The 132,980-nt window shown below is 62.4% G+C and overlaps 3 protein-coding genes across 4 annotated transcripts; 2 read left to right on the plus strand and 1 right to left on the minus strand.

Moving 5' to 3' along the window:
• Window positions 1–49,871: 49,871 nt before the first annotated feature.
• Window positions 49,872–73,187, plus strand: TMC3 (transmembrane channel like 3). Its single transcript, XM_036013556.1, has 22 exons — window positions 49,872–50,204; window positions 51,336–51,467; window positions 55,173–55,248; window positions 57,093–57,174; window positions 58,648–58,754; window positions 59,570–59,668; window positions 59,752–59,894; window positions 60,489–60,636; window positions 61,285–61,328; window positions 61,934–62,081; window positions 63,160–63,269; window positions 63,665–63,743; window positions 64,643–64,882; window positions 65,500–65,628; window positions 65,780–65,847; window positions 66,487–66,615; window positions 68,132–68,242; window positions 68,896–69,021; window positions 69,598–69,676; window positions 70,818–70,860; window positions 71,409–71,667; window positions 72,314–73,187. Exons 1-22 carry the CDS (start codon window positions 50,122–50,124, stop codon window positions 73,173–73,175), a joined length of 3,297 nt encoding a protein of 1,098 aa, XP_035869449.1. The 5' UTR covers window positions 49,872–50,121; the 3' UTR covers window positions 73,176–73,187.
• Window positions 73,188–77,571: 4,384 nt separating this feature from the next.
• STARD5 (StAR related lipid transfer domain containing 5) lies at window positions 77,572–86,909 on the plus strand. The gene is made up of 7 exons (XM_028502451.2): window positions 77,572–77,754; window positions 78,355–78,404; window positions 78,777–78,909; window positions 82,621–82,738; window positions 83,330–83,423; window positions 86,319–86,450; window positions 86,544–86,909. Exons 1-7 carry the CDS (start codon window positions 77,656–77,658, stop codon window positions 86,593–86,595), a joined length of 678 nt encoding a protein of 225 aa, XP_028358252.1. The 5' UTR covers window positions 77,572–77,655; the 3' UTR covers window positions 86,596–86,909.
• On the minus strand, window positions 86,885–118,360 carry IL16 (interleukin 16). 2 transcript variants are annotated; one of them, XM_028502199.2, is made up of 18 exons: window positions 117,968–118,360; window positions 111,233–111,341; window positions 107,761–107,903; window positions 106,018–106,128; window positions 105,025–105,139; window positions 102,305–102,378; window positions 101,593–101,809; window positions 101,007–101,124; window positions 98,224–98,356; window positions 94,533–94,620; window positions 93,719–94,123; window positions 91,984–92,163; window positions 90,369–91,449; window positions 89,776–89,914; window positions 88,481–88,582; window positions 87,621–87,879; window positions 87,400–87,522; window positions 86,885–87,292 (listed from the first exon to the last, which is right to left on the minus strand). In XM_028502199.2, exons 1-18 carry the CDS (start codon window positions 118,277–118,279, stop codon window positions 87,099–87,101), a joined length of 3,903 nt encoding a protein of 1,300 aa, XP_028358000.1. In that variant the 5' UTR covers window positions 118,280–118,360; the 3' UTR covers window positions 86,885–87,098. The 2 variants fall into 2 exon arrangements, with proteins under 2 accessions (XP_028358000.1, XP_035869071.1); XM_036013178.1 differs by having other exon boundaries at window positions 91,984–92,134; window positions 93,717–94,123; window positions 117,968–118,359.
• Between the last annotated feature and the right edge of the window lie 14,620 nt (window positions 118,361–132,980).

Consider the following 132,980-nt stretch of genomic DNA (forward strand, 5'->3'; position numbering starts at 1 on the left):
GCGTCACAGCACAGTGGGCGGGGCATTTGGCCGGGAGACGCAGCTGGCTGTCGGAGGCCACCGCGGAGTGGTGCCCGTCCAAACGGCATGCTGCAGACGGGGAGCCCAGGGGTGGACCCACAGAACTCCAGTCCCCTGACCTCGGACGAGGGGGCGCAGGCAGGGCTGTGGGGAAAAGGTCGTCGTTGAAACCAGCGGTACTGGGCCAGCTGCACATGCGTGCGCAAAACAATGAATCCAGACGCATACTATAGACATTTTATAAAAAAAAAAACACAAAAACTCGAAATGGATCACAGGCCAACACGGAAAATGCAGAACTAGAGAACCCCTAGAAATAACGTGGGAGGAAGTCTGGAAGACCTCGGGGAACAGCTGTGGTATTCTAGGTGCGACACCAAAGGCACAGTCCTGAAGGGAAGATTGACACACTGACCTTCGTTAGAAATAAACCCCTCTGCTTGGCCAAAGCGGTGTCGGGGGGTGGGCAGGCCTGCCGCAGCCCGGGGGAGAGTGTTGGCAGGAGACAGAGCCGCACCCTGGCTGGGGCTCGGGGGGGCAGCGTGGTCCCCCACACGGAAAGGCTGTGGGTTCAATCCCCAGCTGGGGTGCTTAGAGGAAGCAATCGGTGGACATTTCCCTGTCCCTCCCTCTCCCTCCCTCTCTCCCTGAAATTAATGATAAATGTCCTCAGGCGAGGATTTAAAAAACTAAACAACAAAGACATACCCACTATAAATGCATTAATAAGTTACATGCAAAAGAATTGATCTTAAAACAGAGTACCCTGAAAACTGCACAGACTTATCTGCGTCCTCCCCAACACCCCTCACGAGGTAGCATCCGACCGGGGAGACACAGCAGCGCCCCTCCCACCCATCAGGGGGCGCCCTCCCTCCCCAGAGGACCTGCCCTCATAGCGTCCTCAGTGCACATGCGCTCCACCGGGGCAGTGACTCAGACTCAGAGGCCACAGGAGACTCCGTGTCAGGACTCGGGCCTCTCGCGGCCCGTTGGCCTGAAGGTCGAAGGCAGGGCAGGGAGCCAGGGGCCACCGGAGATGTGGCAGGGGCAGGCTGGCCGGATGGGCTGGAGAGCAGGGACCTGAGGCCTGTTTCGGGTGGCATCGCCGCAGGGACAGCAGGGCCACACGCCTGGGCCACAGTCTTCCCGCCTCTCGGCCTGTGCTTGTCCCAAAGGTTCCAAAAAGACAGCTTCAGGATTCCAGGCAGGGGCCCGGACTAGAGCGCACTTTGGAGAGAACCATGGGAAGTCTGTTACTTCCTAGCAGAAGTCGAGGGCAGCCTCCGGGGAACCTGCTCCCTCTCCCGTGCGTCAGCAGAGGGCGCTGCACAGCTGGTCTCCTGGGCCCCGCTCCCCCCGGGGCTGCACTCGGTGCCTCCAGGCGGAACCGAAGGGGCTGCACCATCCAGGTCCCTTGTCTGCCAGCCTCTGGAGGGGGGGGGGGGCACCGGTGGGACTGGGCTAACCGGGTCCATCTCCCTGCGTGCGCCAGAGTACGAAGAGGACCAACAGGGCTTTGCAGCAAAGAGAGGTGAGGGCTTGTTCTTAGGAAGTGCCCACACCCAGAGTCACAGTGCTCCAAGGCCGGGCTCCCCACCGGCTCTCACGGGGAGGGTCCTATAAGAGAAACACCCTGCATCCTGGGGACAAGGGAGCTAGGCCGGTGGTCCCGGTCATGGCGCCTGCTGCTGGGTGGCTGCTGGGGCAGGTGGTGGTTGGCCAGTGTATTTATTACCTGGTCCCGGTGCCAGCCCCGGCGTTGCTCCACCTGCTTCCACGGCTCTCCTGGGCCCGGAGCTGAGGCCTAGACGTCATCTGCGGTTTGACTGAAACTCCGTCTCTGGGGCCAGCAGACCCGACCCGCCGCTTTGTTCCTGGGATTATTGGATTTGGGTCCGAACCTCATTGTCCCGAGGGCTTAACAGTTAGTGTGGGGACGTGCACGGGAGGAGGGGGCAGGTGCGCCAGGGCGCCGGAGGGGGCAGCCCGAGCCAGACGGAGAGAAAGGAGGAAGGGCCGCGTGAGAGACGAGAAGCTTCTGCACGGTGGGCGGGGCGTACAGTGGGCTCAGCCAGTGGGGGGCGCACCGCGACCCCGGAGAGAGGGGGCGGGGCGTTTCTGGTCTGCCGACTCCTTGCTGAGGCGCGGAGGCCCGAGACGTGGTGTGTCCCTCGGTGAGCCCCGCTCCTCCGCTCCTGCTCCCGGTGGGCTTGGACGGCATCCCCCAACTCCTCACCTGTGCCCCGTGGACCTGGGGGGCTGCCGGCTCCCCGCTGCGGTCCGCTGCAGGCGCCCCAGGGTTCCCTCCTTGCTCTTTCTGGCAGACCAGCGTGTGCGGAGCCTGGGTCACTCCTTCTCTGCCGTGCGCGCTCTGCCGCGCGCGCTCTGCCGCCTCCTGTGACTAGAAGGGCTCACGGAAGGGCGGGGAGACGGGGAGAGGGGAGATTTGGGAGGTTGCTATGTGGTCACCAGGCTTGGAATTTCTCCAGGGCAGGGCGCCGGCTCTCCTGGTGTTCCCACCTCTGCTCTCTTCCCTCCCGGGGTCCCTGAGACCCTTTAAAAACATCCAAATGACTGTGTTCTATTCGGTTTGACACTTGTTTTTTTAAAGATTTTATTTATTTATTTTTAGAGAGGGAAGGGAGGGAGAAAGAGGGAGAGAGAGAGAAACATCAATGTGCGGCTGCTGGGGGCCATGGCCTGCAACCCAGGCCTGTACCCTGACTGGGAATCGAACCTGCAATGCTTTGGTTCGCAGCCCATGCTCAATCCACTGAGCTACGCCAGCCAGGGCTGACACTTATTTTTAAGAGGAATGAGAAAGCTTGAAGGAAAGAAGCATCCCCCACTAATCCGGGTAAGGGAATCCATTCCAGTGACTTCAACCCGGATCTCACAGTAAAAGCTTTTACATGTGTTTCTTTGAGGGCCCGGTTAACGATGATTTCACAGGGTGTGACAGAAATGGTGAACGTGTGGGTGAAATAGCAATGTGGACGCCTCATACTTTCGGAAACATTATCTTACCATGCACTGTAGAAGCTCCATACCCCCATTCCCGCCACCTTCAATTACTTTTTAAGATTTTCTCCTCATCACTGCTGGTTTCCATGTTTATTTTCGGCAGGACATGCACGTTTACGGGTATATGAAGTCTTGTTGCATCCACAGTCTTTGGCCTGACTGGCTTGTGACCTTTAGTGGACTCATTGTATCCTACCAGGTATTGTTATTTGCTCGAGTGACACCCGTGCGTGGGTATTGAAGTTGTTGGCAGTAAGCAGGCTGCGATGGTGATTTTCATGTGTTCACGGGGCTGGGCCACACAGGATGCCCAGATGCCGGACCAGCCGTCACCCTGGGCATCTCTGTGAGGGTCTCCTGGGTGGGGTTGACATTTCCAACCATGGCTTCCAGGGAAGTAGATTGCCCTCCCTCGTGTGGGTGGGCGCCCCTCCGTTGAAGACGTGAGTAAAACAAAAGGCCGACCCCCCCACCCTGAGAGAGAGGTGCTCCTCCAGGAAAGCCTGCAGACTCGAAGGAGAGTGTCGGCCTTTCCTGCCTTTGGCCTCGGACAGAAACTCCCGCCCCGCTGGGCCCTCAGCCTGCTCGCCGGCATCCTGGGCCTCCCGCTCAGCAGCCCACCCGGCAGAGCCCGGGGCTCGCCAGCCTCCAGGTCCCACGAGCCAGTTTCCTAAAACAGATCTCTTCCTGCGTATCCACGCCCTCTCAGTCCCCTGTCCCTGGAAAGCCCTCGAGAACGCACAGGCAGCCCCCGGAGGAGGCAGCCCCTCAAGGAGGCCGGCAGGACTACACGTGCTGTCCTGGAGCGTTTGAAAACCGCGTTTCCCTTTCTCGGTTAGAAACATCATGGGACGACACTTAAGGGGATGCTATCCTCTTGCATGTAGAGAAGGGATTTTTTTTTGTGGTTTCCAGAATCCATCAGAGTTGAATTCAGGAGTTTCCTATAACAATATTAATACCATAACCCAGTATTTTGTTTCTTTTGGTATTCTTTTTCAACTTGGCTTCTTGTAATAAATTATTAAGTTGTAATCGCTGTCTACACACCCCGATGGGTGTAGATCAGTGGGTTGAGTATCATCCTGCAAACCTAAAGGTCGCCAGTTCGATTCCCAGTCACAGCTCGTGCCCGGATTGCAGCTGGGTCCCTCGTTGGAGGCGTACGAGAGGCGGCTGGTGTATATTTCTCTCACACACGGATGTTTCTCTCCCTCTCACTCTCCCTCTCATCTCTCTAAAAATAAATAAATAAAATCTTTTCTTAAAAGTGCATTTGCAATGTTAAGGAGAGAAGAAATGAGGAATGATGTATTCTGAGGTGAAGCATGATGAAGTTGGAGGAAGTTGCTTTTTCTTTGGGGACTTTTAGTTGCCTAAGGGTGAGGGTGGGGGTGGGGCTATGGCGGGAGGAGGGGCAGGCAGTGCAGGTCAACGCTTTGAAGAAACAGGGAACTTAGAGGAGAGATTAAACTGGGTGTCAAGGGAACAGCAGGCCAGGAGCCGATGCCTGGCAGCTCAGCCCGGAACTCGGAACTCGGAACTCGACAAAGGGACTGCCTTTCAGTCTGACAGGGAGGACGGGGGAGGCTGACACCAGGCTGGGGCAGGGAGCGGGCTGGGCAGGACTGGACACCGCTCCCTCCGGCGCATTTGGAGGTGAGGTGACCGCCAGTGGAAGGCAGGTCGGCCCGCGGCTTGGAGAAGTGGCCACCTTAGACGTGGCGTTTTCCTCTCTAGCACAGCAGGGGTGGCTCCGGCCATGCCGCCGTCCCAGTCTGCTGTGTGGTTCTGCACATCGGAAGCCGGCGAGCTGGACATTGTCCACGCCAGGGACGGCTGAAGACGCTACGGAGTCTTAACCGGGAAGAGCTCAGGCCGACAGCAGCTGTCTTCACACGCCCTTGGGTTTGTCGTACGGAAGAGAAGAAGTACCTCTCACTGGCGGATGAGAGTGACAGAGACAGCTCTTGGCTCATGGAAGAGACACTGTCCAGTAATTACCACTGTCACACCATGGAATTAATCGGGGGATGTGGGGACCCCTGCATGCTGGAAGGGTTCAGACTGGCACGCCACCGGTCCGAGATGCCAGCAGACCAGACGACTCACTCTTAAACATAACACTTTGTAATAATGATTCGAGTAAAAGACATCCACCAGAGACTGAAAAGGAAAGGATTAAGGAGATGCGAAATGGGGTGGGTTCCACGCACCTCCTCCCAGGAGTAGGCTGGAATTATAACAAAATTAAAAAGCAGTCAGCCTGGATCCGCAGTTGTCGGCAGGTGGAGCAGAAGTCTGGTAACCAAGGATTCACAGAAGAAGCGACACAGAGACTGGGTGGAAGGACCGAGACGTGAAAAGGGCTGGCCCCACACCCAGGTGCGGCGGCTGAGAATCAGGAGAAACCTCAGCTTCGGAGCTTTCCCTGAGGAGCCCGGGGTCTAACCCCACTCGAGGCCCTGCAGCCGGGAGCCCCAGAGCCCCAGGAGGAGCCCGCGGAACCTCTGGCTGTGAAATCGGTGGGGATTTTGTCTCCCAGCGAGAGACGGGAGTCTGCTAGCAACACAGGCATCTCCAGGCTCCAGGGCCCGCACACCAAGTCGGGTTTGCAGCCCCTCACCCTGGGCTCTGGCAGAGAGAGGGAGGCTCAGAACAGACCCGAGTTGTGCGAGGAGAGGCTGAGGTTTGTAGCTCTGGGGACACACACGGCTGAAGGAACAGGCCCCGCGCTGCAGACTCCGTCCGTCTCGTGCGGAGCGCCCCCTCCTGACGGCGCCAGCCGGGGAGGTGCAGCGGCCCCGCCCTCCCTCCGATCAGGGGCGAGACGGGAATCACCACTCCCCCCACTCCCATTTAACACAGTGCCAGGCGCCGCAATCAGACAAGGAAAAAGAAATACAGGGCATTTGAACTGGGAAGGAAGACATAAAACTGTCATTATTTGTATATAGAGAACTCTAAAGATTCCACCCCCCCAAAAAAAAACTAGAACTGATAAGTAGATTCAGTAAAGGAGCAGGACACAAAATATATATTTAGAAATCAGTTGTATTTTTATACACCGATAATGAACTATCAGAAAGGGAAACTCAAACAGTCCCGTTTACAACTGTATCAGAAATATAAAACACCTAGAAATAAATCTAACCGGGGAGCTAAAAGACCAACTCTCAGAAGACTGGAGAAGACACAAATAAACGGAAGCACATGCCAGGCTGATGGGAGGGAAGAATTAACGTTGTCGAAATGTCCACACTGCCCACGGCCATCCACAGAGTCCGTGCAGTCCCCGTCAGGAGGACACCTGTGGTGTAGCTCACAGAACCAGAAAAAGTGTTTCAAAAATTCATAGGGAGGCACAGAGGACCCCAAATAGCCACGACAGTATTGAGAGAGAAAAACAGAGACGGAGGCATCGCTGCTACCTGGTATCAAACTACACGGGAAGGCCGTAGTAACCCAAACAGCACGGCGCGGTCACGAAGAGAGGCACGCAGACCGCTGAGACAGGCCGGAGCACCGGAACTAAACACGCCTTCATGGTCAGTTGCTGTTGGGCCAAGGAGGCGAGGATACACAATTGAGTAAGGTGGTTTATTCAAGAAACGGTTTCGGGAAAACTAGATACATATGTGCAAAATGATGAATTAGGTCACCTTCTTACACCGCACACAAGAGTAATTGAAAATAGATGAATGACTTCAATGTAAGACCCGAAACCATAAAACTCCCAGAAGCAAAACATAGGCAGTAAAATCTCTGACATTTTTCTTAGTGCCTATATATATATATATATATATATATATATATCTCCTTGGGCAAGGGAAACAAAAGAAAAAATAAACAAATGGGATTATCTCAAACAGAAAAAGTCTTTGCACAGTATCAGAAACCATTCATAAAACAACAAACAGCCTATTGAATGGAGGAAGACATTTGCCAGTGATACTAATCTAATCAGGGATTACGATCCAATGTTTATAAAGAACTCATACAACTCAACACCAGAACCAAACAAATCCAATTTCAAAAACTGGCAGAGGACCCAAGTGGACACTGCTCCAAAGAGGACACACAGACGGCCAACAGACGTATGAAAAGATGCTCAGTATAACTAGTCATCAGAGAAAGGCAAGTTAAACCCACAGTAAGATATCGCTTTACATCTTTCAGAACGTCTGTCATGGGTAAATCTGCAAACGGCAAGTGCTGATGAGGCTGTGGGAAAGTGGGGACCCTTGTGCACTGTTGGTGGGATTGTAAATTGGTACAGACACTGTGGAAATCAGTGCGAGGTTCCTCAAAAAATTAACAACAGAGCTACCCTCTGACCCAGCTATTCCACTTGTGGGCATTTATCTGGGGAAACCGAAAACACGAATTCAAAAAGATGTATGCACCCCCGTGTGGACTGAAGCATTATTTACAGTAACCAAGATCTGGAAACAACCCGAGTGTCCCTGGAGAGACACAGCTTCTGTTATGGAATAATGACTGACCTCTGGCTTTTAACCACTGAGAAATCATAGACAACGTCTTCACCGTTAAAAAACAAGGTATCATGCCCTGGCTGGCATAGCTCAGTGGATTGAGCGCGGGCTGCGAACCAAAGTGTCGCAGGTTCGATTCCCAGTCAGGGCACATGCCTGGGTTGCAGGCCATGACCCCCAGCAACCGCACATTGATGTTTCTCTGTCTCTCTCTCTTTCTCCCTCCCTTCCCTCTCTAAAAATAAATAAAATCTTAAAAAAAAACACAACAAGGTATTGCGTGTTGAACGTGGACACAGGTAGTCGGAATGACTCCCTGCGGCAGGCTATGCTGGGCCCGCTGTAAACCCCAGGGAGACACCAGGGGTGGGAAGTGAATCAAGTCCAGCCTGGTTCCCAGGGCCAGGTTCGCCGACAGTCCTCATTCTTGCCGCTCTGATCATTTCAGTCCAATTGCCGCAATTCAGCCTTGATATTTGCAGAAGCTTTCTTATTCCAAGGACGGCCTCACGCCGTGCTAGTTGGGATAGGGACAAATATTTGCAAGGCCCCTGTCTGTGTCTGTTTATTTCTTGCACACGAAATGAGTTGGAGCTTGTGAGGTTTGGAAATGTCAATGGGTAGAATTGTCTGATCCCCCAAACAATGGGCTTTGTGGTTGTGTTTGGAAGTGGAGAGGTACAGTGTGGCTTCTTTGCGAAGGGAGTGTCCATGGCAACCAGCCCTGTTTCCTTGGAGACACTGCGCTTTGGCGGGAAGCCAGTGTGAGACGTGCGTTGGAATGGAGTCCAGGAAGAGCCACGACACCACCTTTGCGCGGGGACGGATTGCCGCAGACATCGCGCTGTGTAAATGGACGTGGGTTTCCGCCTGGAGCGCGCAGCAGGCACCTCGACGCGGAGGGCTCTCCAGCCGCAGTCTGCAAACCAGGCCTGTTCTGGCCCTCATCTCAGCTGAGCAAAGGCAGCTACGCGGCTCCACCTTTTCAGCAGAGCCTCTGAAGACTACCACGTACCAATTAAATGTGTTTCCAAAACATAAAGATGTGAGCTGTGAACACAAAATTAGCCAAAGAGAAAGGAACAGCATCATCTTGATATGGAAGCTTCTAGACTCAATGAGGTCTCCTTCTTATCTAAGGAAGGCAGCCGTTTATATTCCCATGTCTCTTTTATTTTTCTTATTTTTTTTCTCTAAGTAGCTTCTTTATTTGGAGAGAAAAGAGGAGAGGGGGCCACGGCCAGGGTTTGAGATGGCGGCAGCGTTGAGAGGCTCTCTGGAATTTGCAGTGACGTCCCGGGTGGGGACTGAAGGTGCTGTGGACGGAAGCGTGACCGACAGCCCGGGCACACGGTGCGCCCACCCACTCTCACGGCCGACATGGGCGCCCGTGGGAACCGGTTACTCTGGGCAAACGTTCCCGGAGACCTGCGGCGTGTGTCCTCTTCAGAGACCTGCAGCCCCGTGGGCGCCCACTGTCCATTCTGTGAGTGTGAGTGTGAGTGTGCTTCCCCTCGGGGAAGAGAGGAGAGCGCACACTGCGAGTGTTACACTCTCGTTCTCACCCTGAGGTGATCGTGTGCACTGTCCCCAGAGAGATCGGTTTCCTGCTTCCGCAACAAGTGGGCAGGAAACTGTTCCAAGTACAGACAGCTTGCCCTTGGCTACAGCTACTGGCGAAGAGAAAAGGATCCGCCCATCAACCTCACTTCAACTGAGGGAATGATGTTCTGATTGAATGATGTGACTGCCAGTCATCGGTGACAGTGTTCTAATTGGATGGCATCGCTATCATTTGTGTCTTCAGAGGGGTATTAGAAGGAAAAGAACCTCTCCCCTAGTTGACTTAACATGACCGAAGCCCTTGGTACCTGTCCCACACACGAAGAGGAGGTTTTCACTCTGTTCAGATATAGGAGATAAGAATTAATCTCAAAAGCAGAGGGCTGGATATTCTGGCCCTCTTGAATATAAACGCTTGAATATAAAGTGCTTCACAGTCCTTACACTGTAAGGGGGGTGTGTGAGTGGAAAAAGCAGTGAGCAGTTGCCTAACCATCTGATTGGTCTCTAAGCTTCTTGGCATCTTGGCATTTTGCCTTCTTGCTCGATAAACTACTGAGAAATGCCTGGTCCACAGAAGGAAGTCCCCGGTGATGTCACCAAGCACCTAATACAATAATAAAACACTCGCACTGGAGGGCAGCCTTTTAAATTCTGACCTGGTCAGCGGCACGTGCGAAGGATGAGACGACTCAGAGCTCAAGGCTGTGCCTTCGCGCTGCCCCCAGGGGTGCTCCCAACCCGAGCCCCCCTCCGAAGCAGGCTGGGAGACTGTTGACAGTGCTCCTCCCTGCGGGCAGCCGCCACAGTCCACCGCCTCCACGGGTTTCTATAGCTCAAGCCTTCTGCCGCGGCTGAGTTCAGGCTACTGGGGGTTTAACAAAGGGCCTGCAGAATTCCTAAAACTCTGACACTCCCCTCTTGCAGACTGGCATGAGGCAGCTCCCTTATACCGTGTCAGGTGGGTTTCCAAGTGAGTCCCAAAGCAAGGCCAGTGTTTTCTAATGCCAGGTAATTCCCTGAGCAGATGCTGGAAGAAATAAACGCCCTGTCAGAGCTGGAGATTTTCTTTTTAAGATTTTATTTTTTATTTATTTTTAGAGAGGGAAGGGAGGGAGAAAGAGAGAGAGAGAAACATTGATGTGTGGTTGCTAGGGGCCTTGGCCTGCAACCCAGGCATGTGCCCTGACTGGGAATTGAACCTGCGACACTTTGGTTCTCAGCCCGCACTCAATCCACTGAGCTACGCCAGCCAGGGCTTAGAGCTGGAGTTTCAAGTCCAAAGCTTAAATAACCTATCCCAAGACAGAATTCCACAAACGTCCCAGTTTGGGAAAAGCCATTCTGTTTTAGCTAACCTTTCATTGTTCATCGTGAGAGTGAGAGCGTGCTCATCATACAGCAGCAAGGACATGCAGGAAATCACCGTCCGTGGCAGCCCGCGGTGGTGTCCCTCAGGAGGTCATCCGAAGTCACCAGAAAGCCTGACCCGCGTTCTCCAACGAGCTCCTTCTCTGTGACCTGGTCTCGCCGACCCTCCTCATCTCAGAGCACTGCTCGGCCTCTCATGCCGGGACCGAAACCTCTGTGCCCCCCAGGACGGATCTGAATCCCCAGGAAGGGGCTCCGCGTCCTCTGACGGGGTGGGACCCCCTCCTGGCCCCATCGCTCGCTCAGTCCCCTCCAGCTGGTGAGCGGGGACGTGGGCGACCTGCAGCTCCAGGCTCAAACCGCTGCCAGTGCGCTGACGCCAGGCGTTTAGACACGCGTCATTCAACTAGTACATTCCCTGAAGTGTGACCTGCTCTCCAAACGGGTCCTCCAGGCACAGTGCGTGCCCCCCTGGAATTTACGGGCTGGTGGGGAAAAGGGACAGGGAAGGGTTGAACCCCCAATCCTAGTAAGTGCCGCACATGGAAAAGGGCAGTATTTTCAGAGTTTGCAGGCACGATGCTTGATTTGAGGCACGAAGGACCAAGGACGAGTGGAAATTAATCAGGAGAACGGGGTGGCAGGGGAGGGAGCGTGCGTGCTGCAGGGACCAGGTGGGGGAGCCCCCCGGGGGTGACGGGAGGGCGGCCAGGGGGGCGGGGGAGATGCTGGGAGTGCAGCTGCGCCTGCGGGGGCTGTGGGCCCAGGGCCCGTGAGAAGGCGGAGACAGCTAGCCTCTCTCCGGGAACGCTGGCTTAGGGTTGGTCCCCTGAGGAGCCTGGAACTGTGGGGCGGAAACCTGCGCTTTCCCTGCTCTCCGTGCTTGTCTGTCCCTGGATCCCGCCATCTCACTCCCTAAGGGTGAGATCACCCCGAGCAGACTGCACAACTTCCTAGTCCTCTCTGCTGTAAGCACGCACCTCGGGTCTCTGGAAAACACCAGCGTCGCCGCTGAACCGGCGGGCGGGACCCCGTCTGTGAGCCGGCTTCCCCTGGCCCCTGTGTCAGTGCCCTTCCCGGGAGCCCTGTGGTGGGTGGAGCCTGTGTCTCCTGGAGACGCGGCTGGCTTGGCCTGTGTTCCGAGGAGGGCGCCTCTGACAGCGCAGCGCGAGCCCGACCCAGGGCCGTGGCAACTCGGGTGCGGGCGTACCTGAGCTGGGGGGCAGACCCTGCTGGGGGCGCCCCGACTGCCTGCTCCCCATGAGCGTGTGCCCGGCGGCAGCGAAGTGTCTCAAGGTTGTTTTTAAGGTCAAGTTCACTAAACGGAATCACATCTGAGAGCAAAAATGACCTAATACGCTCAGCACTCCCTTATCTATTCCCAGGTAACCCAACCCTCTGTTCTGTGGAGTGCGTTTCCACTGTTGGCAGGAGATGCTTCGTGAGAAGATGTTTGGCACTGAGTGGGGTTCCGGTTAGCTCGGTGGAGAAGGTGCGGGAGCGGCCAGTGCCCCTCCCCCCGGGATCCCTCCCCCCCACTGGGGGTCACCAAGCCACCGACATTTGGGGGTGGGGCTTATTTTCTGTTCATTGTTTTCAACTGCAGTTTTACTGAGGAGTAAGCGGCATCACACACACGTTCAGTGGGGCCTGACAGACACGCACACCCGTGGAACAGCCACGGCCGGAAACTGTGAATGTGTTCATCGCCCAAGGCCGGGGGGGCGGGGCGGGGGCTGCTGCCCGAGGCCAGGGCTGGACGCAAAGACCCCTACACTGTCGCTTGGCAGACGATACAGAAAACAGAGACCCGATGTCCAGTGAGGCTGCGTGCCTCCACGGACGGTGCTTCATCCTGGCGGCGTGTGTGGACAGGAACTGGCCTCTTAAGAAGGTCACCACGATCTTTTAAAATATTAACTGGTGGGTAGAAGCCCATATAGGAGATATTTTTGTAGAGGAATGAATTTTCCAGCCACAGACACACACAGAAGGCTTGAAATATAATATTAAGTGAAAGACAAAATAAAGCCTGCTGGAACTGTTGGTGTGACTATGTAAGAGCTTTGTGTCCCCGTGTGGACGTGCGGAGAAGACATTTCCAGACGCGAGGACAGGGCGATGGAGAACGGCCGTGGGGGTGTGTGGGGGGGGCGGGGATTCTCTCCGTGTTTTTCTCTCCTCTGCTGCAGGAAAGCGGTGTCTGAGCAGGGTGTCAGGTTGTAAAAAGGAGAAGCCAGAGACTGAGCGAGAAGGAGCAGCGGAGGTGTTGCAGGTCAGGCAGTTCTTCTGGACTTGTTGAACGGGGGCAGCTGGGGGTGACGGGGCCACGGGTGTGCCAGAGAGAGAAGGAGCCGTGGGGATCCGGGAAGAGCGAAGAGTCTCGGAGGTCACGGGGGGTGACCTGTACTCGGGACTGGAGTGCAGCCATTGTACCTGAATGAATTCGGGGGGTGGACAGTGTTCACAGTGACACATACTCACGTGGCTCTCTGTCTAGAGAAGTGCACCTCGGCCAGGGATGCGTCCTTGCGTTGATAATGCACCTTGCAGGGACATGTGTGACACATCACACTCATCTCATGACCGTGTCGTGTGCATACTCTCCCCACATCCTCACCGTTCTCACCAACGTGCCGCTGCGTGTGCCTCGGCGGGTGAAGGGCACTCGGACCGAGCAGTGCTCTCCCTCCGTGTACTCTGCCTGACCCCTCGGGGCTGGGAAAGGGGCAGTGTCCCCGAGCCTCTGTGTCCCCGCGTCTCTGTGTCCCCGCGCTGGCCTTTATTAGTTCCATTCTGTGAACTCGGGCACGGGGCATTGTTTTTTATCATCGTCACCATCGAAATAATTTCCCGTTGCTGTGGTTCATGAGAGTTAGACAACAACCCCCCCTCCCCTCTGTCTGCAGTTACGTTTCATGAAAAGGGGGGAAGCTAGGAAAGAAGGTAGATGCATGAGGAACACCGTTTTCACTCGGAGCAGCAGCGACGACTTTGTGCAGGGTGAAAGGGAGTGGGCAGTCCCTCATAGAGACGCGGTGGGCATCCCGGCGAGAACGCTCGGGGTCGTTTTGGAAAGGGTGGTTAAAATCGGATTCCTGCTCTCTGTGCCAGTGGGCGCTGAGGGAGGAGGGGCCGGGGCGCGCGGCGGCCGGCCAGGCCCTGCAATGGGCCTTAAGCGCTTTTCCATGCGGAGGAAGCGAGCCCCTGCCAAGAGCCGGGAGCCGGGAGATCAGTTTCCACGCAGACGCCGCGGGGAGAGAGCCGGCTGAACTCGGAGAGATTAGGGGGTCGCCGGGGTGAGAGCCCCAGACCGGGGCGCGTCTGGCTCCACTTCCTCGCAGACTCGGGGAGCCTGGCGCGAGCCGCCGCGCGAGGGGCCTGTGTAAACACACCGGCCCCCTGACGACGTTTTTCCATCGGACTCACCCGACCAGAAACACATGACAAAAATAGAATAAAGCTGGCTCCCATCCGTCCTCGCCGCGCTCCAGCCCGTAAAGGGCTTCTTGTACCGCGTCCAGAGCGGAGCGGGGGGCTCACAGCCCCGGGCCCAGACTGCTCAGCGGTGGTTTCCTCCGCTGACCACCGCCTGACCCCCTTCCCCAGCCGGGCCGGAACAAAGGCCCCATTGAGGGACGCGCGGCCGTGTGGAGCGGCGGGAGGTCTCCCAGACTGACTTCCTGCACCAGCGCTCTCAGAGCGGCCTGTCTGCAAAGTCTTTTTAATAAACTCCACGCGGATTCCTGGGCACCCCTGGGATCCCGATGAGCGTTTTCCCGGGGCGCTCAGGCCCCGACCGGTCCTCGCCGACCCCGGCCGCGCAACGGCGGCGTCGGCGGTGCAGAGCAGCCTCGGGCTGTCTGAAATAGAGAGTGTCACACACATCTGGAAGCCTTGTAAGGATCGCTCCCCAGCCCCTCCCCCCACACCCGGAGTTCTGGTAAATGCATTATGTTCCGTGTGAAAAAAGTACCGGCTTTCGAGCCGGACAGACTCGGCCAATCCGCCAACCGCCGGGTGGCGGCCTCCGCAGCTAGGCAAACTGCTCCGGTCTCAGTGTCTTTGTTTGAAAAACGGGAGTCATTCCTGCTTCGTGGGCTTGTTAAGAGGAATAGGGGAAGTCAGCCCGGCCTCTGACACATGGGAATCCAGGAACCGGGCTCTCTCCCCTTCTCCCACGCGGAGGCTGGCCGGGGCCGCCCTGAGCGCGCAGCGAGTCCGCCAGGGTCAGTGAGCGCTGCAGGCATCGTCTTGGGAACGTAAATAACAGTCCGAAACCACGGCCCCAGGTTCCTTGCAGAGCAGCATTGTAAAACGTCTTGGGTTCGAGGTTCCGCGACCCTCCCAGACTTGTCTACATAGGCCCTCTAAACATTTAGGAAGGGGTTGGGAGTGCGTATTGGGAAGTTCACGCACAAAAAGTGGCTTCAGTGACACCGCCACGTGCTAGGAACCAGAGCCGAGCTCGGGAGAGACCCCGGGGGATGTCACAAACTTGGCGGCTTCCAACAGGGCACGCCTGTGCAAGTCGGACTGCATCCACAATCTGTGGTCTCCGCACGGAACACTGAATGCCTTGAGGCCACATAAAATCCCACCCACCACCGGGAAGACGCCGGGTGAACTGGAGAACTTCAGGACCCGCGCAGAGGCATGGCCTGGGCGGGAGGGCACACCTGTGTTAGCCAGGACCTGGCACCTGTTCTGAAGTGTGCCTCTGGCGTGCCCTCGGGTTCGCAGGGATGCGTCCGGTGCCTGGCTCACACCTGGGCCGCCTGAGCACAAAGAGGAGTTTCAGACTCTGGCCTTGTCCAGGGTGAGTCTCGGGCTACTCACAGCAGAGAAACGGGGGTGTTCGTTGGTTTGTTTCCAACACCAGGCAGGGGCCGTAGCCAGGCGAGCTGCGGGGACACGAAGGGCATCCCGTGGGTGGTGCAGAACCAGAAGCACTAGAGAGGGACACGGCTGGGGCTGGGCCAGGGCAGAGCCGCTTCTCTCGGCCACCTCAGGGCCACAGGTGCGCCCACCCCCGGGGCAGGACGGGCTGGGGGCTGCTGCTGGGTTTCCGTCACCATGGGTTGTAAGTGTGCACTGTCGCCTGGTTTCTCAATGACCTGCATGTCTGGTCCGGTGTGTAACGAGGCCGCCGACATTCTCGCCGGAGCCTCCCGGTGGTCCCTCCAGAGCCGTGGGAGGTCTCCGTCTGCAGTCAGCCAGCGTAAGAGGCTGTTCAGGTCGGATGCTCCTGCCGGGGCTCAGCCACCCCCAGCTCGCACCGCGGGGCGGGGGGGGAGCCACACTGCCCACCGAGCCTCAGCCTGTCCCCAGGACACAGGGCCCTCCTGAGTGAACTGCTCTGGGGAGAAACGGCTGGTTTTTCCTTCAGCATCTTTCCAGACGTCTTCCCACACACACATGTAGGTGGGCGAGATGGGCAGCGAGCAGCACCGAGCGGTGGGTTGGTGGGCCGGCGAGGGCGCTGCTGACTGAGAGGGCAGGGGGCTCCCGGCGTCTAGGAGTGAGCCTGTGACTGCGGACAGCGACCGCGGCCCTCGTCCCGAGGGGGAGGGTGGGCTCGGAGACCTTGCACCGCCAACAGGGGTCTTCTGTTTCTTCATCTGGCCGCCCTCCGGGGAGTTCTCAGCTTTAGATGAGTCACCCGCCTTCCTTAGACGGTCGCCATTGGTGCATTTCTCTGTGGTTTCAACTGATGGACATCCATTCCGTCATGTGTCACGAGGGGGGTTGTTTCCTGCCTCAGGTTGACCCCAGCCTCTTCCGCTGGAACCACCAGGTCTCTGTTCACCGGTGTCCAACGTGCTTGTGTGTTCGAGGCCTGTCACACGTGTGGAGCCGTGTGTATGTGGTCCGGCTCGGCCGCCCCGGCCTCAGCGAGTCTCTGCTCCTCTGTGCGTGAGGCAGTCAGAGGCCGTGGGCTGTGTCCTCGGCGTCCTGGTGTCCCGGGAGAGGCGCCCTGCTGTGGCGGGAGCCCGGCGAGCCCAGGCGCACAGGAGGAGACAGCTGGCCCGGGCCCGGGCTGCGGCCCCCAGGTCCGAGTTGCTCGTCTGCAGGGGCCTGCGCTCCACGCTGGACACGTGTCTTGGGAGGTCACTTCGAGAACCATTTCTGGAGCTTGTGGTAGATGCTGTTGAGGGCTGACATTGAGGGCTGGCATTAGAGCCTGCTGCACTTCGTCTGGTTTTCTTAGGAATTTCTCGGTCTCGGGCGGTGCTGGCAGGGCCACCAGTCACGATACCACACTCCAGTGCTGGACACAGGAATGTGCCTTTGACATCATGGGTATGTGACCTCACCCAGGCCGGACTTTCCCCTGGGATCTTTGGAGGAATTTGAGGGTCCCCCCCACCCCATTACCGTTATGAGCTGAAAGTATATGGGCCTAGAGCTTTTGATGAATATCTTGCCAGGCACTTTAAAAGTATGACTAGCGTAAGGAAAAGTAGGGCCAGCCCTGGCTGGTGTGGCTCAGTGGATTCAGTGCTGGTCTGAGAACCAAAGGGTCGCCGGTTCGATTCCCAGTCAGGGCACATTCCTGGCTTGCAGGCCAAGTCAGGTCCCCGGTGGGGGGCACACCAGAGGCAACCACACGTTGACGTTTCTCTCCCTTTCCTCTTTCTTCCTCCCTTCCCCCTGTATAAATTAAAAGAAAAATTGGGGCCAAAGGAAACTGCAAAATAGATAAAGTCGATGGTGTCATTGGAGCTTCAGAACCAATCTGTACCCGAAGCTCAATTTATTCCCAGGAATATGCAGTTACGTGAGCCAAAATGTTCTTCGGATCAATCTGCCCTATTCCACGAAACCAGGAACACCGGTGGTCGCGTCGAATCTGCCAGCGCTGCCTGTCGCAGTCGTCAGCTCAGGGGTGCACCTTCCTCTCTGCGTGAGCCCCGCGCCCGCCCGACCCCCTTCCTTCTCCGCGACTCTGGCTGTGGCTGCCTGAGGGTGACGAGAGGCTCCCAAGCATCTCCCTTCGGGCTCCAGTCTTTCAAAACCAGAGACTATGTCCCTGAGATCTCGGATGGCTCTGTTCTCGGTTGCTGAATCTGTGGTTCAACTGTCTGTTCACAAATACGTTTTGCTGCTCATTTGAAAGTGTGAGTGTTGTGCATCGGGTTAATCCTGGCTTTTTTCTCAGAGGTCGCGCACGTCCCTCCTCTTTTGTTCCGGAGGCAGAGAGGGGAGGCGGGACGGACGCGGTTCCACCCGGCGGGACTTGTGGTGCGTAGCAGCAGAGACCCAGTCACCGACGGAACGAACGGAGGAGAGGCGTTCCCAAAGGAGCCACGGAGGCGGATTCGGGTCCTCTCTCATTGTTACTTTCCTGTGCTCGTCATGGCAGCCCAGGGCCATCGGGGTCACTACTTCTCCCTGAGCCGACTTCTCGGGCCACTGAGGTCCCGGCCTCGGAGCTGGCTGTGCTCCAGCTCCCCTGAGCACGTTGTCTGCACGGAGCATCAGCTCACGTCGAGTGTTTCCAGGGCGTCCCGACGGCCGTGGGGTTCAGTGCGGGGGTCCGACCTGCACTCCCCGTCTGCGTGTTTGGGGGCGGTCCTGCCTGTCGGCCCTGCTGCCCTGGGTGGGTTACGGAGGCTGACGATCACTCGAGGCTCGCCCTGCGCAACGGCAGCCGTGACTGGTTGGTCCTGCTTCGAGTCCATTCTCGATAGCGCTGTATTGTGATGACATTTTTAGAATTCCTGATTAGGGCATTGTATGTTTTCCTAGAATTGTGTATTATTATAGATGGTTTTCTATTTGACAACAGTAATGTTGTGTTTCCATTTAAATGCTGGGAAACAACAGGGAGTAAATGTATTTGCGTAGATTGCTGTCTGAAACCCGAGGCGGCGTGATACGATTTCTCATGAGTAGAAATTACAAAATTATAAAATATAAAAACACAACTTACTTCCTAGATCATTGTGCATTACCTCCCCTTCCCATAATCTAAGGCTTACATCAAAAAAAAAAAAAAAACAACTAAGTGTTCTAGCAGTTCAGATAAAATTACTTTTCTCTTTGGTGACCCTTGTGGGGGCGAGCATTTACACACTGCTGACAAGAGCTGCCTCACAGAACTCGGCGTGATCGGAGACTCCTTGAAGACCCGGGACTTTCTCTTGTCTGCAGAGTAATAGTTTCTGGTAATAAGAACCATATGTGAGGGGTTTTTTTTTAAACTTATGTCTAGACTAGGGACTCTCCCAGGGGAGGGTCCAGGTGTTTGTCTAAGCACGCCGGGCCCCCGCACCACGGTGCAGGGCCTGGGAAACAGGGACGGCGTGACAGAGGCATGGACGTGACCGACAGCCTCGTAATTCTGAGACGAATTTGGAAACTGGAGACCCTTGAGTGAAATTAGGAGGCTGGAACTCTGGGGCTCGGTTTAACGTGCCTCTCTGTCGGCTAATCCCCAGGGGTTGCTGCTGCTCAGCTCCTCTTCCACATGGGCCTCCTCTCTGTCACTCGGAAAAGGGGGATTTCCTGGTCTGACTTGGTGCAGCTGTTCACGGCAGACCTCTGCTCTCACACCTCACGTTGCTCGGTGCCGCACGGTTGCACGAACCCCACGTCAAACACAGATTCACCACGCTCCCTGAGATCCCAGTTCAGGAACGCCCGAACAGCACCCATGCAGACTCGAGATAGAAGGTGTATCCCTAAACCTCCCTGACCCCCCCCCCCGACTTGATGCTCGACCCCCTGGAAGAGTTTTGCAGGCGGATCTGCGTGGCAGTCTCGGCCTGAGGCCTTGTGTGCAGAGCCGCTGCTCTGGGCCGTGTGCTGTGCCCTGGGGCCGGGAGTGTGAGTGTGCAGATGACTTCACATTCGCTTCTCCCAGTGTGGGGGACGGGGGTTCTTGGGGGGCAAGGGAGAGGGGTGAGCCGCTGCTTTCTTGCCCACGTGCTGCTCTTGCGTGTCGCCTAAGGGTGGCGTTTCTCTCCAGCAGCAGAAACTCGTCTGCATCCCCACTGCTCTCGGCGCTCCCAGAGCCGTGGCCATCACGGGCCTCCCCTGGCCCCTCCGTCCGCGGCAGCCAGGCCCGCCCCCGCCCACCCAGGCCTGGGCGCCAGCTCTCCAGGCCCCGCCTCCAGAGGTCTGTCTGTCTGTGCTCTGATCACCCGAGGGCTCCCTGCCTGTCCCCCTCCAGTCCTGTGGGTAGGAGCTGCTTCTCGTAGTTTTGTTTTTATTTCTTCTGGGCTTCCTCAGTGTTTCCTTGTGTGTGTGTGTGTGTGTGTGTGTGTGTCCCTACACCAACTGTTGTGTAACAGGTTCCCTGTGTTCAGGCCCCTCAGCTGACACACCTATTCTGGGTTTCCTGTGGTGGCTGCTGGTCCTAGGAAGCAGGCCCTCCGGGCTGGGGTGCTGGCGTGCCGCTGTGGTTCTGTGAAGCGCTTCGCCTCCAGCATCCATGTGCGAGGGCCACCGGAAGTCTGCCCTTGCTCGGGGTAGGGGGCGCAGTGGGCAGTCACAGCCTAGCCTCAGGGTGACCTGTTTGTTGGTCTCGGTTCTCCCGACCTTCGCCACAACACGGCCCTCAGACATCTGGTCACGGCAACATGCCACAGACACCCCTCTGGCCCGCTGCTGTGGTGACGGCACACGGACTGCACCTAACGAACCAGGGTGAACAGTCCTCCAGGTGAGCTCATGTGCTGCGTGCCGGCCAGGAGGCGGGAGATAAAACCGTGACAGTTCAGGTACCTGCCACCTCGGCGGAGTGATCCAAAGACCCCGAGCAAAAACGTGTCCCTTGGGGCCCCCAGTGTGCCGCCCTGGGAGAACCACAGTGCGGGTTGTCACTCGGGAGCTGGAGCTCCGTGTCCCCTCTGTGCCCAGGCAGCCTTGAACTTACGGGGCTGCCTCTCCCTCTTCTTTCCCCCAAGGAGGGGCGTCTCGCCTGGTGCCCGTGCTCTGCCACAGCTCAGACGAGTGCGTCCCTCCTTTCTATGTGCACAGGTGTGAAAGTACCTGTCACAGCCGAGAGCCGGTGATCGGCCACGCCTCAGCAGCTCCACAAGCTCACCTTCCAGGACCCGGGTTTCTCACCCCGCCCTCTCCTGGTACTTCTATGGGGCTTTCCCTGTGTCACAATTTTTATGGATCATTTCATGGAGACTCTCGATGAAATTCGAACTGTTTTGAGTCAAACTGCCATCTTCTCCAAACTTCTATGGGTCATTTTTTTTTAATGAAAGGAAAGACCTATTTTAAAACTGTGATCCATCAGGTCTGCCAAGGATAACATGATTAGATTGTGTAAAACCACAAGCAATAAGTATAATAGAGACAAATCAGAGAGAGAGTATCTCTTACTGTACATACTATAAGTATGTGCATGGAATCATATGTGTAATATACACGTAGTAGTATACATATAGGGTCACTAGACACTGAGACTCACTAGTAAGGGGTGATGCATAAATTAAGGTGACTTCATGATAAGTTAATGTATGCACAGTGATTGAGGCTAGATATGCTCTTTCAGCAGGGCGTATAGCAGGGTGCATGGACTCAAAAAAATGTGGATTCAGGACACATGGGCTCACGGGGACATCGACAGGGGATACTCCCATGTGTCGTGCTACAAGGCTACTTTGAGTCTGAAGATATTTCAAAGTTTGACTGTCTATGCTGCATTTTTAATTTGCAGGTCAAAATGACTATACATGACCATTTTTTAGAAGACATTTAAAATGCTCTGCCAGAAGATTCGCATTTGTTAAAAGCGACAGGGCGATCCGCCGTCTCCCTTGTGAGACAGGCGTGCTCCAGGCCGGGAATCAGACTCAACAACGTGTTCAGTCCACGGGGCTCTCGCGGCTGCTCGGTCCGCGGTGTCTAGCGCGCAGTGAGTGCCTTTCCCAGGCGAGATCCGTGCGCCGTGAGCTCTGCAACAGAAACGTGGGCTGCCGTAGCTGCACACCGCGGTGCAGAACCGCGTCCCGGGTGCAGACCCTGCGGTCACCCTCGGCGGGGCGCTGGTGAGTGTGTGCTCATCAGCTCCCCAGAGAGAAAGTCCGGACCTGCAGCGTTGGCCGATGTCCCTGGTGTCAGTTCTCTGTGGATGGTTGAGTTCAGGCTACCAATGAACGTGAGTCCCCGGGAAGAGACGCGCGCAGCCAGCTGTCCCAGCCGGGGTGGGTCAGCGCCAGCACAACGCCGATCCCGGGTCGGTTCCCACAGTCTTTGAAACCGGAACCTGCGGTGTTGCAGACAGAATACAGGCCTGTCATGAAATAGGTCCTTGCTCCGTCAGGCCAACGTATTTTCAGTTCGGATGGGGTGACGTTGCGTGTTTCACAAGGACGAAGCATCTCTGCAGCCACAGAAGTCAGCGCGCAGGTCACAGGGCGAAGGTGGAGGACCTCACGCACTGGGTGGCGGCCTGTGTCAGCACCCGGCTCTCTCTCGCCCCCTAGAGGAGCCTCCCAGCAGGTGCAAGGCTTTGCTGCTCGAGCTCAGAAAAAAACAGACAGGCAGAGCCTTAGGATTCCATCGGGTCCTGGGCATCGATTCAGTCGTTAGAATGCCTGTGCTTATCATATAAGATCCAGAACTGCACACTGGAACCAGGACCAGACCTTCTTGGGCCCCCCTCAGCTGCAGCTGCCTCGGGGCAGGCCAGCTCAGTGGGGGATGGGAGGGAGGCATCCTCTCCACCCTAACTTCAACTTCCAGCCCAGGGCTGGCAAGAGTGCTGACCGCACCGTGCATCCTGGGCCTGGCGGGCGCAGGGTTGCAGCTCTGGGCGCGTCTGTAGGTTGATCTGGGATTCCCTGCCGGGGCCCCCAGTTACAGCTCCTGAGCCCTGAGCCCCCTCAGGGAGCTGCTCCTCCCTGGCAGGACTTCAGCCGGCCGCTGGCTCCTGCCGCATCTGCACCCGCCTCTTCCCAGCCAAGACTCGGGCGTCATTCGTTCAGAGAAACCCCGGGGCGCAGTGTGACCCAGAGCGGACCGCGGTACCTGCAGCCTTGGGCCACCTGGGGCGTTTCAGGTATTTACTGGCCGTGCACCATCCCCACACCCCCCGAGGCTGCAGGAGCTCACGGTTCCTCTGTGTGTCTGTCACTGGGGCCTGAGACCGGGAGGGAAGGGGGCTCCGCAGCAAGGCACACGTCGTCCGCACAGGAGGGAAAGGTCCCCCAACCCTTGGTGACGCCGCCGTGTGTTCTCAATGCAGCTGAGTCCAGGGCGGTTTTTCCTGCGTGCTCCTTGCGGACTCTGCGTGCGGCGTGGGGAGGTGGGACGCGTCTCAGGTTCCCGGGGGGAGACAGGACGTTACCGGCACACGGCTGCCGTGCCTGTGTCCAGGGCCTTCTGAACTAACTTTTTAAATGGCTGCGTTGCCCCGCGCACTGGGTGTGTGTGATGTGGGTGCTGGGCTAGAGAGCCCCTGCGCTCACTTTGGGTGAAACAGCTGAGCGGAACCAGCTCCAGGTACTTCCAGGGCTGAGGGGGCAGGGGGGGCAGTGAGGGTGGGGGGAGAAACGGGGGTGGTGGACACTGTTTTATGCCATGTGGCGGTCTCTCTGACCAGGCAGGGATTTGGTAGACTCTGACGGAAGTGAGGAGACGAGCTCTGTGGATTGCCCAGGAAGAACATTCTAGACCAAGGGAACCGTTAAGGGCAGAGGCCCGGAGTCGGGCGAGTCAGGAGGTCAGGCGGCTGGAGCCCAGGGAGGAGGGAGTGGGGCGGGAGGCAGGTCATGGGCACAGCAGGGACCCGGCTCGTTGGGGGCCCAGTGTCGCGTTGACATTCTTAGTTTCATTTCGGGGACGGGCGAGTCCCCTGCCCCCGCGGCGGAGCAGGAAACAGGGAAATGCAATATCGCTCGGGCGCCGCCGGCTTAGCGGATCAGGCCCGTGTGTCTGTCCGCCGTCTCACCAGCTCACAGAAGAGGCTCGGCACGCCGTGGGTCCCAGGGATTTGCTCCGCGGATTTGCTTTTATTAAAAGAGGATCTTGCGGGAGACTCGTAATCCCGATTTTATGTGCTCTCCTCTTAAACTCGGGCTCGTGCTGCTCTACGCCTGCGCCCTCTCGCGTCCCAGAATTCTGAGGCTCGGCGGGATGGGGGGAGGGGCCGCAAGGCAATTCCGGGGTGAAAAGGAGAGTGTCGGGGGAATCCACAGCGAGGGGCCACCTCGGTGTTGGGCGTGGCGGTGGCGTGGAGGAGGCCCCGCCTGGCACGCGGGGGGTGGGGGGGGCGCAGGCCACGTGCTACCTGGAGCCGCCGCGGGGCGGTCAGTCCCCGTGCCAGCTGGCCCTCCGGCCCGGCTCTGACACAGGCGGGCGGCACACGGTCCGAGAGATCCATCCGCTGGGGCAGCCGGAAGGCCTGCAGCCCCGCAGGGCCGGGTGCCAGTCCACGTGGGAAGGGAAGTGGATCCCAGCTGGGACAGCACTCCCTGGGCAGGGAGGAGCCCCGATTCTGCAGATGGGGGGAGGCCAGGAAGGGAGGGAGATGCTGGGCAGGGTGACCGAGCAGGTCCTAGAGGTCCCTGCGTTGCCATGAACACACACCCGCCCCTTGGTCACGTGAGATGTCAGCCGCTAGACGAGTACGGGTCTCTTCTGTGCGTCCTCAGGGGCCGGCATGGGGGGCAGGAGTGACCCGGACTTTGCCGTGGGGTCTCAGTCCGTCACACACAGATGTCCTGGGAGCTCCGCCCGCTGGTGCGTGCGCCGTCTCGGGGACCAGGGTTCCCGACCCCCTCGGTCTGACGCTGGGGGTTCGAAGGCCCTCTGGCCTGTCCTAAGGTGCAGTCCAGGTGGAGAGGCGTGGCTCTGATCCGACAGCAGATCGGGAAGTTGCTTGCCTACTGTGTGCTGGAGGACAAGTCACTGAACTCTCAGGGCCGACTCCTCCCTTAGGCACAGCGTGCTTGGCACGTACGGCCCACAACGCTTTTAGGAGCCCACAGAAATGGTAAATATTTTCTTAAATCAGAAGAGGGAAAAGAATATAACTGGGATATAGGCATCTTTATACCCGCATTGTTGTAAAGTGTAATTTTAAATATTTTCTGTATGGAGCCATGGAAAGCTAGGGCAGCCCCCATAAACAGTTAATAGGGAGCCACCTCCCACCCCTCCACCCGCACCCCCTCCAGCCGGTGGCTTGATGACACAGAGGAGGACTTCCTGTCCCCTTCCTTCTCTGCAGGGGAGTTTCTCCAAAACGGACTGCACGTAGCAGCTGCCCTCTTACATTGTCTTCCCCAGTGTCACCTTGAAGCCTTATGAGCATCTTTTCTATTTAAAGATTTTATTTATTTATTTTTAGAGAGGGAAGGGAGGGAGAAAGAGAGAGAAACTTCAATGTGCGGTTGCTGGGGTCCATGGCCTGTAACCCAGGCATGTACCCTGACTGGGAATCGAACCTGCAATGCTTTGGTTCGCAGCCCGCGCTTAATCCACTGAGCTACACCAGCCAGGGCCTATTTGCAGAGTCTTTTACACGTATTTGTGGGAGACGCAAAGCAAATTCCACCCGGAAAAGGAGTCCTCAGAGCTCCCACAGTACGGCCGTTCACCCGTGGGGGGCTTTGAACGGGGCAGCGCAGCCGGAGCATCCCGAACTCAGGTCCTCGCCACAAAGATGCGTGTTGTTGCGGATCTGTCACGTGCTGGGAGGGGAAGGCGTGTGAAAGTGCATCTCTCTGTGGTTCCCAAACCTGGGTGACCGCGGAGATCACCACGGAACCCCCTCTGTCCTCCAGGTCTCCGAAATGAGCGCTTTTAAAGGCGAGGCGAGGGTGTGCGCCTGCGCGCACTAATCCGCAGAAGAGTGGGAGAATCGGCCGGACTGGGGACTCGCTGCTCTCCCACGTCTGTGCTAGGAAGTAGAAAGCCTCTGTCTGCACCTTTGGGTTCATGCCTGTCCGTCTCCATGGTGCTTTGCACCCACAGGCGCAGGATGAGCAGCGGCACCAGTGGGCATTACAGCGTCCAGTGCCCTCTGGGTGCCGGTTGGGTGTGACCCGTGCAGGTCCCGGCACTGACAGGCCCCGAGGGGGCAGAGAGGGGTCCCGCCTGCCACCCCACGATGCACGGCGGCTGTGCTCCTCTGCCGTGGGTCCTCGTCTTCCTCTGTGACCAGAAGACTCGTTCCTTGCCCCCCGAGGCAGCTGAAGAAGCCCCGAGACGCTTCACCATCCAGCCGCTGGTCTCCGTGATATCCTGGCACCTTGAAAATAGTCCCTTCATTAAATTCAGGGCGGCGGCCTCTCCGGCCCGTGCCCGCTCTCTGCCCCGGGACCCTGAGCACTTTCCTCTCACAGGGGCCCCCCTAGTCCTGACGTGGTCGCCTCCGGGGGCTGTGACCTCAAATGCACCCCCAACACGTAGGTTATTTCAGTGTGCTCGCTGCGGGCTTAGAAAACAACAAAAGCTTTTCTTCCACATATCGCTGTTGTCTGCTCTGTCCCCGCAGCAGCCGTGGGGGTGCGGTTATCAGCCGGGTATGGAGGGAAGGCAGCCTGCTGTGGGGGTGCGGGGGCGGGCAAGGCCTCAGGGACCTGGGGTCCAGCCTCGCTCTGCTGCTCCCAGGGCCCAGCCTCCCCGTCTTGGAGGAATTCCTCACCACCCCCGCCCCCCCACCCGGGGAGCAGGCGGCTCTCCTTTGGCGCTAGAGGGTGCTGCCCACCCGTGGCTTACCGCGGCTTCCGGACCGTGACCTTGTCGAGGGCACGTGAGCCCCTTCCCACACTGGAAGGTCTCCATGAACATCGTTGTCACCCTGTGATTGAAGGGCCGGTCACTCTGGGGGCCGTCAGCTTCCTTCTTGCTGTGAAAAGGTCGGTGCGACCACGTCAGATAGGGTCTTTTCCAGGAAAAACGCCTGCTTCCACTTGCGTGTTAGGGGGTCTTCACCAGCACCGCCCTCGGGGGGTGCACACAGCTGTTCCGGGTGAGTCTGTCCCAGAGAAACCCCATGGACCAAAAGCCAGAGTGGACTCCCCCCCCCACCCCCGCTGGGGGCCAGGGGAGGGGGGGAGGGGCTGTGTTTTACAGGCCGTGGCACACTTTGTACCGAGTGTGGGCAAGGCCGTCGTAGGGGGAGCGTGCATCCTGGGGATAGTTACGTGGATTACTCGTGAATTTGGATGTTGAGATGAGACCTGGAAAGGGGGGGTCTGTCTTATTTTGAGAGAGAAAAACCGGGTATACGTCCCACCTGGCTGTCTCCCTCTTGCCGTTGCTTTCCTCCGGGCCTCAGTCTCCTTGTGTGGAACCAGAGGTAATGACGCCCACCTAAGGGGGTGTCAGAAACATTGTGTCGGAGTGGAACAAGGCACATCACCACACAGATGCAGACTCTGTGCATCCGTGAGCCTCGGGACCACGGGATTCAAAAATGGTTTGTGTTGCATTTCGCATCTTTTGTTCGGGTCACTTGTCCACATTTGTGTTTTCCCCCGTGCACTTGTCATCCCGGGGACGCTGGGCCTGAGGAGGAGGTCGGGCCGCTGCTCAGTCCCGCCACTAGGGGGCAGAGCTGCAGATTGGCGAGGAGGCCGCTGCAGTCAGACAGAGTTGGGTTTGAGCCCCAGTTCTGTGACAGGGTGACCCCGACCTAGCTCTCTGTTCAACACTCGTGAAGATTTCTCAGATGATGACAGCAGAGCACGAAACCAAGCGAAGCAGGACCCCCTTGCCTGTCGTCCTGTCAGGAGCTCCCCAAAGTGCCCGGGCCTGCTCTCTCCCTTCAGAGGGGAGCAGGGCGGCTGTCTGGCACAGCGGGCGGCACCAAGGGGCTCAACACACAGAGGACCGAGCTGTCACGCAGCCCCTAACGTCACCGGCCTCGACGGTGTGAGCGGCTCCGACCTGCCCCGCAGTGGCTCGTTTCTCCCGGGAACTGCTTCTGCCAGCGGCGAGGCCCGAGGCGTCAGCGGGTGCCTGGAGCACTGGGTCTGGGTGGAGTGTGGGTGGGGCTGTCGTCACCTAGCCTTGATTATCAGGAGCTGTTACAGTGAGTCCAACATCAGGAGCAAAAAAACATCTTGTTAAAGAAGAGTTGGGAGGTAGTAGACGGCACCCACAGAGAAAGGAGATGTAACTTCTGTAGGCATTCCCGGTGGCAGGCGTTGCCGGGTCACCGGCATTCAGGGATCAGCAGACCACGGCCTGCAGGTGACATGTGGCCCGCCTGTCGTCTGTGTGAATAAAGTTTTATTAGAACGCAGCTGCCTCCATTCACGGACACAGTGACCACGGCTGCCCTCACCCTGCAGTGGTGGAGTGGAGTAGTTGGACAAACACCCTCTGACCCACAGACACTGAGCCACTCGGGACCTCCACAGAAGTGTGCCGACCCCCATCAGGAGTGGCTGCGGAGCTGGGGTGTGTGCGGAGCGGGGGGCGGACGAGAGTGGGTGTGCCTGGCTGCAGGACCGGCCCGGCCCGAGCACGGCTGTCGGTCAGTCCGCGGAGCTGACCCTCTGTGCCGCCGGGTCACCTGCCAGGCGGCGTCAGACGTGAAAAGAGGGAAGTGTTGCACAGGACGTAACCGACCCACCAGGGAACGCTTTCTTGGGTGGTGGTTTGTGTGCAAAGCACCCTGGTGACCGTCACCCCAAGGCTGTGGCTGGGCTTTGCCCGCACGGCTGGGGGTGAAACCGGAAACAGAAAGTGAAGGAAAACGTGTGCTTTCCTGTGGGGGAGAAAACGCCAGCCCTGCTCAGCTTCTTCTCGGAGGCCTCCAGCTGCTCCACAGTTGAAGGTCTCAGCTGTGCTGTCTTCGGGGGAGACCGTGGTGCTCTGGGAAAGCTGCCAACCCCCGACGCCGAGCCCCAGGGCAGGGGCCGGGGGTGGCAGGAAACAGACCCACGTTCCCCTCCGCCATGCAGGGCGCAGTCTCCAAGCAGAACTGGCAGGAGTGCACGGTCAGGGTTGCCCCTCGGCTGCCGAGGCCCTGGAGCCCTAATAAAGGTGTTTGAGGGGGGCGTCGTCACCCCCCACGCGCTGCCCGCTGAGATGGGGTGAATGCCCCTCGGTGTGCACACAAAAGCCAACTGTGCAGCAGCCGGGCTGCGCCGGCTGCGCCTGGCCGGCGTCCAGCCCGTGAGAGTGGGAGGGAGGGCGGCCTGCCCGGGGCAGCCGACTGGCTCACTGCAGGGAGCTGCAGCCCGCGCGGCCCCGCACGGCCCACTCTGCCACCCCCACTCGCTCCCCCACCGCCCCGCCGTCTAGAAAGTGCCCCCCGCCCGCCCCCCGCCACCCTGCCGCAGGCGAGTGGCAGGCTGAGGGCGGCACCCCTTCCTCTGAGCGGGGATTGGAGTTTCCGCTCCGGGCACGGAGCCAGGAGCTGAAGCCTCCTTTTACCCCGAGCGGGAGCCGCGCCGGTGGGTGCTCCGTGCTCTCCTGTGTCGACACAGGCAAAGGGACGGTTACGTTCAGTGAGAGCCCCCCGCACAAGCGCACGTGTGAAGTATCTGGCGTCCTCGTCTCCAGGATGACGGTCTGTTTCATTTAAAACCACTGACCCCTCCGAGTCAGACTGGAGGACGCAGAGGCTGCTCACCTCCTGGTTCCATTCCTGATTATCCTACTTCTCCACCTCCTAGGGGAGCGGTCCTGACCTCCGTGGACCACCCCCCGCCCCGGGCCTCCTCTCTCTGATAATCTCACAAGGCCGTGTCTCTGAACGCAGCCCCAGCCCACGTGTTCCCCACTCTCTCCGGGCCGCTCTTTCTCCCCTTTCGCTCGTAGACTCCCACCCCTGGTGAGAAGAAACCCCACCCCTTCTGTGGCGATCATGGAAGGCTCGCCCCAGCTTAGCTTCTGTCCCACCTCCTTCCTCTCGGCTTGCTCACGGCACGCCGCAGATGTGCAGCAAACAGGGTGCAGGAGCCAGCCCTCACGTGCTGACGTTGGCAACGAGGAGTCTTGTCGCTGGAGTGCAGCAGGCCCGTGCATTATTGAAACATTATATAAACATAAGACCGAGGCCAGCGCCCCCGCCTGTTTCCCTGCAAACTGCCCCCCTTGTGACACCACTTCCTCTCACAGTCTCTCCGGCACAGCCGGCTGCGTGTGCTTTCTGTTGAGCCCTGACTCCCTCCTGTGGCCGCCGTGCCTCCGTTTCCCTCCTTCCCCACCGCCTCTCCTGACATCAAAGCCGCCTCTCGCCTGTTCTCCCCAAGGTTCGCCCATCTGACACGCCCTCGGTTCCGACTGGGCCGTCACCACGTAAATCCTGCCCATGTTCCTGCCGTCCTAACCTGCGTCCCCCACCGAGTCAGCCACGGAGCTCACAAACACGCACGTGTGTGGACACCCACCCCTGTAGCCACATGCACACCTGTATCGAGGTTTTCCGGAGGTTCACAAAGTTGACTTAGGAAACTAGGGTGAAGATGTACTTAAAAATTGAAAAGGAACCCTGGCTGGTGTAGCTCAATGGATTGAATGCAGACTGCGAACCAACGGGTTGCAGGTTCAATTCCCAGTCAGGGCACATGCCTGGGGTGCAGGCCAGATCCCCAGTGGGGGCCATGTGAGAGGCAACTGCACACAGATGTTTCTCTCCCTCTCTTTCCCCCTCCCTTCCCCTCTCTAAAAATAAACAAAATCTTTAAAAAAAATTGAAAAGGTGGTACAGCAGAGGCTGATAATGCTACTAAATATAAAAACATGTTCTAAAGCAGTGGTGACTTAAATCATCGTACTAACAAGCAACCCCTTAGTCCTCCAAAACTGTCAATGAATTGTGTCCAGTGTAGAAAGCATAGAAAAAAGTTAGAACAATCACAAACATCCAGTGCATGATCTCAGCGCTGCTGAGGCATAACCTTGGGTAAAACCAGCCCCACGCTTCATAGTGTACATACTGGCTTGCACATGAAAGAGTTCAATTATAATAATGAAATAGGAAGAGTAGGAAACAAAATACTTCCAAAATTTAAGTCAAGTTGATCATCATGTTTCTGGAAATGACAGAAAAGTCACAGTTAAAGCTCCACGAATTTCATTTCTGTAAACTAAAACATTTCATGTAAGAAACAATGAAAACTAAAAGAAAATTAAAGTAACCGAATGGAACGGAAAACATCCATAACAAATATAACAGAGAGAATGTACTTATTTTAAAAACTTCTTTTTGTTATTTATCGTTTGCAAACTGAATATTTGTCAGTTTTTTCTTATTAATAAGCAGGAGCTTTTAAGGTTATGTGTATTGAATCATTGTCATATATTTTACAATTTTTTTCTTTTTCAGTTTTAAAAGTTACATGTTTTTAAATGTTCATGAAATACACATGTGCCCATCATTTTGTTTATAATTTCTGGCTTTAGACCCATGCTTTGAAAGGCCTTCTCTAAAGCAGTTCACCCGTATTTTATGCTTCCGTCTGTATTTTCTGAAATTAAATGTACTGGGGTGGCCTCGATTAATAACACTAAGTAAGCCTCAGGCACACGGTTCTCCAACACGCCGTGTGTGTGTGTGTGTGTGTGTGTGTGTGTGTGTGTGTGGTGTGTGCTCACCGCCCCAAGTCTGGTCTCCTCCTGCCGCGGCCTGTGGGACCCCTTACCCGTCCCGCCCTCCCCCCTCCGCTCCCTCCCCCTCCAGCCGCGGCCGTTCTGTTGTCTTGTCTGTCGGTCTGTTCGTTGCTTTTTCATTTCCATGCCCTGTGTAAGTGGAGGTCCGTCCTTTTGTTTTTTTCTTTTTCTTTTTTTTTTTGGCTGCCTTACGTCCCTCAGCACGATACCACCGGGGTCCGTCCACGCTGTTGTAAACGCAAGGCTCCGTCTGTCTCACGGCCGAGGAGTGTCCCGTGGCAGGAACGCGCCCCATCGTCTCCGTCGCGCCGTCCACCAGAGGGCGCTGAGGTCGTCTTCGTGGCTTGGGACCAGGCTTTTCCAGGGAGTTTTTCCCGTTTCGGGCTGATACCCAGCGGAGGGACTGCTGTGTCGTCCCGTAGCTCTAGTCTTAGCTTTCGGAGGAGCCTCCGTGCTGTTCTCCATGACGGCTGCCCCGGCGGACATTCCCACCAGCAGGGTGCACAGGGCCCCTGTTCTCTGCGTCCTCCCCGACACTCGTTGCTTCCTGTCTCCCCGGTGACGGCCGTCCTGACGGTCACCACGCGGCAGCCTCTCGTCATGGTCCTGGGTTGTGTCCCTTTGTAGCTGCTGAGGTTGCGCCTCTTTTTCTGTGTGTCTGTTGGCCGCCTCTGGGTCTTCCTGGGAACCGTGTTCAGGTCCTCTGTCCAGTTCCACTGGATCGTTGGAGGTATTTTTTGGTTGCTGCTGAGTTGTTTGAATTCTTTGTATGTTTTGGCGATTAGCCCCTTACCAGAGGTGTTATTTGCAAACATCTCCTCTCACGGGGTTGGTTGCCTTGCTGTTTTGTTGTCAGTTCTTTCTGCTCTGCGGAAGTTTTTTGGTTTGGTATGTAGCTCCATTCATTTGCTTTGGCTTTTACTCCCCTGGCCTTCGAGGCCAAGTTCACAAAACCCTCTCTGAGACCCAGGTCCATATGTTCAGTGCTTCTGTGTTCTTCTATCTGCTTTATTGCTTCAGGTCTGACAGTCCAGTCTTCAATCCACTTCGAATGAGTTTCTGTGCGTGGGGTCGGAGGGCAGTCCAGGTTCCTGCTTTTGCATGTGGCGTTCCGGTTTCCTGACTCCATTTGTTGTGGAGGCTTCCCTTCTCCACTGTATGTTTTTGGCTCCTTCATCAAAAGTCAGTTGTGCATGTATGTATGTGAGTTTATTTCTAGGCCCTCAATTCTGTGTACACTCATTGGCCTGTGTGTCTATTTTTCTGTGAATACCATACTGTTTTAACGACTGTGGCTTTGTAGTATAATTTGAAGTCAGGGAGTGTGATGCCTCCAGCTTTCTTTCTTTTCCTCATGATTTTTTTTGGATGTTCAGGGGAAAGGCTTGTCTTTTGTGGAGCCACACAAGTGATTTTTGCTTTCCATTTCATTGAAAAGTGCCATTGGGATTTTGATGAGGATTGTATTCAATCCATATATTGCTTTAGGTACTATGGCCATTTTAACTACGTTGCTTCTTCCAATCCATGAAAATCCGAATTTTACTTTTAATTATTTAATACGTTATTTCTGGTTTGCTTTAAGATTGGACTGAGATCTTGCCTAGTTCTTCCTGTAACATCATTGTCCTGATGTTAGTTGTTAACGAACCCATCTTTGCCTGGCTGGTAAGAAGTCTCATCTGTGACCTTAGCCGACACGTGCGCTCAAACACACATACATGCACCGGCCTGATTTTTGTCTGACCCACCGGCTCTGGTGCTGGGCCCGTTGTTCATGCTGTGTCAAGCTAGGTAGTACATTTTAACGTCCCACAAAGTCAGTCCCGTGTTATCCTGGAACATTCCTGCACACTTACTCGCAAACTTTATGCTTCTTCTGCAAAATTCCTCCAAATGTTCCTTGAGGACTTCGGGTGGGATCATGCTAAACCCAGAGATTAAATGAAGGCAGAATTAAAGGGACTGGGTGTGTCTGTGTGCCATCTGGGATACAGAACTGGCTCCGGCGTTTTGGAGTGGACCTCCAGGTCCTTGACGGTCAGGCAGGGGCAGGCAGTGGTTAGGAGTGGACTCTCCAGCCAGACTTCCAGGCTGATGGCCTCCGCCTCCCACAAGGCGTGTGCTCCCCCACCCCGCTCTGAGCCTCGCTCCCTCCTCCGCACGGCGGGCTGGCAGCGGTGCCCACCTCCAAGGGCTACACGGAGGACCAGACAGCTAGTGTTTGTAAAGCCCTTAGGATAATGCCCCAAAACAGACCTTCTGCGTTATTAGGGTTTGTTAAATGAATGTTCCGTTCTTAAGGCCAATCTAGCTTCTCCTCGGAGGATGGAAGTTTGTTTGCTAATACCTCGTCAATAACAAAGCGCTAGAGAATTATTTCCCATGCGACAGGATTAAATTAAACTTATTGTGCAAAGTACGGAGGACAGACCTGGGGCCGAGGGATCGGAATGTGTTCGTCCATTTATTACGAAGCAGGTGCGTAGTGCACGCACTGTGCCCGCCTCTTGGGCTGTGACAGTGACGAAACACAGTGCCCCCCCCACCCCGTGGGGTCAGAGGGAGACGTTGGGCAGGTGAGTAGGACACTCTCTCTTACTGTGTCGGATGGAGGTCCTGCCGGTAAGGAAAGCAAGTTGGGGGCGGGGGCGGGGGGGGGGGGGGAGAAGGGGGCGGCAGATTCGGGTCAGAGGGGCCGGCAGGCAGAGGCCGGCTCCGGGAGGCGGGTCTCTGAGCTCAGGTGGCCCTCACCGGCCGCCTGCACCACGCGGACGGTCCAGGCTCCTGCAGTCAAGTCTGCCTCCTCCCTCCGCCCCTGCGCTCCGGGGGTGCAGAGCAGATGGGCCTCTCGACTTTCTGCGTGTCCCCAGGCTACACATTTAACTTGGAAATTCTTCCGAGCGTGTGGCCGCCGGGCCAGGAAACGCAAAGCCGGCGGACCTCATCTACATTTGCTGAGTTCCGCTTGGAAGAGAGACTGATTTAGAAGTGTGAGGGCTGGGCGCTCCCCGCCCGGAGGACAGTGGACTGAACAGCTCACAGGGACGCAGAAAGAGAGCCTGAGGGGGTCGCCGAGTCCCTCTCCCTTCTGTCTCTCCAGGTGGGCACCACAGGGTGCCCCGGAAGAGGCGGATGCCACCAGACGCGTCCTGCCAGCGGGAACACAGCCCCCATTGTGTGCCTGCTTCCAACACCCACAGCAGTCAGCCCTGCTGCGAGGGTTCGATAGTCTGGGTTGGTGTGTCATTCCTTCTACAAATAACCTCCGTCATTTGTCCCTGAGACTGATGGCCTGTGGGACAGGAGCCTGGCCTCCGACGGAGGGAGGGGAGTGAAGGGCTGGCAGAGGCTGAGCCAGGGCCCCAGCTGCCTTTCCAGCTCTCGCCTGGGTCAGCAGCCCTGGCGCCGGGGTGTGGGGAGGAGGGCAGGGCTCCCTCTGGTGGTGTGTCGGGACAGCTGGACGGTGGTTCTGCCGGTGAGACCGTGGAGAGACCCACGTGGAGTTCCTTCCACTTGGGCCCGTAATCATGCCCTAATATTCGTGCATCGAGGCCCACGAAGGGAAAAGAAAACATGGACACAGCACTGAATTGTGTTTTTAATTTGATCAGAGGTTGCATTTTTGCAGGGCGTACGTTTAAACCAATAACTAGCCATTGCGTCCGGCAAGGTGCATCGGCCTCAGGAGAGGACAGGTGCGTGAGCCTGCAGGAGTGTGGATAGAGACGCCGTGTTGGGAGCACTGCCATTGCACACAGACGCTCACGATTTGTTTGCTGTAGGAAAACTCGTGTTTCTAATTTCTCATTATAGATGCTCCTTCAAACCTGTGACTCCGTGTGGGAGTCCAGCTCTCTCTAGTGGGTCCAGGAAGACAAACCCAGTAGCAGCTCCTCAGAGCAGTGACCCTGCATGTCCCCTGCACCCCGTCTCTGGCGAAGCTGCTGGAAGGACTCACTCTGAAACTCCCAGGGAGCCCATGCCCAGCCCCCAAATCAGCTGGGCGCTGCCCGCGGTGGTTGCCTCCAGGGGTCAGCTCCGCTGAGTCACAGTGCCCAGGTATTTGGCCAGGCACCATTCTGCACGTGAAGGTGTGCTTCGGGTGAGATCAGCATTTAAATCCGTGGACTTTGAGTAGAGCAGACTGCCCTCCCTCGTGTGGGTGGGCCTTGTCCGATCAGTTGAAGGCCTGAACAGAACAAAGGCTGGCCTTTCCCAAGAAAGAAGGAATTCTGCCGACAGACAGGCAGCCGCTGAGTTTGAGCTGCAGCCCTTCCCTGGGTCTCCATCCTGGAGAGTTTCTGTAGAAATGACGTGTGCATCTGTTGTGAAGGATGAACACAATGCACAAGATAGAAAGAAAGGCCTGTGCACGCCTGTTGCTGGCGCACACCCTCTCAGACACCCCACGAGAGCAGTGCTTTCACCCACGTGTGCGCAGCCCCTGGTGAAGGGCACCCCTGGGTGTTGCCGTGCTGAGCTGAGTCTGCTGCATCGAACAGTGAGCCCTGAGCAGTGAGGTGGGGGCCCTGGCAATCCCCTGTCCACAGATCAGGGACCAAGGAGGCCAGCTCACGGCTCCGCAGGCCCCGCCCCGGCTGCAGCCCCGGGGGGCGGTTTGCCAGTGAGCCCCCGGCTTCCCCTGGCTGGACCCGCGCACATGCTCAGCTTCCTCTTACCTCGTTTCGGTCTCTCACGCTTTCAGGGTTTCATAATTCTTCCTGCCTCACGATCATTTAACGTTTGTGTCTATTCGTCCCTTAAATATTTTATACTTTTCAGTATTTACCCGTGAGCAACTTAGCACTGACATAATTTTTGTGTCTTTTAGTGTCTGGGCTTTCATTTCTGTGGTGAACACTTTTTCTGGCACCTAGAAAGATCCAAGTTAAAATTTGTCAATTTGTGAGTGAACATCTAGCTTTTATATTTTCCTGACTATGATTTATGTCTTATTAATTATCTTTTAATTTTTATTGTTTGTGCCTTTGTAGTTTGACTTGGACGTGACCAGATCCGTACAAGGTCTGAGCAAGTGGTTTTATCTGTTACGATCATCTTAGTTTTTCTGCTGGTTGCTGACGGGTTGTCCACTTTCAATACGACCTTTCCAAGCCCTGAGTTGTGTCTTTTTCGCTCTCTGATCTCCCTGTGTTCAACTTCTAGATTCTCAAGTTTCTGACTGTCGTAAGCTTTTGGGGTTTTTCCCATGTTACAGGACTGTCTCGGCTTCTTATCTTACTCATTCTTTACCAGTCATTTATTTTACTCCGATGATGGCCTGGAAGGTTATGGCCTAGGAAAGGATGAAATATCAGAAATAAGCTGTCTGTCTTCACGTTCTTCTCCACGGAGTCGTCCGTTCCGAGGAATTCTGTTGGTACAAATAGTCCAAAAAATGTAAAAGGACGCTAACTACACAGCTGACGTCCATGCACCAGGATGAATATTAAGCCCGGTGAACCATAAGAATACGCTCAGACACAGGCACCAACCCCTCCCAGCCGATGCTGGCTGCCCCAGCCCCGCCCACAGCCTGCTCCTGCCCCGCCCACAGCCTGCCCAGGCCCCGCCCACAGCCAGCCGGTGTAAGGAAGGGGGCCGTCTCCTCCTCCTGGGCCTCCAGGGGTCAGCTCTCCCTCACTCCTGCTTCATCACTCCCCTGTGCACCTGCCCCCTCCACAACACGACGTGGGGCCCTCGCACGCCGAAAACAACTCCCCCTAGAACGGATGCACGCCCTCCCGCGCCTCACGTTCTGACTTCTCTCCTGGAACAAGACTGCGGAGCAGGCCGGCTGCCGTCCGCAGCTGCGGTTTCTGTGCTTTATCGCTGTTTGGTAGTCATCGTGCAAATGCACTACAATGTACTATCTATCCAGCCTATTCCTAATGGGTATGTGGATCTTCCTTGAGGTTTTTTCTTTTTTTTTTTTTTAACTAAGATATGAACAGTTGATCCTCGCCTCCTGTTGCCCATTTCCAAAGGCTTCTTTCTAGAAGTCTCGTCTCCAGGGGTGCGCACCCCGCACTGTCCTGGAGAGCGGCACACCGCCCCCTGGTGGCCCACCAGCTCCCCGGCCCACGCGGATGGAAGGGGGGGATCCCCTTTCTCCAGGGCTTGGTCAGCATTTGATTTTCCACATGTCCGTGTGTTTGCCAACGTGCTGTGTGTGAAGTGAGATATTGCCATTTCGCTTGGCCTTTTCTGGGTGATGAATAACTGAGCACGTTTTCATCAGACTTGCTGCTCGCTCACTTCATCTGCACGATGCGTGATCGAGCCTTTCGCCTGTTTTCCTACGGAGGCCTTTTCTTTTTCTAATTAATTAATAATGGGCTAAAATTATGTGTTTTGAGCTTTACACATTGTCATTTCCCTTTATTTATACATCTTTTGTTAAACATAAACTCGTAATGCCATGTACTGAGATTTCTATCTATTTGCCTTATTCTCCAGAGTGTGCTTTCTGTGTCTTGTTCAAGCATTCCCTCGATACACGAAAGTCAAAAGCATATTCTCCTACTTTTTCCCTCTAACAGCCTAGTAGATTTGTCTTATGCGTTGAAGATCTCGTCTGCCGTAGAACTAGCTTTTGGCCTTCATTCTCGAGTTTACATGCTTCATTTCTATTCCGTTAATCTCCCTTTTATTTGGCATAAACATTGATGACACTGAAAACATTTAGGTGAAAGTTAGAATTTACACGAGTAGGAAAAGGCCGAGTTACACAGCAGTCATTGCTTAGGGGATGTCAGAGGGCGTGCCCCCCGGGACGTGTGTTGGTGGGTGGTACAACCTCCTCTCCTCACGCTCCAGTCTTCGGAGAACCGTCCAGACCTCCGAAAGCTTCCTGCAGTCAGACCCGCAGTTTTAAAAATGTGACCCCGGTTGAGCCTGGTGCGACCGCGGGGTTCTTGAACTCTCACTGGCAGCCGCCATTCGGGAAGAGAGGTCGGCCAGGTCTCGCTGGGTGTGCGGCATGCCAGAGACCGGGCCCAGGGCCAGAGGTCAGTTGCAAACCCAGTGTCGTAGGTGGCTGGGGACTCTGTTCACAAAGACAGGGATATTCGCCCTGGCTGGCGTAACTCAGTGGAGTGAACACAGGCTGCGAACCAAAGTGTCGCAGGTTCGATTCCCAGTCAGGGCACATGCCTGGGTTGCAGGCCACGGACCCCAGCAACCGCACATTGATGTTTCTCTCTCTCTCTTTCTCCCTCCCTTCCCATCTCTAAAAATAAAATAATAAAAATAAAATATATATAAAAAAAGACAGGGATGTTCGCATCCTCCCAGAGTCCGTGTTCCAGCTGGCTCGCCCCGTGGTTCCCTGGCTGCGCACAGAGCATCTGGTGCCGGGCGAACTGAGGTTGGAGTTACTGTCGCTCGGTCACCGTTGGCCGGTTACTCCGTTGTGTGGAGACTTCTCGCTCCCGCACCCGCACCCGCACCCGCACCGAGAGCGGACGGCGCGTTGTGAGACCCCATGTTCTTTCAGGGAGCAGAGCCTGGCCGAGGGGGTCCCAGTCCTCCTTCCACCGCTCACCTCGCCTTTCTGCTGGCTGCACGGTGTCGTCCCTGGTGACGGAGCACGGGAGGCCTCAGCTGTCTGGTGCGAGGCGGCGGTCTCAGAGGAAGGGACGCAGCATCGGTCCGTGATCCTGGGAACCTCACTCCCGTTGTCCAGGAACGGGTGTGGCGGTGGTCTCCAGTGCCAGCGTGTCCAGTGAGACAGAAGCTGGCGTTCACGGGAGTGGGCCCGTCTGTGCAGGACTCGCTGCCTCCAGAATCCCTGGGGGGCGGGGACAGAGCAGAGGGGAGCCGGGCCAGCTGGGGGCTGGGGCTCTGGGTCCGAGGGGGAATCCCCCCAACACCTCCGTCACACTCACTGCACACCGTGCCCCAGGTGTCAGTGAGTTCTTATTTTCTTTGTATCTTTGGTCATGCAAAAAATTAACTAGTTTATTTTTTAGTATGGCTGTATTTTCCTTTAAAGATGTTGAATTCCCTGTGTTCGTTAAATGGTTTCTCTAATCCCTAGGTCAGAGAACGGTGCCGTGAACGCCGTGTCACGGGCACACTCTGTCCTGGGCCTCCGTCACCCGTGTGTCCTGGACCGCCTTCTAAGAGCAGAAACCGGGGCCAGGTCCAGCGGCGTTTCCCCAAAGCAGGTTTCCCATCCCAGGCGGTGGGCCCGGCACCCTGAAATCTTCCCTGTTTCCTGGGACCAGCCAAGCCTTCCCCGCCCCCACCCCCATTCATCTGCACTTTCGACCTTGCTGACTCCCTCTAACGTGGGAGACTTCGGAGAGAGAGAGGGACTTGCACGTGGGTGTGGGGACACACGTCGTGTTCATGCATGAGGAGGAGAGCGAGCCCCTTGAGCCGGTCCCTGGTTTTCCTTTAAAACGATCTGTCGGCTGAGCGACCCTCCGGTCTCCGTCCCAGGTGCCGCTGTGAACGCAGGTGGGAATGCAGGAGAGGCTGTCGGGAGGTTGACACACGAGTTTTCTTTTCCTTAAACAAAAGAATTATAGTGTGCTAACGAGGCAGCTAAAAGAGTTTAGACATTGACATCGAAAGGCCTCGAGAAAGCTACTCCAAGGTGTCTTCCGTGGCAGGGCCGGCGTCCCCTCGGTAAGAGCACCTGTACGGCTCCGTCTACACGACCGGAACGTGACCGGAACGTGCGCGGGTGCTGGTTACCTCGGGGTGCTCCGCCCCCGCAGGAGAAACTGCTGCAGGAAACACAGCCCTGAACAGAAAATAAAAATAGCCATACCTGGGTTACGTGATTATTTCGTTTTCAGCACCCCCCACCCCAGAAAAAAAAAATCCAGAACCGTGAAAGAACCTGCTGGTCTTTTTTATGTCCGTTCTCCCCGGTGTCGGCTCACGCATGTATAGTTATTTCGAGCACCGTTTTCGCACGCTCGCCGATCCTGTTTCTTTTTTTTTTTTTTTTTTAAGCTCTCTGGAAGCGAGACCCAAGCTGTCTGCTGCCGCCATGGAGATGAACAGGGATCCGAAAGCCGTGACTTTGTAGTTTCTCCTCTTTCAACTATTCTCAGCAGGTCGAAGGCCCTGACTACCTGGCAGATCACCTGGGGAGCTTTTCACCAGCCCCAGACGCTCGGCACAGCTCCAGGACCGATCAAAGCTGAACACTGTGAGTGGTGCCCCGGGCGGAGCGGGGGCACTGCAGCAACATTGGCTCTGGGTCCAGGTTCAAGGGTATTCCCTAGGTCACGAAATAAGGCCTGGTGTTGGGGTAGCTTCCGCTTCTCCCACAAACAGTATCTCGTGTAATGCACCCCACCAGCTGGGTGATGGGTCTTACTCTTTCTGTCCTACAAACGGGGAGGCTGAGGTTCCCGTGAACATGGAGGTGTCACACTACGCGTGTCACTCAGTGACCCGACTGCAGGGAAAAACGGGGTCTTCCTGAGCGGGACCCTCTCCCAGCTCCCCGCACTTTACTGTCATTACAGGTCCCCGCAGAGGAGGACAGCGGGGTCCTCACAGTCCCTGCCTGAGGGGTGCAGGGGGACCCCCTCCCCTGCCAGCGCCCGGTGGCTCGGAGTGAGCCTGGAGTTAGCACTGTGACTAGAACCCTTCATGATTCACACTGTCCGTGATCTTTGGAGGACACACACACACAAAGAGAACTAATGGGGTGCTGGTGACGCCTCATTTGTTGGTGTGGATGGTGGTTGTCTGGCTGCTAATTTTGTGGTGACTCAAGTTGGAAATGTGTGTCGTGTGCCCTTGGCTACTCTACGCCGTACCCACAACCATTGTTCTTTCTCATTGGCTGGGGGGGAACCCACGAGCTACATGCACACCAGTTCACGTAATCCTTCCCATACCGCTGACATGTCGTTGCTTCCAGTGTCTCGTTATTCTTCACAACGTTGCAACTAACGTTCCCGTGCCGAAGTCTCCTTCCGTATCTTTGACTATGAGCCTGGGGTAGATTCACGCTCGCGGGACGGCCGCGTCGAGGAGCCGAGTGGTTGGCAGCCGACTCTGAGCCGTCAGCTGCGGCCTTTCTCTGTCTCGTTGCGTGTGGCTGACTTCAACCCGTGTTCCGTTTTCCGAGGCTTCTCTGAATTCCGGCCCTGCCCTGGGATATGTCAGCTGTGCCCTGTCCCTTAAGGCACTTGCGTCTCTCTCCCCCCAGGCCTGTGCGGTGAGCGGGGTCCGCTTCCTCGGCATCACGGGTGTCAGAGTGTTTGGGTCCACGCTGAGAGACACCTGACGGGAAGGCGCTCCTGGGCCTGAGAAGTGGCCGGCGGCTGCCGGGCGGCCTCCGCTCTGCAGCTCCCGCTTCAGTCCACAGGGGGGTGCTGTCCCGCTGCCAGACTGAGCCCCAGGCTCCCACACCCAAAGGGAAAGGGAGCGAAGGAGAAGGTGAGCCAGACGCACTCTCCCCCCCGCCCCTGGGGGGCAGCGAGGGGCCAGCAGAGCAGAGGAGCGGGTTTGAAGCTGATTCGAGGGACGGAGACTGTCGGGGTGAGTCCAGTGACTGCTGCAGCGAGTTTGCTGAGAGATGCAGAAGTGTACTGTCCCCCCCCCAGGGGGTGTGACTCTCAGCTGGGGGCACGTTTATTGACTTCAGAGAGAGAGAAACATGGATCAGTTGCCTCCCATACGTGCCCCAACCGGGGGCCAACCCTGCAACCTGGGCTTGGGCCCTGATGGGGAATCGAACCTGCAGCCTTTCGGTGTGCTTCATCCGGCCAGGGGACACGCTGCCCCCTCTCACCTGGTATTTAATGCTCGCCCGTCCTGCCCCCTGACCTCAGGTTCCGTCCCTCTCCTTCCCCAGGCTGACCCCTGCACCCCCAGTGCCCGTGTGCTCCCGCAGCACCCCTACCTGCGTACGGGTCACCCCTGCAGACTCACCTGCCCGCCGGCCTGCCCAGGAGCCCCTGGGGCAGGGCCTGCGTCCTGTTCCTGCGCACACACTTCCCCACCTCCCAGCACGCAGGAGGCCCTGTCTTGAGCACAACAACAAGTAAATACCTCTGCACAGGTGGGTGGTTGTCCAAGTTGAGACGCCCTTCCCGGTGGCCGCATGCGGGCCGTGCTGCTGGGTCTCGGTACCGAGGTTGTCTGTGCTTCTTGGGAGCGGCGTTCAGGGGCGGCTGCTCCCCTCCGCTGACGGTCAGGTGGCCTCGGGTCGGCGGTAGCAGGAAGCGTGCGTGCAGAACTGAGTGCGGCCACCAGATGGCGCCTCTGCCCTAGTCCTGGCAAGCCTCCCAGCTCCAGAATTTCTATAGTTAACACTTCAGAGTGGAAAACCTTAATTTATTTCAGGTCTAGCCTCTGGCCCCCACCGACAAAATAGAAAAACAGCCCCGGAGAGGTCACAGGACCCGTTTTAGGAGACAGGAGGGGAAGAGTCTCCTGCTGACCCTGGAGAGACGTCGGCTGTGACGTGACCCGTGTGTGGACAGGGCCACCTGGCCGGGGGCCCTGCTGGGGCCGGGCCGGGGCGTAGGTGGGCTGGGAGGCGTCCAGCCAGGAAGAGGCTGGGACCACCGCTTTTCTCTCGGGCCTGGACGTCTCCAGGTGTCCCTGCGGTGTCCCTTCTGCCCGCCTACACCTCCTGGGTAGTAGGGCCCGGGCTGGGGTCAGCCGGGGACCGGGGGGGCCTCGTTCCCTCCCAGTCAGGGGCTGCGGAAGCAGAGGAGGGAGCTCCAGCCTCAGTATTCATTCGGGGGTCGGCTCCCGCACTGGCACCCCATCAGGGTCCAGGTCAGCGCCGGCCACCGGTCACCCACGAACCGTGCGGACGAAACAGGCAGCTCCCTCACCCGACGTCCCGGCTGCTCCTCCCAGAGGGGCTTCCGTGGGCGCCCGTGGAGCAAAGGGGTCACGGGGAGGGCGCGCGGGGAAGGCCCAGCCCTCTGTCCCGGACCATCTGAGCGTTCAGCTGCTGGCGCGGGTAACCGAGGGGCCCACGCCACCAGCCCGCACACGGCGGGAGGGAGCTCGCAGGGGAGGGTCGGCTGCAGCCCGTGGATCCCCCCGGGGAGCCGGGACTCTGCTCTGGGTGAAGAGGCCCCTGGTTCGTGATGGCGGCTGGGTGTTCATCCGCCGTGGCCCCCGTGCGAGCCTGCCCCCTGGGGGCGAGCGCTGACCTTGCAGCCGGGCAGTCCTGCACGGACGGCCTGTTTCTCCCTGTCCTGACACCAGACGCTGCGGGGGGCGGGGGGGGCACTCGTCTGGACATCGCTCATCCATCTGCGTCGGGCCTGGCGGGCACGGTGATTGCATTTGCTGCGTCTCCTCTCCGGTTTGCGAGACGACCGCGGAGCGGCAGGAAAAACAGAGGCCGGGATACCGGAGAAGGACGCCGGATAGGGCTAGGCCGCCCGCGGGGGCGAGAGAGAACCGGGAGGTCCGCTCCGAGGGCCACAGGAAGGTGTGAGAGGAGGCTGCTGCCCTCTCGGCGACTGTCCCGCTCCCTGCTGAGACAGCGCCCTGCAGGGGTTTCTGTCTCACGGCCGCCAGGGGCCGTCGGCCGTGTCGGCCGGGACTACGCAACCGCGTCACCACGCCTGGGCTGCGCCCGTGGGAGCCAGCGCTGCTGGGGGTGCAGGGGCGGAGCCCTCTCGCGTCCACGGCCGAGGGGCGCAGGCCGCACCTGGGGCACCGGGGAGGGCTCGCGTGTGTGCAGGCCGCCACAGCAGACGCGGTGTTTGCGTGGGGGGACCAGCGCCAAAGGGGGTCCGTTTGGACAGGCGGCTCCGAGCACCTGTCCCCTGCACCTGGCACTGTGACACGTGTCAGTGACCTTGGATCCTGTGGTGGTTCAGCCGTGAGACTGGGGAGACGACACAGAGAGCCCCCCCACACACACACCCCACGCCCGGGCGCCGTCGGCATCGCTAACGCCTCCCGTCAGTGGGGAGCGCTGTCACAACCGCTGCGCCGGCACGGACGCACGCTCCTTGCGCACAGCCCACCCTGCACTCCGGTCCCCTCGGCTCCCCCCCCCCCCCCTATGTCCTCGTTGTCCGGGGGGCCCCGTCCAGGGTCCCGCACGACCTTCACTGACCATCTCTTCACCGAGTCCTCGTGGCCGGGACGGTCTCTCGGAGGTGTCTGGTTTTGGTGACCCCGGCCGGGGGGAGTGCTGCCCCCCCCCCGTGAGGGCGTGGCCTGTGTGTGTCTCGCGGTCAGACGGGTTGTGTGTGGGGGCTGCAGGAGGGGGAAGTGCCGTTCTCCTCACCGCCTGCCGGGGGCGCCTCCTGCAACACGGCATCACGCTCTTCTCCCTGGTCCCTGGTTCTTCGCCGGCAAAGGGTCCTAGGAACCCAGGTGCGGGCACCCGGGGTGGTCACGGGCCCTGGGGCGTGGTTGCTCCTTGGCCCTGCTCCCCGACAGAGCAGAGGAACTCGGGGGAGCAGCAATTCAGCCTTCGGGACACAGACGCAGCCCGGCGCCCTCCCCGCCCCGCCCCACCCCACCCCACCCCACCCCACCCCGCAGCCTCACAGCCTCTCCCCCCCGCAGCCCCGCCCCTGGCGCCCCCCCCCCCCCACTTCCAGCCCCGCAGCGCCTCGCTCTGCGTCACCCCGGCTCTGTGTGCCGGCCCTCCCACGGAGCGCCAGGTCGCTTCAGGGAGAGGACTGTTTTTGTTTGTTTCTGTTTTGTTTTATTTCATCCCTAAGCAAGTGTGTAGGCCCAGGCACCGCCCAGGCCGTCGGTAATGCTCGGTGGAGACCCAGGAACCGAACAAAGGTGCCGGCTCGTCCCTCGCCCCCCCAGCCCGGCCCGGCCCCGCCGGCCCACCCCAGAGCAGGCCAGGTTAGGGGGGTCCGCGTTGGCCTGGACAGGGCTGAGGCCCGACGGGCAGGGGCAGGGCAGAGAGACCCTGGGCCGCAGTGGGGCAGGAGGAGCAGTGTTTAATGAGGAGGCCGAGGGACCCTGTTGCCGGCTGACGGAGGGGGAAGGACCGGGAAGGGTCAGCTCAGTGTCCAGAACAAAGGAACCCTGGACCGTGGCGTGCAAAGCTTGGCTCGTTTTTTTCCTCCCGCATCTCCGGTGACAGCCTTCTCTGTTTGATGGCCATTTGGAGGTCACTTGCATCTGCTCCCTGATTGTTTTCTCGCTAAGCTTCCTTTATGCAGAAAAATGATAATGCATTTAGGATGCTTTCAAAAGTCTCCAGGGGGAATTAGTTTGTTTATCGGATTACGTATCTCGTGGGGAGACCAACAAGGAAAAACACAGGCCTCCTGGCCAGTGCTGCCCAGGGAGGGCCGTGGGAGGGTGCGGCCTGGGGGTCCCAGCGGGCTCCCCCCCGAGCTCCCTGTGCTGAGCTGTGATCCGTCCAGACACGAGTCACCAGGTCACCATCTCCAGTGTCGTCTCTCAAGGCGTCTGCACCGTGGTGCCTGCCATTCTCCGGGACCCGAGCGCAGCCGTCTGCTCTAGAACGTTCCCTGGTGGCGGTGCATCCTGACGTAAACGCCCCAAGGGCAGCAGTTCGGCCGCCCAGTTTTACTCACCACCCCATGTGCCGGGTCTGTGTTATCCCTGTTTCCAGGCCGGCAGGGCCGACGTCCCAAGATCCTGTCGTCGCCAGTGGTAGCGCATCTTCCTCTCTCCACCTCGTGATGGAGACCAGCGGCCAGATCCCGTCCCTCCTGCGGCTGGGAAGCCACCCCATGTCCCCGGTCCCAGCTGGCCGCTCCCCTCGTCCGCAGTGACTAGGCCCTGCGTGCGAGGTGGGCTGCCACTCCGGTCTGTTCCGTAGGTTCGCACGTGTGCGGTCTGGAGGGGTGACATTTGGAGACTGTGTTGTGTCTCGGGTGAGACAGCTCGCACAGTGCGTGTCGGGCAGCGGACTCTCTTTGCAGGGCGTCTGCACGGGTCACGTTAGCTCTGAGAAATAGTTTCAGAGTCAGCCTTCATGGCGAAGTTCAAATATTGTTAGTAACGGTCCAGCACTGGCCACTGCAGAGGTTCTGACGAAGTCACTAGGCTCGCGGCTGTGTCAATGAGTGTCCCAATGAGGGACTGAGTGTCACAGACCCCGACGGACCCCCCACAGACCTGCTCACGGTGCCTGCTCCCTCCCCAGCTATTCGCAGCCGGAGGTTTCAGGGGAGTTCAACAGCAACAACAACCGGATCATTTGTTCTCGAGTCTGTACAAATGGCGTCTCGTCGGCGTAACCGGAAACAGTGGATTCTTGAGCATCTTCTCCCGGAAACGTTTCCCAGACCCGCAGTGGGACCTCAAAACTTCAAACAAAGCTGCTCGTGGAGCCCCTGGCGCAGCACCGCGGGCGAGTAAACACATCTCAGAAGCGGGAAGTCTTGTCCCGGGAAATCCAGGCTGGAAACTCGTCCCTCGGGAACAGGGAGCGCGGCACTGCCGGCGGGACTCTGGCATGCCCGGGGGGGGGGGGGGGGGGGGGGCGGCAGGGGCGGGGCGGGGGGGGTGTCCGTGTGCCGGAGCAGAGCTCACTGAGCGACAGGGGACCATCCCCTTAATGGGTGACGCAGGGGATGCATGGGTGTTTTCGTTCCTGTAAGCCCAGCCGTCTGATGGTTTTTGTTAGAACCTCCTGGGATTTATGACAAAATCTTACTCTTTTTTTTTTTAACTGAAAGGAATGTGTACGTTACACAAATAGATCCCCCTGCATCTCCTCTCCCCTCCTCGCCTCCCTCCTCCCAGGGCAGAGACCCACTCAGCAGCTGGTGGAGGAGGTAATAGTTTGAGCTCGTTTTGCCATTAGATCCTGAGTGTTTTTGAATGTCCCAGTTGTCAGCATTTGGGGCATTTTAGTCATTTTGTCTGTGGGCACATCCTGGCTTAACTTGAAACCAGCCAGCACATCCGAAGCCTCTAATCAGATCTCCGGTGGAAGTCAAATGCCCGGGGGTGATCTGTCCCCTGGCGCCCCGCCTGCCCTCCCTCCCCGTGTCTGGGCCTGGGAGCCGAGGGAGTCAGAGCCGAGAAGGGGTGGGGAAGCTGGCCCCATCCCCGCACCAGGAGGGAGGGAGGGAGGGTGGGCGGTGGCAGCAGCCTGGCCAGCCGGCCCCAGAACGCCTGTGGCCCTCATGAACAGTCCCCAGATTCGGTCACTTGAAGAACTCGTTTTAGCAAGAATCGTGAAAACATACCTTATCAACATCCTGTAAAGAGAGTGACTTTCTTTTAACAACATACTTAACTTTTTAAAATGATAGGCTATCCAGTAATTTCAGTTCTGGAAAATTTAATTCCAAAAAAGTGGTGTTTTTTTCTAAAAGCAGAAAAAAACATCCCTGGCAAAAAGTGCACATCCTAGTGCAAAATGGGTGTGTGGCACGTGGGCCACAGTCCACGGTTTCGTGTGTGGTAAACTCTCCCACCAGCGCCTGTTGTGAAGGGTGTCCACGGGAAAAGTTTCAGAGGCGTGGCGATTGCTGTAAGGTACACAATTTGTGGAAATGTGAAGGGAAATGCAAAATGCAAGAAAACTGCAAAATGTATAACTACAAAGAAAAATAGACTTGGGCCCTGGCTGGTGTGGCTCAGTGGATTGAGTGCTGGCCTGTGAATCAGAGGGTCACTGGTTCGATTCCCAGTCAGGGCACATGCCTGGGTTGCGGGCCAGGTCCCCAGTAGGGGGCGGGTGAAAGGCAACCACATACTGATGTTTCTCTCCCTCTCTTTCTCTCTCCCTTCTCCTCTCTAAAAAATAAGTAAATAAAATCTTTTAAAAAGAAAAAAAATAGACTTGGGAAAAACTGAAAAAGCTAACAGTTAATTTCATTAAGCAGTATTGTTCTAGGTGGTTTTTCCTGTTTCTGATTTTTCCTGCTGCTTCTATTTTTTTTTTTCATTTAGTGACTACACGTTATTTTTATAATAAAAAATGTTTAGGGATTTACATTTGTTTAAAATTAGGCAAAAGAATGGGATGATTGATTCCTGTCAAAAGTAGTCATTACTTATCCTTAATCATCCCAGTTAACTTATGGTTTAGACATTAAAAATAGGAAAATGTCTTCAGATAAACCCATTTTATCACACCCGTCCTGCCCAACAGACTCATCTGAGTAAACATGCAAAGGAGTGGCTGGGCTGCAGTACTTTGCTTCAGTGGGTCCCTGCAGCGTCTCAGAATTTGCTGCGATCTCGCTACCCCCCAAACAAACATCCACACGAGGAAGAGACAGAAATGTTCAAAACAACTAGTTGGCCAAAATAAATATAAAATATTCCAAATTTTGAATAAATACTTGAAAGCAAGGCAGAGAGAAAAAGGATGGAAAAAACCCTGTGAGATGTTGGGAAGTCGTCCCTTTAAGTAAAGCTCCCTAGAAGGACGCTGTCCCCAAACAGAAACTGTCCTGTCACACGCGTCCTGTGCTCCATCTGACAGGCACAGACTTCATCCAGTGTCACCGGTAGGCCCGGCGGCCGCAGGGGGACCGTGGGCAGGTGGCCTGGCAGCAGAGGCCCCGGGTATCCTGACGCAAGGCCAGCTCCGGCGCCGGGCTCCGCGTGGTCCTCGCTCCTTGACCCTCGGTCCGGACACCTCTAGGGCACCCCCCCACCCCGCCACCCTCAGGGCTCCGCCCCAGGGCCCGGGCTCGCCTGTGCCCAGCGGCGTGTGCGGGCGGCAGAGCCGTCTCAGGACTGTGAGTGAGCCCCTGGAGGGAGGAAGGAAGGCAGCCCCCTGCCGAGCGCCCGCCCCCGGGGTCTCTTCTGCCCCGAGGCTGGTGCCCGCCCACCGCGCACCCCCTCGCCTGTCCGCAGCGTCAGCCGTGCGTGCGGGGCGGACTGCGCAGCAGAAACCACCGTCTCGGTGTGTCCCGCGCCGTCCTGCCCACTCAGCCGCCGTGCGAGTGACTTCGCTGCAAGCACGCCGCCTCCTGGGTGAGTCGGGACCCCACGGTGTGCGCTGTGAGGCTGGGGCCCTCCTGGGCGTGGGGGTGAACCCCCGAGTGGAGAATCCTGCGGAACCGTGGTGGCTCCACGGGGCTGGGGGTGGGGGCCTGTCGGCGGCCAGGGCAGTGCGTGCCGTTCTGGGAGGGAGGGGGGGAGGGGGAGGGGAGCTGCTGGTCCGGCGGAGGAAGGACCAGGGCGGCCTGGGCCCCCCAGTTCACAGCAGGTGGCTTCTTGTCAGGGTGCCTGTGTGCTCCCCTCGCCTCCCCCACATTCCTCGTTTCCTGCCGTGCAACTCGGGGGGGCCTCCTGGTTCCCCTTGGCCTCCGTGTCCCGCCACACTGGGTGGGTGCAGAGTGCGGTGAGGTGTCCGTGCAGTGTGGCGGTCCTGCTGAGGCCCTCGGGCGTGACGTGCCCTTTCTGCAGGCTGCTCTCAGGCGGCGGCCGGGAGGAGCAAGCGTGCAGGGGCGGCCGCAGCAGGTGTGTTGGCAGTGGGTGGGCCCAGGAGAGGCACACACAGGGTCTGTGGTCGCGTTCCACCAGCATTTCTGTAGGTGCCGCTCGTTGAGAAGAGAAGAGAAGAGAAGAGAAGAGAAGAGAAGAGAAGAGAAGAGAAGAGAAAAGAGAAGAGAAGGGAAGAGGAAGCTGATGACAACACAGAAAACAAAGTGTTTCGACCCCGCCTTTCCGGAGCAATGCGGTGTGTGTGAGAGAGTGGCCCAGAATCCGGCTCCTCCTGAGCCCCTTTCCCGAGCCACAAACTGGGGGAGAAAAAACCTGCGCTCTGCACCCCCCGAAGCGTTTTGGGGACACCGGCCACGGCAGCCAGCATGCAGCGCTCGCGAGCCGCAGACCCCTGTTCTGGCAGAGACGGGCTCAGAGGCGCTTCCTGGCCGACGCCTGGGCCCCCTGGCCACGCCCGCCGCCTCGGCCGTCCCGGACTCCAGCCAGTCACCGCTGCTGCCGCCACCTTCGCGTGCATATGCATGACTCGCGTTCATATTCATGATCGGCGTTCATATTCACGGCGGCCTTCCGGCTTCTCCCCTGCTCGGCTCCAGCCGCAGACACGGCCCTGCTTCCGAGACCCGGAGGGCAGGGCAGCAGCAGCCCCCGTCCAGAAGCCTCCTTCCTGCTCCGCCCCCCCCCCAGCGCCGTGCCCACGCCTAGTGACCGCCGGAACCCGCCGGCTCCCATGAAGCCCCCCAGGGCTTCGCAGCGCTACAGGAGCTCCCGGAGAAATGCCAGCCAGCTGCACCAGGAGTCCCTGCTGCTCGGGTGAGCGGGCCCTCCGGCCGTCCGCGCGGGGGCGGCCAGGGCAGGGGTGGGGAAGGGGAGCCGTGCCTGCATCCCACCAGGGGACCGGGTCCCCCCTGCTTGGCGGCCCTTCGGCGAGAACTCAGAAGCTCCTTCCCCCGGGTCCTTGCACGGCCGCGGTGGCCCCCTCTTCAGCAAGTGCACGGACGGAGGCAGCTCCCCCTGCTTTTTAACCGGGGGACCCGAGGCCAACAGTCTGTTCCCAGCCTGGCTCTTCTGCTGGCCAGACCCACAGACACGCTCCGTCTGCTTCTGTTAACTCAATCAGCCGTGTCCAGGGAGGGAAGCTGCGCTCTGTCTTCATAAACAGGGGGCGGGGGGGGGGGGTCTGCCGGGAAGGCTGCAGGCTGGCCACGGGGGGGGGGGGGGGGGGCCGTTCAGAGGCCCGGTGTGTTCGTAAAGGTGTGTGGAATCCCCTGTGAATCCAGAGACCCTGGGCGACACTCTCCTTTGAATGAGTGGGACAGTCTAAGTTAGAGAGAAACGGAGGAACCACGTTCTCTTCTGTTCTCTTGAAAGCACACCGTTGACCAGACAGCCAGGGCAGGACCCTCATGTGTCCCTCCGGAAAAGCTGCCTTAAGACCGACACATGGGTGGTTACTAGGAGTAAATACTGCTCCTTGTTGCAAAATTCCCCTGGAAACTAGCTGTTTCCCCACATATGTTGTTTCTCATTGTGAGGGACCGGCCCCGGTTATGTCGGGTTTCCAATAAGTGCCAGTGGGAGTGCAGGGCAGTGGGGGGCGGGGGGCCTCTGGGAGACAGAGTCCGGTTTCCGGTTTCACGCCCATGGTCTGGGGGCTTGGGGGTGAGGAGGAGTCCGGCCTCTAAGGTTAGCCGACCCCTTGGGGTCCCTGAACAACGCATGGTTCTGCCACTGAAGATGCCGCTTTGAGGAACTGTTACAAGCCCCTCCTCTCCTCACACGGCGTCTTCTGAAAATATCTCTTATCCTGAAAACCTCTTCTCTGCCTTGGACCCACCGCAGAACCAGACCCCAGTGAGCCATGCCCTCTCCTCCCCGGGCCCCGCCCCCACCGCACGTGTCCACTAACCGGGTTTCCTTCCGTGCCCCGTGCCCGGGCGGCAGCGGCAGTGCCGATGACGCCGGGGACAGCAGCGACCCGGAGCAGATCTTCCAGAGCATACAGTTCCAGAAAGACCTCATGGCCAGCATCCGCTGCCGGCCCTGGACCATGCGGCAGAAGCTGAGGGCGCTCAGGTGAGGCCCGCGCAGGGGCTGCCGGGGACCGCACGCCCACTCGCTTGAGTCCACGGAACCTCCCGCCCCGCCCTGGAAGTGGGCATGGACACCCGTGGGCCACAGAGTGGGGGGGTGCTGGGGACCCGACTGCAGCCGGTGCTTGGACGCGTGCGGCATCCGGCTGGGCCACGCCGGCCCCCCGGTCACGTCCTCGTCGTCTGTCCGGGCTGCCTGTGTGCGTTGGAGGGAGGCGTCTTGTTTTCTGTCTCCTTTCCGAGCACTGCATCCAGAGGCGAACGAAATAACCACGCTCACTAAGACAGGCGTGTGACCCACATGAAAATACACGCTAACTTCACCTGCTCGGTGAAATCCCCCTCGGGCAGGAAAGGTGTCCCTGGGAAGCCGGGTGGCTGTAACAGTGAGAGCCCCACTGGTGGGCGTGGGGGGGCTGTTGGGATCACAGTGGAGGGCTGAGATTGGAGGACAGGTTGCGTGAATCCGAACACGCTGCGACCAGTCACTAGCTGAGGGCTGTGGGCTCGTGGTCTCTCTGAGTGCCAGCTCCTTTCTCCTTTCAGTTGAAACAACGGGAGCAGTAGCCCCCGCCGCCTGCAGGGGGCGCTCCTGAAGGCTCAGCAGTCCGGGGCAGCCCTCCACGGACAGTGTGGGGGGGGGTGGGGGGTGGGAGGTGCGCTCAGGCTGAGTCCTTCGCACGCTGTGCAGGTCCAGGCCCCGAGAGCAGCTCAGGGCTTCGGCGAGAGGCAGCCCCGGGGCAGCGTGCGGCCTCGAGTGCGTGGTGGCCGCTGCTGGAGCGGGCGGTACCCGAGGACGATGGCGGGGCTCACAGTGCGGGAGCGAGCACTCTCCTCATTCAGTGTTGCCTTTGCCCGTGAGTGAGCGGCCGCTCCTGGAGAAACAGGCGCGCCACCTGCCCCCGGGGCCGTCTCAACACCGGCCAGCCCTCTCTCCCCGCCTCTGCCACGCGGCCAGGCCTGCCCTGGACTCCCACCCAGGCTCTGTCCTCCCCATCTGAGCAGGGGTGCAGCCGGCCGGGGTCGTGTCCGTGGTTTGCACGCTCAGAACTTCCCAGTCTGCCCCAGTGCCCGTCACCAGCTCAGCTCACTCCTCTCTCTCCCTCCCTCCCTTCCTCCCTCCCCCGCTCTCTCTCCCTCTCCCTCTCTCCCTCTCTCTTCTCTCTCTTCTCTCTCTCTCTCTCTCTCTCTCTCCCTCTCTCTCTCCCTCTTCCTCTCTCTCCCTCTCTCCCTCTCTCTTCTCTCTCTTCTCTCTCTCTCTCTCTCTCTCTCCCCCTCTCTCTCTCTCTGAGTGCGGGCGGTGTTTTCAGATGAGAAGGCCGGTGATCGGAGGTGTTCGAGGCTCACCCCAGGGCACACAACCTCTGAGGGCCGGGCCTGCGGCTCAGACCTGGGGGTCCCGGGTCCCTGCCCAGCGCTCTGTCCCGTTGCACCCCAGCAGAGTGAGCGAGGGAGCAGCTCACCTCTCAGAGCAGTGGCGTGCTACCAGAATTCTGAGAACCCCTCCGCAGTGCTGACAGTGGCGGGTTATCTGAACAGCAGGAGGCTGAGCCTTTGCGCTCTGCGGGCACACCAGAGTGACGGACTCGCCGTCAGAGCCTTTGGGAAGCAGGAGAGCAGGGCAGGCCGTCCCAGCCGAGGCCTGGCTGCGGTGCTCAGCCAGCCCCCACCCTCTGTCACACCTCCCCCACCTGCCCTCACGCTCTCTGAGAGCATCTCGCCCCCCGAGCACCTGCTCCCTCACCCTTGTCCCCCACGTGTCCCCTCTGTCTCCCTGACGAGCTGCCGGAGCATCGCCCTCCTAACCGCTCTGGCCGGGGCTCCTCCCGGCGCCTCTGGAGATGGGCCGGAGCCCTGAACCCAGGACCGCTTGGGGACCAGGGGTGGGAGGGGCGGTCTGCACAGACGGAAGCGGGAGCTCTAGCTCTGGGGGGCGGTACAGTGCGTGTGTCTGGGCCTCTCAGGAAGCCGGTGGGCAGCGCCGTGGGCATGGACCTTGGTGTGGGGCTCACGGGTCGGGCCAGGCCGGGCCCCCCCTGCTGCCGCAGTCCCCGGCTCAGTCCCCGGTCCTGGCTCTCGCTGCACCCTTGCACTCCCTCCCGGCTGTGGCCGCTCCAGGGCCCCTGTGAGGGGGCGGGCTCTGCGAGGCCCCCACAGTCCATCGTGCCTGACCCCAGCCCAGGCGCAGGGAACCGGGATGAGTGACCGTGCGGCTGGGAGGGCCTCTGTCTTCCAGACGCAGTGCGGTTGGGCCCCGTTTGGAGGAGACCATCCTGTCTGTGGACGGGGGGTCTGCTGGTTCCTCGTCCCTCTCAGGGGAGGCCTCGGACCAGGGGGCGTTGCCAGGAGCTGCCTGGGACAGACGGGCGGGAACCACCTGGTGCGGAACCTGGGGGACGGACAGGCAGGAGGACTCACACGGAGGTCGTCACCTCCGATAGCGAGCACCGCCTCCGCGTCGTGTCCCAGGAGGTCGCCCGGGCAGTGGCGTCCGGCTCTAAGGGTCTTCGGTGTCCGGTCGGTCCGGGGGCAGTGACCTGTGTCCTGGGACCCGTTGTTCTCTCAGGGGCGGTTGCACCGTCCAGCGCAGTGAATCCCACCCCTGTCCGAGGGTCCGCCGTTTCCCCGAGGCACCGGCCGGCTCACCGGCGGGGTCTGGTCTGTCCGGGGGGCGGGGCTTCCTGGGGGCTGGGGCGGGTTGCTTGTGGGGGCGTGCACACAGCTCCGGCTCCCGAGAGTCCCGCAGGCGCCGCCCTCTCCTTGAAGCAGGTTCCCTGAGCTCAGGTGTGACTCTCTCTGTCAGAGCACTGACTGCGGGAGGCGGGGTGCGGGGCTCACGTGGAGGGGCCGAGGCGCTGGTGCCGGCCAGCAGGGTGCCCAGCGGAGGGTGCCTGCCGGCATCCGGAGGGAGGGAAGGGCTGGAAGGGATTCGCAGCGGGGTGGTGACGGCCACAGGGCGGGGGGTGGCGGGGGGAGAAGGGGGAGAAGGGGGAGAAGGGAGGGTAAACGGGGAGGGAGGAGACCTGACCTGGGGGTGGGCACTCAGTACAAGACACGGGTGGTGAAGCCTATGTAATTTCATGAACCGGTGACACCCCAAAACAGTCCGTAAAAATACATTCAGGAAATGTTGTTGTAACTGATTTGGGTATTAATCATTTTGCATGAATTACTTCATTGAAATGGTAAAGGAAATTCGTTTTCCCAGTCTCGTTAAGAAATGATGAGTGTACCTCGCTGTATAAGGCTAAGGCCTACAGCGAGATGCTTTGGTTTGACGATACACAGTGATCGTCAGGGTGGGGTCCGCTAACACCCATCACCTCCTGCTGACCCACGAGAAGTTTTCCTTTTGATGAGAACTCCCGGATTCCCTCTCCTGCACACCGTTCAGCCGGGTGAACTGCAGCCCCTGGGCCGCACCTGGCGTCCCCAGCCCTGGCTTTACAATGGAAAGTCCGCACCTGTGACCACACCCCTCCACGCCCCGCTGTGGTCACCTCTGCTGACCCCGAGTCTGATCCCTGAGAAGGTCCCCAAAGACCCGGTGAGGGATTGGCAGGACGCCACCTTCCCCGGGATCCGTCCTGTGTGGCCGGGCCACCTGTACCTGTTGGACACTCACACCTGTTGTGACGGTTGTCAGGGCTGTGAGACTGTGCTCACTGTCGGGTCTGTCTCCTCTCAGGCGGGCGAAGGAGATCGTGCTGAGGTTTGAAGGGAGGCTGACCAGGACCCGGGGCTACCAGGCCGCAGGGGCAGAGGTAAGGAGCGCCCTCGGGGCCCGCCTCCCGCGGCCTCGGCAGGTGGCACCTGCGCTGGCACCTGGGCCCGAGCACCTGCATGACCCCACACCTGGACCTTAGTCCCAGATGCCGTCTCGTGCCGGCTGTGTGACCCTGGGCGAGCCTGTGCCCAGAGGCGGGCCCCTTCCACCGAGAGGATGAGCTCCCGCCCTCTGGACTCAGCCCCGCCCTCTGGACTCAGCCCCGCCCACATGTGCAGGCTGTCATCTCTCTTGCCACAAGGGGGCGCAGCCTCATCTCTCTCGCCACAAGGGGGCGCAGCCCCGCCCCAGCACTCAGTTCTCAAGGTAGTGCTGACGGGCTGGTGTCTGGTTTTTCCCGTGCAGTTACTTAAAACTAAACTTCAGTGTCTGTTGACCTGCTGATAAAAACATTCCACAGTTTTCATAACTGTCTAAAAAGTCATATCTCCCTCTGGGACTCCCTCTTTCTCCACGGAGTGAGTATCTTTTTAAAAGTCTCCCGTTTCAGCCGTTCCCTACTGAATGTGTAATTTCACATCAGACTGATCATGGGACACCGGCATCCAGGCTTCTTTCCTCACCGACCGCCCTCACGAGGGGCTTCCCGCGCTGCTGCTGCTACTGCTGCTGCGTGGTTTTTCTCTGCACGTCGGTGATGCCTTTGCCGCGGAGCTCGGTGCAGATCTTGAGAGAAGCGTGGTGTTGGTCCCCACGCTCTCCCAACCAGACCAGCGTGAGGGCGGGGGCCATGGCTCTCCCCACGGAGTCTGGGCCGGGTCCCCAGCGAGCAGCCCTGGAGGCGGTGGCCGTGCCAGGCCGGTCTGCCTGCAGAGGCTGTGCCGCCGTGGTGGGCTCCGTGGTGAGGTTCCCACACGGTTCTACAGTTAAAATGCACTGCCAGCACCAGGGACCAAGTTCTGAATTCTTTTTCTTGCAAAACGAGGAAACCAAATCCCCCCAAAAAGAAAGTAACTTTTTTCGGGGGGGGGGGGGGAGAGGAACAGCATAGAATAGGGGCGGAGCCCGGGCTCAGTCTCAGGTCTCGGAGCTGCCGCCCGAGTGCGTCTCACACTCGGACCTGAAGGTGGCCCTGAGCCTCCAGTGCCCCGACCCAGACCCTCCCCCGAGGGCGTGTGAGCACCGCTCCCGGGGCACCAGGACAGGGGACGGGGGGTGGGGGGAAGGGGGAAGGCTGGTCCCTCTCTGGGCCGCAGCAGACAGCTCGGGAGCAGTGGGAAGCAGGACCAGGGGGCGTGAGCGACCCGTGAGAGGGGCCGGGAGCGGCTGCCGGGGCGCAGGCAGGCGGGCAGGCTGTGTCTGCGGGCGGAGGAGCCATGTGCAGACGGTCGGGTATCGGGCCGGCGGCTGCACGGGACTGGGACTGGGTCTGGGGTCAGGAGCGGAGGAGGGGCTCCCCCAAATGTGGACACAGCTCAGAGTTCCACGCAGCAGCAGCAACCGCTGTGCCGGCCTCAGCAGACACGGGCGGGGCCAGAGCAGCACCGTGGTGCGTGTCTGTCCGTGCTGGCTCCGCCCAGTCACTCAGCGCGCTGGGGTCACTCTGTGGCCCTTCCTGCTGCAGTGCGGTCCTGTGCGGGCCGTGCGCTGATGTGGCGTTGCTGGGGAAGGGGCCGGAGTCAGGGCGCAAGGTCAGGGCGCAGGGCCTGCTGCATGCTCCTTGGGGAGGACAGCCGACCCTTGAACTTGCAGCAGCTGTGGCGTAATCGTGGGTCCTGACTGCAGGCATCACCCGTGTGTCTGCGAGCACCTCCCCCGAGTGGGGCCGGGGCCCAGAGTCGTTGCCCGGACGCAGCCCCTCTGTCCCTGCCCCTCCCCCAGCTCTGGCGGAAGTTCGCGCGTCTGGCCTGTAACTTCGCAGCGATCTTCATTCCCTGGGAGACGAGGATCAAGAAGATCGAGAGTGAGTCGGCCCGGGCGGAGGGGGCGAGGCGGGGCGGGCAGGCTATGAGGACGGGGCTTGGCCCCGTGGTGCCAACCCGGGCTGGACATGGGACGGGGGTGGGAGACACGGTGTCCACCCCCCCCCCATGGAGGGCCCATGTCCCACCGCAACTCTGCCGTCCTCTGTTGGGGCGTCCGTTAGTGCAAACCCGGAGGGTCGAGGGAGGAGCTGTGTTGCTGAATACGGGAGTAATATGGGCCATTCCAAAATGAAAACAGAACTTTGCATTGTCATGGGTTTTGCCCCCTCCTGCGGGGGATTCCCCTCGGCCTACATTGTCCCACGTGGTCCCCCCGCCTCTTTGGGGTGGCGGCTGCCGGAGGGGTGTTCGAGCCCAGCCTGAGTTCACAGTGGGGCCAGCCTGGGCTGCCACGCGCCCCTGAGGGCCAGGGGAAGGGACATGCGGCTGGGAGCACCCCGTCCTCAGCCCCCCCGCTCCCCTGAGGTAGGAGCACTCCCGGGGGGGTCGGTGTGGCCCTGGTCCTGACCCCCCCTCGGCTCTGCCTTCCAGACACCTGACCTCACCCTGCGACCTCCCTGCCTTGGGGAAGGTCAGGCAGGTTCGCACCCGCCAGGCAGCGCGGGATACATTCAACTTGGGAAAATCCATTTGAGGAGACAATAGAATGGATTTTTATTCATTTACATAGAGGAGTGTGGCTGCCCGTAAGAAACCAGCGTGTGACATGTGGACACCGTAACGCGCTCCCGTGGGGGGGCGCTGGGGGCACCACCAGCGTGGGGAGAGCTAGTTGTGGGAGCGGCTGTGATGAAGGGGAGTGGGGCACTCGGGGGAGGGGGCGTTGTTCCGAGTTGTCCTGCTCCCCGGGCTGAGCGGGAACCGGGTTTGACAACAGTTCAGGGCGGGAAGAGTCTGCCTGCTCCTGGACGCCGCCAGAACAGTGCCCCCACCCCCGCCCGACCCCTCTGTGCCCCTGGTCTCCTCCACAGAAAGTGGTTTTTACTGTAGAACAAGGGGCAGTGCATAGAGGAGTCGTGAGGGGACTTCCCGTAACCTCTTCACCCTCGTGTGGCCATTGAGGGAATTACTCATCGTGACATTGAGGAAAAGGAATCCTTGGAAAAACCCTTGAGGTCCCCAAAACTAGGTAAAACAAAGATGCATGAAATCCTCAAAAGCTGCTGGTGTTTCTGAGTGTCCACGGAATGTGGGTTTGATGAACGTGTCTTAGGTGAGTGTGTGTCGTTGGGGAGACTGTCTAGTGAGGGGTTTTCCCGCACACGCACAACTGGTAGGTGTTAAGGGGCATCTCAACCGATCGTGTCCACAACCGTGTCGGGGGCGCCGTGGTTGGGGCGGTGCCGGTGATTTTAGTGAGAGACATCGCCGAGTTGCTAATCCGAGGGGAACTCCTCGTCCCCCCCGGGGCGTCTCCTGGGACCTGTGCTCCCTCCCCCGTCCTTCCCCAGGTCACTTCGGGTCCGGGGTCGCCTCCTACTTCATCTTCCTGAGGTGGCTGTTCGGGATCAACGTGGCGCTCGCGGTCATGACAGGGGCTTTCATTGTCGTCCCGGAGGTGAGGGCCGTCCGGCCAATCCCACGTCTTGAAATCAGGAAACAGGAATCCTTAGACTAATCCCTGACATTCTCGAAATGCCCAATGCAAAAGATACACAGCGTGTCTGTTTTAGAGAAAAAGGTGCAGCTTGTTAAAAAGGCTGTCGGGGCACTGCCTTCCCGCGGCCTCTGTCCAGCCCCCAACCCCGGGGAAGGTCTCCCTGGGGCCGAGCCCAGCGCCCGCTGGCTCTTCAAGGGCTGGGGCATTGGTGCCCTGGGCATCTGGCCTCACCCCCGCCGGGTGGTGCCCAGCGGCTGGGACCCCACCCACACCAAGTGGGCGGGGCCTCTGTCCCAGCACAGTTTGACGGGCAGACTCTGAAACTCCTTGCCGTGCGGTTGTGTGTTGGAAAACACTGTTCTGTTTTGTTTTGTTTTTGTTTCAACCACTTAAAAAAACAGAAGCTGTTCTCAGCTCACAGGTCAGACAAAAGGAGGTGACAGGCTGGATTTGGCCTGTGGGCCAGTGTGCGGACACCTGTTAAAGTAAAATCTGTTTCTCAGCAAAACCTTATATCCAGAAAGTAGACGGGGGTGGGGAAAGTAAGGGGGGTCGTTTCCTAAGCCCCTGGAGACGTGCGGCGGCCTCCACGGTCCACCCACAGAAGCCACCTCCCGCGGCGGGGGGTGAGGGGTGGGGGAGGGGGAGGACGCAGGCAGGCCCTGGTCGGGCAGGAAGGAAACCTGGCCCCTGGGACTGACTCTCCGTCGGCGAGGACGGGGTAGGAGTCCGCCCCGGGGACACCCCCACGCCGCCCTCTCCTCTCCCCGCAGCTCGTCGCGGGCCAGCCCTTCGGGAGCACGGCCAGCAAGAGCATCCCCGCGGCGCAGGCGGCGTCCGCCCACGACCTGGACACCGTCTGGTCCCTGGGGGTGAGGCTGGGCGTGGCCGCCCGCGTGTCCGGAGGGGGGAGGGGGGAGGGAGGGCGCCAGGCCTGACGCCGGTGTCCCCGCAGGGCTACCTCCAGTACTCGGTCCTCTTCTACGGCTACTACGGCCGCGCGCGCCGCATCGGGAGAGCGGGCTACCGGCTGCCCCTGGCCTACTTCCTGGTGGGCGTGGCCGTGTTCGCGTACAGCTTCGTCACGCTCTTGAAAAGGTGCGGCCGCCCGGCGTCTCAAAACGCGTGTCCAGTAGGACACGTGCGATCTCGTCCAGTCTCCCCCATGAAGTACGGGCGCCCCCGCGCCCACCGTGCCGACGGACCGGGGCGGAGGCCCTGAGCGCGCTTGGCCCGGCGCTCGCTGGACGCCGCTGCTCGGTGCCAGGCCCCCGGCTGGCTCTGGGGGGACCGAGCCGTGGGCCTCGCCGCTTGTGTGATTGCGGACAGTGGAGGGGCAGTGCCGCCCTCCGTGGGCAGGGGCTCCCCGGAGACCGATTAGCCCAAAGGAAAGCGTTTTATCGCACACGCACACACCGCTGCACGGGGGGTGGGCTGGGCTGGACCCCGGGGCCCACACACTTCAGTGACCTCCTGGCCACCGCCGTGGGGGGACCTTTTGTCCGATGGCGTCCACCCAGCCACAGGCCGTTTCCAGTTCCACGTCCACACTGAGCAGAGGGGACGCAGGTGGGGTGAACCGGCCGGTGCTCCGGCTCACGCGGAGGCTCGGCGGGGACGGCGGCAACCCCGGGTGGGGAGCCTGGTCCGGACACCGTCCTCACGCGGCCCGCCGCGGGCCCGCTCTTGCAGGATGGCGAAGAACTCCCGCACGAGCCTGGCCAGCGCCTCCAGCGAGAACTACACCTTCTGCTGGCGGGTGTTCTGCGCCTGGGACTTCCTCATCGGGAACCCGGAGGCCGCGGAGAGCAAGGCCGCTGCCATCGTGAACAGCATCAGGGTGAGCGGGCCCTGCCGGCAGCCGGGGGTGGGGGTGGGGCGGGCGGCGGGGGGTGTGGCTCCAAGTCCAGACCACAAGCTCCGCTGGGACTGCAGCTCAGACCAGGGCAGCCAGAGGGAGAGACATGCCCCGACCCGCCCACCATCCAGCCCGCCCGGGGAGAGCACGTCGGACCTTCTCTCTGATTTTTAATGTCATCTTCCCCAAGTTGCAGTTCGCACTTTTTTGAAGACTCGCATCGTGGAATCGCTGCCGTGTCGCGTGTAGAAAGCTTGTCAATGAGTAAACACACATGGGGCCATAATGTTTGCCCGTGAACCTAGAAAGTCAGCACAGTTTTCAAGCCCTCGGGGGCTGGGCCCCATGGAGCCGACAGGCGGTTCAACGCCGTCCCCTTCCGAGAGAAAAGTGTTTCAGACCATTTCAGATTTCTGCGTCATCCATTCCTCCGTCTCTCCTCTTCCCAATCTCCAGTCTCCTTTTTCACTCACTTATCGTCCAAAGCACTGGTACCCACAGCGTCTCACAGTGACGTTGAGACTGTGGAGTCGTGATGGGAGACAGTGGACAGGTCACACCTGGTCGTGACACACGCCCGGCGGAGGTTTACTGCCACTGCCGGTGACGCCGCGTGTGTCCTTCCTGCAGGAGGCCATCCTGGAGGAGCAGGAGAAGAAGAAGAGCAAGAACCTGTACGTGCCAGGGCTCTGCGAGCTGGGCGTGCGGTCGGGCTGGTTTAATCCAGTTTACTCTGGTGCAGAAACTGCCAGGCGCCCTGTCTTCCTTCCTCACCCCGTCGGGCACCCCTTCTTTCCCCTGGGAACCCCTCCCCCGGGAACGTGATGTGCGGGGACCCCGTCGTCGTCCGAACCAGTGCTTGGGAGGGGTCCTTCCTCCCTGGGCCCGGCCATGGGGGACAGCTTTGAAGCCAACCAGCTTACTGTCCTTGCATGGGGATCAGGGGAAAGGTGTTTTTAGCGCCGGGGTCTAGTTCGCTAAATGAAGCAAAGACTTGTTGTGTTCAGTAATGTTCCTGGGATACAATAGTATCCAGTTTTTGTTGACGAACTTACCAAGGTGACGGACTTCTCAGGCCTGAAGCTCTCCAGGTCTCGAGGGCCACCTCGGTGAGGGCGGGGCCATTCAGCTGGATGACTGAGGTCCCGGAGGGTCTGTCCCCGAGAAGGAGCACTGTCCCCAGGACCCGTGTGTCCCCAAACGCTGTCCCCACGCGGCCTTGGCCCTGGTGCATGTGCCGTCCACACATCTGCTGTCTGCTGTCTGCCTCCCCCCCCAGAGCGGTGACCATCTGCCTGAGGGTCGTGGCCAACATCCTGGTGCTGCTCTCGCTGGCCGGGAGCATCTACCTCATCTACTTCGTGGTGGACCGGTCCCAGCGGCTAGAGCAGTCCAAGCGGGAGCTGACGCTCTGGGAGAAGAACGAGGTACCGTGGGAGTGGCCACCCCACCCCTCATTCCCCCGGCGTTTCTTGGGGGGTGAGGGGAGACTCTGCAGGGGGGGCGGGTGGGGAGGGGTCTCGGTCCCCTCCAGAGCAGGGGCCGTGCGGCAGCCCCGGGCTCAGCCGGGAAGAGAGCTCACGTGCAGAAACTGCGTCGGGCACCTGCACGTTCTCTACCGTGGAATCCCTTGCCTGGGCTCCGCGTCTCTCACGTGGCGTTTCCCCACCGACGCGTTCCCAGAACCTGACCCCACCGCAGACTGGCTGCGTGGGGTTCCGGCGCGAGTGCCCCCGGTGAGCCAGCTCCGGGCCCGCAGCTGCCGCGGCAGCCCCACGCAGGGCAGAGCCTCCTGCCCAGCCCCACACCAGCAGCTTCAGGAAGATAAAAAAAACATCTTTCCCCCCCCATCACCGTGGAGACAGTCGCCCCGAGGACGGCTGCGAACAGCTCTGTCGCTCTCAGCGTCTGCGGCCGCGCTGCTGCCCCGGGAGCTCGGTTCCGTGTGGCAGCGGGAAAGGCGGAAACGGCTCCTGTATGGCCCGGGGACCTCACCGGCGCCGGCAGGGGGCTGGCGCGTGGGCGTCAGCAGGCGGCGTGGGGGTGAGGCGGTCCCACCGGTGCCCCCTCGGTGCTCGGTAGTTTTTCTCACGGTCTGAGGCCACACTGGGTGGTCCCCGCCTCACCTCCGCCCATCCCGTGTCACCCAGGTGGGTCACGTGGATGTGGGCGCACGTGTGTGCAGAGAGGAGTTTCTGGAAGAAAAACCCAGAGCTGCTCGTTGCGCTCACGCCGCCCCGCACCTGCTGCCCCTCCTGCTCCGGTTGCCGCGAGTGCGGACGGACCGGCGCAGGCCTGGCCTCCGACTCCACCCTTCCTCGCCTGCCCCAATCCGCTCTGCTCCACTGCGGCGGGGAGGGGGCAGCAGGAAAGTCAGCCGCCAGGAGCCGGCAGCGGTGGCAGCGGACGGCGCGCAGGGGTGTGCTGCGGCGGAGGAGGCCCCCTGGCGGAGTAAGCCCGGGACAGGGGGGCCCTCGGGGCCTCACGGGCGCCCTCTCTCGGCAGGTGAGCGTGGTGGTCTCCCTGGTGACCATGCTCGCGCCGTCCGCCTTCGACCTCATCGCAGCCCTGGAGACCTACCACCCGAGGACCACGCTGCGCTTCCAGCTGGCCAGGTGCTCTGCGGGCCCCGCGGGAGACGCCTCGGGGCTGGTCCCCTCACTGCCCCACGACGGGAGGCCAGGCTCCTTGGAGCCAGGGGTTGGTTCATTGTCCCCGAAACTCGGCACAGAGCCGCCCCTGTGGGCGCATCGCAAGGCGAGCAGGGGCCGTGGGCGAGGCCTCGCTCTCATGCTGCTCCGGCCGTGTGTGTGTGTGTGTGTGCACGTGTGTGTGGGGAGCCCAGCAGCGCGGGCTGGGGCGCAGCCACCTGGGGAGGCGGGCGCCCCGGCCCCCGAGCCCTCAGCAGAAGGAGCAGGGTGGAGGCTGTGTCTTTTTAATGCACCCAGGGCGGCAGCCACTCCACGGTGGCTGGTCTGGACCCACCGGCGGCCGCCGTCTTGTCCCGCAGGGTCCTGGTGCTCTACCTGGGGAACCTCTACAGCCTGATCATCGCGCTGCTGGACAAGGTCAACAGCATGAGCACCGAGGTGAGCGCCCGCCCGCCGCCACACACACAGGCGGACACACAGACCTGCGTGGGCTCAGACGGACACGCACACACAGAGAGACAGACACCCAGACAGACACACAGATGTGTGCACAGACACCCGTGCAGGACAGACAGACACCCACCGGGGCGGTGGTCACTGTCGACGTCACTGCCGGAGTTCACTCTCCTTGTATCACACTGAAGACTGAGCAGGCCGCGGCCTCCTGGGGGCAGGAGAAAAGTCAGCCCCGCCCTCAGGGCGAACAGACCGAGGCCGGGTGCGTGGAGAGGAAGTGGCCGCTCCAGGGTGAGCGCGCACGTGGGTCTCCAGCCTGCAGCTGCCCCTCTGCTGTCCGCTGCCCTGAGCTCCGCCAGCAGAGGCTGTGGCTCGCCGCCGATCGCAGGCTGCAGCTCCAAGAACGGGGCGGAGTGGGGGGTGGAAGAGCGCCCCCCAGCACTGAGCGCCCGGGTGCGTGAGGGGGAAGCGGGACAGTGACGGCGGGGCGTCCAGGCTGGGACATGGTGGAGACGGGCCCTGGCCTGCCCTGCCCCTCCCCGGCCTCGGGGCCTCGGACGGGACTGTAGCCGGTGGAGGGGAGTCCCCGTGCGTGCTCACCGGCACTGGGAGGGTGCGGAGACACAGCGAGTCCCACCCAGAACCGTCTCAGATGGCCGCTCAGAACCGCTCGATACCGTGCCTGCCCACTCCGCGTGTGCCATGACCAGGGCAGGTCTAGCGTGGCGGCCTCCTGCCCAGCTAGAGAGACGGAGGTGGAGGCAGAGGGACGGAGGTCCGGAGAGGGACTGTCCCTGAGCAGGGCAGTGATGTCCTTGTGCCCTTGGCGGGCATGAACATAGGGACAACCTTCCCCCCTCCCTCCTCCCCTCCCTCCCCAGGGAGCTGCTGCCAGAAATACCACCAGCCGCTGGCCGGACGCCACCGCCGTCTCTGCCACCAGGACGCCCCCTGCAGGGGAGAAGTGGTCCACGCCAGGGCCGGCGCCAGGGCTCGGGAGAAATAGCACGTGGCCCTCGGCCAGCATCCCGGCTCCCGCCTGGGCACTCCCGGTGGCCAACCAGACCACCGCCGACACCCCGGGGCCACAGGACCAGTGCTGGGAGACCTATGTCGGGCAGGTGCTGGAGCCCCTCCTCCGTGCGAGGCCTCACGCCCATGTCCCCCCCCCCACTCCTGCGGCCCTCCCCCGGGTCGCTGTCCCTCGTAAATAGGGACGGGCAGTGGGGCCCACCGGTGGCATCGCGCCCTCTGGGTCTCCGCGGTGATGACAACAACCATCAGAGATCCAGGCCAGGTTGCCTGTGGGCGGGGCCCTGTGCTGAGTGCTTGGGCCTCACGAGAGCCCTGCTGTCACCATCGTGATGGGCGCAGATGTGGAAACTGAGGCACAGGAGGTTCGGTGGCTTGTCCGAGGACGCAGAGAGGAGAGGCCCGACCCAGGCCCCGGCCCCGAGCTCTGCCCCAGCCCCGTCGTCCACACACTGTTTCACGCGGAACCCCCACCCTGAGCCCCTGAGCCCTGAGCCCCATGCCCTGGTGAGCACTCTGCCACCGAGACCCACAGACCTCAGGCTCCTCCTGCCTCCACGCCACGCCGGCCATGGGCGTCAGAACTCCGAGGAGCCCGTGCTCTCGGGGCCCCACTGTGTGCCAGGAGTGAACAGCAGGGCCTGAAGGGAGTGGGGGGCGGGGGGTAGGGCCGGGCGTGGTGACCCCGAGGACCCCTGCGTTGCAGGAGATGCTGAAGCTGTCCGTCATCGACATGCTCTTCACCGTGGCCAGCGTCCTGCTCATCGACTTCTTCCGGGGCCTCTTCGTGCGGTACCTCAGCGACTACTGCTGCTGGGACCTGGAGCGAGAGTTCGTGAGTGCGGGGCTGCGTCTCCCGGGGCAGCGCGCGTGTGTGGCCAGACCCGGCCTGTTCCGCCTGGGCGTCTGGCCTGGGGAGCAAAGAGCGGAGAGCCCCCTTCGCGGCACGGTGACGGGCCACCAGCGTGTGTGTGCTTCCCTCGCAGCCGGAATACGGGGAGTTCAAGATCGCGGAGAACGTGCTGCACCTGGTCTACAACCAGGGGATGATCTGGTGGGTGCCGCAGCCCCTCCTCCCCGCCTCTGCTCGCAGCTCCTGGGGGCGGGGCTCCCGCTGAGTCTGACGCGCAATGAACGCGGTTCCCTGGGGCAGCCCAGTGCTCGCCCGCGGGCCGGCCCTTCCCTCCCCTCCCCTCCCACACGTCTCTGGCTCTGGACGGTGCAGGGTCGTCCGAGGGTCACCCGAAGGTCACCCGCCCCTTTATGCACAGGGAAGTCCCCTCATTTCCCAGCCCCACCTTCCGTGTCTGCAGACTTTGGGCAGTTACCTCTCCTTTCGTGACTGCCAAATATGAAATGGGGCGAAACGCGTGAGGCCGAGCGGGGAATGTGTCACAAGGCAGCCCTCAGCTGGGGCCAGCGGAGAGCTGGCCCCCAGCGGCAGTAGTGTGTTCTTCCCCTCGTCGCCAGGAGAGGGCGCTCCCTTCCGCACTAAGTGCGGAGAGGAAGACCAAGAGGGTGTTTTCCAGTTGGGCGGCTGCTCTCCTGCAGAAGGGGGCGGGTTCGGGGCTCAGACCCTCGTTGGGGGGGGGGGCTCCCCCGGTTCGTTAGGCCCAGGGTGTAGGCCCCCGGGTCTCAGGGCCACGGCGGACCGCAGAGAAGGCGCCCTCACCGGCTCCCCTCTGGGTCCCAGGATGGGGTCCTTCTTCTCCCCGTGCCTCCCGGCCTTCAACGTCCTCAAGCTGGTCGGGCTCATGTACCTGAGGAGCTGGGCGGTGCTCACCTGCAACGTGCCCCACCAGCAGGTGTTCCGGGCGTCCAGGTGAGCAGGGCCACCTCCGTGTCGCCCAGGGAACCGGCCTCGGGCTGGGCGTTTCCCGGTGCACCTCCCCCGGGGGGGCGGTCCTGGGGCCCCGCCCACCCCCGCAGGCTCTGAGGGCGCAGTAACCCCGGGGTGCAGCGACCCCATCGGAAGTGCGCGCTCTCGGGGGCCCGCGCACTGTGACGCAGCTGGGGGGGAGCGCCGGAGTGGGACGCACCCGGATCGGGAACCACAGGGCCGCGCCGAGAGGCCGTGGCCCTGGGTGCGGGCACCGCCGACCCCGCAGCGCCCTGGTTCCGCCGGGGCTCCCCGTCCGGGGGCGGGGTCGCACACGCAGCCGCGCCTGGTGTCTGGCCTGTCCCCCTCGTGTCTCTGAGGACAGGACCCGGGTCTTCATCATCCGGGCCCAGGGCGGGCGCGGGGGTGGGTCCCAGCTCCTGGCTGCGTGAACAGCGCCCCCTGGGCCTGCTGCTGGGCGCCTTTGGCGGGGAGACACCCAGGCGAGCAACAGCTGGGGCGTGGGGTGTGCGCTTGTTCACACTCAGCCCTGCCGCAACTCAAGGTTTCCTGCGTAGTCCCGCCCCGGACCCTCCCGCGGCGTTCTGGGAGGGGCCCAGGTGTCCCACCACCCAGGCAACGCTTGCTTTTCTCCGGTGGCTTTTCATCTTGAGGAACTCAGAACACGTTTTGATTCATTAATTCGAGCTCATCAAACTCATTTATTTTATTTTGACATGATCATTGTCATGTGGGTCTCTCTGGGTGAGTTCCGCACGTTTTGACCGTGACAGAGTGAGATGTGTGTAGTACGTGTGGTGCGTGGTACAGATGGGTGGGTACAGGTGTGTGTGTGTGTGTGTGTGTGTGGGAGACGTGGGTAGACCCAGGAGAGAGAGAGAGAGAGGCTGCATACGTCAGCACTCACCGGCTGCTGTGTTCTGTGTGCTCTGACATTTCTCCCCCCGGTCCACCCCGGGGCGTTACAGACAGAGGCGGAGAGAGCTAGCAGGGGCCCCCAGGGACAGACACTCACACCTCCCGCAGACCCGGGCACCCGCTCGGGCCCGGGGGCCTCATCGGGCAGGACCCTTCCCCCGAGCAGCCGGGAGCGGGCGGGGCGGGAGGTGAGGGTCAGGAGTCACAAGGAAAGGAGCCCAGCCGTCCTGAGACAGGAGCAGTGAGCTCAAGATGTGGACGGGGCAGGGAGCTCTTAGGTGAGGACCCAGGCGGGGGAGCAGAGGTTCTGAGGGTTTTCCGTGAATGAAGCTCATCAGGTGACGGCCAGGGGTCTGCCTCTTCTCTGGTTCCAGGTGGGCAGGTGCCCAGCAGACGTGCGGGGACCGGGCCAGTTGGGCTGGGCGACCTGGGACCCTCTGACTGACCCCCTCCTGGACGGCAGGGGCGGAGGCCGCCTCTGTTGGCGAGCGGGCCGGTCTCCGCACCTGCGCTCCAGGTGAGGGTCGCTGGCGCCGGGCCTCTCTCTGGAGCTCAGCGCCCGGCTGCCGGCGTCTTGCAGGTCCAACAACTTCTACCTGGCCACGCTGCTGTTCATGCTCTTCCTCTGCATGCTGCCCACCGTGTTCGCCGTGGTCCGGTACAGGCCGTCCGCGCACTGCGGGCCCTTCAGGCGAGTGCGCACGCCCACCCTGCGTGGGGCCGCCCTCCCGTGCGTGTGCAGAGCAGGTCAGCCGCAGGGGCCCCCCAGGCCGGTGGGCTCCTGGGGGGCAGGCTGCCCCCCGCTGTGCCCGTCTCCGTGCCCCTCTCAAAGAGGCCCAGCCCCTTCAGAGCCGGAAAGGACGGCAGCCTCGCTCCGGTGCTAGGAGGAGCTTCTCCCGGCCCAGCCCCCACTCCCAGCACACGGAAGGCTTGTGCTGGGTGACTGTCCTCCTCCTCCTTCCGCACTGTCCCGCGTTGGGGCGGACACCCCTGGGGTTAACTCCACTGAGCACGCAGCCCGTTTCGATCTGTTTACAGACCATTCACAGTCCATGTTCATGTGCGCTATGGGAAGACACGCACACCCTGTGACCTCTGACCCCCCTTCAGCACTGCTGGGTGTCAGCCGGGTGACCCCGTGGGCCACTACCGGGGGGGGGCTGCCTGTCGCTGATGTCCGGGCGTGCACCCCGCTGTGTGACCCACTCCAGGGAGTGCACGCCGCCAACCAGGAACCGTGGTTCTCCCTCCCTCCCTCCCTCCCTCTCCCTCCCTCTCCCCCTCCCTCCCTCTCTCCCTCTCTCTCTCTCTCTCTCTCTCTCTCTCTCTCGTGCGCGCTCGCAGTGGGCAAGACAAGATTTACGACATCGTGTCCGAAACCATCGAGAAGGACTTCCCCGCGTGGTTCAGCGCTGCGGTCGGGCACGTCAGCAGCCCCGTGGTGATCCTGCCGGCCGTGCTGCTGCTCTTGTGAGTGCCGCGCACGCCCCCGCCAGCCCCAGGGGGATACTGCATGTTTGGCCAACCAGGGAGCACTGCCCCCCAGCAGCTGCACGAGATCAGGGAGTCTGTGCGGGTCACTCAGGGGCCCGAGGGCCTGAGCAGGGACGGCGGACAGGCAGGGGCTGCAGCACGACCGGTGTCATTCTCGTTGCCCCGTCCCCCGGAAGTCCAGGGGTCCAGGGGTGCCCCTCGCCGTGCAGCTGAGCAGCTTCCGCCTGCTGCGGGTTCAGGGACGCGGTGCTCCTAGCCCAGCAGACCGGAAACGCCTCTCCCCTCTCCATGCCTCCCTCCCCACCGTGACCGTGCAGGGTCCCAGGTGGGGGCAAGGCCGGGGGGTGTGCTGTGAAAAGCACGGCAAGGAAAGGGAGGCAGCCCCGTCCCCGTGCCCATGGGCAGAGAACTGCTGAGACCTCCTGTCCTCGGGGGAGGGGGCGGGGGCCGGCCCCCGTGCAGCCGGGGGTCCTCTGTGTCCGGCCACCCAGCCGAGCGGGGAGCGTGACGGGCGGCCGAGCTGCGCTGAGCACCCTGTCCGTTCCACCCTAGCATGCTCATCTACTACCTGCAGAGCATCGCACGGTCCCTGAAGCTCAGCAACCACCAGCTCAAGATGCAGATCCGGAACGCAAGTATCGCGTCTCGGCTGTGGGGGGGCGGGTGGGTGTGTGTGTGTGTGTGTGTGTGCACGCCGGCCACATGCCAGGCCCCACCAGCAGGGGGCACTAGTGAGGTCTCACGTGTTCAAATCACAGGACTCGCGCCACCTGGTAGGGTGCAAGGCCACGCCTGCTCCCTCCCGGGTCCCCCTGAGTCATTTCTAAGGACCCCCAGGTGCAGGGGTGGGTGGCGCCCCCATCCCGGGCACGAGGCTGCCTGTGCCCTGTGACGCCCAAGCACGTCAGCCCCACTGCAGCCGAGCCGGCCCTCCGAGTGTGGGCTCTCCCGGGGGCCGTGCTGCACTCAGGGCGGTGGGGGGGGGGGGGGCAGGGACAGGGCCCCAGCGGCGACGCTTGGGACCAGGGACCACCCTTTTCACATCGTCCATGCCAGTGGTCCTCACCCTGTCTCCCCTCTGGGTCCCCGACCTTCACTGTTAGAACAGTCAGAGGGGGCCCAGACCCTCCCCCCAAGCCTCCACAGTCGCCCCTCCTCCCGGCCCCCCTTCCCCCCCCTCCGCCCCGGGGCCAGCACCAGGGCGAGGAAGGCTCGGACCCTCGAGGTCACACCCAGCCTCCCAAGTGGTGCTGGGAACTCGGCCCCCACCGAGGCTGCCTCGCTGGCTTCACGCCGCCCCAGACCCCCGCGCCAGAGACTGCCACTCCTTTAGCCTTGAAAAGAAAACGTCTCCCGCGAGTACCAGTTTGTGCGGAGGAAGGCCAGTTCATTCCAGAAGGACTTACAGAGGAAGGGCATCTGGGGCGGCAGGGGGCGCCCTTGTGAAAAGACGTGACTCCTCCCGTGCTGTCACTCCACACTATGTCACCAGTGTCTCGGGCCGGGCCAGTCCCCACCGGGAGAATTGCGGGTGGGCTGCCCGGTGGCGGGAAATAAAACTTTTGGGGGACAAAGCTCGCAGGGGGCCGGGTTCCTGCGCTCAGCTCCCAGCCTGGAGCCTGGGCATGCTGTCCCGGGGCGGGGCTGGGCGAGTGCGGCGGTCCTGGCCGAGGGGGTGCGCAGTGCCGCCCGCGCCACCTCCCCCGAGGACCGTATTTGTCAGCGCTTCCCGCCACCCACGAACACACGCGTGATTGCCGTTCACGTTCTAGGCGCGGTCCGAAGAGAAGAGGAAGGTCGCCCAGAAGGTGGGAGGTGAGCTCACACGGACACACGTGGTGACCGGCCCCGCGGCGGCCGGGCGTGTAGAGACAGAACAGCGTGAGGCGCCGGCAGAGGCTCCCCACAGACCCCGGCGTCACGGTTGTGGGGGCGCAGTGGGGTGGTCCTGTGCCCCCTTTCCAGTCCGGGCCACGTGGTTTTTCCCAGAATGCCTTGTGACCTGTTTCCAGAAACCCGTAACAGCCACAGACGCTTTATTTCTGCATCGTACGTTTCTCTGTTTCTGGGGAGAACCAGACCCCGGCCCCGGGGAACCACTGCTCTGCCTCTTGGGGCTCCCGGTGGCGCGCCTGCAAAGCCTGGGGTCCGCCCGGTCCCCCCCCCCCCCCCCCCGGCAGCTCCTTCCCACCCCACCCCCACCCCGCCCCACCCTGCTCCGCTGTCTGTGCCTTCGGAGGTGTTCGCTGCCCGGGTTCCGTGTGCCCGCGGCGCCGGCCCCTGGCCGTAGAGCCAGGAGTCGGAACTCGCGCGCCCCCGCAGCTCGGCAGCCCGGCCTCTCACAGCGCTCCCTCCGCCCGCAGCCCGCATCCAGACCCCGGGGGGGAGCGCCAGGAGGCCTGCAAAGGACAGTGACCTCGGCAGCCAGCTGTCCCTGGCTCGCTCGGTGACGCCGCAGAACGACGGCCACGTGCTCGGTTTCGACTCGTGGAGCAGCAGGAGTGGCCGGGTGGAGACGCTGGCCCCGCCCACGCCCCAGAGTCCCGGGCCGTGGCCCGGCAGCCCCCGCTCGCCCCCTGCTGGCGTCTGCAGGAGCGGCGGGCCAGCACGCGGCCCCCGCAGGTGAGTGGGTCTGCAGGGCAGTGGGCCCCTGCCTCCTGGGAGGGGCCTGGTCGCTGGCCTGGTCCACAGTTGTGGGCCCGGCACCTCGTCTGCCAGACCCTGCGTGCTGCCCGGGGCCTGCTGCCGAGAGAGAGAGAGAGAGAGAGAGAGAGAGCGCGAGCGAGCTCCTCCAGGAACTCGCGGGGCATGGGGTGGTCTCCGTGTGACGCAGTGACAGCAGTGCAGATAAAACACGGCGGGGGCGGGGGACAGGGGGCGGGGGGAGGTGTTGAAACGCAGTGACGGAGGCCATGAAGAACCTGAAATCGTGCCGTTCGCGACCGGAGCTGCACGTACCCGAGGGGCCTTGGCGAGGAGGAGGAGGAGGGTGCCACGAGCCCTAGCAGGCTCTGGGGCAGACCTTCGCGAGGCTGCACAGCTGTGTGGCCGGGGCGTGAGGAGCGCGCCCGTAACACGTGCCCCGCGGATGCCAGTGCCACTGTGCGCTCCTAGGGCACGTTAGCAAAGCCCCCGGTGCCCTCCCTGGAGTCTCGTGGGGCCCCTGGCCTCGGAGGGCTCTGAGCCGTGGCCGCAGAGAGGAGACCGGTCCAGGCCGGTCCGGGAACCCCAGACGTGCGGCCCGCGGGCACCCTGTAACACGTGTGTGACCGCCTCTGTCTCACAGGCACCCACTAGGTCCACGTGCGGGCCCGGGAGACCGGCCCCAGAGCAGACCCCGCCCCCCGGTGACGTTTGCACAGCGCGTCGAGGACGTTCACGCGGAGCCTCTTCTGGGAAAAGACTCCGCGGGCGTCGGCCCTCGTCTCCGCGGACCAGGGGGCTCGGCCTTGGTGCCGGGTGCTCCCAGGCCCCTCACCCCCAGGTGCTATCTCCTCAATGAGCGCGCCTCCCACAGGACCCACCCCGGACTCTGGCCCGAAGGACACTTCCGGGCAGATGCCGCGGGGGACGGTGCGGAGATGTGCGCCAGGAGCGTGCGGCCCTGCGCCGCGTCCTGGGCCCCCCCGCGGGCTCGCCCTCCGCAGCCGCGTGAGGACGCGGAGACTCGGAGGGGAGAGCTGAGCCGTCCGCCTGCGCACCCGCGCTCCCTGGCCGACCTGCGCGGGGCTCCTCACTTCCACACCGGTGACGGGGCGGGGGGCCAGACCCCGGCTCCCGAGCCCTGGGGACGGGGGCACCCCGCGCCCTGGGAGGACGGTCTTGATGGTCCCCTTGTCGGGCCCGCGCGCCTGCAGAGGAAGCCGCGCCCCGGGCGTTGCCCACGCCCGCTGCGCCCTGGGAGGCCCCGGGTCAGGCCCAGGTTCGAGCCGCCCCTCACAGACTCCGACTCCGCGTCGGCGGCGTCCAGCAGCGACCCGCAGAGCAGCAGCACCGACCAGTACCTGCAGGTGTCCCGCCGACACGGCGCCGCGTCCCCGAGGCGGGCGGGCCGCGTCGGCCGCAGGAAGGCCGAGCCGAGGCGGGAGCTGGTCGTGGGCCTGAACGACCTGGTCTGTTCCCGTGTCTGACAGGCGCTGCCGGCCGGGGGGGGGCTCGTGCCCCAGGGCGGGTCTGACGGCGCGCACCCCCTTGTGGCGAGAGAGACACGAGTGTGCGGGGGGGGGGGGGGGGCGTCCGCAACGTGGGGCGCGTCCAGGAGCCGGCTGTTACACAGCAGCCGCACACGAGGGGCTGCCCACGGGCGTCTCCTGGATCCAGCACCTCCCGCAGGCCTTTGCCTCGACCCTGGTGACCACCGTCACCAAGACAACGCTGTCGCTCCCACTGCGGGCCATCTCCCCTCTCGGGGCTGCACCCTGTTCGGTGTCATCGTGGGGGCTTGGGCGGCAGTGTGCGCTCCATCCCACTCCTGTTTCCATGACGCCCCGTCACTCCAAACTGTGCCTTCGCAGTTTCCGCCTCCTCCACCTGGCTGTGAGGGCCTCGGGGACAGGAATCATGTTTATTTCTTTGTCACAGACAAATCAAAAATACTGTGGAATGTCCTTTTGTGATAGAGGTGTCCCCGGGAGTTCCACGACGGGTGTCCCCTCCCCCACACGCTTGGTCTGGGGCTGTGACGTGGGGCTCTCGGGGACACTGGAACGCACTGGGAAGCTGGGCCCCGTCCCAGCCCGCAGATGCGCCGTCTGTGCGAGGCGGGGAGGTCGCCAGGGGCGCCCTGCACACACAGGGTGACAAGCGCGCAACACCTTCCAGGCTGCAGCACAGCTCACGGGACACTCCGGCTCGTAGGGACGGTGTGAAGGCCGGGCACCAGCGCCCGTGCTAGCAGCGGCCCCACCCCCGCAGCACTCCCAGGAGTGCGGCGCGCGTCCATGCAGTCCGTGGTCCGCGTAGTGACGTGTAGACGTGCGTGAATGTGCACGCATCGGCATTTGTGACCAGCGTCCGTGCTTCACCCGAGTGAGTGCCGTCCGACCGCAGGCACTGGGCGCACGGCCACGTCTGCGGGTCTGGCGGGGGCATGCGCAGACCCGGCCCCCTCGCTGCTCCCGCAACGTGGCCCGGCACCATGGGAATGAAGCGCGCGGTGTCCATCCGCTCGCTGACGGCACCGAAGTCACTGCCACCGCGTAGCCCCCCGTGGTGCGGCTCTGAGTCTCCTCCACGTGGATTCTGGTCCTGCGCCAGCACCGGGGAAGCGGGTGCTGGTTCTCCCAGGGCAGAAACCCCCTGGGCCCTGGGCGGCGACGTGTCCGGGCTCACCACCCGCCCCTGTCGGACTCCCGGGGGCCAGACCCGGGCGCAGACTCCCTGCAGGTGGCGGACTCTCTTTTCGCGCAGCCTCGCCGGCCCGGGACGGTGCCCCGCCTGCTCAGTGTTGCCAGCCCAGTGGGGAAAACGCTTTCCAGGCTACCGGCGCTGACGCGCATTTCTCGGACCCGCACCAGGCTCAACGTCGCCTCGGTCCCCGGCAGCCCTCTTCTGAGTGGCGGCAAGAGGAAGGGGCACGCCCGGGCTGTCCCAATGCCTTTGCGTAACTGTGGTTTCACCCCGTTCCTCTGGCTTGCTGCCGAGGCCGGGGGAGGGGTGGGGAGGTGACTCAGCGCCGCCGAGGACCGGGCTGTGCGGTTGGAAATCCTCCTAAAAACACCTGCAGAGCAGACTCCTCCGGGGTCTGGGAGCTCGTCCCAGGTCCACCCACCGGCTGTACCGGGTGCACTCCTCTTGATTAGAGCGGTCTGGCAGCCAGCCTGGCGACCCGAGGGTGGCTCCCTCCGCCCCGAGCGTGTGAACGGCGGCGAGTTCGGAGAGGGGTGTCTTTGTCGCGTCTCAGAGAGGAACTTCCCTGGGCCCAGCAGGAGCCCTGTTGACAGTTCGTGTGTGTGTGTGTGTGTGTGTGTGTGTGCGCGCGCGCGCGCGCGTGTCCCGGTGGTGGATTGCTTTCTGTTTGACTTCTCCGCTCTTTGCCCGTGCTGTGGGACACACCGCGTCTCCGTAGAGGAGGTGAAGGGTAGGAGCAAACAGGTGAAACAAGGTGGGCGTGGGCCCCAGCTGCGCCGCCCCCTCGCTGTGTGGCCTCACGTGCCGCGTGTGCGCCTCGGTTTGCCAGCCCGTGAGCAGGAGACTGCAGTCCCTCCCCGCGAGGGGCGAGGGGCGAGGGGCGCGGTGCGGGTCCAGGGCCTGGAGAGGGGCGGGCAGGTCGCAGGTGCTGAGTGACAGCCTGCTGTTGCCGAGTGAACGGCGAGCAAACACGGACCTGCCCGGAGACCAGCCGCGCCGGCGCCTGTCTGAGCAGAGGCGGTGTGTGCGCGCGGTTCCTCCTCGGCATCTGCGCAGGTCACGCGGCCTGCATTTCGGAGCTTCCACGCCTGGACCACGTGGACACGGGGCCATCCCCTCGGTGGTCTGGGCTCCGTGCCCTGTGTCCACCTCCTCCCGAGTCCCCTGTGACTTGAGCGAGGGCTGCTCCCGGCCTCGTGGGAGGGGCCCTGGCCAGTGGAGGCCATACAGCCCGGAAGCCCTCCCCGTGGCTCCGCACCGCATCCATGGTCGGACTGCGGAGAGACGGCCGTGCGGGCAGCTCCCGCCAGGCCCAGGCCCCAGCCTGCCCCTCTCCTGCCCGGCCCTGCCCTTGCCTCAGCTCGCCCAGGGTGGGGCGTCCTGTGCAGAGGCTCTCGGAGGCTTCGAAACTGCCAGCCCCGCGCTCCGTCCTGATGAGCGTGCAGGCGTCTGCGGTGCCTGAGGACCCGACAAAGGCCACCCCTGTGGCGGGACCTGCTCTCCCTCGGCTCCTTCGTCACACATAGCACTTTCTCCCCCGAACAAAACTGTGGTCGGCCCAGCGGGGCAGGGTCTCGAGCCCCAGCTGTGTGGAGACATCCTGCACTGCTTTCCTTACAGAGGCTTTTCTTGAGTTTAAAACCCTTGCCTGTTAGCAGCTAGAATAACTAACTGGTACACGACGGTGTGCAATGGTACGCCAACGCCCTTCGTGCTGCTGCGCCCCCTGCGAACAGTGTGCACGGCTCTGGCAGCGAGTGCTGTAAATACATACGTGTCTGTGTGAACACACACGCGCCCCTCGAGTTCTGTGTCTCTCGGGGCGCACACAGCACACACACGCGGTGCTCCGTGTGGTGGTGTGTTGTGCGTGCCCGCGCCCTCCTGACTGCTCGTCGTGGTCAGATCCTCCGACCTGCTGGCCGGCTGCATGAGCCAGCGCTATTGTTTCTCACTTTCCACATGCGGACGCCAAGGTCTGAGTGTTCCGCTGCCCCTCAGGGTCACGGCCGGCGAGGGGCGGCCCTGAGACGTGGGCCGGGCCACCGACCCAAGCAACGTCTGCCTGTCCGTCCGCTCGGCAGCACGGCCCACCGTCCGTGTGCATGGCTGACCCGGGGCCCCTGTCGGGGATATCGCTCCCTGTCAGTGCACCCCTAGGACGCCGGGTTTCTTTAGGAGAATTTAGAAAACACAGTTACTTTTAAAGTGAAGTTTCGAGAACCACTTGTCTCAGCTGCAGAGGGTGAGCTGCTCTTGCTTAGAATGGTCTGCCCCTGCCGGCTGCCCGTTGAGGCCGCCCTGTGCAGCCCCGTTCAGGGAGCTCTTGTGCCCCGGCCGCTGCCAGCCTCACCTGGGCCGGGACAGTCCGCCAGGTGGGGGTCCTGAAACCCTGTGCGTGCCATGGACACCTACGGTGTTTCCAGGTGCAGGATCCGCCTCAGGCGTGTCTGGGCAGGAGTCGCTGGGTGAGCAGACGCGCCGTGACTGTGTGGCTGTGACTGTGTGTGGCTCGGCCGTCCGCAGGTCCCGGTCACACGCGCACCCACAGTCGCGTGCGCAGAAACGGCTGCCCCCTCTGGGCGTCCGCAGGGCTCTCCCCGAGTGCTCACAGACGGGGGTGCTGTCTGGGGTGCCCCGCACTGCCTGCCCCGCGCTGCCGGCGCCGGCGACTCCCCGGCTGGGAGGCAGGTGCGAGTCCTTCGTGAGCACGCGCGGGGTTTCCTGCGTTCTTTCGGGCCTTCGGGCTGTTCGCAGTGGCTTCCTGGTTTGTAAGAACACGTCGTACACGAAGAAAAGTTACTTTTAGTTAAAAAGTGCTCCCGTTTTTCTCTCAGATCATTATCTGCCTTTTTATGATCTTTGCTTGTTTAATTTTTAACATGTAGTTCCTTATTGGCTTCTTCTTTCTTGGCTCCTAAGAATACTTGGCTTTCCACGGGGCGCTCTCAGGGTCTCCTGCCCCTGTGACCTCCCACCCCCACCCCAACTTTCCCGGTCGGGTCCCAGGGCCCCTCCCAGAGCCCTACGGGCGGAGCCCGGCCCTGCTGGACCCGCCCTAGGGTGATGTGTCCTGCGGAACCGTCCCATCCCCAGCCCTGCCAATCTCAGAGCAGGGCGGGGTCCTCCCGAGGGCCTGGGCCAATCCGGGGGCAGGGGCGGGGCTGGGGCGTGGCTCCGCGCTCCGCCCAGGTCCAGGGTTTGGGCCTCACGTTGCATTGCCAGCCCCATAACCCGTGGCCTCAGGCAGCCCTGGGCGCAATGGACCCCGCGCTGGCGGCCCAGAAAGGCGAGGCGGTGGCCCAGAAGGTGCTCCAGTACCGGCGGGATGAGTCGGGCTGGAAGATCTGTCGGGAAGGCGTGAGTGAGGAGCTGGGCGGGAAGGGTCCAGGGGCCTTGGCGCCGTGGGGCCAGGGACCTTCAGCCTTGTGCCGCCCGGCTCCTCTCCTCCCGGGGGCTCGGGCACACTCCAGTTCCCCGGGCGCCGGACTGCGGGGACGGCCGGGGCAGGGAGGGGGTTCCCCTGGAAAATGAAACTGGGTCCTTGTGCTCGGAACTGCAGGTGAGCTCTGCCCCTTTCCTGGGTTTGTCCGGGTCACCTGACTGGGGCCTCCCATCACGGCCTGAGCCCCTCCCTCCGCTGTCGGAGAGGCTGGCGCGGGACCGGCTTCTCACCTGACTCTTCTGACTTTTAGCAAGTGGACCTCAGCTGCTCCAGGAACTAAAACTGTGGCTTCTGAGGTGGTCTGAAAGCCACCCAGCGCTCTCGGGGCAGCCCGTTGAAGCCCTTACTTACCTGTCCCGTCTGGGATCGCCCCCGCTCGCCTGTGTGGGTGGGACCTCCCTGGGGAACTGTGTCTCTGGAGGCCCTGCATGACCTCCCGCAGCACAGAATCAGGCCGGGTCACGTCCCGGAGCTTTCCCTGCTCTGAAATTCTACGGTTCTCTGCCTTTCGACAGAACGGAGTTACAGTTTGCTGGAGGCCGTCCGTGGAGTTTCCAGGAAACCTGTAAGTGCTCCCCGCCCCCCGTTCCAGGCTGTCGGGGGCGCCATGCCCCTCCTGGCGGCTCTGGGTCCCCCACCCTAAGAGGCTCCGGCCGTTCGGCACCTTGCAGTGAGCTCGCCGGCTCTGTTCCGGAAAAGCTTCTGTTTTTAACCACATCATTTCCAGCAAACTGGATTCTCGTGGAAGCTTGCCACCGGCTTCTGCACCGGCTTCTGCACCGGCTTTGCCGGCGCGCAGGGGAGCTGGTCGGCTCAGCCCCTACGGCAGGGCCCACCTGCCAGCTGGTGGCCGACCTGCCAGCTGGTGGTCTCAGGCAGCCCCCGGGGAAGCGGGTTTGATGGGGGCGTCCGGGGTCACACCCTCTGTCGTGGGCAGGTACCGAGGGGAAGGCGTTGTGGACGGGACGCTGAAGAACGTGTGGGACCTGGTGAAGCCGCTCGTGGGGAGCCTCCGAGCCACGTGGGATGAGAACGTGGCCAGCTTCGAGGTGGTCCAGAGCATCACCGATGTAGGTCTTCCCAAACTCTGTCCACCCCGCGCACCTGGACCGTCCGCTGTGGAGGGGGGTTGGGACAGCTCTGGACCCTCGGGCGGTGGTGCCCGGCTGCTCTCAGCCAGTGGGTCCTGGTGCTCGCAGGGCCGGCCAGCATTTCCTTGTCACCCCCGCTGACCGGCACCTGGCTTCCCCAGGGCCGGGTCCGGCGGTCCAGGCCGGACTGGGGTCGCACGGGGAGACCACCCCACCCCATTCTCCATCAGGCTCTCCGACGGCCTGAAGGGGAGTCTCAGGTGTGTGCTGAGGTGTCTGCCACCTGTGTGCCACTCACCCACCTCCGTCGTCACGACCCAGACAGTGGCCTCGGTTGGACGCAGGGCTACAGTTAGAATCTGCCAGTTTCTCGTGCACGGGTTTTGCAGTTTCTTTTCATTTTTGCCAAGTAATACTTTTTTCCCATTTCCAACAGTTAAATAGCATCCTTTTCAAATAACTTTAAGTTCTAAAAAGCGAACACATTTAGATAAAAACATCAGGCGAGTTACCAGGGTGGCAACACCCAAAAATTGTGGAGACGGTCTCCAGCTGATTCCAAGCAGGTGCATGCAGTCCAGGCCGATGCCCGGCAGACAGGGTGTAAACGTAGCAGCACACGGGCTGTGTGCGGAATGTTCTCGGAGGTGAAAGTTGCCAGCGTGCTCAGACCGGCGGGGCCTGAGAGGAGGCCCGGGGGCGGCAGTGAGGAGGCCAAGGGGCCGCAGTTGCAGTTTTGGTAACAGGCACTGTCCCCCACTGCAGCCTTGTGCCCTCAACCCGGGCGGCTGTGTCCCAGAGGGAGGGCAGCGGCTTCCAGGAGGTGAAGAGAGGCGCCCGGGTCCCAGAGGCTGTGAGCACAGAGCAGGTGCTGACAGCAGACTGCTCCCTCCCTCCCAGTCAGTCACCCCCGCTCCCCCCCCAGCTCCTGCCTGGTCCCACTGGGCTCCTGGAGGCCCCAGAGCCTCCCTGGCCACCACTCCCTTCCTGGAGCCTACCACCCGCAGACAGCTCGCCCGGGCACCATTCCACCGTGGCGCCTGCTGTCCTCGCCACCTGGCCCACTGGCCAGCGGGTCTGGCAGGTGTGGTGCAGGGTCACCCTCCTTCCTGGCGTGGGGTCCCTGAGCCTGGCTGCCCTGGCCCTCGTCCCTGGCGGCCCCGGCGCCCCTGGGCCTGGCCCTGGGAGTCCTCCAGGGCAGCGGACTTCAGACTCGTTGCTCACATAGCTCCAGTGGGTTTCCCAGAACCTGCACACCATCCCTGCACGCTGCGTGGCGGCCGGCGTGGAGGCGGCCCCTCAGGTGTCCCCAGAAGTTCCCATGCCTGTCATGTTTAACAAGACTTGGGACAACACAGGACGTCGGTCTTAGGGATGTACCTAAAATAATGTGACGCTTTATTACCAGCACTCACTGCCACAACGCAGGAGCCAATGCTCCTCACTCAGAAACGTATCGTTTTTTGCCTGGAACTCAAATTTTTATTCCATGTAACCCACCGAATTTTATCCTAATACACTTATTTTTAAAAGTCATCGTCTTGCATTATAAATATATATGTAAATTGAAACTGAATTTTTAAAGCTCATGTATTTCCTGTAACTATGAGGCTCTTTATTTATTTTTAAATATATTTTATTGATTATGCTATTACAGTTGTGCTATTACCCACCTTCATTCCCCTCCACCCTGCACACCCCCTCCCACCCACATTACCCCCTTTAGTTCATGTCCATGTGTCATAAGTTCTTTAGCTTCTACATTTCCTGTTCTATTCTTGCCCTTCCCCCATCTATTTTCTCCCTACCATCTATGCTACTTATTCTCTGTGCCTTTTCCCCTTCTCTCCTCCTCCCACCCCCCTGTTGCTAGCCCTCCATGTGATCTCCATTTCTGTGGTTCTGTTCCTGTTCTGGTTGTTTGCTTAGTTTGTTTTTGTTTTAGGTGTGGTGGTTCATTATTGTGAGATTGCTGTCATTTTACTGTACATGTTTTTTATCTTCTTTTTCTTAGATAAGTCCCTTTAACATTTCATATAATAAGGGCTTGGTGATGATGAACTCCTTGAACTTGACCTTATCTGAGAAGCACTTTATCTGCCCTTCCATTCTAAATGATAGCTTTGCTGGATAGAGCAATCTGGGATGTAGGTCCTTGCCTTTCATGACCGTAAATACTTCTTTCCAGTCCCTTCTTGCCTACAAGGTCTCTTTTGAGAAATCAGCTGACAGTCTGATGGGAACTCCTCTGTAGGTGACTGTCCCCTTAACTCTTGCTGCTTCTAGGATTCTCTCCTTCATTTTAATCTTGGCTAATGTAATTATGATGTGCCTTAGTGTGTTCCTCCTTGGGTCCAACTTCTTGGGGACTCTCTGAGCTTCCTGGACTTCCTGGAAGTCTATTTCCTTTGCCAGATTGGGGAAGTTCTCCTTTATTATTTGTTCAAATAAGTTTTCCACTTGTTGCTCTTCCTCTTCCCCTTCAGGCACCCCTATAATTCGGATGTTGGAACGTTTAAAGATGTCCTGGAGGTTCCTAAGCCTCTCCTCATTTTTTAAAATTCTTATTTCATTCTTTTCTGATTGTATATTTTTTTCTTCCTTCTGGTCCACTCCATTGTTTTGAGTCCCAGTTTCCTTCCCATCACTATTGGTTCCCTGTGCATTTTCCTTTATTTCTCTTATCATAGCCTGCATTTGTTCATCTAATTTGTAACCAAAATCAACCAATTTTGTGAGTATCCTGATCACCAGTGCTTTGAACTGTGCATCTGATAGGTTGGCTATCTCTTGGTTGCTTAAAAGTATTGGTTATGGCTTTCATTTGTTCTATTTGAGCCTTTTTTTTTTTTTTTGGTCTGGTCGTATCTGTTGCGTATGAGGGGCGGAGCCTTAGGTGTTCAGCAGGGCGGGGCACCCCAGTCGCTGGGTTGTGACGCTGTACGTGGGGGCGGGGTCGGAGAGGGAACAATGGCGCTTGCTCTGCTCTCTGTCGGACTTCAGTCCTTTCTGCCGTTTCTCCCAAGGAAACTGGGCCCTTCTGGAGCTGATTCCCAGGTGGGTGGGCTTGTGCACGTCCTAGGACCCCGTGGGTCTCTCCAGCGAACTCTCCCGTGAGGCTGGGGGTCTCTCCGGCACCTCAGTCCCACAGGTGTTTTCCATCAGTGCCCTGAGGCTCTGTTTCCCGGCGCTGGGGCCCTGGGCCGCCCGGTCAGCCAGCCGCCTTGCGCGCAGTGACTGGCTTCCCAGTCACCGCCTCGCTGGGTCTGCCGGTTGCCACCCTTCGGCCGGGGTCTGCCAGCCGTGGCTTGTGCCCCCGGATGCCTCTCACGCCCGGGCCCAACCCTGTTTGTGCCTCGACCCCTCTGTATGCTCGGCCGCCGGACTCCGCCCCTCCTACCGGTCTGGACAAACGGGTCTGTTTTAACTCCTTGGTTGTCCGACTTCCATACAGCTCAGTTTTCTGTCAGTTCTGGGTGTTGCTCTGTTTCTAAGTTGCTGTTGTTCCTGCCTTGGTTGTACAAGGAGGCACAGTGTGTCTACCTACGCCGCCATCTTGGCCGCCGCCATCTTGGCTGGAAGGCCACGAGGCTCTTAAGTGTGGAGAGAAATCTAGCTTGAGATATGATTGTGATTTTATTAAAATAACCCGGCAAAGCTGACTCAGCGGGACCCCCTTGGCTTCGGCAGACTCTGTGCGTCACCAGAACCGCCACCCCCTCGGCTGCCATGAAGATCATTTCGCCCCGAGACTTCGTGGACCTGGTGCTGGTCCGGACGTACGAGGACGGGACCATCAGCTCCAACGGTGAGTGGCGGCCGGGCGGCTGCGGAGCCTCCGGGGCCCTGGGCGCGCTCTGCCCGCACCCGGGCGCTCCCGCAGCGGGGCCGACCCCTGTCCCTGTGCCACTCGCCTTCTGGGTCCTTGGGGCGCTGTGCGTGGTGCTCGGGGAGGGGACAGTGCCAGGCTGGTCATTCCTAAGGCCCAGGGCGGTCAGCGCCCCTTCGGCTGCGCCCACACTCGTGAGCGACAGTCTGGCTCCACAGGACCTTGGGCGCAGCGGTTCCCGAGCCCCGGGGGGGCGGGGGGCGGTGGCTGCCTGAGGAGAGGGCCCGAGTCCCACCGCCTTGTGCCCACGGCGTCTGTGGATTGCCCACGGGGCTGTTGGCAGCACATTCATGCCCCACACGTCTGTCGGCTGAGACCTGAGAGGGTGCCACCTCCTGCCCCCTGTCGTCACAATTCCGGAATGTTCTTTCCTCTGCCATTCTTGCTGTGTGTGTGTGGTGGTGGTGGGGAGGTGCTGGGGTGGGGCCGTGGTGGCTCAGGGCCCCCTTGCCGGCCCCTCGGGCTCCAGGGGGTGGGTGCAGCTTTCCAACCACGTGTCCTGTCTCCTAGCCGCCCACCTGGAGCACCCGTCGTGCCCCCCGAGGCCGGGCTTCGTGAGAGGACAGAACCACCCCTGCGGCTGCTTCTGCGAGCCCGTGCCAGGGTAAGGGCGGTCCCCTGGGCCCGGGGGGCAGGCCAGGGGCAGTCGGGGCTGCAGGACGGAGTCTGTTCGGGGGCACGGGGGTGACCTTGCCTCACTGCGCTGCGGGCCCTGGCGCTGGGTGGCACTACCGCGGACAGCTGAGTACAAGGGACAGGGCGCGGGAGGCGCTGCTGTGGGAGTCCTTCCTCCAGCCCCCAACCCCAGCCGGCTGGACCGGCCCTGGCCCCACCGGGCAGAGGAAGAAGCCGCCTTGGCTGGGGGGTGGGGGGGCCAGGGGTGCAGGTTCTGTGTCCGCGTCCTCAGGGCTGGCGGCCAGGGTCTGACCCGGAGGTTTCTGTAGAGTGACAGCCTGAGGGTCTCCGGTTGATCCAAGGCGCCACCCGGGTTGACACTGCAAACCTGACCTGTTCCTAGCAGAGGGTGGGGCGGGTCTGGAGTCCCTCGGGTGGGGAGGTGTGGGACGGTGTGGGACATTCAGGGACCAGCACCGAGCTGCCTGGATCAGCGTGGGCTGTGGGCGAGGCAGGGGAGCTGGTCACGGGGGCAGCAGACGCCTCATCAGGGAGGGTCTGGGGGCCCTCCCCCATTAGGACCCGGGTGCAGTAAAGACAAGGCCCCCGGTGTGTTCTGAGCATGTGGGGGTGGGGTTCGGGTTCAGTGCTGCGATGCGTGTGGGCAGGAGGGTCAGAGAGCGGGGTCGGCCGTGGGGGGGGCGAGCGCTGGAGTCGGTCTCGCCCCAGGTGGGGAGGGAGTCTGCCGGCCCCGGAGGCAGAGGCCGCAGCGTGGCGCTGCGCCTGCTCCAGCCCTCACTCGGCGCCCGGGAGGTGACCCGGGCACTCCCCCCGGGCAGCCTGGCTGGCGCCTAGAGCAGGTGGTGTGGGCGCTGCGGCCCCGGGTGGCCCTCTCTGCGTGGAGGCCCAGCCCCACGCCCCCTCCCGGAGCCCTGTTGTGTCCCCCCTGTGAGTGAGGTGCAGGCAGGACCCTCAGCCTGGCCCGTGTGACGCCCACCAAGGAGGCCCTCGCTCGCCCGCCCCGGGGACCACACAGCCACTGAGCGAGGTTCCTCCAGCCCAAAGAGGATGCTGCTGAGACAGACAAGGGTGTGAGCGAGCCTGGGGTGGAGGAGGGGCAGCTGAGGGAAGGCCAAGGCAGTGCGGACAGAGTCTGCGTGGTGCTGAGGCTTGGCGGCTTGAGCAAGTCCCTGCCCCCCGGGGTCACACTCTGTGGAGCCGACAGGAGCAGTGTGGGGCGTCCTGCCCGGGGCGCCTGCTGAGCCCTGGGCCTCAGGAGGGACGGGGTGCTGCGGGGCCTCCCGTCCGAGCCTGTGGGCTCCGCCACGGTGGCGGACGCCTGGTGCGCAGGTGCAGTGCTGCCTGGGGTTGGATCCTGGTGACCTCTCCCAGCAAAGAGCCAGCCGGCCCACAAGGCCTGTCCCTTTGTTGCTCTGGCCATCGGGAGGGCTGGGGCGGGGAGGACCCCTTGTCCAACTGAGCCGTGTCCTGTGCCCTCCCAGGCACGCCCCTCGCTAAGTCTGAGCCGGGGCTGGCGGGGGCTGTCCTGTGTCCGCCCTCACTGCCCCGAGCCCAAGGCCGCCGCGTTGCAGCCTGGGTCCCTCCGGGTGCCCCGCTCCCGCCTCCCCGGGCTTCTGCCCCTCGCCCGGACCCCCTCAGAGGAGCCCACGGGGCCCGTCTGCGCTGCCTCCACGTCCGCAGTCCTCGCGTCGTCGGATGGGCGGTCGGTGCCCCGTCACCGGTGCCTGCCTCCTGGGCCGGACGTCCACTGGCCCTGAGTGTGCGGGCTTGTTTCCGGGCTCCCGTCCCGTCCGCCGACCTGCGTCAGCTCCCGGGCCGGTGCCGAGCTGCCCTGACTGCTGGGGCCTCGCAGAGCAGTTCACTGTCGGGGTGCGGCACGTCCGGCTCGGTGCTTTCTGGACACTGCTGGGGCCACCCGGGGTCCTTGCGGTGCTGCACGCGTGTTTGGAACCTCTGTTCCAGCCCTGTGAGTGAAACACGCCGTTGGCGCTTTGATGGCAAGCGTGCCGAACGCACAGAGTGCTTTGGGCGTTTCACTGATTTCAGCTCTGGGACCCGAGGGCGCTGTGTGGGGTTCCGTTCATGCGTGTCTTCCGGTCCTTTCTTCGGTCTCGTGGTTTTCCAAGTGCAGGTCCTAGCCTCCTTGGTCGGGTTTGTTCTTAGGTGTTTTGTTCTTTCTGACGTGGTTGTAGGTGTGATTGTTTTCCTCGTTTCTTTTTCAGATTGTTTTGGGTGTGTAAAAAGATATACTTCTAAATATTTTTCAGGATTTTGAAGGGTTTTTTAATGTGGGTTATACCCATCAATATTTGCCATGTTTGAAGTTAATAAAAGGAAATTTAAAAAATATTTTATATAACAAATTACATACGAACAGATATTTTTATGAAAAAACTAGTTTTCCAAACAAAAGACCGGTGGAGGGAGGGCCGTTGTTGTATGTTTGCCGGTCTCCCTGATGCCGGGCTCAGGGGAGGTCGCGTCTGTCCCTGCCCGTCCTGCGGCCGCAGGAGCCACCCAGTGTGCTCGGGAGCGTGTGAGAGTGACACAGGCCAACAGCGTCTCGGGGCTGCTCTGAATGTGACCTTGCAGAGCCCCGGGGACTCCCCAGACCGTGCAGAACCGCTGCCCTTGTTGCTCCCAGGGCCCCAGACAGAGCCCGGGGCAGGGAATCCATGGTCTTCCTGGGCGGGAGGGGGCGGCTGCCTGCAGCCGGCCCGGTGTGACCGGGGAAGTCTGCACCCCTGGGCAGTGGCATCCCTGGGTGCCCGCCGTCCCTTCCAGCTGGCCGCCCCTGGCCCGCCCCGTGTGCAGCCCCGGGCCCTCTGCAGACATGTGACCCCGCTCTGCCGCCTCCACGCAGGGAGCCCAGCAGGACCAAGGTGGTGACCTTCTTCCAGACGGACCTGAGCGGCCTCCTCCCACGGAGTGTGGTGGACGCCTTCTTCCCGCGCAGCATGGCCGGGTTCTACGCCAACCTCCAGAGAGCGCTGAGGTCAGTGCCGCTGCGCTCTGGGTGACGGCCAGTGTTTTCCCCACCGGCACCAGGAATGACTCCCCTCCCTTCCCCTCCCCTCCCCCCGGGCAGGTGTATGCCAGCCCCCAGCGAGGGTGCCCGGGACGTGGTGCCGCTCCAGTGACCAGGCCCACGGGCCCCCAAGCCCTGGCCTTTCTGGGACACGCATGTGGTCGGAGCCCAGGCTGCGGGGAGAGGTCCCCCTATGCACCGCCAGCCGTGTGAGCGAGTGGCCTGCCCGAGCTTCCAGCCCGAGGCTGTGGTGCAGCTCCAGCCAGCGGGTGCTGCCCCGAGCCCTGCCGGCCACGCTGCGGACTCCTGACGAGGCAGAGGGCTGTTCGTCTGGGGGGGTCGTCACGTGGTTACAACCCTCGGGAGGTGTGCAAACGGGGCGTGGGCTTCCCGTCCGATCGCAATACATTCACTTTATTTGAAGCACCGCTGGCTTGCACTGAGCTGCCTGTACACAGCCCGCCGTTCGCGTCGGCCCCCCACTGCGACCCCCCTCCCCGTCGGGACAGCCCTGGGGCTGGTCCCAGAAGTCCGGGCCTGGGCAGCAGCCCCGGACGGGGGTGAGCAGTGACCCTGAGAATGTGTGTGTGGCTGGCTCTGCTGTCCGCGCTCTTCCTAGGGGTCTCCCGCGGCCGGGGCCCCCTGGGGCTGTGGGCTCCTCCTCCGGATCAGAACCGTGACCGGCCCGTCGGGCAGCGCCTTGATGACGCTCCAGGCCTCGAACCGTGTGAGTCCCTGCACGGCGGTGCCGGCCAAGTGCACGATCTCGTCTCCCGGCTGGACCGTCTCCGTCTGTCCCGGGGCTGCCCCTGGGAGGAGGAACAAGGAGGTGCAGGGCGTGCGGGTGACAGGGAGCAAGGCCAGCCCCTCCCCCCGCCCCACCACCGCCGGGGAGCAAGGACATTGCGCAGTGTACCTTTGAAGATCCGGTTGACGGTGAGAGGCTTGTCCCCGAGCAGGGAGCCCCTCCCCCCCTCCAGGCTGAAGCCCAGCCCCGCCGAGGTCTTCTCCAGCGTCACCGTGTGGACCGTGGCCTCCGCTGCGGGGGGAGACGGGCTCTGTCAGGGCGGTGCTGCTCCTCGGGCCACGCGCCCGCGGCTGAGCAGCCCCCGGGGCTCCCGCCGCGGGAGGACTCACTGGAGTCTGCGGAGGAGTCACTGGCCCCAGGGGCCGAGGCCGCAGGGTCCTCAGAGGAGTCCGGGCCGGGCGCAGCCTCGGGCGCCGGCCTCCTGGTGACGATCACAGCCTGCCGGGGGTCCCGCGCCTGGCGGAGGATGGCCAGCGCGTCGTTGTGGGTGGCCCCTTTGAGGGACTTGCCGTTGATGGAGAGGACCTCGTTGCCCTTCTGGATGGTCCCCTCCTGGGAGGCCAGCCCGTTGGGGAACACCCTGTGAACCTGAGGGGGCGCCGGAGGTCAGGGAAGGAGGGGACCGTGCCCCTCCGCCCCACCCGCACGAAGACGGTGACGGTGGTGGACACGGCGGCCCCCAGAGCCCCCCGGCCCCGGGCCTCAGACTCTGGGGCTGCGGCCCCGGCACCCTGCTCCGGCGCAGCACCTCCCCGACTTGGCTCCCGCGGAAGAGGGGTGGCCCTGCCCAGGTTTGCTCCCCGCCCTCCCCGTGGGCGTGACCGGGACCGGCACGGCAGCCGCCTCTCCAGGACCTGCCCTCCCCAGGCCCACCCCAGGCCCCCGGGTCGCCGGTCACTCATCTGCGAGGTCAGCGCGCACAGGTGAGGAGAGACCCCTGTGGCAGCTTCTGCCGCCCACCCGGGACCCAGGTGTCCTTGGCCAGCAGCGTCCCCGGCCCAGCCTTGCTGGCACCGGGGACCGGCTCCGTGGAAGACAGTTTCTCCACGGACCGGGGTGTGGGGGTGGTTTCTGGGCAATCCGAGCGCAGCACCTTCAAGCTGCCCTCGCAGCCCCTGCCCTGAGCGCCCACCCAGCGGCCCGGGGTCCCCTCGTCGCCCGCACAAGGCCCCGTCCCCGGGCCACTCACCGTGACCACCTTGTTCTCCAGGTCGGAGCCCCCCGCCAGGCTGAAGCCGAGGCCGGCCCCCTCCTCCTTGTGCAGGACGGTGACGTGGATGCTGTCCAGCTGCTGCAGGAGGAAGTGGGCGGTGGGCAGCGCTCCCTCGCAGCAGCGCCCGCCCGACCCCGTCGGACACCCGGCCGCCCTGCGCTCTCGCGCCCGGCCACCTGCGAACCCCGGCACGCCGGTCGAGCAGCCCTGCCGCTGCGGCCTGGGACTCGGACGTGGCATCAGCAGACCGAGGGCTCAGAGCTGCTCTGAGGAGGCCGGCTGCCCCTTCTCTCCCCCCGGGAGCTGGGCTGAGCTCCGACCCTGCGCACACATGTGCCCGGGCACGTGCCAGCACGGCCCCTGCAGGAGGCCGGAGGCCCGCTCTGCTCTCTGTCCAGGCTGGCGCGGGCACACCAGCAGGAGGGACCGCGGTGAGACGGGCGTGGCAGGCCCTGAGGACGGGCCGGGAGCCCGGGCCCCGCGAGGACCAGCAGGCGTTTCCTGCCCGAAGAGAAGCTGGGACCCGTGGCGTCCGCACAGTGAGCCCGTCTTCCAAGGTCCCCGGGGACCCGGCGGGAGCCGCCCTCCGACGGCGAGGCCCCAGGCCCCAGGCTTGTGAGGGACGCGTGGGTGGGCCTCACCACGGCCTCCCTCCGCCCCAGCACTGGCCCGACCCCGCTGCCTCCCGGGGGAGGCCCCCGCAGCTCACAGGGCCCTCCGCCTCTGGGGGGCGGCGCAGGGGTCACCCCCCCCCCCACCGGGCCCTGAGCTGGGAGTGCAGCTCCGTCCTGGGCTGGACGGTTTCCGTGCAGACCGCGTGCGGCCCCCGCAGCCCGGGCCCGTCCGTGCCAGGCGGCCACTTCCCCTCTCACCCCTCCGAGCTGTGCTCAGGGCACGGGAAGTGGGGCTCTCAGAGTGACTGGGGCCCTGGGGCCGTCCCCTCTGCAGAGGAAGTCCCAGGTTAGAGCCCACGCTCCGCAGCGCCTCCTGGGGACACACAGGCGGGAGCACGTGGGACAGGCAACAGCACCGCCCGGAGGAGCCTCGCCCCGTCCCGTCGACAGCACCGAAAGGCCCTCGGGAGCCAGCGGCTGGCAGCTGTTCGCAGCTACAAAGCTCCCTCCCCGGGGAGGCCCCTCCCCCCCGTGGCTCCTTGAGACTGACCCCTCCACCCCCACGGGTGGCACCCGCTCCAGCCACCAGAGCCTGGGGCGACTCGGCGGCTCCCCCGGGGGCCTTCGCCTCGGGGAGCGTGCGCGGCGCAGACCCACCCTCAGCGTCGCCTCGTCCAGGACCTTCACCTCCTCGATGAGCTGCCTCAGCTCCTCCGCGCTCAGCAGGGAGATGACCGACTGGCCGGGCGTGGGGGCTCCGGCCTCGGCCTCCGCGCACTCGCGCAGCTCCGAGAGGCTGTCTCGGGAGAAACGGCACAGGTGGGTGGGGGTTGGCGAGGTGCCGAGTGCTGTCTGCGGCGTCCCTGCCGGACCTCGGGGCGGCGGGCGCGTGACCGGGGGCCCGTGGTGGAGCGTGTCCCCTCCCCCCCACCACGGAGGGTGCCCCTGTGGGCAGCGCTCCGTGTCCTGCTGAGCGCATTCCGGTGCCTGCTTGTGTTGCAGGCTCACTTCCTATCTGGGGTGAAACCCCGGCTTTAGCGGCGGGACCGCTCCTCTGGCCGACAGCACCGTGCGGGCCTCCTGAGCCGCAGCGGGCCCGGCCGGCGGGTGAGAGGCCGTCCCGGCCCCCTCGCCCTGGACCGGGTGTCGGGAGGGCGTCCCCTCAGCAGGAAGGCCGCGCTGCCCTCCCCCCACCGACCGAGGGACGAGGGGGCTGTCCTGTCCTCGGGGAGGGCGGCGCCGACACTCACTTGAGCGAGAACCCCGAGTCAGCGCTGCCGGCAGCGGGGTCCAGGCTGGACGGGGACCCTGCAGACGCCCCCTCCTCGGGGCTGCCAGGCGTCTGGCCGCAGGAGACGGAGGAGGGCAGGCACAGCAGGGACTTCATGACGGCCGAGGACACCTGGCTGCTGATGGCGTAGAGCCTGCAGGCCCGGTCGTCCGGCAGCTGCGCCTCGCAGGACCGCGTCCTGGTCAGCGGGAAGCTGCGCGCCCGCTGGCTGGGCATCTTGACGGCGGCACCCTGTGACCCCGCGGTCTGGGCGGGCAGCCGGCTCGGGGGAGGGTCAGGGCTGGGGGCTGCCTCGGGGGGCGCCGTCTGGGCGGGCAGCTGCCCCAGGGGTGGGGTCCCCGACACACCCGGGTCACTGGCCTCCGAGGCCCCCAGGGAGCCAGGGGACTCTGGCTCTTGCTGGGGCTGCAGCCACCCCCCAGTGGGGGGAGCCCCTTGCCCCAGGAGGCCAGGAGCCCGGCCCCCTCCCTGCGTCCCCAGAGGGTTCACCGCCTCCGCAGAGGAGCTGGGGGGCTGCAGGCCCGGTCTCAGGGCCCCTCTGTCGGGCGGCTGCGGGGAGCTGAAGGTCTCAAAGGAGCTGATTCTCTGCCTGAGGGAGCTGGAGGCCCGGGCGGGTAGCCCCAGGCGCTCCCTGGGGGCCGGCGTGGGTTTCGCGGAGGGGGCCGCTGGCCGTTGCCTGGGCTCTGCACCGACATGCCCCAGCTCTTTCAAGCTCTGGCGGAACCAGGCGGGCTTGGGGGCCACGGGAGGGCCCTTCTTCCCAGTGCTGTAGTCTCCTGGCTTGTGAGCGTTGGGAGCGCCGGGGCCGGCGTCCAGCTTCGGGGAGAGCCCGTCCGGGCGGCCCTGCTCCCCATCCTCCACGAGGCCGAGGCGGGCGGCGGGCGGCAGCGCTGCGTGGCCCTCGCTCATGACGGGGCTGAACAGGCTCCTGATGCAGCCGGAGATGCGGGCCCACGGGTCCTCGGCCACGGCGTCCGGGCCGCAGCCCACCCGCGCCTGCCGCCGCAGCACCGGGCGCCCGCCCGGGGACGGCCCAGGTCCTGGGGGCGGAGACAAGGCCTGCGGTTCGCGTGGGGTTCGCGTGGCGTCTGGGGGGGTTCTCTGCCTCCATCGCAGAGCCACACGGGGGCAGGGGCACGGGACGGCAGGGCCCGAGTGCAGGCTAGCGTCACGGCATCCTGCGTCTCAGCGTGGAGAGCGGGTGCTCTGCTGGGCAGCGTGTTTCGACAGGAGGGGCCCGGGGCCACCGTCAGGGCGGGACCCCCGGACGGTCACAGTCACGCTCGCTCCCCCTCCCCGCCTCCGCAGCACCAGGCCTTCAGGGGGGGTCAGCGGGACCGGGTGCGGCTGGTGAGTCCCGCTCACACCTCTGCCTGCCCAGACCTGGGCCCACGTCTGCGCCCGCTCCCGAGGGCTCCGTGCTCCCGCTAACCGTGCCGTCTGCCTGCCCCCCCCCCGCGGCGCCCCAGCAGCACCCACAGCCCTGCTGCCTCAGCTCGGTGGGCTCCAGCCCTCGGGCGGGACCCCTTCTCACCTGCTCACGGGGCCTCGTGTGGAGGAGCCAGCGACCCTACCTGGGCTGCCGCCTCTGCTCCCGGGCTCGGCCTCCGCGGGGGATGCAGTGTGCAGGTCGGCGGCGGGGCCGGGGCCGCAGGCAGTGGCATGGGGGCCGCCCGGTGCTGCGACTTCCTGCAGTGGCAGCGGTGGCAGCAGCTCTCCGGCTTCCTGTGGTGTAAACAGGAAGTGAGAGTGTGTCAAAACGCCGGCCCACAGCTGTGCAAGGAGGCGGCAAGCACTCGGCTCGGGACCCAGGGCCACGCAGGGCTCCGTGAGCAGCCGGCCAGCGGCCCTGCGCTGCGGGTCCGGGTGCTGCCCACGCCCCTCGTGTCTGTAGTGACTGTGACTGACGTCTCTGGTGACACTGCGTCGTTGGTTTTTAGCAGAAACTGAGGCATTGTTTTTTAAGTTACAATTGTATTTCAGTGCAGGATCGCCGTGTGTGTGTGAACGTGGACCCCATCGGCTGCACAAGCACACGTCCCCCTCGAGGAGCCACAGCCAGGCGAGCTGGAAGTGAGCACACGCAGCCACGCAGAGGCCGTGGACGTGAAGGAGCGCGGGGCACACCGGGAGAGAAGGGCGGGCGCAGCCACGTGTGCCACGGTTCACGGCGTGGACCTGCGGCCCTGGCCGGGGTGGCCGGTCCAGTGCTGTCCCGGGAACTGCGAGTCCAGTCCGCAGGCCCCGGCTGCAGGTGTGGTGCCTTGCCCTGCCCCCTCCCCCCCCCCGTGGCTCCTCCCCCGGTGCCACCTCCTGCTGCCGACCTCTCCTCCTTACCCCACTCCCCTCCCTCCGGGCTCCGGCTCTCTTCCGGCCCCTGTCTCTCCTCCATTCTCTCTCCTCTCCCTTCCCTGACTTCTCAGATCGGCCTCCATCCTTCACTTCCCGCCTTCCTCCTCGCCTGTCTCCCAAACCACCCCCCACCCCCGTGCTGCCTCCTCCTCCCCCGCACCAACTCCATGCATCGCCGCCTCTCCCTTCCCTCACCTCCTCCACCTCCTTCCCCATCGCCTCTGTCCTCCCTTCTCTCCAATCTCTCGGGTCTCTCCTCCCTCTCCCCTGGGCCCTGCGTCCCTGACTTATCTCCCCCCCGCCCCCACCATCTCCCCTCTCTGCTCTCCCTCTCCCACTCCTCGCTGTCCTTCCCGGGTCTCTCCTCCACTGTCTGCACCTCTCACCTCCTTCTCTCTGCTCCCCCACCCTTCTCCAATGTACCTTCAGCTCCCTCCTGTCTCTCCGTTAACGCTCTCTCTCCTCTCTCCCCCCTCTCTCTCCCCGCCGGAGAGAGAGAGGGAGAACGGGCAGACCCCAAAAGCAGTCCCTCAGGCAGACTCGGGTCTTTATTTGGCGGCCTGCTCACAGTGGTGGCTGTGGGGGGGCGTGTCCTCGAGGCGTCCTGGTCCTGCGGCGCAGCAGGGGCTCTGCACCCCTCTCCCCGCCCCCCCCACCAGGTGCACTCCCCCCTCACCCACCATCAGCGAGGACCCCACAGCCCAGGTGTCATGTGTGTCTCCCAGGGGTCCACAAGGGGACGTGAGCCAGAGTGGTGCTCCCTCCCCTCGCCTGACAGGTGAATGGGCCCGTGTCTCGCCGTCACTGATCAGCTCCTCAGGCGGCCCCCACCCTCTGCCTGGCTCGGTGACGGGGGCAGGTGCCCCAGCAGGCACAGGCCTGGAGGCACTCGGGACCCTCCCCCGACGCGACCTGCACTGCCTGTGATGCAGCCGACCCAAGGGCACTCACTCACCAGGCCGGGGGCTTCGGCGCTATCCTGCAGGCGCTGCTGGGGGTCACTGTCACTTTTGAAGTACTTCCTGGGTGGGGGCTTGGGCTTGGAGGACGATGGCTTTCTTACGAAAATCTCAAACGACTTCTTCAGTCTCAGGGGTGGGTGGTCTTCCTGCGTCTGCAGGAGGGGCGGGCTCTGCTGGGGGGGCCTGGCTTCCGGCCCAGCAGGGCCCTCTGCGCCGTCTCCCAGGTCCAGGGGCTGCTGCTGTCCGCCTCGGCCGGGACTGCCCGCGGGGGATCCGGACACGTGGCTGCTGTCGCTGCTGGAGCGGGTCACCGCCTTCTGAGCCCTGCGCAGCGGCGGGGCCGAGCTGTCCTTGTCGCCGGCCGGCCGCCCATGCCAGCTGCTCTCCAGCCTCTTGGCCCCTGTGGGGAGGCACCAGGGCCGCGGTGGAGCTGAGCGCCGGCCGGTGCACCTCGGACTGGGGGACTTCGGTGTGGGGGTGTCACCCCCCCCATGTGCACGTGGTGGGCGGAGCTGCGTGTGGCAGCCTGGCGTCCCAGCCTCCCAGAGGGCCGCAGGGGCAGCCTCGCCACAGGGGTGCTCCTGCCCCCTGGCCGCCGCGCGGCAGTGACCGAGGGGATGGGGCCCCTGGTGCCCGCCTCGGGGGCTGGACCGGGCTGTGCGCTCTCTGCCCTCGGGGGACCACACACTGCGCGTGACGGTCCTTCCGTCGAGTTCTTGGGGTGCACAGAGACTGAGTTTCCAGACTCGCAGCTGTTTCAGACCACACGGATGTCTGCTGTTTGCAATAAAAGCTGACAGGCCCCTTACCTTCCAGGCTGCACTGATGTCTCTCCTTCCCGAACTTGAGGGTCTCTGCGGCCTGGGCCACCGCGTCTTTGAGCTGCTGTTCAGAGACCTGAAACACATTGGTCACCGAGTGGACCACAGGAAGGGTGGTCCTGGACCCACGCCACAGGCAGGCCCACGGGGTCCATGTCCTTCCTTGCGCCCACACGGCCAACAGCTGAGAGACCACACCTGGGGACACACCGTGGGCGTGGGTGGTTCCCGAGCAGGTTCTAGGTCAAGTCACAGTGACAGTCCCCAGGGCGCCCACTCTGCAGCCGGGTGCCCTCGTGCGGGCAGGGGCGCCAGAGCCCCACCCTGGGAGCCACTGCGTCTCCGCGAGGCTGGCGGCACCGGGCTGGGTCGAGAGTGGCACTGCCTAGCCCTGCTCACACTGACTCACACACAGAATAGGCTGCCGGGGACCAGGGGAAGGGAGAGGGAGAAGGGTGTGTGGGGACACGGGGACAAAAACGGGGGTGAAAATGGAAGGGAAGTGGGGAGGGCTAGGGGTGTGGGCTGGGACAGGGGTAAAAGGCAGAACACCGTACGTGAACACCAATTAACATAGTAACTAACTACATAACTAAACAATAAATACAACAAAATTTTGTCTTGGTCTGTCTTTGAAGACACAACATTGAGGCCCCTCTCGGTCCACACAGGACATGAAGGGGGAGAACGAAAACAAACACCCCAGGTGGCAAAGGTGCAGCTGACGGGAACAGGCCTTCTCCCGCAGAACCGACACTCCTCACAGCACCCAGCAAACCACACAGAAACCACAGCTGGGTGACAGCTCACACCTAGGGGGGTGGCCACTATCGAACGAGAGACAACTGCCCTGGCTGGTGCGGCTCAGTGGACTGAGCGCCGGCCTGGGAACCGAAGGGTCACCAGTTCAATTCCCAGTCAGGGCACATGCCTGGGTTGCAGGCCATGACCCCCCCCCCCCCCCCATTAGGGGGCGCTCGAGAGGCAACCACACATGGACGCTTCTTGCCCTCTCTGCCTCCCTGTAAAAGCAAAGAGAGACTTCCGGCCAAGATGGAGGCGTAGGTGGACACACTATGCCTCCTCGCACAACCAAAATTAAGGACAACAAAAATTCAGAAACAAAAAACCACCATACAGAAAATTAAACTGTACGGAAGTCTCAACCACCATTCCTCCAGACTGATAAGAGGGGCAGAGACAGCAGCCGGTGGAGAGGGGTAGAAGCAGGAAAAAGCAGTGTCTGGCAGACCCAGGCACACAGGGGGCAGGCGGCGGCTGGCGGGCCCCGGGCACAGGCATGGGCGGCTGGCCGTCTGCAGTCACACACTCGAGCGCAGATGAACCAGGTGAAAACGGGCAGCAAGACGGACCGCGCAACCCAGGGCCCCAGAGCCGGGAAATAAAGCCTACAAGCACTGATTGAAAACACCTGTGGGGGTTGAGGTGCAGGGAGAGACCCCCAGCCTCACAGGAGAGTTCACTGGGGAGACCCACGGGGTCCTAGAATGTGCACAAGACCACCCACCTGGGAACCAGCACCAGAAGGGCCCAATTTGCTCCGGGGAAGCAGCAGAGTAGACTGAAGTCCGACAGAGAGCGGAGCAAGCGCCATTGTTCCCTCTCAGACCCGCCCCCACGCACAGCGTCACAACCCTGCGACTACAGTGCCCCGCCCTGCTGAACACCTAAGGCTCCACCCCTCAATATAACAGGCATGACCAGATCTTCCCCCCCCCCAAAAAATGGCCCAAACAAAAGAACAAATCAAACCTCCAGAGCCAATACTTTTAAGCAACCAAGAGATAACCAACCTATAAGATGCACAGTTCAAAGCACTGGTGATCAGGATGCTCACAGATTTGGTTGATTTTGGTTGCAAATTAGATGAAAAAATGCAGGCTACAATATGTGAAATGAAGGAAAATGCACAGGGAACCAATAGTGATGGAATGAAAGGTGGGTCTCACATCAATGGAGTGGACCAGAAGGAAGAAAAAACAAGCAATCAGAAAAGAATGAAGAAACAAGAATTCAAAAAAAATGAGGAGAGTCTTAGGAACCTCCAGGGCAACTTTAAATGTTCCAACATCCGAAGTATAGGGGTACCAGAAGGAGAAGAGGAAGAGCAACAAGTGGAAAACTTATTTGAACAAATAATAAAGGAGAACTTCCCCAATCTGGCAAAGGAAACAGACTTCCAGGAAGTCCAGGAAGCTCAGAGAATCCCAAAGAAGTTGGACCCAAGGAGGATCACACCAAGGCACATCATAATTACATTACCCAAGATTAAAATGAAGGAGAGAATCCTAGAAGCAGCAAGAGATAAGGGGACAGTTTCCTACAAAGGAGTTCCCATCAGACTGTCAGCTGATTTCTCAAAAGAGACCTTACAGGCAAGAAGAGGCTGGAAAGAAGTATTCCAAGTCATGAAAGGCAAGGACCTACACCCCAGATTGCTCTATCCAGCAAAGCTTTCATTTAGAATAAAAGGGCAGATAAAGTGCTTCTCAGATAAGGTCAAGTTAAAGGAGTTCATCGTCACCTAGCCCTTATTATATGAAATGTTAAAGGGACTTATCTAAGAAAAGATAAAAAATACGAACAGTAAAATGACAGCAAAATCAGTTATTAACAACCACGCCTAAAACAAAAAGAAAAGCAAACTAAGCAAACTAGAACAGGAACAGACCCACAGAAATGGAGATCACATGGAGGGTTAGCAACAGGGGAGTGGGAGGAGGGGAGTGGGAGGAGGAGAGAGGGGGAAAAGGTACAGAGAATAAGTAGCATAGACAATAGGTAGGAAATAGGGGGAGGGCAAGAATAGTACGGGAAATGTAGAAGCTAAAGAACTTATGACACATGGACATGAACTAGAGGGGGGGAATGTGGGTGGGAGAAGGTGTGCAGGGTGGAGGGGAGTGAAGGGGGGAAATGGGACAACTATAATAGCATAATGAATAAAGTATATTTTAAAAATTTAAACAAAAATAAAAGCAAAGACATGAAATCTTTTCAAAGAGAAAAAAGGATGCGCATCAGCCAAAGAACAAGCCCGCGCAGCCAGAGTCGACAGTGTGGTGGCGAGCAGAGGGCCGGGGGCAGAGGAGGTGGAGAGGGGTCCTGGGGGAGGGAGACTTGGCTCTGGACGCCGCAGAACCGCACACCTGAAACCTGTGTGAGTTTGCCCACCTCATTGAAAACACATGCTGCCCGAGATTCCTGCTCCGCTGCGCCCAGCGGGCCAGGGACCCACGGGTCCCACTCAGCGACACCCCGACTCCCTCACGCTGACCTGGCCCTGCACGCTGCGGGGCGGGACCCTCCTCGGGTCCTGGGCCTGGAACCCTACCCTCGGGTGGTCCCGGCTCCGGTTCCCCGACACCCACGGTCATCACCGCGCTCTGCCGCCGGGTGTGGGTCCCGCTGGGGACACCCGCGCGCCAGGGCACCTCCACTCTCAGGGCCCCGGCTCCGGTGTCCCTCCCCTGGGGCCTCGCGTGGGCGAGGCGGTCGGGGGGCGGTCAGGGGGCCCCTGCTGCTGCAGACCTTTGTCACCGCACACACCTGGGACACGTTCTGAGGGACGGAGGGCGGAACCCAGCCGTTTCTTCCTCCGAATTCAGCGCGCGCACAGCGCGAGCGCGGCCGAGACCGGGCGCCCCAGCAGCCTTACCTGCGGGTCCGGGTGCCGGCTGACCGTGATGGGCACGGGCCCGGGGCTGCAGCGGCTCAGGACCGCGTGGGCGTCGTTGAGGGACATGCAGTGCGCGGGGCACTCGGCGATCTCCACGATCTCGTCGCCGCACCTGCGGGCGCACAGACGGCCGCCGTGGCAGCGCGGGCTCGTCCGCGGGGCGCGGGGGCGGCGGGGGAGGGGCGCCCCGGCGGGCCGCCGCGCGGGGCCCGAGAGCCGCAGGGTCAGGCAGGTGTCCTCGGCCACCGGACACACGCAGACCGGGGCGGCCCCGGCCGCACACGGCTCGCCCCGGCCGTGCGAGCAGAGGGAGCCCTGGAGCTCGCGCCCGCCTGAGTCCGCCCTGCGCCCTCGCACCCACGCCCGCCGCTCACAGCCCGCCCGGGCCTCCGCGTCCCCGGGGGAGCCCGCGTTAGGGCAAGGAGGGGTCGGGCGTGCCGGGAGGGGAAAGCAAATTCCTGGAGGGGGTCGGGGTGGACGCTCGGGTGCCTGCAGAGACCCCGGGAGAGAAGGGGCAGCCTCGTTCCGGTCGGGCAGCGAGAGCCGGACGAGGAAGCTGAAACACCAAAGACACAGCCGCACGGGGACCAGGAGGCCGGCACAGCGCAGCGCCCTGCGGCGCGCAGACGGGGAAGCTGAGGCACGACCGGCGACTTTCCCTCCCCCTCCCCCCCGCCCCCGATAGTAAACGCCCGGCTGAGCAGCCAGACGTGTTTTCTGGGGAGGCCATGGGGCCCCTCCACCAGGCACCGCGGGCCTCGCCACCACCGCGGCTCGGCTGCCGCCGCACGGGAACGGCCACCACAGACAGCCAGACAGCCGGGCAGCGGGCCCCTGGGCTCCGCTCCGGCGCACCTGTGTTTAAAGCAGCCCCTGTCTGCTGGCCCGGCCCCGCTGCCCACGATCAGCAGGGGCGGCACTGGCCCGGGGGACCTGCACGGCCTGCAGCCCCTCCCTCAGAAGCGGCCCGCACCCTGTCCCCGACGGTGCTGACCGCGACGCAGGCAGGCTGGCTCCCACCCTGAAGGCCACGCCCACACAGCGCCAGACGCCGGGGATGGCACAGCTCCTGGCGCAGGAGCAGGACCAAGGCCATCGTCCCTCTCCGTGGCCAGGCCCCGGGAGCCCACGGGGACGAACAAACCCGTCTCTCCCTCGGGGGCTCCGTCCCTCCCCGGCCCTGACCAGGGCGTGTCTCTGCAGGGTGCCTTCCGAACTAGGGCAGGTCACGGCTGGGTGAGCAGAACGCAGCCCCAGCGAGGGGGCGCGCCCACGGGGACTCACGGCGGGGAGGGACGACCTGAGATGACGAGGCGGTCCGTGTGCGGGTACTGCGGTGGGCGGGCGTCAGCCGCCAGACGGGGAAAGCTGGGGTGACTGCCTCCAGGCCACTCACTGGAGAGAAGCCTCAGACCCTCACCCTCCCAACGAGCTGCGTGTAAACGCACGAGCGGGTTTCCTGCCCACACCCGTCCGGCAGAGGGCCGGAGGGGACGCTTCTCCCGAGGGGACGTGCTGGGGGCCACCGGTGCAGCAAGGTGCTCGGCGTCAGCACTTATCAGACAGACGCAGCCAAAAGCCCCGATGGGAAGGGGCCTTCCGCCTGCCGGGGCGGCCACCAGCAGCAAGTCTCCAGGGGCTGCGCGCGGGCGGGGACGGGCGGGACCGGGGACCCAACGGAACTGCCTTCCGACCCAGAGACTCCACGGCGGGGAGCACCCCGCAGGAGCCCGACACGCTCGTCCGAAAGCACAGAGGGAGGTGCCCACACTCCCACAGCGTCGTTCACCGCCGCCGAGACAAGAGACACAGAGGCAGCCCCGGGCCCCGCAGCAGGTGGGCGGGTGGAGGAGCCCTGGCCCCTGCGCCCAGGGGAACCCTGCTGGGCCACAGAGGAGGAGGAGAAGGAACCTGACCCTTGGGACAGCGTGGAGGCCCCGGGAGACCAGGGCGCTGCATGGAGGGAGCCGGACACAGACAAACACCACCGGGTCTCAAGCGGGGCATCGGACGCACCAAGTGAACAACGAGACAGGAGCAGAGTCACCGGCACCGAGAACAGACTGGGAGGAGTCAGCAGGGAGGGAGGCTGGGGGACTGGGCGAAAAGGGGGGAAGGAGTGAAGAAAAGCCACCTCAGACACAGGAAGGGGCGGGGGAGGGGAGGGCAGGGCAGGGCAGGGGGAAGGGGGTCAGTGCTGATGGAAGGAGGCCCCACTGGGCGGTGAACACACAAGACAACGCTCAGACGGTGAGTCACAGCCGCGCACCCGAAACCCCTACGGCTTCACGAGTCCGGGTCACCCCAGTAACTCAGTGACCGTCGTAAGAGAAGGGACGCCTGAGAACACTTTCCGTAGCCGGCAGCTCGGTCGGGACCAGCGGTCTGCTCAGGGGCTTTCTCGGCAGGCAGGGCGGGCGCTGGCCAGCCGCGCTGAGGCCCCCGGGGGGCGCTCCTCCCTCCGCGTACATTGGACCGGAACCCAACTGTGGCTGCTCCGCGTTTCCCCCTCGTCCTGCCATCCTCCCGGCCTCGGCCACTCCGCCTTCCCCGGCCACACGGACCTCAGGGACCCTGGCGGACGCAGACTCGGGCGTGGCAGGTCTGGGAGGGGACAGCACCCCGGGTTCCAACACGCTCCCCGGGGACTTCCACGCCGCTGGGCCACGGAGTCGCTCGTCTCCACAGCAACCTCCCGACAGCCTGAGGGACCCCCGCTGCGGTGCCCAGGGACCGTCCCGGAACCGGGGACAGGGACCTACCGCAGCCGCCCGTCCAGGTGCGCCACCGACCCCGGCGAGAGCGTGTGGACGAAGATGCCTGAGGTGCACTGGGAGTGGGGCACGCTGCACAGGCCGATGCCCAGACCCACGCCGGCCTCTGGGGACAGACGGGGTGCTGCTCAGGCTCCCTGGGGCCTGCACACTGTCGCGCCAGCCACTGTCCCCTCCCGACCATGGCGGGGATGCTGCCCGCCCTGACAGAGCACCGCCGGGGCTGGGGGCCGCTCGGGGGCCGTCGCCACGCTGGGCGGCAGGGACATCGCGAGAGAACAGGTGGGGGAGGGGCGGGAACGGGGAGGGAGGCAGGGGCTGAGGTATCGGGCTGTCAGTGCTGGGGGGCGACGTGCTGGGAGGGACAGCAGGGCCGCTCAGGCCTCCGAGGGGACAACATGCAGGCCACAGCACAAGGGACAGGGGTGAGCCAGGGGCCCGCCGGCCGTGGGGCCTGCTCCCGGACCCCGCCGCCCCTCCCCAGGGACTCCGAGTGAGGGAAGCCGGGGGGCAGCTCCAGGTGGGGGGCCTGGGGGAGGGGGCCGCAGAGCCCGGGAGCAGGCACACAGGATACCTTTCGTCAGGGACACCTCCACCAGGACCCTGTAACTGGGCGTGCGGGCGCTGGCGGCGGCCTCGGCGTCTCCCACCAGGAAGGGGCCGCCGTCCTTGGCGGCGCAGGAGCCGGAGCTCAGGGAGCGGCAGAGTGGGGGCGACAGGTGGCCGCTCGGGGAGCGGGGGGCCGTCAGCCGGGTCCGCACCGTGAGGGTGAGCAGCCCCTTCTTGGCTTGCTGGAAGGGGTGAGAAGGAGCCTCAGCGTCCAGGGCTGACCGTGGGCAGGTGCAAAGACTCGGGCCTCCGAACAGCCGTGTGTGTGCGTGTGAGGGTGTGTCTCACGTGTTCCTGCATGTGCACACCAGAGAACACATCTTACACGTAGGACACACGTGCAGACACACAAGGATTTGGGTCCTGAGCTACTGAGGTAGAACGGAGACTGAGCGGCGCCGTCCAGCGGTGCCCTCACAGCCCCGAGACTGCAGGTCTGGAACCGCATCTGCACGGACTCAGAGGAACTGTCCTCGCGGACCCGCACGCCCGCAGCAGCTGCAGTGCCCCTGCCAGGAGGGACCTCCACCCCCGGACTGTTCCGTGGGCCAGGCCTCCCTTTCCCGCTGGGCCTGCGCCCCGGGGGGCCCCACGGGCGGGCCCCACAGCCCGAGCCTGCAGAAGGTGTGAGGGGGCAGGGCCCGGGGTCGGGGGGCCTCCTGGTAGCAGAGGATCACCTTAAACTTCTGCAGGGCGTCCTGATGGGTCAGACCCGCCATCGACTCGCCGTTGAGTTCCAGAATCTCGTCGCCTGTCGGGACAGGGAGAAGCCGTGGCTGACGGGACTGCTGCCCGTCAGGGACGTGGTCCTTCCCCGACGGAACTCGGGGCTCGCCCTCCAGCCCAGGGTGTGCACGGAGCACAAAGGGCTGCGAAGACATGTCTCATGTGGTGTCCAACCCCGCCCCCGCCCCCGCCGAAGCTGCGGGACGGCCCCGCGGGCACCTGGGCCCTTCCAGGGCATCCGCACTCTGACCCGGGCGTGGGCGGCCTGGCCTGGCCCGGTCCCTGTCCACCTCCTGCCCTGAGGCCTCACGGATGAAAGGTCCACCTCACCCACGGAGACCCGCAGAGACAACGCCACGCCTGCCAAACACCAGCGGCATTTTTCACGGAAGGAGAACGAATAGTCCTAACACGTACACGGAACCAGGGAGACCCCAGAGACCCCAACAGGTGCTGGGAGGAAGCACGAAGTTGGGCGAGTCACACGACCTGACACCGAACTGGACCACACGGCTACAGCACTCAAACACCACGGCTCTGTCACAGGACAGACACACGGATGAACAGGACAGGACGGGACAGGGAGCCCAGAAACAATCTCGGGGAGAGCCGCCACGGGACCCCCGGTCCCACCTCTGGGCGTGTGCCGGAAGCAGCCCACACACGGACGGAGCAAGGCGCACGCACCCCTGGGCTCGCGGCGGCATCATCCACAGCGACCGCGGCACGGGGGCAGCCTCAGTGTCCAGCCACAAGGGAGCGGACAGAAAGTTGTGACACAGTCACACAACAGAGAGTCACTCGGCCGTAAAAAAAAAAAATCTTGCCATTTGCAACCGCGTGGATGGACCCAGAGGGTGTCGTGCTCAGGGAAGTAAGTCAGGGAAAGACGAACACCCCAGGATGCCACCCACACGTGGAACCTAAACCAGCACAGCAAATGAACAGACCGAACAGAACCAACCTGAAGACACAGAGAGAACAGCCCTGGCTGGTGTGGCTCAGTGTGAGCGCCGGCCTGCACACCAAACGGTCGCCGGTTCGATTCCCAGTCAGGGCACATTCCTGGGTTATGGGCCAGGTCCCCACTAGGGGGCGCACGAGAGGCAACCAAACACTGATGTTTCCCTCCCTCTCTTTCTCCCTCCCTTTCCTCTGTCTAAAAATAAAATAAAAACTTAAAACTCTTCTTAAAAAAAAAAAAGACACAGAGAACAGCCTGACCGTCCCCAGAGGAGAGGGGCCTGTGGGCTGGTGACACGGGGGGTGGGGGGGGACTGAGAGCGCAGCCCGGCAGTCAGAGAGCGGTGCCCAGGGGCCCAGTGCAGCGGAGGGAGGGCACGGCGTCACACACACTGCGGTGTCGGCGGGGCGCTGGACCCACAAACGGCACAAACGTGTGAGCGTGTGACCACGGCGCTGCACGCCTGAAAATGATACATCGCTGCACGCCAACTATAATGCAAAAAGCAAAACTGGAAACCAAACCCAGGGGCCCCCGTTTTCTGTGCCCCACTGCTCCTCCTCCTCCTCCCTCCCCTCTCGCTCCCGGTGACATGCCCCTCTCCTCACTCGGCCCAGAAACCCCTGTGTGCAAGGAGGCTGTGACCTGTGCCGCCCCGCACCTCCGCCCCCCCCCACCCCCGGTCCCTCTGGGGGCGAGGCCCTCGGCCCGCAGTGCCGGGTCCCGCTGCCCCAGCTCCCACTGCACTGGGCTCCCTACTGGGGCCGGCCCCTCCCCCACCTCGAGACCTCCACCAGCTCCCCGCCCACGTGCACAGCCCTGTGCACAGCCCTGTGCGTTCCGGAGCTGGCGCACCCCCGGCAGCAAAGCCGGCGAGTGAGGACAGCCCATGGGCAGGCCCTGCAGCCCCGAGCGCCACAGACGGGAGGCCAGGGAGCGGACGCGGCCAAGTCCCAGTGGAGCTCGCTGTGGGACTGGAGCCTGACTTCCACTGAATGGGCACAGCTCCCCCAAGAACCCAAACTCCTGACTGACTGTGTGGACACGGGAAGACCACACGCTGACACACATCTACACGGTCCACAGCTCTGCGGCACCAGGCGCAGCCGGACTGCTGCCCGCCCGCCCTGCCCCGCCCCGGACCTGGCCCCAGGGAGCAGAGAGGGGCGCCTCCTCCCCGCCCCCACGGTGAGCCGGCCGGGCCGGGCCGCAGGGACTCCCCGGTGCTCCGTGAGTGCCCGCCCCGAGTTCTGCCTCCTGGGCCGAAACCCGCAGCCTGACAAACCCAGACGGGACTGTGGGGTGGAGTGGGGGCTGGAGGACACCTGCCCCCCCAAGACGAGAGGACAGGGCGGGGTGCTCAGGAGGCACCTCGGGTCCCCAGCCCCTTCCTCTCAGGGCGGGCGGCAGCTGGGCCGACCTCAACCTCCGACCTCCCGCCAGCAGGGACCACGTCGGGGAAGTCCTTGCTCCTGGCACTGGGACGCAGTGGGCCCGCGAGGGGCGTGCCCCCCCCCCAGGGGATGCGCTGGGCCCAGTGCCCCACGGCCGGGAGGCAGGGAGGGCGGGGAGGGCGAAGGAAAGGGCCGTCTGGCCGTGGACGGCAGGGAGAGAAGGGAGGGGCCGTGGCTGTGGTGTGCGGACTCGGGGGTCAGCGGGCTGCCGCCCTCTGAGGGGCCGGACCCGAGGCGGCGCGGGGGACCCTACCTTCTTGCAGCCGGCCGTCGGCGGCAGCGGCGCCCCCCTCGAAGATGGTTTTGACGTAGATGCCGATGGGGCCGGACACGCTGTCCTTCCCCCCCACGATGCTGAAGCCCAGGCCCTGGGGGAGGGAGCGGGGGCTCAGACTGCGGAGGGTCCCCTGGGGCTGCAGCCTCCGCGCTCGGCTCCGCGTCCGGAGGGCCGGCCCCCACCCTGCCCGACGGGGGGTGGGGGTCAGGGGTCAGGGGGCAGCGGGCGGCTCCGGTCTCTCGGGTCTGGGGACCGGACCGAGCGCAGAGACGGGAACAGCTGTCTGTGCGGGACTCCGAGGCCGGGCAGGGCGGGGCGCCCTCTGGAGGCCCTGCGAGGGCTGGTGGGGCCCACACCGCGGGAGCCCAGGGGGGCTCCCCTCCACGGGCAGCTCTGGGTGGGGGCTTCCCGTCTCCGCGCTCCCCTCCCCTCCCCGCAGACAGACGGACGGTGCCACAGCCCCTCACCCACAGGCTGTTCCCACAGTAAACACGACCCCTGACCTCGGCTCCCTGGGAGGGGCTCCCTCTCCGGCCAGCGCTGTCCCTGCCCGCTGTCCTGCCCGGCCCTGCCCTGGCCCAGGACACACTGCAGGCCTGTCCTCTCCCTCGGCTGGGCCCTGGGCATCTACCTCAGTGCCGGGGGGACACAGCTTCGTGACCGCCTGGCCAGGAAGCAGGGCTGGGTGGGCGCAACTTGGGATTGGAGACGGCCACTCTGGGGACCAGAGGCCTAGACACCTCAGCCCCCTCCTGTGTCCCCTCCTGCCTCCCAAACCCCAGGACGTGGAGGCGGGAGAGCGGGGACTCTGGGAGAGGGGGAGGGGGAGGGGCCCTGCCCCTCAGGGAGGCACCCCACGGAGGCACCACTGTTCACTCCGGGAGCCCGGGCCACCCCTCCCCTCCCTCCACACAGCAGCTGCTCAGATGCGGCGTCACCCCGGGTGCCCCGGGCAGCGGCCCCGCTCACCTTGGCCTGGCCCTTCATGAGCACCACGCTGGAGATGACGGACGCGTGCGGGCCCCCCGAGGGCTGCAGCAGCTGGGCCGTGCTCAGGGAGCGCGTGGGCCTGGAGGCGCCCTGCAACGGGGACGCATGGGGCGGTGAGTCCACGGGCAGGAGCATGCCCCTCCCTGCCAGGGACGCCCCGCAAACGCCCTGTCTCCTGAGGGCCCGCCCGGAGTGCCGGCCACTGCCGAGCGGGGTGTGGCTGGGGGCCCCAGGAGCTGGCTTCACTGGCTCGATCTCCCCGCAGACCGGCAGCCGGGCTCCGTGAGGATGTCCAGGCCGCGCTGACCGGCACGGTGGGTCGTCTAACCAAAGTCTCAAGCAAGGCTGGAAGGCCGACTGCCAGGAATGCCCTCAACAGGCTGCAGGACTCGTGAAGTAAGACCTTCTCTGCGCCCGGCCAGGGGCAGTGGGCAGGGGCCAGGACCCCGAATACCTGGACACTCAGGACACAGACTCCAGGCAGCAGCCTGGGGGGGCACCCCCCACCCCGCTCGGGAGCAGCAGCCCCCCCCACCCCCTGCGCAGGGGCTGCCTCCGAGATGGCAGGTGTGGCCTGCCAGTGAGGGCTCACACGCGGAGCCCCACTGACCGCTGCCTCTCCTGGCTCTGTCACTGCCACCTGCTGACTTGGGGGAGGGGACGTCACCCCTCCATGCCCCCGGCTCCCGCCTGTAAGGTGGTGAGCTGCACTGGGAAGCCATCTTTTCCAAGCACTGGAACACCAGTGTCTCCCACTGCAGTCGGAACCATGGTAACCCAAGGAAGGGGAGGGGAGGGGAGGGGAGGCTCGGGACATTCTCAAGCCCCTGCCGTGTGCCCGGACAGAGACAGCCAAATGCCGCTGGACCAGCGGCCCACCCTGGAGAGCCCACGGAGCGCTGGGGAGGCAGGCGCCAGCAGAGAGGAGGACCCCAGGGGGGCTTGCGGGTGAGCCAGCGACGGGCCCTGGGAGGGCAGGGGGGTTTCCGGAGGGAGGAGGGACAGGAGGGCAGGGCTGCAGCCAGGGGGCGCCCTGTGACCGGAGTGGCGGCTGCAGCCCTGGCAGGATCTGTGTGAGGGCCGGGCTTGGGGAACAGGGATGCGCAGGCAGGCTGCGGCGGCACGTGGGGACGCTGTACTCCCCGTGGGCTTCGCGCCCCGTCTGCAAAGTGATGGCCACACTGGGAAGGGCATGGACGGCAGGGAGGGGGGGCCACCAGGGGCTGGTTCAAATTCCGGCGCCTCAGGTTTGAAGACGCGTAAACTCAGCCTTACTAAGCTTCCGTGTCCTCCCTGTAAAATGGGGCCCAGGTAAGGCCTTTCCAAGCTCGTTTTCATAAACCAAGTCACGTGTTCCGGGGGCTAAAAATCAGGTTTTGCAGCCCAGAGGGGCAGCATCAAGCCCCCACCAGCTCTGACTATCCTCGTGACCGGCCCAGGCCCCGCCCCTCGTCCTCCTCAGGGGTCCCCGGTGCGGAGGGCGCACGGGTGCGCTGCAGCCCAGTCCTGGGTCGGCGGGGTGGGGGCTCGTGCGCAGAAGCACGTGCAGGTCCCTGCCACACGGGGGCGCTCAGGAGACGCCGGTCCCCTTGTGGTCCTTTGCCCAGAGGGCGCCACGCCCGCGGGGCTGCAGCCTCTTCCCTGCAGCTCTGTGGACAGGAGACCACCCCACGTCCCGTTCAGCCCCCGCCGAGTCGGCCCGCTCCCCCACCGCGGCCTTACCCCGGCCCTCCCCGCAGGACCGTCCAGCTGCTGGGACAGAGACTTCCGGCTGCTGCAGAGCGAGTACGGCGGCCGGTCTGCGGCGGTGGCCATCCTCCCGGTCACTGGGAAGTCCCCCTCGGCCGTGCAGTAGGGATTAACGCCTGGACCGGCAGAGGGAGAGAGGGCCGGTTTGTGCCGAGAACCGCAGAGAGCAGCAGCCCCGACGGGCCGGCCCTCCCGGGCCAGGCGGCGCAAGGGCAGGGACGCGGCGGGCGACGCTCCGCTCCTCCCTCAGTGCGCCCTCCGCGCCCTCCGCGCCGCGGGCCGAACTCTCGCGTGCGTGTCCTCTCCGCTCACCTCCAGGGCGGCAGCGGGCTCCGCAGCGCCAGGGCTGCGTCAGGTCCAGTCCCAGCTCTCGGGGCGTTTCAGCCCCCGAGGCGGAGGGACAGGGAAGGCGCAGAGCGCGCCCAGGACGGGCAGAACCAGAGGGGAACCTGGCGGCCTCCCAGGGTCACCTCTGACCTCCTGCACGCATGCACGCACGCACACACACACACGGGCACGCACACGCCCCTGACACGGGCAGAGAGCCAACTCCGAGGCCTTGGGGAGCTGAGGGAACGCACAGCCACCAGCCTCCTCCCCGGGAAGCCCAGGCCCGCGTTCCTCCACCGAGGAACCGCACCACACCCGGCGGCCCGGGCCAGCAGGGGTCGCAGGCGGCGGCCCCGCACCGTCCCCAGCAGCACGTCCCCACGGAGACACGCTGGGAGCCACGAGCATCACGCTGTTCCAGCAGCCACATGAAGAAAGGCAACGGAAACAGGTAAGACTGACAACACATTCCAGTCGGCCCGGTGCACGAAATGACGTCACAACAGGTAACAGCAGCTAACATCATTTTTGAGATAGCGTCCATCCTTCCTCCATTCTGTGCCACTGCTGGACCCGGGGCGTCTGCAGCCCGTCCTGCGCTTCCCGGTCCGAGCGTGCCGCACGCCACGTGCTAGGCTGTGGCCAGTGGACACTGCGCTGGACCGCACAGCTCCAGGGACCGGGAAGGGCAGGGCCCTCCTGGTGTCCCTCCGCTCCAGAGAGGGCCAAGGCTGGTGTGGAGACCCCCGGGGAAAGTTGGGAGATGGGGGTGGTCCGAGGGGAAGGCAGTTGGCAGGGTTTCTGCCCTGGGGGAGGGACAGACTCCAGCTTGCGTGCAGGCCGCAGGAAAGAAGGCGCTGGCCAGGCTGGGCAGAGGAGAGAGGGGGAAAACGGGCGGCCCTGAGGGTGTGAGGGCAGCAGGGGGCGGGGCAGGGTGGGGGGAGGCGTGCGGCCCGAGGAGAGGCCTTCCTCCCCCTGCTCTGAGCACCCCCCCCAACTCCCAGAAAGGCTGGGGGCTGGGCACCCGCCAGGGGCGGGCAGGGGGGCGGAAGCTGGTGTATGGCTGTGAGCACACGAAGCAGAGTTTGCCGTTGCGTTACTACCTATTGACCAACTATTGTGTGGTTCCCCATGTGAACCACTGTAGGCCTACTCCTGCCCCACCCCGCGCACCGAAATCATCGTCCAGAGAGGGGAGCTAAAACCAGTGAAACGCGTAGCACTGAGTTCCTGACAATGCGGGCATAACCCAACGCAAAAGCCGAAACAATGCTGGAAAGGGAAGCCGTATAGTGAGATGACTTGATAATAACAACATGCGAGTATGAATCCGTTGAGTTGGACCAGGAAATAGATGGGAGATGGGAGGGCAGGCGAGTGACACCGGCTTTCCTGAGGGGGGCGCTCCGGAGCACAGTCTCAAGGATGACTTCAGGGATTAGACCGACTTTGCCGAGTAACCGAAAGGAAACCGGAAGTGAAAATAAAAATCGAATGAGCCTCTCAAAGTCCTGCAACAGTTACACACACACACACACACACACACACAGAGCAAGAAGCAGAAAACAAATGACCAGCGGCCAGGAAAAAAAACCCAGAGTGTTAAAACAATCAAAGCAAAAGCAAACGTTGTTTATAACCCTAATGTCAGCAGCTGGAGGGTGTCCGGGAAGACTGCCAGACCTGCCCTCAAGGTCTGACCGCCCCCCACCCCCGTCTGCCAGAGACGAGCAAAGCAAGAACGAGGTGAGGAGGTGGGCGGGAACGGAGGGCCGCAAGGGACGCTGGGATCCGCTGCCCACCTGCGGGAAAGTCTGTCTTGACTCTCACTGCATGGCCAACACCCAAGTTACAGAGACACCGTAAGTTTGGGAAAAAAAGTATTTAACAACCAGAAGAAAATATAGCTGAGTTATTTGATAGTTCTCTGGATGTACGAGAAATTTTAACGTTAGAAAGGAAAAGATGTCAATAGATTTGGTCAGCACACAAAGACAGAAACATCTTCGTGTAAAGAAACAGAGAAGAGCCCTGGCTGGCGTAGCTCAGTGGATTGAGCGCGGGCTGCAAACCAAAGCATCGCAGGTTTGATTCCCAGTCAGGGCACATGCCTGGGTTGCAGGCCATGACCCCCAGCAACCACACATTGATGTTTCTCTCTCTCTCTCTCCCCCTCCCTTCCCTCTCTACAAATAAATAAATAAAATCTTAAGAAAAGAAACAGAGAAGAAAACCCACCGACCGAGGACAGTGTGTTCGACAGACAGGGAGGCCCAACACCGCGTCACCCAGGAGGCTCTTCATAAACCAAGGGTGAAGAAACAGTGATCGCCCAACGGGAACACGGGTGCCTCACGCCGAGGGCACTGACAGAGGCAGACACATGTAACCTCAGCTGTGCTGGGAGTTCTTTGCCCACCGCGGGACGGGCGGGTGGGCCGGGCAGGGCGGCAAAAGGAGGGCAGATGGGCCCCTGAGAAGGCAAAGGTGGGGGCCTTGCAAAGGGGGGAGAAGGGGGCTCACTGGGGAGCCCTGCACCTGGCAAGTGCTGGCTGTTCCTGTCTGGGCTGGAGGGCCAGGGCAGGAAGGGGCACACCGGAGCCGGTGGGCGCTGGAGCCCAGGCTCCACCAGGACTGCGGAGGACGTGGGGAGCCAGCACCCAGCAGCCAGCCTCCACCCTCCAGTCCCCTGCCGACCCTCTCGCCCGTGAGCCACTGGAACGGGAGGCCCGGGGGGGCACCATCTCAGTCAGGGCCCCGGGGCGAGTGGGGCCAGCCGTGCAGGCTGGCGCGCCTCAACTAGAAGGTTCAATGCTCTGCTGTCGCCATGTCGAAATTCTTAATTTCTGACAGGGGTCTCGTGTTTGCACTTCACAGCAAAGCCCACAAACGGCCCAGCGGGTCCCGAGGTGGAGAGCAGCCACGGTGTGCGGGAAGCGGGGGACAGAGAAAAACCTTCGGGCAAACCTGAAAACAGTTCTGACCCAGTGCGGGCCGGGAGGGAAGGGGCAGGCACTCACGCACTCTGAGCGGCAGCGACACGCGTGTCACAGCACAGGTCACATCCAGCACACGCCAGGTCCCTGGGCCGGCGGCCCTGCAGCAAGACACTTACTGGTGGAGTTGCTGCGTGTCCTCTGGTGACAGACTCTGGGGAGCAGGAAGCTGCTGCTTTGTGCTTCTAGTTTTCCGGACTTTTCCCGAGAGGAAGTTGTAGAAGCTTCCTGCAAAACAATTCCAGCCTTTCATTCACCGGGTTGGTTCAAGTCGAGAACACATTCTCGGAAAACCAAGATTTTGACGCTGACCGTGGAAGCACGTGTGGGGCTATCTGTGTCCTGCTCTCAGTCGCAGGCTCCGTGGGGCAAGGAGTGAGCGCACGGCCACCCACCGACCCACAGACGCGCTGACTCGGCGCGCACAGGGCGAGGGACGGGGAGGCTGCACGGACGCTGCCCAGCACAGGAGGGGCAGGGGGACTGGTGGGCAGCCACGCGCCAGGTTCTTGAGCGCACACTGGGGACGCGGCTGGGGACGAGCTCGCTGGTCTTGGAGGAGTGCCATCTTGGTGCAACGTAAACAAGAAAACCGTGCGCCCGGCACGCCACGGCTTGTGCACCAGAGACGCACGGAGGGACAGAGGGGCCCGCCGCCACTGAGGCCCCGCCGCCTCCAGGGAGGCCAGGACGCCCGCGGTTCCAGACCCCGCCCTCACCCTGGGAAACGCGCTCAGGGGTGCCGGGCGCCTGGCCGGGCAAGTCCGCGGCGGTGCAGTCCGCACCTGAGAAGACAAGGAAGGGACACGGCCCGCGTGTCCACCGTCAGCGGCACGGGGAAGTGGGCGGTGCGCACGGGCGAGCATTAGACGCCGCAAAGCCCCGGAGTCCAGCGGCGGAACGACAAAACCAAACAACGCGGACGAGTGTCTGGAACGAAACACTGAGTGACGGTGAGTCCGCCGACCGGGACCCAGTGCACTTGCTCGCGTCTCGGGCCAAACCCTGGGAGGGACTGGGACCTCCAGGGCGGGGACTCACGGCCCCCCTCCCTGCTGCTGACAACGGAACACCCCGGGGGTGAGCCAGCGGGCAACAGTGACGATTCTGAAAGGCGCAGGGGACATGGCCCATGGTCGGGACCTGAGGACGTGGGTGACGGCCACGTGCGTCCCTGGGCTCTCCTCCTACCCCGCACCAGGCCAGGTGCCGGAGACTGCGACGGCCAGCAAAGACACGGACCAGGACGGTGCTCTCTGGGCCAAACACTGGCCAAGGGGGAGGAGCCCCGGCCCCACAGGGAGGGCACGGTCAGGGGTGGGTCCACCTGCGGGGGGGCATCAGCTGAGCGCTTTACTTCCTGCCCCCTCCTTGAGACAGAAGAGACCCGGTCCAGCAGCTCTGCCCACCCCCACCCGTGCGGCAGATGGCCACCCCAGGGCGCCAGGCTGGCCAGAGCCGCTCTTCCCAGCCCCACACGCGGAGCGGCTGGGGCTGAGCGAGACCTCCAGCCGCTCCGGGACATGGTCGCCGACCACAGCCGCGCTGCAGAGGCTCCGAGGACTGAGAGCCCGGTCTCCCGAGTTCCCCTGCGTCCCTCCCCCAGACCCCTTTCCTGCCGGAGCCGGGAGCACAGGAGACCGGCTCCCAGGTCTCCCACAGCTCCAAAGAGGGACGGCACCGGGAACCACGTGGGGTCTGGGAGGCCGTCATCGAGCGTGCCCCACTCCCTGCAGCGGACCGCCCCTGCCGCTCCCCTCCCCGGACACGGGTGCACGGGCACAGAGGCTCCATGGGAGTCCTGCAGCAGCCAGCTTCCCTCCCAAGCTGCTCCTCTGTGGCAGGAAGAGGCAAGTGGCCAAAGGATTGGGTTTCCCAGTTGCCAAGGAGGCCGGGTCCCCAAAGCCACAGGCCCAGCCGCTCCCAGGAGCAGAATGGAAGCCGTGTTTGCCCGCGGAGGCCGGCCACCCTGTCTCCGCCCGCAGAGCAGACGGGCGGTCTGACTTCATCGCATCCCGAGTCACGCTGCAGGAGCCGTGACTCTGCCTAACCAGGATTTTCAGTTTGTGGAAAGAAAAAAATATTTTCCCCCACCACGGAGGCCGTTCCCACGTGGATCAAAGTGTTTTGAATGGCCCCGTGGTGATCGCTGGGGTCTAGCTAGAGCGAGACAGAAACCGATGGAGCTGGGGCGTCAGACGGGGTCTGTCCCGGCAAGAACCCACCACGCCCTGGTGTGTGCAGCCCTGGGCTGCTGGCGGGCACACAGGCGATGGTGAGGGGTCTGCCCGTGCCCACCCCTCACGTGGGAGGCCCGGGTCAGCGACCACAAAGCCCGACTCCCTGCGCCACCGCGTTCCGGCGCAGAACACCGAGCCGTGAGCCCGCCCTGCCGATACCGGCTACCCGAGCTCGCGCAGGCGTGTTTGTCAAGGCAGGCGGACGACCAGTCGATTGCTAAACACACTGCCCCGTGATTAATAGCTTTTACGCACTGGACGCTCGGCACGCAGACGGCACCTGCGCCCTGCCTCTGCTCCGGTCCGCGCGAGGGGCGGGGCTGCTGCGGGCAGGAGACCGGCGGTGGTGCCGGTGCCGGTGCCGGAGAGAGGCCGGGACGCGGGAAGGACAGCAGAAGACGGGTGACTGGGCCCGAGAGCGCCCAGAGCCACCGCCGCGATCTGCCCCCCACGCCCCCCCCCCCATTTATCACACAGAGGCGGCACTAGAATGACGGTTGGCAGTGTGGGGTCAGGAAGTGGGCGGGGCTGGAGGCCCGCGGCCTCTTAGGTCTCCATACTGTCGGAAAGCTAAAGTGCTGATGTGCCTGAGACTCTAATACACGAAGAACACGTGCTCTGCATGTCACTGCCAAAAAGAACTGTAAAAGCGTGTTTTTAATGTATTTACTTATTTTTCCAGAAAAGGAAAGGGAGGGAGAGGGAGAGAAGCATGGATGGGTGGCTGTCTCTCACGCGCCCCCTACTGGGGACCTGGCCCACAACCCAGGCATGTGCCCTGACTGGGAATCGAACCCCCGACACTTTAGTTCTCAGGCTTGTACTCAATACACGAGCCACATCAGCCAGGGCATTTTTTTTTTTTGGCAATAATTTCTTTAAAAGGACCCTCCCGAAAATGTGGAGCCAGCTTGACCCATGGGACCTGTGCCTCCCTCTCCCCAGCTGCCTGCGTGCTGCTGGCTCCCTCCACTCTGGCCCTCTGCCTTCCGCCCCCAGCTCCCTGCCCCCCCCACACACAGCCCTGGCTCCCTCCTCACTCCCCAGGGAAGCAGAGCCTAGATCTCCTGTCCTCAGGATGGACTTGAGCTTGACCTGAGCCCACCCCCTGGTTCTGGGGTCACACAGACTTCACAGCGACCTGGCTGCACCTGTGCACCTCTCGAGACGATCCCCGGTGAAGAGCAGAAGTCCTGTTCCCTACGGGGAACGGGGTGTTTCTTTACGCCCACGGGGAGCTCACAGCCAGTGCCGGGCCAGTGTCTGCAGAGACAGGAGAAGGGAGGAGACTCGGAGAGGAGAGCGCCAGAGCTCGTGTAACCTGGGCCCCCCCACAGGCGGGGCCGCCCTCCCTCCCTGCGGCTGCAGCGCCCTACGTTTTAAAACACTCGTTCCATCTGAAGAAAGAGCGTGGGTCTGCCCTCCCAGCGCGTCCTCCTTGCGAAGGTCTGATAAAACGCTGCCTCTTTGTTCTGCTGGGGGTCTGGAGGGCTCCCCGGAGGAGGAGCCCACAGGACCTGAGTCAGATGCGCCCCGGGGTGGGGCGGGGGCCCCCACCCCCAAGATCCACTCAGTCCAGGTTCTGCTAGCAGAACACAGGCAAGGGGGCTGTTTGTTTTGGTTTTTTCATGTTGGCTGCTGATGTGACTTCCTCTTCTTTGATTTTCTCACCAGGCGTTTCCAGCGGTGCGCTGAGGTCCCGGGCCGCCTTCCAGGCGCTGCTGTGAGATCCGTGTAACCATGGCATCGCTGGAGGCTGAGGAGCCGGGCTGGGCCAGCTGAGTCACGCCTGGGCGTGGGCACAGGCGGGAGCCAGGGCGGAGCACTGGGGAGCCAGGGACACTGGGGCCGGCTGGCCCCTCAGACCCTCTGCCCTGGGGCTTCTGAAACGGGACCTGGCTCAGACAGCTGCCCCCTCACCTGCTCAGGACTCATCACCAGACCGGAAATGGTCCCCACGCTGCTTACGAAGGGAAAACGAGCACCTCGGGCAGGAGCTGGCCGGGTCCCTCCCTGCCTTCCAGTCCAGCCCTGCCCCTCCTTCAGGGATGGGGCCCGTGCCGGCTGGGGGCGGGACTCCCTCCACACACACACACACACACACACACACACACACACAGCGCTGGCTCCTCCGCACACGCCTGCGCCCGCGCCCAGGACCAGCAGCGACCCCTCCGCCCCGTCTCCAGCACCAGCCCACGTTCCAGCGCCGCAGAGCCTGCGACCCGGCCCGAGACTGGCCCAGCGAAGCACTCGGTCCGAATGCTACCAGCTCCGTCAGTTACTCGGTTACTGTGCCGGCCACCGTCCCCACCCTCAAACACAAACAGTAACAATCGTGAAGCAACAACCGGGTGCCCCGCACCGTTCTAGGTACATTTGCTCCCGGAGGCGACGACAGCCCCGTCCTGACGAAACCCGGGCGAGGTAACACTCACGATGCTAACGCCCCCGTCGCCAGGGCTCCGGGAGGGACCGAGAATCGTGCGGGACCTGGGGCTCACCCCCGAGCAGTCAGACCGATGACCCCACACCCACCCCAGCCACAGCGATGCTGCCGTGACGGCCTCCCCCCCGGGGCTTCGGGAGAAGGAGGTTAGAGCCGCGAGAACATGTCTTAAATCGAAGCACAGTGCCGGGAAATCGCAGAGATGAAGGGGCTTCTCCGCCTGCCCGCCTGCCCGGCCCTGGTGTTTCCGCCCGAGAGCGCGGAGCCTCCTGCCCTGCCAACTGCGCGGCCACAGCTCCCAGGTGAGCTGGCCGCCTCTCCTCTCTCCTCGTCCCTCCACCCACAGACCCCCTGGACTTCGCCTTGAACCTGCGTCCGCCCCCGACCCTGCTGAGAGCCGCCGCACTGCCACCGTGGCCGAGACGTGCCCCTCCCCACACCTGCAGCCGGGGCTCTCCCGGCCTGGCCCTGCGCACCCCTCTGCTCAGCAGCCCCAGCCACTCCTTCCTCCCCGTCCTCCTCAGAGGAGGGGTCCGAGTCTGCCCCTGCCAGTGCCCCGACCTTGTCTTCTCCACACTCTGGTTCCCTGAGGCCCCTGCCCCCCCCCACCCACCCAGGGCTCCGCCCGTACGCTCCGCCCGTATGCTCCCCCCTCCCTCTCCCCAGTGCCAGGGCTCCCTTGGCGCCCTGGGCACCCCTCCTCGGCTCCCTTCGCTCAGGTCCCTGCTCACTGCCCCTCCCGGGGGGCCCCCTTCATGTCTCCTTTGCACAGAGGGCCACGCCCCCCCGGTCTCCCTGCTCCACAGTCCCCAGGCCCCTTCACACACCCAGTCGTCACGGCTCTGTCCCCAGCCGGCATGAGGGCGGCACGAGGGCAGCGACCCTCCCGTCCACCTGGCTCACTCCCGGGAACTGCGCCTGGCAGGTGGGCTGTGCTGGCACCGGCCCAGAGGCACGTCCGCCCTCTTCCCGCTACGAGCAACAGGTTCCCTGAGGGCAGGGCTGCACCCCTGTCCCCCCGTGCCTGGCTCAGAACAGGTGCTCAGGGAGCCCCTGTGCGGTGAACAGAAGGGACGAATCCTTCTGGAAGTCGGCTAGAACGATTCTTGAACTGCATTTATCCAGGCTCTAACCCATGTCAACTGACATTGCTGTGAATGAACTTGAACTCCTGGTTGCTGGACTGTACAGCAGCCACATCGGTCACGGCGAACCGGGAGCCTGGCCAGGCTCCCCGGACCCACTGGTCGGTCAGTCCCTCCTGCCCTAACCTGTGGAGGTGAGAGAGCAGCCTGGGCTGGTGGGCCCCCAGTGACCCGCCTGTGTCTGCCCAGAGGCTCTGGACCAGATCTCCCGCCCTGTTCACTGTTGGGTCAAGTGACTGCACCCCGAGTACCACGGCCGTGGGGCGTGGGGGAGACCCCTGGGGCTGGCCTGTCTGAGGGAGCCCAGCTGGGGGAACCCCACTGCTGATGGGAGGCGGGGACCCACCACGTGTTGGGGAACCACGGAGGGGGGCAGAACTCTTCCCTCAGCTTCCACCCCGAGGGGCCAGCCACGGCCCCCTCACTGAGAAAGCAAGAACTGGAGAGCAACTGGCAGAGGAGAGAGACACCTGCCTTCTGGCAGGTCTGCCGGCCCCGCTCCACTCTCCTTGCCTGCCCTGCGCCCGTGCAGCCCCCATGCCCGCGCTGGAGCGCTCGGGGGCACCTGGGAGACGCCCCACCCCACCCCCGTCGGTGTGCAGGGACAGGCTCACTTGCTCACTCTGAGACCATGCCCGACCGCCCCAGGCCTCCCGCCCCGCCGAGGCCCTGGAGGGGGGCCTCTTTCCAGTCCCTGCTCGGTGCGGGGGTGAGCCACCTGCCTGTGCCAGCTGTGGCTGGCCTGCCAGCCCGCGCCGGGCACTTCCCAGCAGAGACCCGGGCTCAGCCGACGTTGGGCAGACCCGGAACCTCACTGAGCCTCTCAGAGAGGACCCACCCAGTCGGACCCGCCACAGCGCCTTCTGCGGGCATCCCCGGGGGCCGGCCTCCAACCCTCCCGGCTGTGGGTCGGGGTCAGAGCCTGTGCCCTTCAGGGGAAGGGCCGGAGGACTCCCACACGCCGCCCCAGGCCCCGGCGCACCCCAGCGGCACACCCCCGCCCCACAGGCCCCGGCCTACCTTCAGGAAGAACATCCTCCTGCCGGGCTGGCCGCCGTCGCTGCCGGCCGCCTGCGGAGCCGCGGCCCGGGAGGGCAGGCCCAGGCCCGGGACGCGGCCAGGCCCCACCTCGCACGTGTCTGCCAGCTGGCCGGGCACATGGGCCGTCCCCTCCTGGCCCCGGCCCAGGGACCTCTCGAAGGGGTCCGGGTGCCTCTCGTCGGGGCTGGAGCCGTCGTCGCTGGTCTTCGCGTGGCAGAGCATCAGGGAGCGGGAGAGGGCGCGGAACTTGGTGGGTTTGCGGCTCCGTGCGGCCCGGCCGTGCAGCTCCATCCGCAGGGAGGAAGCCAGGCCGGCCCTCTTCCTCTCGGGGTCTCGGGCCCTCGGCGGGCGGGCAGCGACTGGGCCGGGCTCGGCCGCCCCTTCTCGGGCGCCTGGAGGGCAGAGGCGACAGGAAGGGGCTGTGAGACGGCTGACTGGCTGGGGAGCTCGGCCGGGGCCCTGGAGCGGAGCCGCGGGGAGCCCGGCCTGCCGTGCCCAGGGCCCTTCCAGGCTGCCGGCCAAATGGGGTTCCGGGACCCCAGGCGGTTACCGCCCTCTCCACTCCCAGGCTCACGGAGGCCAGAGCTTCCCCAGCGAGGGAAACCGAGGCACCGAGAGCAGTGCACGCCCAGAGCCACGAGGAGCCAGCGGAGGAGCCCGCCATCCACCCCAGGAGAGAATCACAGATCAGACAGCCCGGGGCTGGTAACCCAAGTAAACTAGAAGCCATTTTTCAGACAGAAGTTTCCGGGGAACCCAGTCTACAGGGCAGGTCAGAGGGCGCCGGGGAGACTGAGTTCGCCCTGCCTGTCCCCTTGCACTGCCCCCGGTGAGCCCTGCGGCACCTCCAGAGACACGCCAGGATCCGCAGGCCCGCGTGGAGACCCCTGCCCTCTGTGCCCTGCGGTCCCGGGTGGGGAGCCCCGAGGATGCTCAGTTCACTGGGCGAGGAGCCCCGGGCGAGCCGCAGCCCCGTCGACACCACGCCCGAGGTGGGGGGGCGGGGCCACCACGTTACCACGAGGAGAGGAAGCCTGAATCCCCCCCCACAGGACTCGGAGAGGGGAGCGGCCCATGTGGAGGTGGGGAATGAGCTGAGGAACTGTTTCATTCAGATTTCTGAATTCCCCGACAGGGCCCTGTATCAAAGGCAGTTTTTCAAGGGCGGCCACTGTAGCCCGGGGGGTGACTCGGAGATGGGAAACGAAGGGGGAAATTCATGATTCCTGCAATCAAAATTCACCTTCTTCACACAGGCTCTAAGTGTTTCTAATTACGTACTTCTCAGCCCTTTGGCTCCTACTGTGAATGGAACCCTTTTAAAGTACACTTTCTAGCTGGTTAGTGCCTTGGTGTGCTATGACTTCTGCGTACACGCTCACCACTGGCAGCCTGTGGCGGCTCACGCGTGTCAGTCCTAGTGACTATTCACCCGCCTCTCCTGGGCGTCCGGCCACGGGACCTCTGCGTGTGAACGAATCCACTCGCTTCCCGTCGAAAACACTTAAACCACGTATTTCGTTTTGTCGTCTGATGCTGCTGAGGAAGGCCTCCGGCACATTCGTGAGTAACTGATGACAAAGGGGTCCCGGGCCCCTCTCCGGGCGCTGGCGGGAATTCCTCGAGTGTTTTCTGGCAGTGAGGACGTGGATGGCTGTCCGTCGAGATAAGTTATTTTAGGACGTTGAAGAGACGCCCCCCGGCGGGAATCTGGGGAGAACCCCCACCAGGCACGGACGTGGTGTGTGGAGGGCCTTCGGCTCCTCGGCACGAGCGTGGGTCGCCTGGTCTGACGTCTCCGCGGGAAGACACGCCCGAACGGCCTGCAGCGGGGTGCCATGCGTCTCTCGGGAGGTTGCAGCGTGCAGTTCTTTGAAGAGACAAGTGGCCTTTCACACTGAGGACCCCCGGGCTGACATCCCAGACACCAACGGCCTGTGGCCGCCTCTCGTGCGCCCTAGGTCACAGGACATTACGAAGGGGGCTGGGGGCGGATCACCCCCCGCCCCCCCCGAGTCTCCAAAGCGGTGTGACGGTTTAGCGACATCTTTCGGTACTGGCGTCAGTTTTGAGGTGGTTATCCGAAACTTCCCGTCGCTTCCTCAGTTTTTAAAAAGTGTTTCCTCTGTCGGTCCTGACCATCTTGCATCGCCATGGAAGGGCCCTTCCCCCGAGTCTGCTGCGCATGGACTCCCAGCTGCCCCTGGCAGGCTCACGGCTCACAGCTTTCTCTCTGAAGCTGTGTGTGAGGCTGCACCCCCACCCCCCACCGCCCTGCTGAGCCCAGGCTGCAGTACGGCCGCTCGGTCCGTCCCCTCAAAGCTCCCATCCCTGGGATCGGTGACAACGTCCACCCTTCTTGGCGGGCTTTCTCATGCACTATTTCTGCTCGAGTTTTACTCCTCCTCTGCCCACCCTGCTTTCCTCACGTTTGTGTCTGCCTTCTGGGATTTCACGCTTACTTCCCTCAAATCCATCTTCTCTCCTTTAGAAATGACAGCTTACCAGGCAGCAGTCACCTTCTCTGTCTTTGAATCCGCTGGACCTGGGTTCAAATCCCAGTCCAATGATTTACTCAGCGTCCAACCTTCCAAATGTCTTTGACCTTTTCTGTGACTCGATTTTTTAATCTGTATAATGGGGGTGATGTAGTCGCCGCCACTCGGAGGATCAGCTGAAATGCCGGATGGAGGTGAGTCCTTCCGCACAGACCGTGGGCTGGTTATTATTGTCACTCTGTCCCTGTCCTCCCCCTCCCCCTTCTCCCTCTCCTCCTCCTCATCCTCGAAGCTAGAAATTCCCTTCTGATTACACTTTTTGCCACAACCCACAAGTCTGGAAATATGATGTTCTAATTGTTATTTCAGAAATGGTCTCTAAGGGCATTAATTTCCAGTTTTGACTGAGTTCTTTAAGACTGCTTGCTGCTCTTGTTCCTTTCTTGTGGTTAAATTCCTGAGTTAATCCTTGCTGTTCTAATGCGTTTATTGGAAAAACTCTAGTGTGAGTGCACCGAGGCACAGGATGTGACCTGGACACGTCTTACCTATGGGGGTCTGCTGAGGCGTGCTCTGTGAGCCGGTGTGTCCCGTGACCCGGGTTCACAATGTTCTGTGCGGGTTCTCTGTGGAGTTTCAAACACGGGTGTATGCAAGCATCACGGCAGTAAACACGCGTGCACATGTGTGTTCGAGCCTTCACGTCGCAGAGTTGAACCCGCCCGTTCTTTGTCTGTGTCTGTCTGATTAGGAAGAAGGGGTGTGCGGTGGTGTGCACTGAGGCCGGCACCGAGTCAGTGACACAGCTCCGGCGTTTTCTGGTCTGTGACTCCGGTGCCTTCGCCCCCACCCCCCCCAAGGGGTGCTCCCCTTCCTGTCCACCCGTTAGTAGGCGCTGCCCCTTGGTCTGTGTGGGCGCCATTCCGGTCTCTGTCTTCTGTCAGGGCTCACACCGCCACCTCGCCTCCGTTCCATCTGTGTTTTCATGGTGTTTGCCCCCCGCTGTGAGTTCAACTTCACGTGGCCAGGTTTCAAACGTGTCTCTTGAACGTGGGGACGGGATCGGATTGGGAGGGAGATTTCGTGTCTCTAGGTTTATTCTATTTCCCTGTTTAAGCTGAATCTGGGGGTCTTTTTACTTTACACCTATAAACCTGACATCTCATGTCTTATATATGTTTTCTGCATGAGGTTCTGTCTCATCTCCTGATTGAGACCTCTCCCCCCGGCGTGTGTGGCTCCGAGTGCTCTGTGCGCCACCCTGCCCCCCGCCCCGTTTTCTGTCCTCGCCCTCCTCCTCAGAGCAGCCCAGGCCATGCGCACACACCCTGGTTTTCTGTAACCGGCTGCTCTGTCAAACACCACGAAAACCGTACGTGAGCCCATATCTTTTCCTCCTCACCCATTCACTCCGAGAACGAGCCCGCCCCAGATGCCGCTCCCCTGCGCCGGGGGACGCCCACAGCCCTGCCTGACGCCCACCTCTCTCTCGGTCTCTGGTTGCAAAGGGCTGACTGTGTGTGAGGGCCATTCTCTGTTCTCTCTCTCCCAGCCCGACTTCCATCGTTTGTATGATTTCAAACCCTGCTGGGAACTCACAGGCCGCCGCCCTCCCCCCACCCCCAGGGCCCCCTCTGTTCCTTCCTCGGACTCCTTCTACTGCGCGGCCACCACCTCGGCCTCCCCAGCGCCGAGCTTTCCCTGCTGCTGGGCCTTGCATGCTCCGTCCAACCGTCGAAGCTGCATGAGCGCGCCTCAGACCCCCTTTCTGGGCAACACTTCTCTGAAGCCCAGCCAGGCCCCTGCCCAGACCCCGTGCTGCCCCGGTGCCGGTGCGCTCCGCTCACCGCCCCGCCCTGCCCCACCCCGCCCCTGCACTGCGGCCGGCTCACCGCCCCGGGTGGTCGAGCTCCCGGGAGGGGACAGGCTCCTGTCCCCTGTGCTCAGAACTGAGCCACCAGGCCTGGCTCCGAGAAAGGCCCCCAGCCCCCGCCCCAGAAGCGTGTGCAGAACGACGGAGGACGCCTGCGTGTACGGCGAGGATGCGCTCCCCCCCCCCCCCCCCCGCTGACCAGCGCAGAGCGGGACGAGACACCTCACAGGCCCCACGCCCCTGCCAGGCCGACAACCCTCTCGGGCACAAGCTGCGAGCTGCCTGTCCTGTCTGGTGGCCGTGAGGAAGCAGGCGCACCCCGCGGAGTAGGAGGAGGAGGAGGAGGAAGCAGATCTCTCTCTCCTGCACGCACAGAGACGACAGTTTGGGTTTGCCCTTTGGTGAGAAGGGATGTACCACCTCCTTCAAGGTCGTTTCCATGTTTCTCCCTCTCTCTCTCTCTCTCACACCACCAGCCTCCGCACCTTCGAGGGCGGCGCCTGAGCTGGGAGGGCACCTCTCTGCGAGAGGAGGAGACGCGGGTGGGTCCCCGGGCGCAGGCAGCGAGGACCCTGCCAGGTGGCCGAGTTCAGCGGAGAGCGAGCGTGGTCGTCCAGCAGAAGAGCACCGGCCCTGGGGCTGAACCGAGTGGGAGAGGCCGGCGGCGGGCCCGGGGGCAGGAGCACGGGCTTCCCTGTCTGTGTCAGAGGCGCCCACGCTGCGCCCACCGGCCAGGAGCAGCCCCAGGGCGCCAGAGGCCTCCTCGGGGTGCTGGCTTTCTCCCACGCTCTCCCTCCTCCTCCTCCTCCCCCAGCCCCAGCCCCAGCCCCAGGGACGAGGTGGAGGCTCCTGCATCAGAAACCCCAGGGCCAGAGGCTCCCAGAGCCGCAGGGCCCGGGAGAGCGACACCCTGCCCCACCCGGCTCCCACAGCTGCGTCGTGGTCCCCTCTCTGCGCCGCAGAGCAGCAGGCGACCCTGCGCAGGGGACACGCTGGCTCCTGCTGCCGCCCGCCCCGGCACTGCGTCCAAGCGTGGAGTCCAGCACCACGACCTTCCGCCCCCACACCGGCCCTGCCGCGCGGCTCGGAGAGGCCAGCCTCTCACCCCAGCTCACGGCCAGGGGCACCCGCTCACCTGGGCTCACCCGTCTCCCCGCTCACAGCCCCCGGGGCGGCCTCCTCCCCGGCTCCTCTCTGCAGCTGCCCAGCAGGGGCCGCGGCACTGTCTACTCCAGGACAGCCGGCAGAGTGAGCACCAGACACACTCCGTCCCGGAGGCCGGTGTCACGCCAGGTCCGGGCGCTGGCGGCCGGGACGCTGTGAGTCAGACCCTGCCTCCACCACCTGCTCCGGACAGGTGACTGGGGCCGGCGCAGCCGACCTGGCACGGCTCGAGGGCCCCCAACCGCAGCCATCTGACTTCTCAGCGGGAGGAGCCGCGCTGCAGAAGCTGGGCCGCCGGGCGGGGCGCGTCCCGCGGAGCCCAGGCCACCATCTGCCGGGCTGGCAGGGAACAGCCGGGCCCGCCCGGCGCCCGGCACCCCAGGGGAGGCCCCTCAGCTTCCCTTCCCGGGGCCGCTCGGCACCCACCGGGAGGGCAGGAAGGGAGCACGCGACCCTGGTGCCCACAGTGTGCCTTGCGCACTGTAGGTGCTTTACGGAACCATCAGCTCGCACAGCCCTGCTGCCAACCTCATAGACAGCCCTGGCCCCGTGTCACAGGGGGCAGAGCCACTGCAGGGACGGTCACCGAGCAGGTCCCCGGGGCACTCACGGCCCCTCGCTGGCTCAGCCGGCTCCCCCGAGAGCGCATTATGGGCCGGGAGTCCGGCCCACAGGCACCCGATGCGAAGCCCAGGCTCCTCCCGGATGTCGCGGGGCCCGCCTGTGCGGGCTGTCCCTAGACAACGCGCCGGCCCCCGGGAGCTGACGCGGCCCAGTGGCTCTCCGAGTCGGGTCCCAGGTCCCGAGAGCCGGCAGAACCGGCATCACCTGCTAGCCCTCCTGAACCTGAAGCTCTGTGGATGCCCCCCCGCCGCACTGCTTCCCAGCCCCTGCAGGTGGCGCCACTGCAGGCTCCAGCTTGCAAACCAGGCGCGTGACTTACCCAGAGCATGTGGAGGACCACACAGCACGGAGGGAGAAGGCGCCTCTGTGTGTCTTATCAGGCTGATGCCCAAGTGACCGGGCACTGCTCCCCACATGTGCCCTCGGGGAGCCTAACCTATGGGTGACCTTTAACCCATCTGCCCCGACCATGGGCCCACACGGTGCTCCGGCGGAGCACAGCCTGTGTGAGCCATTTGTGTGGCCTCCTCTGCTAAAGAATGGAATGCCCCCCCCCCCACGCTCACCCCTCAGTGTCCCAGGGTGTCCCGGGGGCTTTAATGAGGGAGTGGGTGTCGCCACAGGGGCCCCTGGCATTCCCCACGAGGCTGCAGTGACCCCGAGAATGGAAATGAAAGCACGGGCCTGGGGGGGCAGTCCTGGCCTCAGACAGAGGAGACCTCCCAGCGAAGGCCGGGACAGGGGACAAGGGACAGCACACAGCGGTGCAGGGGGCCTCCGACCAGAGCACACGACCCGTGTGAACAAGCGTGCGCCCCACACAGGAGCCCGGGAACGCAGGAAGCACACCTCGGTGGACGCGGAGGGCCACACCGGGAGTCGTGGGTGGGGTTTAACTCCCCGCTGACTCACTGGACAGATCTCCCGGACAGAAAACCAGCACGAAAACAGCGGCCTTGAATGACTCATCAGACCAGATGGATCCATTTAATTGATTACTTTTACAGCATTTCACCCGAAAGCAGAATACACATACGTTCTTTTCGAGTTCACGTGGACCATTTTCCAGGAAAGACCACAGAGGAGGACTCACAACGAGTCCCAATAAACTAAAGATTAGAATCGTACCCAGCATCTTGTCAGACCACACTGGTGTAAAACTAGAAATCAATCACACGGAAAACAGGCAGCCACATGGGGTCACAAATCAGTGAAGGGGGCAACAGCGAGGTCCAGGAGGAGATCAAAATACACTGGAGACACTGAACAATGAAAACACAACCACCCCAAATCCATGGGAACTTATGCAGCAAAACCCACGGGGGAGAAACCCACAGCAGTGCAGCAAACATGAAAAACTGCAAATAAATGATCTCCCCCCACACCTGAAGGGACTAGAAGAAAACAACAAAGCCCGAAGTGTGTAGGAGGAAGGACATCGTAAAAATCACAGTGGAGACGACAAAACAGAGTTTTAAAAACCGGTACAAAATACTGGTGCAGCCAAGACCTGGCTTTTTGAAAAGATCAGCAAAAGTGATAAACCTTCAGACAAACTCATCAAGAAAAAGACGGGGGGAGACACCCAAATAAAATCAGAAACAAAACAGAAGTTACCAGTGACACCACGGAAATGGATTACAAGAAATGGATCAAAGGATTACGAGAAAAGACGATTATATGCCAACAAAGCAGACAATCTGGAAGAAGTGGGTTGGTTCCTAGAAACGTACAAGATTCCCAGACTGAGTGAGGAAGACACAGGAAGTCTGAACTGACCAATAACAACAAAATCAAAGCAGGAATCCCCAAACTTCCAACCAACCAAAGTCCTGGACCACATGGCCTCACGGGTGAATTTTACCCACAACATTCAAAGAACTAACATCTTTCTTTCGCAAACTATTCCCAAAAATTCAAGAGGAGGGAAGGCTTCCAAACTCATTTTATGAGGCCAGCATTACCCTGATCCCAAAACCAGATAAAGACACTACAAAAAAAAAAAAAAGAGAGAGAGAAAGAAAGGAAGGAAAGGGAGGGAGGGAGGGAGGGAAAATTATAGGCCGATCTCCCTGATGAACTTGGATGCAAATGTTCTCCACAAAATCTTAGCCAAACAAACTCAGCACCCCATTACAAAAGTCACACACCGTGACCGAGTGGCACACACTCCTGGGGTGCACGGTTGGCAGTATCTGCCTATCAATCAATACCGTGCAGCACACAGAGCAAAGGAAGGGTGACAATCACATGGCCACAGAAACACACAAAAGGGGCGGGGCAAAAATATGCTCGCAGCTGTTTGCATGGAAAATAACACGATAATTCATGAATGACACAAGAGCAAACTCTGTTTCGTGTGCTCGCAACCGTAAACCCACTGTTGCCGACCCCTGTGCACACAAAGAAGACACTGGACGAAGTTCAACACCCACGTACGACCGGCAGCTCTCGGCAGACTGGAGCGGAGGGAATGCGCCCGGACGTGTGAAAGGCCGTGCAGGGCAGACCCTCGGCTCACGCCTCACTTGGGAGAAGCTAAAAACATTTTCCTTAAGGCCAGGAGCAAGACACCCCACTGAGTGGGAGGGGTATTTGCCAGTGATACCTATGATAAGAGGTCAATATCCAGAATATACACAGAACTCATACAACTTAAGCCCAAAAAACCCCACCACACACCGCATTTTTGGACTATAAGACGCACCCCCACCCAATGTGGGAGGAATAATGGTTGTTAGTGCTGATGCTGAGTTCTGTTTACATTTACACTGGTGAAATACTATGTTATTTATGTTATTAAATATGTTACCACATTTTTTGCTTCAAAAAATTTTTTTTTACTATTTTCCTCCTCTAAAACCTAGGTGCATCTTATGGTCTGAAAAATACGGTGATGGGCAAAGACCTGAATAGATGTTTCTCCAAAGAGGACATACAGATGGCTCAGTGTCACTAATCATCAGAGAGATGCAAATTAAAATCATGACCAGGTACCGCCTCACACCTGTCAGGATGGCTACCCCCAGTACGTCAGCAAAGAAGTGCTGGGGAGGACTCAGAGAAGGCGGGACCCTGGAGCACTGTTGGAGGGAACGCAGAGAGGGTTGGATCCCTGCCTTCATGTCTCGGGGGGCACCCCGGCCAGGGCAGTGGGCTTGGTGAGGGGTCCGCCCTGTGCTGGCCTTGTCACCCATGGGACGCGCCTCCCCCTGAGCCCAAGAGGGCAACACCAGCCCAGTTCCTGGAGAAGCGCCCACCACAGTGATTCCCCTGGATGCTGCCCCGCCTCCGACTCTCCACGTCACACCCTGTGACTGGTGACTGCCACCGCCGAGTCCCCCCACCCCTGCCAGGCTGCCACCCTCAGCTGGGCTTTTTAGAATCTGGAACGGCTCGTGGCCTCTCCTACATAAACCCTCCAAGATCTTCGTACTGCTCTAACAAACTTTTATTTATTTTTTACTTTATTATTTATTTACTTTTAGACAGAGGGGAAGGGAAGGAGGAGAGAAAGAGAAACATCAATGTGTGGTTGCCTCTTGTGCGCCCCCTGCTGGGGATCCAACTCACAACCCAGGCCTGTGCCCTGACTGGGAATTGAACTGTGATCCTTTGGTTCACAGACCCGCGCTTAATCCATTGAACCACACCAGCCAGGGCTCCTTTTTTTTTTTTTTTTTTTTAACTGTTCCTTCTATTTATTTCCATTTCTTTCTTTTTTTTTTTTTAAGATTTTATTTATTTATTTATTTTTATTTAGGGAGGGAAGGGAGGGAGATAGAGACAGAGAGAGAGAGAGACAGAGAGAGAGAGAAACATCAATGTGCGGTTGCTGGGGGTTATGGCCTGCAACCCAGGAATGTACCCTGGCTGGGAATCGAACCTGGGACACTTTTTTTTTTAATTTAAAAAAGCAGTTCTGTTTTTTAGAGCAGTCTTCAGCATACAGAGACATTGCGCAGACAGCATAGAGTTCCCAGAACCCGCCTCAGCACACAACACTCCTCCACATGAGAAATCAACTCCATGCCCTTAGGCCAGCGCAAAGCCCCGCTCCCACCGGGGCCCGCTCCCTGTGCTGCGCCGTGCGTGGCCTTTGACACATGCATGATGCCCCGTGTGCACCAGCACATGGGGTGCAGAGGTGTCACCCCTCCCCGAGATGGCCTTGTCTTCAGAATAAAACCCCAATTCCTTGCCGTGCCTCAGAGACTCACATGAGGGCTCCCACTCGTCCCCCGTTTTCCAAGAAGCCACGTCCCTGTCCCCTGAGGGCTGCAGTCCCCGCCGTCCCCCCCGACCCGTGTGGGAAGGCTGCCCTCCGCATCGCCCCGTGGCTGCGCCTTCCTGCCCCAGTGTCTGCCCCACACGGGGCCTCTCCTGCCCATGCCCAGCATCCGTCTCACCTCTCCCTGCCGCCTCGGAACTGGTGAGCACCCGAAGGTGTCCCGCCAGTCTACTCGGGCACTTGCGTCCCATCTGTGGGTCCCCGGAGCTGTGCGCACCTCAACCAGGCACTCGTGAGCTTGCTCCGGCAGGGCCCCCACCGCCCCCCCGCCCCCTGCTAGGGCGAGCCTGGCCCTTGAGGGCCCAGTGAACATTCCCTGAGTGAATCCACCCGAACCGAAGGAATAAATAAGTGACGCTCCTGTGTGTGTTTGCACTTGAGAGTTTATGAAGAGCTCTTCTTGCACGTTCTCAATCTCGCACGTGGGATTAGGCTCAGAATTAGACGAACCTCGAGACCGCACTCTCGCTGTGCTAGCTCCTGGCGGCCACGGATGAGGCAGGAGCAAAAACATTCTCTCCCAGGGAAGGAGGCTGGCGTCCCGGGAGGCCCCCTGGGTGGGACAAGTGCGTCAGTGAGCTAGTCCCTCACTGCAGGGCGCAGGGAAGACGCCGGGAGACACGGAACCGCACCCGCTCCCACTAGCGCAGGGCTGGACCCTGCGGGGGTGCAGGAGTGCGCCCCGCTCTCCCCGAACCCTGCGGGCTGCCCCCTTCCTTCTCCCGATGCCCCCGGCCAGGAAGAAAGCAGGCACGGGGCGGAAAAACGGCTGTCCTGGGCACACAGCCAGGCCGCAGTCCATCCCCGCTTCCCTGGCGTCGGAGCAGACGAACCACACCGGAGACTCGGTCTCCGCCGGGGCCCTCCAGGGGCAGGCACACGGGCGGGCGGGCTCACAAAGGGTTAAGGAGCACCGGGTGGGAGGAGGGAGGGGTCCTGGGCTGGGCGGTGCTCTTCCCCGGCCCAGCCTGGGCTCCTGCACATCAGACCTCCCCCGCGGGGACCACGCGAAGAGGCCAGGTATCCCGAGGGACACAGCGGGGAAAGGGAGGCCCCGTTGGGCATCTGGCAGGGATGCCGTGTTCAGCTCGGGGTCTCTGCTTCCACGACCGTGGGCAGACAGTAGAGTCCACGACGCTTTTACGAGGAGGATGTGAGGACCCCCCGCCCCGCCACTCCGGGCTGGGCCCAGCTCCCCCAGAGCGTTTCAGGCCCCCGCAAGGGGCGAGGGGACGTGCAGCGTGCGGCGGGGCGGGGCCGAGCTGGGCCGCTACCCGCCCCCTCCCACGGTCCTTCTGCCCACACAGTCATCTGAGCAACGCCGCTTCCTGCCTTGCATCAGAAAGATTTTTTCAGATGAAGAAATCCCTGCTTTCTTTTCTTAATTTGTTATTGTCATGACGCGCTGAGTCAGGCCGCAGAAATGTGGAGCCCCGGCCCGAGGTCGCCCGCCTGCCCGCCCGCCCGCATTCGCAGCGGCTCCGGGCACTCCCCCGCGCCTGCTCCCGCCGCCACGCCTCCTCAGACGCCCGCACTGCCCCTTCCAGCCCAGGCCTCCTGCCGGCTGGCCAGCTCCCAGACGCTTCCCAGGGCTGGCCCAGAGTCACCTCCTCCAGGAAGTCTTCCTGACACCCCCCCAACTCCCCGGTCCAGGGAGGAGCTGCCCTCTGCCCCCTGAAAGCACTCCATGCTGATGTCCCTCACCTCCGCCTTCTGCCTCTGTGGCCTCACGGACGCCCCGGCACAGCGCGGGCGCTAAGTAACTGTCGGAGGGCAAGAACGAGGAAGGAGGGGGCATCTCTGGGGTCACACGCAGACACAGGTGTGACTGAGACACACGGGCAGACGGAGGTGAGTGGCTGCTGGCACAGGGGGGTGGGCAGGCCCCCGAGAGAGCACTGGCTCCCGAGGTCTCCTCCCAGGTCCGAGGTCCGAGGGCTGGGCGGCCTGGGGTCAGCCACACCCCTCGCTGAGAACCTCACTTGTGAAACGCGCTGTGATAAGGCTGGACGGAGAACAGCCTCACTGCCTGGCACGGGGTGGCGCGTCGTCCACCGATACCAGCCCTGCCTTCCCGGAACCGCACTGCGCCAGCAGCGGGGGGCGCAGGACGGGGGGCGGGGCGGCATAGACCGGAGGGCACCGGAGCCTTTCCGGAAGTCCCAGAGCCCCGCCCCCCCTCCCGTCTCGCTGCGACTGGGCTCCTCTCCCCAGCGAATGCTGTGTCCACTGCCTCCCCACCCCGGTGGGTCTGGGCTGCGGCCGGCAATCCAAGGACAGCCCTCGTGCGGACGGCCTGGCACCCACTGCCCCGACTCCAGACCCGCAGAGTCCCGGCAGAGTTCTGGCCACCCCCGGGCGCCCAGGTCCCACAACGGAGCACCTGATCTCGCCCCTCGGCCCCGAGCTGTGGGAGCCCAGAGCCCCAGCCCTAACCCTGCGCCAGGGCCCCTGCCCGCCCTGCCCCCAGCTCCCCGCTGCTCTCCTTGCCCTTCGGCCACCAGCAGGCTGCCCGGGGGCATCCAGAGCGAGGGGTCCGTCCTGCAAAGCAGGCGCTGTGCTTTAACCAGGCCTTCACACCGAGGGGCGCCCTATGTATCATCAGTAAAGAGGGAGGGCAGCCGAGAAGGGGCATGGGGGAGTTCTCTGGGGCGAAGGCGACCAGCCACGTGGTGTTGCGAGTTCGCCTCGCACAGGGGCGCTGATCAGTCTAAAGTGACCGGAGGGTGCACTCAGGACACACCCGTCTCCCTGTGTGTAACTCCCACCCACAAGATCGGGCAGCGAATGCCGAAGACCCGCACACTGAGGTGCTCGGAAGTGCACCGTGGGATGCCTGAAGTTTACATGGAAATGCACCGAAAAATGGCGGCCGGACAGAGGGAGGGAGGGACGGGTGGACACGCGATAAGGCAAACTGTGGACACATCACACGTGGAATCCCGATGGCGGGCCCATGTCCGCTGACTGCGATCCTTCCCACGGTCCTGTCTGAGAAATGTCTGCAACACTAGTTTGGAAAACACAACGGAAAGCGAGGTGAGTCGGGACCGTGGGGGAGGGGAGAGTCCGGCAGGGCCCAGGCACCTGCGGGGTTCCCCGAGGCCGCAGAGCGCGGGCGGGAGACACTTCGAAGGCGCTGAGACCCGACCCCCCGCCGGGCACGGTGGGAACGGTGGCCCGTGGCGCTGGGCGATCCCGCAGCCGCAGGACGAGGCGAGAAGGGCAGAGGTCGAGGGGAAGGCCCTCGGGCAGGGCCTGGGCTGCAGAGCACTCGGGAGCGAGGAGGTGCTGGGTGATGGGCAAGTTTCCAGGGTGCCTGCCTGGTGGCTAGCCGCCGGCTGTGGGGAACAGAGACGGGGCTCCCGGCGTTGTGCCGCAGTGGCTACAGCTCTCATTCCCCGTGCCAACAAGCCTCCGTGATCATTTTTAAAAGCTGCTGGCAGACGGGAGGGGCGCACACTCACACAGCTCCCAGGGGCCGCCTCAGCTGGCGGGACTTGAAACGGGTCTTTCTCTTGCCGCTCCCTGACACGCTGATCCCTGTCCCTGGAGCTTGCTTCTGCACCCTCGGTCCCCACCTCACTCCCGCACACCCTGCAGGGCCCAGCTCGGGCACCACCTCCTCCGGGAAGCCCTCCCTGGTCCGCCCGCTGGGTCCGGGGCCCAGTTCGGTCGCGTGGCCCCACATCTCCCTGTGGTTGCAGTGTCTGTGAGGGGCTTGTTTAACGCATCCCGTGGGTCCCCTGGGGCCCAGCCCCGGGCGCAGAATGCTCTGTGCTCCAATGAATGTGCTGAAAATCAGTTCCAAGTGTTTGAGAAAGTGACTTCACTCTCTGTCAGTTGAAAAATAAACAGAGAGCGGGCAGTGGGGCGAGGACCAGGAAACGAACCCAGCCCCATCTGTCTGTCTCGGGCCGCGTGACCCAGCATTAACCATCCAGGACGCACAGGGCGTCCCCCGGGGTTTGACTTGCTCCCCGGAAGGGATGCGAGGCGAGGGGAGAAGAGACACAGAACTCCCCCCAGACCCTGCCCCCACCCCCTGCCAAGGCCGGCCGGGGGGTGGGGGGCAGTCCCAGGGCCCCGGGGTGTCTGACTCCGTGTCCCAGCAGGAGGAGGGAGGGGCCTGTGCAGGAGGCCCGGTGCCTGAGCCTGGGGGTCACAGCCAGCACCACGGCCACGGGCTCGGGACCTGCGCTGCTGAAACGGCAGCCCGGGGAGGCCCGCAGAGCCCACACACACGCCCCCACAGCTTCCATCCACGGGACGGCCCGTCCCCGCCACGGACAGGGGTGTGGCCGAGGTGCTCCAGGTGGCCGCGCCTGCCCTCCCTGTCTTCCCGCAGCAGGCGCAGAGAGAACGGGGGGGGGGGCCTCAAGCACCGCGACCCAGTGACCTGGAGGCCTGGGGCCGGCCAGGCCCGGGCCGCAGCAGACGGGGTGCTGCGAGCACTGGCAGCCAGCCTGCCTCCGGGAACCGCCCTCAGCCGCAGCCCGCCGCCCTGCCCCAGGGGCTGCCCGCACACGGCGACAGCCCCTG

This window comes from Phyllostomus discolor, chromosome 12 (genome assembly GCF_004126475.2).
Source record: "Phyllostomus discolor isolate MPI-MPIP mPhyDis1 chromosome 12, mPhyDis1.pri.v3, whole genome shotgun sequence".
In the NCBI taxonomy this organism is placed as follows: Eukaryota; Metazoa; Chordata; class Mammalia; order Chiroptera; family Phyllostomidae; genus Phyllostomus; species Phyllostomus discolor.

Bases quoted from the DNA above. Each gene is read 5' to 3' on its own strand.
- TMC3 (XM_036013556.1), top strand. From the start codon at position 50,122: ATGAAGCCCCCCAGGGCTTCGCAGCGCTACAGGAGCTCCCGGAGAAAT. The intron at 60,637-61,284 runs GTGAGCGGGCCC...TCCTTCCTGCAG, and splicing joins CCATCGTGAACAGCATCAGG to GAGGCCATCCTGGAGGAGCA. The intron at 61,329-61,933 runs GTACGTGCCAGG...CTCCCCCCCCAG, and splicing joins AAGAAGAAGAGCAAGAACCT to AGCGGTGACCATCTGCCTGA.
- IL16 (XM_028502199.2), bottom strand. From the start codon at position 118,279: ATGGAGCTGCACGGCCGGGCCGCACGGAGCCGCAAACCCACCAAGTTC. The intron at 111,342-117,967 runs GTAGGCCGGGGC...ATTGTTTTGCAG, and splicing joins GGAGGATGTTCTTCCTGAAG to GAAGCTTCTACAACTTCCTC. The intron at 107,904-111,232 runs GTAAGTGTCTTG...CTGCCGGTCCAG, and splicing joins GACACGCAGCAACTCCACCA to GCGTTAATCCCTACTGCACG.
- STARD5 (XM_028502451.2), top strand. From the start codon at position 77,656: ATGGACCCCGCGCTGGCGGCCCAGAAAGGCGAGGCGGTGGCCCAGAAG. The intron at 77,755-78,354 runs GTGAGTGAGGAG...GCCTTTCGACAG, and splicing joins GGAAGATCTGTCGGGAAGGC to AACGGAGTTACAGTTTGCTG. The intron at 78,910-82,620 runs GTAGGTCTTCCC...TGGCTTCGGCAG, and splicing joins TGGTCCAGAGCATCACCGAT to ACTCTGTGCGTCACCAGAAC.